The sequence below is a fragment of the Anopheles coustani genome, chromosome 2 (assembly GCF_943734705.1).
Source record: "Anopheles coustani chromosome 2, idAnoCousDA_361_x.2, whole genome shotgun sequence".
Taxonomy (NCBI): Eukaryota; Metazoa; Arthropoda; class Insecta; order Diptera; family Culicidae; genus Anopheles; species Anopheles coustani.
In genome coordinates, this window is record NC_071289.1 from 34029064 (window position 1) to 34168336 (window position 139273).

Here is a 139273-nt window from a genome sequence, read left to right on the forward strand (position 1 = left end):
CGATGTAAAATCAAATCCAATATTAAAATACGCAAATATGATGCGGGTGGGAAGAGCCAGAGTGCATTTTTATTATGTACTAATGTTTACCCAAATTTCACTTCACTTCAGCAGATTTTATTTTTATTGGCATCCAATAGGTAAATCCAGCCGATAATAATTAGTGAAAAATAATCTTATGACCCGAATTCATACAAATAAAAAAAGTATCTGTATTTGTGTTGCCACAAAACCACATTAGGGCAATAAAATCACTTTATACAATCCTTATTATAGCATACGCAAATCTATTGCATTATTGAAAAAAACAACCAGAGCACATACAAAAAAAATATTTTGAACAAAATAGAAGAAGCACATAAGTTATTTCTTATAGTTATCATCTTCTTATACCATTGGAAAATACTTCAACTGTATTTTTCTTACAACAAACAAAACTTATCATGTGCCTCAAATAATAACCTTTACCGTGGCAATAAAAATAAAAATGAACAGTAAAGACGTCAACAGCGACAGCCAGTGGCAATAAATCCCATTCTTCTTCGTGTATGCTCTGTAGAACAAAAACACGTTTCGATTACTTGATATTATTTTCTTATGTGCGTATTTAAACCCATCATCACTTCAAAACTCGAAATACGCAAATCGTGGGTTTCATGTTTTATTATTTTTTTCAAAACATGCATCAATCATCCACTCATGACGCATTTACCACAATAGCATTAACATAAGTTGTTGTTCTCCATGTTTTCTCATCAACGATCTTCGCAAATGAAATATGTCAAAGAAAAGTAACGTAACTTGTACCAACCTTCTCCCCGCTGTGCTGAATGTTTCACTGACCTTCACTCGCGAAATTGTTAAAATTTCGTAGTGAGGTGCTTGTTTCCACTGTTCACCGTCTTCTGACCATTCACTACGGCGTATCTGCGGCTGAAGCGCAACCTTGCGTTACCGCTGCGAGATTTATTTCACTGTTTGCCACAAACTGCTATATCACTGTTTTACTTTTACCTCAAAACTGTTTACTTCTTTCAGCTAGTCACTGCAACAAACCAATACTGCTATTTAATTTTTTCATTAAAACTATGTTTTTGTTAATTTTTTCATTAAAACTAAGTTTATAAGAAACCTATGATTTTTACTTTCATCTCTTCAATAAATCTTTCATTATGCAAAACTAATGCTCAGTACCCTTACTTTTAAGGCAAAACTAGATTAAAGTGTGAGTTGTTCGTGTGTTTTCAAAAAATATTCCAACTATAAATGTTAGAATTTTATTTAATGTCTATGGACACTAAGAGACAATACGGCTCAACGAATGTTTAAGTTCACACAACAGATGTAGCACTTTTTTCGTCCCAATCACCTAGCAAAAAAAAACCGACCACAATTTCGCGGTTACTATTTCTAACGGTTTTTTCACGGTGCGGGTTAAAGTTTCTCACATTGCAATTCTTCTAGTCGTTGCAATTTATTTGATCGATTTGTATTATATTATTATTTATTATATAGAACAACAGTGTAGCATAAGTTTCTCGATGATAGCATATTTTTTACACGAAATTCCAGAGTTCCGCGAGAAAAAATGAATGAACAAAATCGAGTCATACTAACAAACTGATGCACTTCGCTTCAACACTTACTATCAACGTTACAACGTTTAAAACGGAACGATACTGATTGGAGGAAGCGTTCCAAGGTTCACTTTTCCCGATTCGATGTTAACGCTACCGCTAGCACGAACCAACTGACTAAATTAAGCGAAGATTCCTGTATTTTACCCTATTCTGGCCGCCAACGTTCCAAGCCAATCGCGGTGTGGACCCGAAGTTCGGTAGGATCGAAGGCCGGTGTGTGACGTGTGGGCACGCTTCCGGTGAGTGCCTCGGGATCGGGGGTTTTCCCGGCGTCTCGATCGACAACGGGATGTTCCGTCTCTCGTAGATTTTTCACTCGCGCTCTCCGCCACGCGACTGCTCTCGCTGAACCACGAGCTTTTCCAATCTAACCTCGCGTCATGTGCCAGCACCGGTTACATCCATCATCGATGTAGTCATCGCTTGGTCATTCGTTTGCTTGCTCATTCGCCTGCTTCAACGGTTTTATTTCGGTTCAGTGGGGTTGAAGATAACAAACTATCAGCAATTGTGCTATCATTCTGAACACCTCCCCCAAGCACTTCTACACTTCTCATCCTGCTCACGCAAAGCATAGAGGCTTGGTTCTGACTGTTAACGTGTTGCTCCATTCCATGCGTCATCATATGCAACGAACATTTTCTCCTCTACCAGCCGACGAAGTGCTTGCCGAAAGATCGTACCCGAGAGAAAGAACTCGTGTGAGCGATTTTCCATGCGCTTTCCGACGAAACAAATTTTGGCGCGCTTTTTCAAAATGCAATTTTAAACCACAAACATTAGCTTCCGGTGCACTCGTACTAATGATGCATCACTACTTTGGCACCCAACCAAGACACACGGTATTTCATACTTAAAATTAGTTTGATTTCTTAACGACACTAACAGATTTCTTAATTAACAGAGATAACGATCAAATCTCAATTATTACAGAACGAGATGCCGTAATAGACTGGCGACTTGATTGTATCTCCAGGTAACAATTTGTCATAATCTTTTTATAAACAACATGTTTGTCAATTTGAATATAACAAGTCCTTTCGTAAACATATGGGATTCCCGCACTTTTATTGTACTGGGGTGCATCACGGGCCTGCATAGTCATAACTGCATAGAATATTATTTTATTGCATCTAGCGTGACCCCTTGTTCTTGTGGCACGTTCCATGAAAATAATTGTGATTTTCTGCCACGAGTAATTGTTCGCGGCACTGGAGCAAACTTTGAATCAGCCTTATGCACGAGATAATTACCGTTTTATTAACGGGGATGTACAAAGTCTTACACCAACGGTTTTACAACAATGAGTAATGTTTCACAAACAAACCTGCTGCAAGAGAACCAACATTGAACGAACGAACAAACATTGCCTGCCTCAATGTGAAAATCCCCGCTCCGCTATCGTATGGATAATAGGACCGGATACTTTTACCATTACTAATATTCAATATTTTTGGTTTTCAATTGCTCATCCCTTTGTAAGTCTACTTGTTGCAAATTTCCTCGCATAAGCAAACATAAGCTTTCGTTTGCAAGCTTCTAACTGCATCTCGTAGAAAGCTTTTTGGAAAAATGCATTCTGCAGCAGTGTCTGACATTTAGGCAGACGTTTATGAGCCCTCGTTGAATGGCCAAGGTCTTATCACCATTCAGCAAGGTTATATCCAAAAAAAATTTGCTTGCTGATATTTTGTACGCCTCTTGGTTTTACTGTTTAGGGATAACATGAGTTATGATTTATATTGATTCGTAGAAATTGCTATTGAACCTGTTGAGCACAACTTGAGATTAAATTTTTAACTGGAAATGAGTAACGCTTTGAAGTATTGAAGTGGTAAGATAAACATCCACCGAGTCACGTTCGTATCGTGTTGTGATTGTTATGTTTTTGTAAATCCCCTATCCAAACATTGGAATACAGAAATGTGTTGAGTTTATCATTGAAGTTTTCAGTTCAATTTTCAGTGCTCGTAAACGGTTGCCTAAACCACACCCTCGTAATAGATATCAATGTCGGTCTGGATACAACCGAAACGCTATAGACGCCGAATATTATGTATACTTTTGCTTTTCGTGGGAGCTATCGTTGTAGCGTACGTCCACAAAGCAGACCGACCATCGCAAAACTGCTTTCAAGAAGTGTTCGGTGACGACGGTGATAAGCTGTTGGAAGATGTGCAACAAAGCATCCCGCAGCCAACAGAAGATGGGCGTAACATTTTCTTCCATGAAACCTCCTGCTCAAAAGACGGACTCGTGCGCTTGAATGCACGTCAGGCCTGTGCGATCGAGTCGGCAGCGCGGGCCAATCCGGAATGGAACATTTTCGTGCTGTTCGCGGCGCCGGTCGGTTTCCGGAATCGCACGGCTCAGCCCATCGTCGAGGCGTTGCTGGACTATCGGAACGTACATTTGCGTTACGTAAATCTTACGACGTACGGAAACGATACGCCGCTGGAAGAGTGGATGCAAAACGGGGAAATATTTCGTTCGAAATACATGAACTCGCACCTGTCAGACGTGATGCGCTACCTGACGCTATACAAATACGGCGGTACTTATCTTGATCTCGACGTCATCGTCCGACGATCGTTCGAGCAGCTCGCACCGAACTATGCCGGTGCGGAATCGGTCAAATGGGTCGCTGCCGGTGTGATGAACTTCGAACCGAAAGGACACGGTCACGAACTGGCTGATATGTGCGTTCGGTAAGTATCACCTCACAAAACGTGCAGTGATGTTCATTTGATGTGAATCTACCTTCGTTTTTTTGTAACTCTTTTTTTTATTTTTTGCCCATAATGGCCTATCGTAGCGATCTGCTGGCTAACTTCAACGGGCAGGATTGGGGCAACAATGGTCCCGGCGTAGTAACCCGTGTCCTGCGAAAGTACTGCGAAACTCACTCGACGGTTCATATGACCCGCGAACGATGCCGTCACTTTACGGTGTATCCGATAAGTACCTTTTATGCTATCGGTTTCGAAGATTATAAGCAATTTTTCGAAGAAAAATATCTCAACCAAGCCCTCGCCACACTGAATCAATCGATAGCTGTGCACGTGTGGAATAAGTTCAGTAAAAACCATCCTGTCATCGTTGGTTCGCGAGTGGCGTACGGAGTGCTGGCCGACCAACATTGCCCCAAAGTATATCGATCCTGTGGTCCTATTTTTTAATTATCTTTGTGTATTGTGGATATTCTTGTGTATGGTGCTTTTCATATATTTATTCTTCAGCCCACTTTTACCATGCACACGTGCTTTCAATGGTGCTCCAATGTGTAAACATCTTTACAATTTTATCGTGTATTTTAGTTTTCTTAAACCAAATCAAATAACGAAGAATTTTCATGCGTAATTTCATAATGTTTTCCCAAATCCAGCGCATCACATTAGGTATCTTAAATTATGATGATTTTTAACTATTAACATAACAACAACCAAAAGTATGTTTTATTAAAATAGTTCCCACTAACAAAGTTCATTGCAAATTGTTATCAAACTCCCGATTGTATCTGTAGGAAAAAAGTATTTTTGTAATACGGAAAAAAAGATACAGTTATGCGAGTTAATCATACTCGAAATGTTACTATATAAGGAAGAGTTTTGAAAAGGAAAACTAAAACCAAAAGTAATAATGAGCCGCTGGTACACTCAAATCTCAGTATTGGGCATTGTGTTAACTGTTTAACAACAGAATTTGTCCGCAAGAGCCCAGTATTTTTAGTTTATCTCCAGACATTTAGCATCAGTTTTGTTTTATCAAATATGTATATATTTTTATGAATAAACAAGATTTTTGGCTTTTATTGGTACTTAGATAACTTTAGCGGTAACAATGAAGACCAAAGTAAAAACACGACTAAAGAACGACCGTTTACGAAAAGCATGACTAACCATTACTGATTGTATTCGATAGCTTTCACTACTTTATCCAACATCGTGAAGCATAGCCTTCTAATGACTCATTTCTAGAATAAGAAATACGTATCATACACCTTTTTTCACATTGGCACTTTATCACACAAGTTGAAACATAATTCGATAGTAGGTGAAGACGTTTTGCCACTTTTGCGCCATTGTCATCTCGCTTCAGTTACTCAATTAAACCACACATCTATTTACACACGGTCCATACAATTCAATTAAATTTCACGGCCATATACACAAATTTGCACACAATCACGGCTACCATCAATCATACTTCGCTGAACTTAAATTTGCGGTTGGTTAAAAATTCACAAATTTCCTAACAACGCGCAACTTTTTGGCTTGAGCACTTCGCACGACTGTTGTTGGACTGAATACTTCCGCATAGGATCGCCTACTTTTCGTATTAATTTCGATGGTCTATCTCTTTATTCAGCATTGCTACAAGAAAAAAAATCCGAAATCTTTATCCAAAAAACCGGTATTTTACCGGTTCTTGTCTTCAACGTATGAGCTCGGAACATCAGTAGCGATGCTCGAACGATGAGCCATTGTGATCTTGTGTTTATAAAAATTCCTTTCTGTAGGTAACGTTTTAATTAGTTCTTGTCTTGGCCTCATCAAAGATACTGGAATAGTTGACCAAGTGCATGGCATATAGTTGCTTTCTCAAAGCTCTGTGACACAGCATTTAACACATTGTTGACGGGTTCCGTCCACACTCGGGCTAGCTTGGCTTAATGTTGTGACGGCCAGACAAACATGTTCGTCATGACTGCCGTGCCGCGACTGATCGCGGTGACTGCAGCATGTTTTTCTCATAAAAGCGCCCGTCAACAAAGTGTTAAAAAACGTGAAACTATACATTTATACATTCATTAAGTTCACATTCCGTTCTTCATCCATGCTTCCGTACTTCATCCGACCTTACAACATTTGGAGCAAATCTGAGATACTATGCTCCGAAACGTGCTAACCAGCTGTTCAAACAATTTAAATTTGGTCCATCGATGTCGAATGCAACGCCCGCCGAGGGGGTTTAGTTGCTTATCATCCCCTCATACCTGAGGATCCCTGAAAGTTGAAAATTATCACACATAGTCACCAGTGGACATGTTCTCCTCACGGTTGTCCTACTATCTTCGTCTCGCCGCTCTCGCCCTAGCAATTGTTCTGTTCTTTCGCACGTTGTTTAAAGGCCACGACAAAGCACCAACGTTAACCGACGAGCCAATAAGCAGCTATAAATTCCTAGAGCCGTTCACGGATGGCGATGAGTTGCTTAAATACAGAAACGTGTACTTTATCGAATCGTCCGCCCCGTTCCGAAACGTGGTCACGATCGAACCGCGCCATGCGTGTGCCATCGAAGCGGCAGCACGCGCCAACCCGCGTAAGAACATTATCGTCCTACTAGCAGCTTGGATCGACTTCACCGAGGCGGACCGACTGCAGATACCGGACCTGAGCAGGTTAGCTGGCTTCCGGAACGTACACTTCCGGTGGCTAGACTTGGAGAATTTCGCGCTGGACACCCCGGTCGACTCGGTGATCAAATCCGACGAGCTCTACAGTCTTCCCGATGGTGTGGCGTTCCTTTCCGAGATTCTGCGGATGGTGCTGCTGTATAAGTACGGTGGCATCTATCTTGACCTGGACGTGATGACCCTGGCGCCGTTAGACTTGTACCATCCGAACTTTTTCAGCGCTCAATCGATGACGAGTGCCGATACGTCGGTAATGGGGCTTGAGCGGGGAGACTATGGGCAACAATTCGCAATGGAGTATCTCGAGTAGGTTCTGTGCGCCTGAGTTCCGCCAATCTTTCCGAAAGCCGTAACCTTTTTCTTCTCCGTCTCCTGTAGAGATATCAAATACTTCCACGAGATAGGCGAAACCCGAAATGGGTCCACTCTGCTGACGAACAAACTGCTGCAGGTCTGCGAGAAGGTCACGGTGCATGAGATAGTGGAAAACGGTTGCTTCAGCCTGTTAGACGTACACAGGCAGCATGCATTCCATCCCTTCGATGCGAGCAACATTAACGTAATGTTCGACTCGGCGTTGCTGGACGAGGCGAAACAGATGCTGGCGAACTCGATGGCCGTGCACATGCTCCACCATCACAGTCGGACACTGCAAAGTGATTCCAACGGCGAAACGGGCTACGAGATGGTAGCGAAAACCTACTGCCCAAATGTGTATTATGCGAACGAGGGAGAATTTTAAATGTGTTGTGTTTTAAAATGTAACATATCGCAATATATAAGGTAACAAAAGGTTTTTTTTTTGCTTATTTGTTTTAATTAAATCGAGTCACCAGACGTAATCACCGCCATTTAAACGTAACGCTTCATAACGCCCCATACACGCATCGACCATGGACCATGCTTTCAAGTTCGTTGCTCTTGGCAACAGACGACTTGTTTATCTACAACAGTAAACCACTGAACGACCGAAAAGACTGCAAGTAGAAAAAGGCTTTTCTCTTTTTATTAAGTGACCACAATGTCCGCCAGCAACGATAATGACCCGGATAACAATCCGGATGTGATACTGGACAAAATTCTACGCAAGGCGCGCGCAAAGGAATCACGCTGGGATCGCATTCGCCGGAAGCATTTGAACAATCTCACCGTGACGTCGAAGACGGTGAAAAAGTTCATCAACATGGACTTCATCGACGAGAGCCAGCTGCGTATGCTGATGGCTGGCGAGGGCACGGGTACAGGCACCAAACCAATTCTGGACCCGGTGCTGGTCATGGACATCCGGCATGAGATGATACGACGAAAGAACAATTCAAAGTCTCCGGGAAGTGGTACGGGTGGAGGGGGTGGAATGCGCATTAAACCCCCGATTGATCCTGTCAAAGCGTACCAACAGGAGAACCTGGAGAATCACAACCGGTCGATCGAAATGACGCTTTGCGAGAATGAGTTGAACAAGTTTCGCAAACAGATCGAGCACCTAGGAAACGGTTGTGCCGGTGGAAATGGGAAGAAAACGCAAGTGAGTTCTCACAAGCGAAGCATTTTGTACATCAATATTCCGAAGATCGACAATGGGATGATCTACGAGAGTTTGGAAGAGTGTGAACGTTATACGGCACACTTCTACCAGAGCGCCATCGAGGGCACGGAACAACTTTTTGAAGAGACCAAGGATGAAACCTACGGTGTACTGCGACAGGCCGCCACGATCGAGGAAATCGTAGACCGCGAGGAAAAGGAAAGAGAAGCGGATGTGGTGATACCGAAACCGTTTATTGAAATGGTTCCGAGTGCCACCAAGGAGGCGGAGGAAGGCGTTCCGAAAACTATCGCAACAAGTCCGGAGGACCAGGATGAGGAGAGTAAGATAGTGAGATTTGGAAACACGGAAATCATAACATACCCCCCGGATGATTTATCGTTTTCACTCGGTTCCGAGTACGGTTTCGATGATAACGATCTTTTCCTCGAGTCGCTCGATTCCGATGTGGATGAGTTTGATGAAACGGAATTTCAGTCGAACTCCGATAGCACCTCGGACCTGGCCAGCGATGAGCCGAACCATCGCCAGAATGGCGACCCAATGCCGACCGACAGTAGCGAATGTCTCACAATATCGCGCATCGACACGTCCGGCAGTGGATCAAAGGCGGAGACCAGCAGTTCGGGATTTTCGCGCGAGAAACTCACGTACAACTACGACGAGGCGGAATCGGAGCTGCTGGAAATCGCGCCATCCGCCGAGCGACTCTCTGAAACGGACCCGATCATGGTGAAAAAGTGCGACCTGAAGGACTACAGCGAACTGTGCGTCACGAACTACAAGCCGGACATGGACTCGAAGGACGATCGGGTGGAGCTGACCGAAGAATCGCGCAAGGTAATAAGCAACGCGTTAAAGGAGGGGTACCTACAGAACCACGACCGTGCCATCCTGAAGCAGTACTTCTTCAAGTGGCTCCAGTGCACGATTCTTGAGAAGATCTCCAAAGGTGCCGGCGTCACGAGTACGCGCGAGCAGAAACTCAAGCGCATTAACGACTTCATCAGTAACATTCGGCACAGCCGTAAGAAGGGTGTACTGCGCAGCAGCAAATCGTCGGACCAACCAGGCCAACCACCGTCCGTGAAGAAGGAGTACGAGCACCGGCTGAAGGTGCAGCAGGACATCATCGAGCTGCAGAAGCTCAAACTCGAGCGCCAGGAGCGCATCATCACCGAGCTGAAGCTGTCCAAGTTTTCCGAGGCTGCCAAAATTTCCAAGATGGAAATACAAAGCGAACTACTCAAGGCGGCCCGGACCGGCCACGTGCGACTGCGCGCCAAAGCCAAGTGCATCCAGATCGTGGGTAACATCAAGGCGGACACGTCGGAGGAGGACGAGATGCGCAAGCTGCAGGCGCAGGGTCTTATGATACCAAAATTTCTAGCCAAAATGCAACAGCGTGCACTGGAGCGTAGTCAGCGCCACCAGGAGGCCAAGGAGCGCCGGATGCGACTGGAGCAGGAGCGTGAAAATGCGAAACACGCGGCAGAGGAAGCGAAGCGCTTCGAGGACGAGGAAGACCGCAAACGGCGCTACCGGGAGATGCGCGAGAAGCGTAAGCTGGAGAAGCTGCAGAAGATTATTCGCGAACAGGAACGCCAGGCGTGGATCGCCAACAACCAGATCGCGAAGGAGTTCCGTCTGCTCAAGCTGAAGCGTTTCGGGATGTACGCATTCAAGCTGCTGCTTGGCATACGCCATGAAAACGAGCGGCGCTCGATTGCTTACCGGAGGCGCTACTATAAGCGCAAGTACTTCCGCAAGTGGTGGTCCTTCACGAATGCCCTGTGGGAGACTAAGAAGGCAATGGCGGATGACCTGCACGAGTATAAGGTTCTTACACTGGCTTTGCGACATTGGAAAGTGGTAAGTACTACATAGCAATTAGCTATTCACTATAAAGCTGCTTCTCTCCAGTAGAATCTGGTCCGTAAACGACGAAGTAATTACATTCGCAAGCGAGTGCTTAAAAAGTCCTCTTGAAAGCATTCGGGCAAGGTTCCAAAGAAATGTATTCTAGTTTTAACCCCATTTCAAATCACAGCAACTTTTACCGATTGATGAAAATCGTCACAGCACCTTTTCAGAAAGTCGTCAAAAATTATAATATTTAACTTTTGCTTTTCCTCTACCCCCTTATTCGCCGACCAGTACATACATGAGCAACGTTGCAAGCTGCAGGTGGCCATCGATTGGTACGAGGTGCGTATGACGGAGAAGGTGATTTCAATATGGATTGGCCGGACGAAGCAATCGCTGATGATTCTGCAAGGAAAGATGTCCCACGCCGCCTCACACTATGAATGGTAATTAGCAAAATCAACGTTACGAACGAACAAAATTTATAATAACGTCGCTCGTTTTCCTTCCCTTTGCAGGCAATTGAAATGGAAAGTATTCGAACGATGGCAACGACTGCACATTATTTTACGGATCGAAAAGGAGACTGAAATGCGCCGCCAGCGCTGGCGGATGAAGATATGGGAGCTCCTGCCCGACTACAAGCCGATCGAGGAGGACATCTGAAGCGGCACGAAATAAGAAACGCGTCGCGCGAAGCGAAACCGAAGTCTGATTTTTCGAAACCACGTTTCGTCCGGCTTTCCGACGGATTTTTCGACTCTTTTAAACCGGCATGTTTTCTAGAAATGTTTTACCTACGTTCCACGTGGTGCACGATTTTTTAGCTGATTGATACCATTAAAAAAACACTATATATAGGAGACGTATGTATGTGTAGGATTTTATAGACAACGTTTGCATATAATATACACACTCCGCGAGGGACAAAAAAGAAACAGATTTGAGGGACTTATGGGCGCGGGTACGCGGTTGCTTACGTTTCGTTTACTGCAATTGTTTACTTACTTATTAAGAGATAGCGCGAAACTCTCTCTATTCTAGATTTCAATTAATTATTCACACTCCGCTAAATCGCACTAAGCCACATTTTTTTTGTTTTCAGTAGTTTGTGGCTTCCTGTTCGACGCGTCTCCCGCCGAACTTCAAATCAAACCCGTCCCTTCCTTATGGTTTTCCCCGCCTTTTGCCCTTCCTCTCCACGGCCTTATACTACTCATCCATCTGCTCGTTCAGCTGCGCTAGCAGAGCCGCTCGCTGCGATTCCAGCTCCGACTCGCTGAGCGCCGCATCGTCTGCCATCTTCGATGACCGGCTACCCTCGACGCTGCGCGGTCCATCGTCCTCCGGTGGGCTTCGAATTCGTCCGCCACCACTGCTGGCCCGACTGACCGATCGCGATGACCTTCGTTTGTCTTTCTTCTTCTTATCTTTCTTTTTCTGCACAAAAATACACAGAGAATCGAAAATCCATGAATTACTTCAAGCAATTTTCTGAATTTTTCGGAAAATACTAACCTTCTTCTTTTCGATCTCTGGCGAGGGGGTTCGTGACCGGGAAGCACCGTTTTTCTCCATCACCAACATCTCGTCGTACGAGGGTGACCGCGATGGTCTGCTGCGGTGGTGTTTTTTCTTCTTCTTGCGCTTCCTTTCCTGCCGCTCGACGCTGTGGTGCTGATCGTGCAAAAGTACTTGCTGATCGTGGTCATGGTGTGCCGGCTCGTGCTCGCTTTCGGACAGCTCACTCGCGGATAGCGGGGTACGAGAGCGTGATTTACGTTTCTTCTTAGTAGATGCAGGTTTTTCGTACTCTATGTCCGATGGTTCAGAAAGCTAGAAAGAAAAGAAAAGATACGAATTTTACGCAAATCAAGAAGAATTATCAAAAGCGAAAAAAAAAACAACTTACCGATTTCGAAGATGAGCGAGACTTTTTCTTGTGCTTTCGCGCTTTTTTCGACTTTTTCGACCGCGAATGGTGGTGGCTGCAGGAGTCTTCCGTTTCCTTGACAAAATCTTCCCACAATCGCTCCACCTTGTCCTCCTTCTCGTACAGATCGTACACCTCGTGGTCGATCACAATCTTCTGTGCCGTCTCCCAGCTGTCCATCGCCGACAGACCGGCATCGATCCACAGACCCTTGAGCTCATTTTCCATCTTCCGGATGCGACGCGTTTCCTCCTTCAACCGTTCCTTCTCCGCCGCGACCGCTCTCTCCAGCAGCGAATTGTACGTCAGCTTGACGTTCCCCGCATCGAGTGTGGCCGATCGCTTATCCTCGCACACGACTGTCGCAAAGTCTTCGAACGTTGTCGTGCGCACGACAACAAACTCCTTTTCGCGCAGAATTTCCTTGATGATCTTCTTCTCGTCGTGGAACCGTGCTTTCAAATTTTCCACGTAAAATTTGAACAGATCGAGCGGTGTTGAACCGGGCTGACCGAGCATGGCGGAAAAGCGCAGATCGGCCGATATGAGCGGGTACAGTTCGACCCAGAGAGACATCGAGGTAAGTTTACCCTCCTCGTGTAGTGTGTCGAGCAGGGCAAGAAACTGGTCGCGATTTTTCCGTTGCTGTCGCTTCATGCGCTTCTTTTCGCGCTCCTTCTCCTCGTCCTCCTCTCGCTCCAACCCTCGAATGTGCTCTTCGAACACGATCAGTGCATCCTCCTTGTCCATGCCGAGCAGGTTGACGTCGTTCTTGAAGGAAGCATTGTCCAGCAGCATTACCTGCGCCTCGGACCACGTCGTCTGATAGCTAACGGTCGTCATCGCTTCGAGTAGTTCGCCCAGGACACGCATGTTCCGTTTCTTCATCACTCTTGCCTCTTCCTTTTCCCGTTTGGACAGGTTGAAAATGCAATCTTCGTAGATGTCCCTTCGATCCTGCTCCGGAACCGACTTCCACACGTCCAAATTGGCAAACAGTTCGTCGCACCGGTAGAACTTGAGCGTGGAGTTCATTTTATCCGACGACATGAGAAACTTTTCTAGCTCCTCCTTCGACCGCTTCGCCTTCAGCCGCTGTTCTTCGCGTTCGTCTTTAATTTTTTGTGTTTTGTAAGCGTTGAATGCCTGCTTTTTCTCGCTCAACTTTTTGAACACACTAAATTTCGGATCCTTCTGAATGATCTTCACGCACTGCTCCCAGGACGAGCTCGAGGGAATGTTGCGCTCTTTCAGAAACTCCTTGAACGCCTCAATGGCCTCCTTTTTATCCTTGAATTCCATCACTGGTTCCTCCTCGGTTGGGCCCGGCTGTGATTCGTCGTCCTTCTTGTCGATCGGATCGTCGGGAACCTCGATCGCTGCCAGTGTCGCGGCCATCGCTTGGTCGAGGGCGGAAGATGAATTCTCCGCCGATCCGGGTGTTACCCCCGCAAGTGTGGAAACGTCCCCGGAGACGGATCCACCGGAGGCAGTATTTGCCGTTGTACCGGCAATAGCCGGCGACATCACTGGCAGCACAACCGACTGCATTAGCATACTGCTGGCCATGGCAGATGTTTTAAGGGCAGCAGCTTTTGCAGCCTCGGCGGCCGCCTGTTCCGCGGCAACTTTCTCTTTTAGCTCCAGAAATTCCGGTGGCGCAACCCACTGCGATTCCTTCGTGTTGGTATTGTGGTAGTACAGCTTTCCCGCATCCGAACGGTACTCCTTCCAGGGGCACTGACTCAGTTGCTTTTCGGCGGGTGTTTTAAGCTCCTCCGGCTTTTCCCATGAGCTTTGCTTGGTGATACTGTTGTAAAAGTACGTGCGCCCTTCCGGTGTCTTGTGCTCGGACCACTCACTAACAATCCCCGTCGGTTGCGCGATTCCCGGACCGACGGGTGCCGCTGCGACCGCGTTTGGATCCAGCACCGCCCCGTTGGCGGCCGCTAGTGCGACCGCTGCTGCTACCGCCGCCGAAGCGCCCGGTCCTGGTGCACCCGACGCGGCAGCACCGGTCGCAAAACCCGGCGGTGGTATGTTGAAGTGGGACACCATCGGTGGAGCATACTGCTGCGCAGCGGCTATCGGTGGAACCGACATTTTGACCGACAGATTGCACTACGGCCAGGCACTCGCTATTCGCACCAAACGCACACTCGGAACCTATTCGTATCGAGGATATCGAAAAGGATTTTATTGTCACCAGCGAAAAGAACCGAGACGCGCAGTCGAATTTTTCACTTTTTGACAGTTCTTGCTAGCTTCGTGTTTGACGTTTGAAACCAACGACAACGTTGTTCGTTTATAGGCGTACATCAAATATTTCTAATTTCCGGAACATCTATAATATTCAAACTATGCATTTTTTTTATCATGCAAAATTACTCAATCGTCCTATATTACAGCTTATCGAGGACTTTAATACAGCTTGATGCTTTATCTAAATTCTACGATACATTTAACACGGATAATCCTATTCAAAGTATTCAACACCATACACCGCGGCGATGGTATTCGACCGGCCGGTTTGTTTATTTCGATACCGAAAGCATTTGCACGACAGAGACGGGACAAGCACAGCCAACCTAGGACGGCTGGTAGTATGAGATCATACTACACTGCGGCCGACTTTTACGATTACGATCCCCGCAACGATATCGATCCATTGTGCTGTTGTGAATTTTTCGATAGGCACAATGAACGAAGTCACTTGCTCGTAACGTGCTGCGGTTGCTGCTGTTGGAAAAGTGCCTTCACCACCACTGGTACCGCTGGTCCGGCGGGCAGGTTTGTGTTTATTTGCTCGAGTGCAGCTCGATATACCCCACTAGTTTGGATTATTTTTACCGAAATTTTACGCCTGCTAGTTATCCCGTAGTTGCACACCCGCCGTTGTCCGCACAACCATTGCGGTATTTCGGTACACATTATTCCCGGCGACTCATAGTCTAAGCTGTGTCGGGAAAAAATATCATATCAGTGAATTTACGTTTCCCGCATTAGGACAAGCAGCTCCCCTGCTGGCAGGTCCCAGGAGATCTTCCCGTAGCCCATCGATTTTCCATGCAGCATTCATAAAAGTACCGACCCAAATAGCTGTGTGGCCGCAGGTGCGCGTGTGTGGTGTCTTAATCTTATTCGCTGTTGCATCGATGCAATGCAATATATTACCCGGAAACGTGCAGACGCTTCTCTTTTATGCTATGGTAAAATTGTTCCCGGTGCTTCCCCAGCAATCAATCGACCAGTTTGCCTACAGCGTAAGCTAGTGCCAATTAAGATAAAGTAACATTTTCATATCAGTCAAGCACCGCGTACCATAAAAACATCCGGTCAGGAACAGGCTTTTTAAGTTCCCGTAACGCTGGTGGAAAGAGGGTAAATATCTCGTTTATGTTTTACACTCCGCTATTTTGCCATCCATTATCAACCATCGTATGACGAGTAGGCTATGTGAGGGAAAGAGTTGTTTGATCTCAACGCTAGTACTTTCCCAAAAAAATCAATAGTTCAAGTTGAACGCTGCTTTAACAGAACGTTCTCCCTTGTTTCGATATCTCGCCTAGCAAACCAGTTGGTGGGAAGCTGGGAAATATGCTGCTCACGTTTCAGGATCGTTTGCGGGTACCGTGGCGTGGTGGAGCGAAGCAGATCACACTGGACAATGTGGCACCGATCGCGCTGCTCGTCTGCCTACAGCTTCTGGCAGCGGTTAACTTTTACTGCAGCCTTTTCGTCTTCACAATGATCCCCCTTATGCTCCTTTACTTGAAACGCCTGCTTGGAAAAATACTCCCAAAGTAAGTCACAAAGATACACACCCACCATGTACTGAGTCATAAAACAAATTTGTTCTGTTTTCTTCCCCGAAAGGTCGAAATTCTTCATCCTTTGGTTCTTATCGAGCGGCGTTTATTTGCTGTTTCTGTTTGAGTTCACCGTTCCGCTGCTGGAAATTCTACCGCAGGAGAATGTCGCCTTCATAGCACTGCTGAGCCTTTCCTTCATCTTTCTGTTCAAAACAAATCGACGAGCTGCGCTGGGCCATATTACGATGCACGCCTCGAACGGAGCCTCTATCGGTGTGGATGGTTGCAAAAATGGAAACGATTCGCAAACAGCTGTACTGATATCTGATCGGGACGATTCTGATGACGGCGGAAGCGTCGGTGGCGATGGCAGCCGATTGGCATGCCAGCTGTGCCGCAAGTACGTACCCCCGAGAGCTTATCACTGCAAGGTTTGCGCCAGCTGCGTTCAGAAGCAGGATCACCATAACGTTTGGTTGAACTGCTGCGTTGGCAAAGCGAACCACCGGCTGTATTTGCTGGGGTGCATCTTTACGCTGCTGACCTTGCTGCTGTTTGCCAATCTCGCCCTTACCGCCGTTTGCCACCCGACACCCATCTTCAACGTGTACGGCGTGATTGTCATGATGCCGGACGATTGTACTGACATTTTCTTCCAGTATGAGTAAGTATAAATTGCCTGTGTATGCCTTAAGTTTGATGCAGTATATCTGGCAGGAAGTGTCGAATTAAAACTGCGCTTCCCTCTGTTCTAGCATCGCGCTCTGCTTTACGGGATCGATCTATGCACTGCTTATGGCCGTGTTCATCGCCATATCGATCCTCAAACAGGTATGTAGCTCGTATTGTCGGTCGAACACTGTGGAAAAGTATCAATTCTGACCATCGTTGAACCAGCTCTGTTTCATCTCCTGCGGTATTACCTACACCGAATGGAGACGGGGGGACCATGTCAATCGGAGAAATTGTTGCTGGAATTGGAAGGCATTCTGTCTCGGACAGTAGAGCTGGGGAGCTGGAGTGAATGCAACGCCGTTACAAGAACACTCGCTATGTCGTAGACAGGACTGAAATAGGTCTATCGTTCGTTATGTTTTTCAAACAAATCTTAAAAATTGAAACTTTGGTGAAGGGAAAAACTTCCCGGTAATTATACAATATTCTATATCATTCATCCCTGTTTATGCCGTTTGTCTTTATTCCTACTATCGTAAAGCGAATCTCGGAGGTATTCAAAACAAAAAGAACAACTACAAGAAAATAAGATTTAAAAGAAAATCAACAATTACACTACCTTAAACCTATCTTTTGCTAGATAAGTAGAAGAAGCAGAATGCGAGAAGTAAATGAAATGTGCGTAATAGCAAATATGATGCCAGTTTTATCGCCTTCTGTTCATCAAGAGTGAATCGCCAGCGTAATTCAATTTGTAGTGTGTAAGGAATAAAAAAAAAACAGAACAACAATTGACCCAAAGAACAAGTTAAGACTAGGACTAGCTCGCGTTTCTAGCTACTCGTTATCAACACCCTTTTTAGAATGTGCTACGTACCTAGGCGTACGAATGTGCGGGGCAAAAACAAAATGCCTAACTGCAGTGGCGAAGTCAAACTTCCTGCAGATTAACCTACTATCGCAATTCTCACCATTATGAACTATTACTACTATTATGATTACTAGCATCGGTCCAGGCATTTTGGGATAATGTACTGGGCGGAACGGGACAGCTGAACAAACACACACATTATTAATACGTTAAAATAATAATAATAATAACATTAATGATTAAAATACTTAGGGTCTAAACCGCACAATAAATTTTCAATTTAACCTATCTTCAAACTAAAAAGGGGCCTGTGTTTTTAATCGATTTTTATCCCGTGTTCATGTTTCTTTCGTTCATGGATAGGGAGAAGGTCAAGTTATTTATCTTTTTTGCTTATTAGAAGCCAATTATAGACGCGTAAGCCGCCGGCGAATGAAAGCAAATGCGTCCGAAACCTATTTTATTTCGACCGTTTACCATCATACATGTAAATGCTCACTTTAAATGTCAACTTTTCGCATATTCGTGGATTTGAAATAAATTAGACGACATCCTTCTGCGCGTGATAAATGTGCGGCAGATCTGCTGCTGCTGCTAAGGACGGTAATTATGCTGCTGTTCCAGTTTTCTTCTCGGTTGCACCCTTTTTGCCACCCTTCTTCGCTTCAGCCGCCGCCTGTTCCAAGTCAATCGGTGCTGGCTTAACGAATGGAATCTCCTCACGATACTTCTCCGGCATGTACTTCTGTAGGACTTCTGGGACCTAACCGAAAAAACAATCATTAAACTAAATGTTGAGTAAACGCGTGAGTTCCAGCTTACCTTTACTCCAGTTTCCGTTTGATGCGTTTCAAGGATGGCGCAAATAACACGCGTCGTGGCGCACATGGTTGCATTGAGCATGTGCACGTAATCGACAGCGGCATTCATCTTCTTCGTCTGCCCATAGCGCACGAGTAACCGGCGAGCCTGATAGTCCAAGCAGTTGCTACAAGATACGAGCTCCCGGAACGCTCCGGATCCCGCAAACCAGGCCTCCAGGTCGAGCTTCTTCGAAGCGGCATGGTTTAGTGCACCGGAAACGATATTAACCACACGGTAAGGGATTCCGAGCGATTGGCAGAAAGCCTCGGCATTGCCAATCATCTCGTCCATCATTTCCCACGATTTGTTGTCATGCGGCGAGGTCAGCACAAACTGTTCCACCTTCTCGAACTGATGCACCCGGAAGATACCGCGGGTGTCGCGACCGTGCGAACCAACCTCCTGCCGGAAACAGGTGGACAGGCCGGCGTACTTGATCGGTAACGCCGCTTCCGGAACCCACTCGTCACGATGGTACGCCGCAATCGGCTGCTCCGAGGTGGCAATGAGATACTTTTCATCCGCCACCGTACCGTCCTCGGCACGTTCACTGCCCTTGCCCACCACCTTGTACAGCTCCTCGTCGAATTGGGACAACTGGGCAACTTCCTGCATCACTTCCTTGCGCATGAAGAACGGTGTGTAGAGCGGCGTGTAACCCTTCGCGTACAGGCTGTGTAGTGAATGCTGGATCAGTGCCTGCTCCAGAAACACGGCCGGTCCGGTAAGGAAGTATCCGCGACCTCCGGACACGACCGCACCCTTGTCGCCGTTCATACCGTCGATCATAACAATCAGATCTACGTGCGAGTATTTCTGGCGCGTTTCACAGTTGCCAAACGTACGCTCGACCCGGTTTTCGTCCTCGTCGTTGCTGACCGGCACACTTTCGTGCAGATGATTGCCGACCTCGCGCAGGGCCGCATTGCGCTTCGCTTCCACCTCCTTCATCTTCTGCTCGTTCTCCACCACCGCTTCGTCGATCATCGTGCGAACCTTCTTGATCTGGTGCACGGTCAGGGTTTTGAGCGAATTGAGCTGCATTTCCCCCAGTTCGTCCACCACCGCCTGCGGTACCGGTTCGCTTTCGTCCCCCTGCGGTTCCTTTTTCTTCATCTTTTCACCGATTTCCTTACTGCAGAGATTCTTTAGTTTGTTGTAATTGTCCATGTTGAAACGGCACCGGCGCCACTCCTTGTCCTGCTCGATGACCGTCTCCACCAGTGCCACATCCTTGAATCGCTTCGTTTGGTTCTCTTTAACCTTCTCCGGATCGTTACCTTTGTCGCTACGGAACAAATCCAAATCGAGCACCATCTTGAGCCGCCTCGAAGAGATCGCTTTTCACTAACTTTGCAGAAAAGATGATGAAATCGACGTGTAGTAGAGTTTGCCGCAAAGCAGAGCGTGAACTACACCGAGAATTGTCTTTCCCTTGAATAAACGTGGCTGACAGATTGCCATGCAATGCGGTTCGTGGTTGATCGGGTGACCAGAGTAGGCTGCATGGTTTGTTTTGATTTGGATGCAGCAAGTTTGAATTTTCTCGTACTTGAGTGCTGGTGTGGATGACAATCATTTCAGCCATTTATTTTCAGTTGTTTCGAACAAACATTTCCTTGAACAAATTGAAACATCGCTGATTGTATTATAAGTTTATTTTTTTAAATATTACCATACGATTCTAAAACAAATCGATCAAATTTACAACGTACACGAGCCATAGCAAAACACACTCCGTACCGGAGGTTCGTTTGTAACCGACGATAACAGGCGACGTCGAGCGACGACAATTTTCGAATTAAATATTTTTAACATAGCTGCGTTTTGCTTCACTCCATTGTCGACGGCAGCGGCATTCTGCTGAAAACTGCTTGATCCTGTCGAAGATGATGCTCCCTTAACCCGATGCTTGACCGTTTTCAGCGGAACCGGCCGGCAGCCGGCGAACCTGAACCCGAACCGAGACTTGGGTGGCTGATTTGGATGTGGCACTGCAGGCAAACGGGCATTATGGTAGTCTTCGAATGCTTCCAGCAGTGCCAGAGCGGGCGCTTTCGGCAAACGAGCGGTGTAGGATGCTGCCGGCAATAGTTGGGGAAACACCTTGGCTGACACTCGGTAGCAATTTTTGATTGCAATAATTTTCTGTCGCTTTCGGTGGTACTTTAAATGCTGTTTTTCGATATATTCTGCAAAATCATATACTATTATATAGGGAGGAGTGTTGATGGAAGTATAGTACACTTACGATCATAGCTATACAAGAACGGGCCCAAACTATCTCCGCAGACATCGTATAAATATTCATAAAAAAAGATATCCTCGCGTCCACTCAGGAAAATTGCTGCAGTCTATAGAAGGATAAAACGTCGATTAGAGTAATAATTCAGCAAAACTCTTCACTCTAATGCTACCTACATTAAAATGCGAAACGAGATACTCCGGAATCGTTTGACTGTCGATTTGATAGAAATATGCCAGCAGCTCCCTGAAGGCAATCTCCCCGATGGACCACAAACCGCGAAATATTCGCGACAACCAGTTGAAGTCAACCGTGGCCACTTTGCGCTCCTGAAAGTATCGCTGCAGGCGTTCGGCAAGAAGAAACGTACACTCTTGCTCCACGAATCCCCATTTGCTGGCACAAAGTCCAATCACCCGGCACACGTCGTCGACGAGATAGTCCTCACAGATGAGGGTAGTAATGTTTTCGCTCTCAAGCGTCGTGGAGTTGGGATTATTGACTTCGCCGCCACCGTCGCTGCTTTCCGACATCGGAAGGCTTACATTTTCCTCCGGATCGGCGTCGATGAGCGTTGGTGGAGTTGAGGAATCCAGTTTAATTTTATGCACGTTTGGTTTCACATCGGCAAACATGCCCACATCGGTACCGGTGTCCATCGTTGCCGATGCTCCAGCCGCAAGACAGTTAAGCATGTCGTTTGTGAGCATTCCACCATCGGACAGTGAAGCGGTCGCACCTTGTTCGGCTGCTCCCACTCCCTGGGCCGTTTGTTGCATAATGAAATTCGCAGCATTTACTTCGTACGCTTCGGGATCGAATTCCGTTTTAATCTGAAAGCTACCTCCTTCCACCAATCCACCGGTCAGTGGTTCCGCTTCTGCCATAGTTTCATCGACGCCCTCCTGCTTGCCAAGTCCTTGCACCATTGAGAACAGGGCCTCGTATTCATCCTTGATATTGATGTCAATACCATCGGCACCACCTTTTATGTTTTCGATGCTACGCAACAGTTCTTCCGTTGCGTTTGAGTTGGAATTGTTGGAGTCCTCCACTGGGGGGAGGTTATTCTCCAGAAGCCCCATTGGGTTGTTAAACAGCGGTGAAATTGTATCGAGTCCTTGCTGTTGGTGCTGAACATCGGCACCGGCAAGCGTTGTATCACCCAACGGTTGTTCGGTGGATTGTAAAATTTTCGAATGAACGTAACCGGCCGGGCCAAGCAGCAGATTAACAAACAGCTGACTGAGTAAACTTAACTCGAGCGTAAGCTCCGAATGCGAAACGTGATAGCTTTGAACCAGAGCTTCTAAATATTCCAATGAACGGCGCAGCGTATCTTCGGTGTACTCAAAACCTAGCATTTCGATTGCTTTTGTTAGCAGCAGTTTCATCAACGACGGAGTGTGCTGGTTGTATTGGAGAATATCTATCGCTGCATTAAAACATGCTTCATCTCCAATGAAAATTGCTAAAAGTAAGTAACGATTACAGTTATTTTGGTGTTCGCTTTCCAAAGGCCGGTAGCCACCTCACCATCGCAAATATTATTATGTAACGCTATGAGATCCTCCGCAATATCCGCCTCGGCCATCCATGTGGTGGAAAGTACGGGCAGATTGGGCTGCTCCAGAGAAATATGTTTGATATACTCTTCACGCAAGTCAAGCACTTCGTCCTGTACGGTAAAAATAAATGCCATATAAATAACCTATATCATAGGTCACTTTCCTGTACCACAAATCCTACCGAATTGAAGAAATAAGCTCCATCGTACTCGATCTTATCCCAGGGTTGACTGTTGGCTCCGACGACCGGCGGCACATCGGCATCTCGCAGCACTTCATTTACCAAATCGTACGATACCCGTCCACTTGAATGGCGTGCGTATGTTTTGATATTCTGCGCCGGTTGTAAAGCAATAAGTTAGAAAAGAACCTGGACTGTGTACTATAAAATGGGCCTTACGTTGGCCAGCTCCCACAGCTTGTATGTTGTGTCTTCCGCGAGTTTTTCATACACTTCGGCGGATACCTCCGTTTCCTGTTTATCATGCTGCTCCCAAGCGGTCCGCACGGAACGCGAACTTAATCCGGCGTATACTTTAAAAGAAGACTGGTATCGAAATTGTAAATGATACACATAATTTCTAGCAAAACTGTTTCCGCTATACCTTTTCTTTTGTGGCACCAACATTCGACCCATCGTTTCCGGAAGAATCGCTTTGGAGGATCGAATGTTTGGTGCTCGACGCTTGCTGTGATGAAATTTGATTGCTGTTCACTGTCGATTGCGAAGCATTCGCGGAGGACGATGATTGCTGATGCTGCTGATTAGCATTGTTGCTGCCACTGCTGGATGATTTGGTACGTTGTTTTCCTTTCGATGAGGAACTCTTTTTACTGGGGCTTGGTTTCATCGTGCCAGCCATTGGAACGGGAGGCTAAAACTACGCGGTAGGAAATTGTTTTACACCCGTTGAACCTAAACCTTTTTGCACAAAGCGCACCGGTAAACAGCCCGAGTTTACTTCAATTGTTTATGTGAAAAGTTATGCATGTCAAAACAACAAAACATGCTTGATGATCTCGATCAGTTTATAATATGCACTCTACTTCTATCAAGGACCGATAATTACAGAAAATCATTTGCACTCCTATGCATAATAGGAGGACTAATAGGACTAATAATATTAGATAAATCAATCTTCGTACTTGATTTAAATCCAACTATCTATTTCTTGCAATTGTATCACACGGGAAAATAAATTCGCAACTTTCAACACACTCACACACAGCAGATAAAAACATCAACATTCTGTGACACTTCGCGGAGTAGTTTTGTGTAAACTTCGTACCGATCGCGGCACAATTTGTAGGTGGTGCTATTTTGGTACCGTCCATAACATAAAAGAGTATCCGATTTGTCGTAGAAAACATATGTAATTTCCATTAGAAAAAGCTATGTTGCTGACCAAATTTGTGGTTCTTCAGTCTTTTTCGGTGTGAAGCGAACGGCCTTCGACAACAAGACGCTATAGATTGTCGACATCATGTGAAGGTTGTTTTACTTTTACTCTGGAATCAGCTAATTGGTGGTAAATTTTACAGATATTCTTCATAAAAGGAGTATGTAAATTGCTTAACACAATAAATTACGTTTCGCAGGATACGATTCGGCGAATGGAAGAAACTAAGCAGTTAAGAAAAATCACAATAAAATAATCCCTCATCTTGCATAAACTATGAGCAACCCAAGTACAACGCTCAAAAAGGATGTCCCAAGGATGGACGACAAGTACACGCCATCAAGCAGGGAAAAGGGCTCAAACGATAGAGAGTATCCGAGTCATTACCGACGCTGGTCGACGAGCGGACGAGAACCATATTCGCCCTGGTCGAGGTCGGGCAACTGGAGATATGAACAAAATCGTGACCGATATCCAAACCGGCACTGGCCCTATCACTCACAGCCCTACCGATACGGGGACAGGGATGGTCGAAGCTATTCGAGCTATGGCCGCGGTGGAAATACCCGTCCGCATTCCTCGAGCACTGTACCACATGAGTCCGAGTGCCGGCCAGCGGATGGTTCAAACCATCCACAACCCGGCGAGCTGCCTCCAGTTAGCAGTTTAAGTATGCCCACCAATTTCCAGGAGTAAGTAAATTTACCTTGTTTGTATTAAGATTAGCCATAAAATTAATTATTTTTAATGCTCAGTTCGAAATCTTCTGTATCAATAAGGCCGGTTAGAAGGGTCTCCAAAGATATGCAACCTGCTGATGATCGAAAGGCAAAGGAAGACTTACGTATGAACATGCTGGTTAAAGAAAAGATTAAGACCACGTTTTCCGGGGTAAGATTGTTATTTAAGAGTGTTTTTCGAAATCGCTGAACATTTTTCTCATAAACCTTTTTAGCTTAACGTGTCACCGTTGAGAAAACCAATGATGGATACACACAATGCCTTAATCAGTAAACTCATCGCGGACGAAGCGATCAAGATGCTTTCCAGTGCTGCTTCCTCAAGGGCACCGACTTCCCTGAATGAGCCAAGCGAGGAGTCGGGAAGCATACGCTCTCCTACGTCCGGTAGTTCCAACGATTTACCGCCAGCAGGATCGACAACAACCACCAAACCGGCCAATAAGGCGCAAACATTTGCGGCAGACTCTGCGCTGCTGCAGAAAAGTGCCGAACAGGTGACTAGAAAGCTTATCAACCAGCTGACAACGATGAGCAAGTACAACCTGAAGCAGATGATTGACAATCCGGCGGGCAAGTACGAGACGGCACTGAACAAGCACGCCCAGAACAAGCTACGCGCGGAAGTAAGAAAGCAGTTGAAAAACTTTACACTAGCCGATGCGGTTAGAGCGAAGGAGCGTAATTTTGGTAGCGATGCGCTCGCACCGGATGAAGCTATCGATGCGGAAAAGATACCGGCGGCGTTGCTAGAGCAGATAGGGCATGCATTGGATTTGGATTTTTTCGACCTTGCTAGCTCAGAAGCACGGGATTCTGCGGAAGCGGATTCAGAAACTGTTATTATTGTTGAGGACGATAATCAACCGAGTGCAGCAGACAAACCGGCAGCAGAAGCGGTCAATAATCAAGATGTGAACCTGCAAGATAAAGAAAATGGCATCTCAAGCAGTTTTGCTTCCGACAAAACACAAGCTACGGAGGATGCCCCGCATGGTTTGAACAATGTGTTCCCCGTTGCAATCTTTCCAAGCCAACATGCGGCTATCATACCAGCTGAAGAACCTGGAAATCAAACGTTAATCTCAAACCAAATGCAGCCATGGAAGATAGGCTCGTTTTTGCACGTCAATACAGTGTATGAACTCAATAAGCGTCTCGAAACGAATACTAACAATGTTGGACAAACAGGACAAACTCCAAGGCAAATGTCACTTCCCACAAATGGGACACAAATTATTCAAACAAATAGCACCGCCTTAAGTAACGGTAACGAAATCGCTAATGATTCGCACGTTAAATCACCCAGTGATTTTCCGGGAACGGGAGCAAATACGACATCATTAGTTTGTCTATCAAAACATGGTACCAATATTGTTCTACCATCCATGGAAACTCCGAAGCGAAATGTTAAACCCACGAAAAGTGTTGCAGCTGGCGGAAAAAAAATACCACAGCTGAAACCACTTGCCAGTAATGCCAACGCCTCGTTTGTAGCGGAGAAGCAAACCAACATAATGATTCAAATACAACCTTCTGTTCCAACTCAAAGAACGCCCCCAGTAGCTGGTACCACACAAAATACGATGGTAGACCATTCAATTGTATCTTTCGGGGATAATGAACAACCTTCACCGACAGGAAAGAAAAAACAAAAGAAAAAGAACAAGAAAAAATCTACTCAGTCCCCGGTACCGGAAGGCAATAGCAACGGAAACGCAACCATAACCAGTCCCAAGCCTAAGACCAATCCTAAACCTGGTACTGGGACGTCCAAGTCTCTCCCCTGGTCAAACTCGAGATGGGTTGTGACAGGTGTGACACCTGAGCTGGTGCCAGGGGAGAACAGTAGTCTGCGTATAAAATCGCCTGAACCGATTCCGATTTCAAGTCGATCTTCTCCACATAAAGAGGGAGCAAACTATCCCAAAGGACAGTGCAATAGCAATGGGAAACGAAGTTGGAACGGTTCTCCTCCAGGTAACAAAAACCAGCATCAACCCTTCAAAGCTAAGTATGGAGGCTCACCTAAGGGTAAGCAAAAACTGTGGCACGGCGCTAAAAAGCCTCGTGGTCCTGAAGCGGTAACACCAACCGTAGAGAGCTCGAAGGAACCAAATACAAGCGAAACCAATATTCAGTCGATAAGGCACGAGGAGGCAAGTCAACGAATTGCTCTCCATCCTGTTATCGGCATGGAGCCTAATCCAACCAATCAAGAAAAAATGGTCTTTCCTACACTCTGCAGCGAACCACATCCAACTCAACCGATTATTGTCAATGCTACGAATTCTAAGGAACAGAATGGAAATCAAGCGAATACTTTACAGTGTGAGGGTGTAAATCCCAGTACAGAGAATTTTACACATCCCTCGAACTGCAAGGAAGTAAATCCCTGTGAAGAGAATGTTGTACCGACTCAAAACTCTAACGATAAAAAAACTCGTGAAGAAAACACGGTACGTCCGCAGCTTGAAAATGCTTCGGACATCAGAATTTCGGAGGTACGATCGTTGGCAGAAAACGAAAATAATAATATGACCATTGCAGACGCATCGGCACAACCTTCGGAGGCTTTTAAGACGATTCCTTTGGTGGAACCAACCGCACACACCGAAGCTCAAGTTTCTATGTTGAACGAAGGTGTCCAGCTTTCCACTCCTTGCCCTTCCGAACGATTTTTAAATCACCCAGTGCCCAGTTTAAATCACCTTTTTCCAACTGAGCAACCGGATTTGCCTACTACGATGCTCCCCGAACTAATGTCATCGTCCCAGCAGCAACTGGTCATGATCCTGAATCGAATGCAATCGATAGATGCGCAAACAGTGGAACTTTTCAAACGAAAAATGGAAATCGATGGACAAATTATGAAGCTCAATGGCGAGCGTATGGAAATCGATCAGGAAATTGTGAAACTTCAGAATGCTCGCGAAGCACAAATGAACACCCTACGGATTGCTATGTTCATCCCACAAAACGCGCCAGCGGCTGTCTCCAACAGTTCTAACGACAATCAGCCACATCCCTTGCTCACCGTTCGGACGGATTTAATAAGTACTGAAGTCACGAAGAACGTGATCAGCAGCTCGGAGCAAGAATCGAGAGAAGTGGGGCCTGCAGAATCGCCTACGGAGAACATGCAACAACAATCGGCAGTTAATCAGGAACGTACCATTCGACGCATTACGAAGATCAGCGGAAATAGTGACTTAATGCGAATTTTCCAAAGACGGCGTTTGCTCTCCGACCGTTCTTCGGACGATAATGGGGCAAACGAAACCGGTGCCACTCCGCTTGATTTGCCTACAGTTTAAGGCGCAAAATAGCACTTTAATACTATCGCTGTAAATGATGGCCAGAATGTACAGTTGAATAATTTAAGTATGTTATTATAGTGCGTCAATCTTGCGTCAATGTATTCCCGACGTAAGTGACGAAATGGGATTAAAAATAAGCAAAGTGATATCATATCATTGATATCATGACGAATGATGAGGTTGTTTTGAAAACAAAATTATACGTGTGAGAATTTTCTAATCAATCCTTGTCTTGAAAAACGACACATGGTACTTTTGCATTTGCAACGGATCGCTACTATAGTCAACCAGTCTTGTGGAATGCCTATGTCGTGGTGTATAATAAAATGTGAATTTAAACTATTTTCCAAAACGATGCTTTAAACGGTTTTCGTCAAATGCCCTTTGTGATTTAGTGTCTTCTTCCATTATTCTGTGCTTTCAAGGGTTAAATCATTTGATGTCTTCAACGGCCATTTTTAATTTCATGATACCGTTCAGTCGTTCCTTAGTGGACCGGACACAGTGTGACTCTAATGGACGATAGCTTATAGTGTTCTTATTCTAAACCACGACCGTTGATGACAAGATAAAACTGTATCTCAAAGTTTTCTGATTCGTATCGCCTTCCACGATGGTTTCACTGCAATCATTTATGCTCCGAATGCATTTACTTCCTCGTTCTTCACCGTGCAATCCAGCAACTCGTAGAAGGCGATTTTCTTCGTCTGCGTCGAACGGCATCTATAACAACAACAACGATGTTAACAACAATTTCTACCTATCACCAATCGTCAATCCTTCTTTAAAACGCCATAAAGTATCGGCATTCGTTTACTCAACGGAACCTACTGTTGCAGCAGAAAGCATAACATCATCGCAGCTGGCTGTGCATGTGTTCGAAGGATTGGATGTAAAACTGTTAGTATCCTGCTGTTGGGACAAGTTTGCTGAAAAGCCAATTTAAAGCTAAGTTTCATTCTTTTCCCGATAAATAGGAGGTACGAACAATCCATTTCGGTATCGGTTGAGAAATTTCTTTCATACAGACAATTCGTATGCGCCCAGATGCGCTGTGAGGAACCATCCGTTATAAGCGAAATGTACATCGTTCCGCGTACAGTACCTGTGTCTTGTGTTACAACGGCTTATCCAAGCTACGACGCAACTACGGGACAGGAACAAATGATGTTCCGTACAACAGTGGAATTCCGCAGGAAATACTTCACAGCGGCCCAGCAAACGATTAACGAGGAGCAGCAGGAAGTAGACCGTGAACCACCCCGCTATGTATCCCACGCCTGCTGGATTGTTTCGGAATTTCAGAACTAACAAGGAGACGCCATTACAGCTTTAAGCATCATTCACAGGATGTGCCTAGAGGTTTATCTTGTTTGGTTAAAGGGATTTTTCGAATAAACATAAATATGAAAAATTACGACGGTTGAAACTATTACACCGCTTGCTACGGTGGAATCGTTGCATTTCCCTTTTTAGCCTCTATGCTCGAGAAATGTTTTAAAAATATTCGCTTCTTCTTCTGGTACGTAACTTTTGCTCATGGCGTTTCGTAACGCATACCGGCACCCCTGAATGTTGTAGCTCGGCCGGAAACTGCGATCCTCCGACTTCAGCAGTCCGAGCTGGATGAGAACAAAGTTACGGAAACTTCTTAACCGATTGTTCGCTTTGGCAAACTCAAAGGCGTCCTTATAAAGGGCGCATGCCACATTGAGAGCTTCCGGCTGTCGCTCACTTATTTCTGAACATTTGAGAATTGTGAAGGCCACATGTACCAGATAGTCGGCTTTGGGAATGGCGCCAAGGTACTCGCGGAAGGCAGCCGCTTTGTCCTGATCTGCCAGCGACTGGAACATTTCCTCCGAAGGATAGTGCGTGCGACAGAAGGAATCGACCGTATTCGGTAACGTGGTGTCCAGATCAACGGAAACTGTGGATGTATCGTTATTGTTGCTTCCCCCGTTCGCTTTCATGCTATGCTCCTTCATACGTGTCAGAAGGGCCTCTTCGGAATCTTCTTCCTCATCGTCGTACCCTTCGACCGTTTCATCCACCTCCTCGTCGTCCTCTTCCTCCGTTTCTTCTGCACCCTCGCCATCGTTGTCCTCATCGTCCTCCTCTTCGCTTCCTGCCTCATCATCGTCGTCCTCTTCATCCTCTTCTTCTTCTCCGTCACAGTCACCGGCATCCTCGTCCAACGGTCCCATTGCGGACGCCCGACCGTAGTCTCGCATAAGCTCCTTCATGCTTTCGCAACTCTCCTCCCCGAACTGGTTGCCATTCAGAACGAGTGAGCGCAATTTAGTCTTGTTTGCAGTTGCGTTCACCAGCGCAAAGCCACCGTCTGGACCAATTTCGTTGAAGCTAAAATCCAACACTTCCAGTTCCGTATGTGCCTCGTGCAACGCTTCCCCGATGAACGAGGCACCTTTAGTTTTCAGCAAACAATCGCCAAAGTTAATCTCTTTCAGCTTCGTCAGTGTCGGCAGTGCTTCGGATAGGGCGGCCGCTCCTCGTGGTCCGATCGTGTTGTCGTTCAAGTTGAGAATGCGAAGGTTTGGGTTCGACTTGAATGCTTCCGATAGGGCCGTGATGCCCACATGGTAGATTCCATTTTGGGGCATCTCGATTTGCTCGAGTGTACCGATGGTGGCAAACATTTCCGATAGAGCTTTAGCGCCCGCGTTTTCCAATCGGTTGCGACCGGCGATAAATACTCTCAGAGCCAGTGGTGGACCCGCTTTCACGCTACCACGGTGTCCCTCCAGAAGTGCCTTTGCGAGCATGGTTCCACCTTCAATTCCTAGCCCACAATTGTTCAGCTTCAGTTCCTGAGTCGTTGAAAGTAGAAAAAATACATTTATAACATAGTGGGCTAGTTTTGGTGACATATAAACAAACCTGCAGTGTGTAGCAGGTGGAACTTTTCAACAAATCGACCAGACCGACCATTCCATTCGGTCCGAGAGCATTATCGGAGCAATCCAGCACGGTCAGCCGTGCGCCGGCCGTTATCATACCCTGGCCCAGTGCTTTCAGAGCAATCGGAATCTCTTCCTTCATACGACCGGTGAATAGATCTTTCCAAAGGGCACGTTTCAATTCGGGATGTTTTTCCAGCGCTTTTGCAATCCCCTTTGCCGCTTCCACACCGAGTGTATTACCTTCCAAGTTCAGAAAACGCATGTCCGGACACTCGTTGATGGTATTGATAAGATCCAGCGCTGAACGAACGAAAATAATGAAAATGGACTGAAATTTCTACCAGCGCGAACAGGCCACTACGATGGGTATATGCGGCACGAGGACGTACCTTCTGCTTCCGTTCCCCACTTCGACGCTTTTCCAACCCATTCGACGCCGTTCTTGTCCAGGTCGGTCAGGGCGCTTGATATCGTTCCTAGATCAAAGTTAGCCATCGCAAGTTTCTCAGATTCGTTAGCACACACTTTATTCAACACTCTTCGCTACGTCAGTGCTAAAACAAAACTAAAATGCAATGCTAGTCAAACAGCTGCCTTTTGCAAGCGTACAAAAACAGAAAGGCGGGAGGTTATGTTTACCAAACTGACACCGGTTTGAAGAGCGGCAACTGATTCAGTTGTGCCCAAGGTAATTAACCTAGTTAAGGTGGAACCGTAGCTGACTTTACTGACGATCATTTTGGAATAAAGTATGCCAAAAGGTGTTTAAAACATAACTTCTGTTGAATACAACTCATACTTGATCGTTTTCTCGGCTTTTGTTTGCAGAAGATAGATTTGAAATATCGACGACGACCGTTTTTTCAATATGAAAACAAATGTTGGTTTTGGTTGTTCAAAATAGTGGACTATTGTGGTTGTCTAAGTAATCTACACGGTGCAACCTTCTCTCACTTAGTCTTGGTTATGCTTAATTTTTCTTGACATCGTCCTCTGCTTCACTAATCTTCCCCATCCATTATCATTTGTTGCATTCCATCGGTGGTATACACACGGACAACGTTCACTAAAACGAGGAAGGTTTCGCTGGACTACCAACGAACTAGTTAACGATATTCGAAAAGCAAGTTCTTTTAACCTGTAGCGGCAATACAGCTGGTGAGTTACCATTCCAAAGTTTCACCCCTTCCGTCAAAATATGCATTTGTCGACGCAATTAGAGGATTAGCGAAATACAGGTTATAGTGCATCCCACGTACTACTGTCGGGAAAGGTGGTGCCTGATTATAAAGCCGGAGGATATTTGTTGTAATACTTAGGGGATTTTTATGAAAATGTAGCCTGTAAAATGACTAAGCTTTTTATTTAACGCATTTTACACATGCTGTAATTTGGTAGCATAGATAAGAATGGCGATTTGTGATCGATGCAGTTTCAATATGTCGATGATCTCAGCATGTTTGCGCTAGTCAAAAACTGCACCGATCGAAAGGAAAACTACATCACCAATTGGTAAAATGAAAAGAAAAACACAGAAGCTCTGCCGATAAATTTGGCTTTCGTGCATTTTCCAATGCAATGGAGGATGATAACGGTACTATTTCGTATTTCTGTATGCGTTACCTCTTCACAACGAGGAAAAAAAGTGCAGATCAAATAAAAAAGATGTTCAAAAGGAAAATGCGAAAAGATCGGGGGTGAGATTCGCTTCATCCATCCGTGGAAGAAGTGGTGCGTAAATGGCTTAGCTTTTTTTTCATATCCACAGACATCTTCCAGTGCGCCGTTTTTAACGCATTGTTCGCTCTGCTTCTTGGTTCGGTTTCCGTTTCAGTTGCTGACTGGCGATTCGCTATCATAACACATACCAAATACACACGACTCCCCGCCATAGTGAACGTCTCGTAGCAGGTAGACGAAAATGTTCTACTAGCGAGTAAATTCCGTGAAAAAACGCAACAACGTGAATCCGATCGTGGGACGAAAAAGTAGTAGGCTCAGTGAGTATTTCGTGTGGTTGGGGATCGATGTGTGTATAGATTGCAATTCTTCCCTTTTCTTTGCAGAAGGAAACTTTCCGTAGTAGGCAGCGAAACTGACGCGGATTCAATATGAATATTAATCCGCGTCAAGTAGCCAAGAACCTACAACCGGCGCGTTCCCTGCGGGCACCGGTTGTTAAGCCTAACCTCAACACGCTGAGCGACTTTGGCTATTCTCCCGATCTCGTGGTGTCGTACGGACCGGGTGGACGGAGTGTGCGATCCGACATCCCGAACGGGACCGGGCACCAACCTCGCTCGAGTAGCCAGTCGCGTAAACATGACGTCCTGCGAGCGCCCAGCCTGACCCATGGAAGGGCCAGCACTCCGACAAATGGATTAACATTCAATGCGACGACGCTGAGCGTCGGCACGCTGTACGAGGTGAACGTTTCGTACGTGCAGAACGGCCCAAAGCAGTTTATGGTGCAGCTTAGATCGACGGAGCATACACTCAAGCAAATGATGGCTGCGCTGTCGCGTGTTCCGCTGCGTCCCATGAACCGGAAGCTACAGCTGGGGATGGCCTGTTTGGCACGTTTTTCTAAGAACTTCACCATCTATCGGGCCCTCATCACGGCGCTCCGGCGCGATGGCACGTGTACGGTCTCGTACGTAGACTATGGCCACTCAGAAACCGTCCTTCCGAGCAGCTTGTACGAGATTCCACCGGAGTTTCTGCAGTACGAAATCTTCTCCACCCGTTTCGCCCTCTCGAACGTGCGCATATTGGAGGAAATTAATGCGGACGTGGCGAACATTTTTTCACGCGTCGTTGGAGGAAAAGTGCTCACTCTCAAGGTGATGCCCCCGGAGGGTGCCGCGTTCGTGTCGTACTGTGAGCTGTACGAGAATGGTGAAAACATTTTCAACCGACTGGTTGCGCACTGCCGGGCCAACCTGTACAAGTATCCGGTGCCGGGAAGTTTACAACGGGGTGGAAATTATTATGTGGTGATCCGGTTTATCCAATCATGTGCGCAGTTTTTCGTCCACACCATCGACAATGTGGCCGCGTTCGACAAGATGATGGATGATTTGAGTGCCCACTGTCGGGATAGCATCATTCCGGGCGCTATACAGGTAGGTGATGCGTTCGCGGTAAACCTCGGGGTGAATGACTTCTATCGGGCGGAAGTGGTTGAAATCGGACAGAAGGTTACGGTGCGTCTCGTCGACTACGGTAACTGCATAACGGTGGAGCGGAGTCAGCTGAGGCGTATTTCGCCCAGTTTCGTGCACCAACGCCCGGAAGCGTACGAATGCTGCCTCGAAGGCTTTGAGGATGCCACCAGCGATGAGCTGTCCACTCCCCAGCTGGAAATGCTCTCGGAGGGCATGGATGGTGAGAGGAAAACGTTCAAGCTGGTTGTGTGCGATGTTCGCGATGGTAAAACGATCGTGAACCTTTTCGACGAGTCTGAAACGCCCGTGTTGAACGTGTCTAAGAAGCTGCTCAAACTAAAGAATCCGGCCAAGTTCATCAAAGACCAACAAAATAGCCAACAGAAGGCACAAAGTAAGCAACCGGGTGGTGGTCAAAAGGCAACGGAAATCATTCTACCACAGCCCCAGCTGCCCCAGGTTGGAGGAGGTTGGGTTCCGAATAAACAACAGGAGCAGGCCACTAACCAAAAACAGCAGCTCTTGGGAACTAGTACGGACTCGGGTAAGGGAATCGGGATTCTCTCGTCAAGCGGTGTATCATCGAGCCATGCCGACTACATCGATCTTACCAATGACGAGTGGAGTGGAGGGCCTCCATTGCCGGGTCACCAGAGCTCGGGATATGAGCAGCAGCAGCAGACGGGTGGAGGAGCAGACCTACACGCAAGCCCACCGCGCAACAATCGATCTGGGAACAGTAGCCGAGACTCTTCTTCGAGCAACAACAATAAGCAGGATAATAAGCGTAATCCCTTCGTAACACCTGCTGGCAATGGTGCGGCACGCTATGACATTCCAAGGTTCAATAAGGAACGGTAAGTGTTGCTTTGACATAAAGATGCCTGTATCCTATTAACAAATCTAATCTTCGTTTTTCTCCGTTCAGGAACCCAACGCCGTATTATTACGAACACGATGATCGATTCTCGGATGGGATCAGTCCTCCTGCAAATTTTGCGAACGAACGAAACAATAGGGCTGAAGTGCGTAGCTTCGGTAACCCATCGGATTTCTATCCTCCTCCAGTGCCTACTACGGAAAAGTGAGTAATCGAATGTATGAATTAACGTAGGTTACTTTGTTTACCGAGTATGTGTAACAACCAAGGTAAAATCTTGCACAGTTGACATGGCGATTGTTCTATGATGGTGGTGTATTTCCACAAATTCGATAACTCATGTTGCTTTTGTTTCTTCTTCGGAAAAGGATAAACAGATGCACTATCATAGAATTGTGCAAAATGGCAACATTCTTATAATTTCCTTATTCTTGTATCACAGCTTCAAGCCTACTGCCTCGTCTAATACTCAGCCCGCCACGGATGACTACGTGCCGTACCGTAGCAGTTTTCCGGAGCAAATCGTGCCGATGAACACCAAGCTTGAGGTCGTCCTTTCGTGGTGGTTCTCGCCCGAGCAATTTTTCGTCCGGCTACGGAGCGACGAAGACAAATATCACGAGATGATGAAGCAGTTGCAAAAATTCTACCGTAACAAGAGCAACCAGCAGCAACATCAGCAGCAGCAGCAAGCCGCCATCGCCGGTGGGGGAAAGGCCCAGAAACCATCCGCCGGATCGATTGTCGTCGTGAGACACCCGAAGCATAACGCGTTCTACCGTGGTCGGGTGGTTAAGTACAACGAGTCGGTACAGAAGTACAAGGTAGAGCTGGTGGACGCCGGCAATAAACTTGTCCTGTCGTCCAATGACCTGTGGATGGTGGAGCGACGCTTCACCCGGCTGGCACCGATGGCCATCTCGTGCGCCCTACCTGAGATTCGCCTGTTATGCGAAGTGAAAGAACTGCAGAATCGCATCGATGCGTACATCGGTAACGAAAAGCAAATTGAGGCGACGTTTCTGGAGCGCACCGCCGAGGGAAAGCACCATTGCAAGGTGGAAACGCAGGGAAGCGATCTTAAAACGCAACTCATCGCGGACAGTTTGATTGTGCAGGTTTTGGTTGGTAAGTTTACTGGCGAAGAGAAGTAGCTTTAAATTTCTTAGGAGAATCTGGCCTGTTTAGTAAAATTTTCTCTTTGTCATTTCATAGATATTGATCTCGCCCGACTAAAGGGACAAACATTGAAGGTGCAGCTAATCGAACTGAAGGGATTAAGCAATTTCCGCGTGAAGGTGCTCGGTCACAGTGCGACGTTTAGCTGCCGGCTAGATGACTGTGATGGTCTCGCCGATTCGGCTGAGGTCCTGGCGGAACTACGCAACAAGTGGCTCGATCGGTACTGCTCGGCCCAGGTTGTCGATGTGACGAGTGACGAAAAGTATGTACTCGTGAACTTTAGTGCTGATTGAAACGTTTTTATGTTAAACGGAACATAATGTTGTTTTTCCCGATTGTTTCCAGATTGGTACTTTCCCTGCTGATTCCCTCGCTTACCGGTCAACCCCAGCCGACGATCGCGGAGATGCCGGTGCTGGTGAGCAAGTTCAACGTATACGTCACGCAGGTGGAGGGCATGAACAGTCTGTACGTGCAGAACGTTCGCTGGACGGACGAAATCGCCCAGCTGATGGACGACCTCTTCGACTACTACGAGCAGCGGCAGCAGGGCGTTCCGTTGGCGAACCTGACGATGCACGAAATGTGCGTCTCAAAGTCGCCATCCGACAGCAGTTGGTATCGGGCGAAGATCGTTTCGCTGCAGGAGCTGGACAAGATCGAGGTGCTGCTGGTGGACTACGGGCACCGGGAGCAGGTGAAGCACAGCGAGCTGAAGCAGCTCGAGCCGCAGTTCCTCGAGTACAGTGCGTTCGCGCACAAGGTTCATCTACCGATGGGGGCGATCGCGGGCGTGGAAGAGGAACGCATCGCGAACGAAATCACGCAGTTGACCGAGGGTCACGAGCTGACGCTGAGCGTGCTGGACTTCCGCAACAGCATCTGGATCGTGGACATCACCTCGAACGACTACAGTATCGTGAGCGTGCTGAAGGACAAGCAGCTGGTGGCGGATCTGGACTACGAGATGATATTCAACCAGCGCCAGGCGTCGACCCCGGTCCCGGGTGCCGTCGTGCGTCCGTCGGTGGAGGATCACGAAGCGAAGCATCAAAAGATCCGGGCAAAGATCTGTCATGTGGACAACCCGAGTCAACTGTTTATTCAGGTAAGGATACAGTTTACGAAGTTTTGTTGATGTACAAGGTGGGATGAAAATACCTTTATTTTATTGAGTTAAAGCAAAACATTTCGGAAAAAACATCAAATTTCTGAATCAATTAGATTTGTTTGAATTGGCCACCTTTGGCTCGAATTATGCCTTTCAGACGGTCGATGAAGGCATCGCACACTGCCCGAAAGTGCGGTCTGCGGTGTTTTGGCCCATTCTCGGCGATGCGCTTGCTTGAGATGATCGACACTTGGGTATTTTTTTAGTACCAACCTTACTTTCCAAAATACCCCAGAATAGTCCAATGGTTTGGCATATGGTGATTTTGGTGGTGGCCATTGTGCGGTGCAAATGACGCGAGGAACCTGCATTTTTGTGCATAGGTAAGATCTTGCACGTTTTGGAACTTCAAAGGCTTCAGTCCAAGGCTCATTTTTCAATATTTGTCGAATGGCACATTGCGACATGTTCAGTTCACGGGCCATTTTTCGGTCACTGCAACGCGGATTCCGTATTAAAGCCGATTAAAGCGGATTAAAGCCGCTTCTTCAATACGAGACACAAGCGATTAATTCACTTTCAAATGAGTTATTACTGGAATAAATCTACCAGATTGCAGATTCTGAAACGATCGGTTCAGAAATAACAACAGTCGGAAGTTGGTTGCAGTTTTTTCATCGCACCTCCGTATTTTTCCCTTCTAGCTGGAAAGTGACCTCAAGGATCTGCATCAGTTGCAAGAGAACCTGCAAATCATCGCGTCCTCGCTTCCACCGTTGCGGGATTTTTCTGCTGATCGGCACTGTATCGCGCAGTATTCGGCGGACGACCTTTGGTACCGGGCGCTGATCATCGACAGTCACGACGATTTGATCATTCAGTTCGTCGACTTTGGCCACACGGACATTGTGACGAGCAACAAGAAGAGCACGCTGCGCGACATCAACGACGATCTGATGAAGTGGAAGATCTACGCCAAGCAGTGCGCCATGCTGGTACAACCGACGTCCCCCGAACCTAGTGGCAGTGCGGTGGGAACCGGCGGGCAGGGTAGTCGTCGCAAGAAACCGGCCGCTTGGAAGGAAGTTGCCACGACGATCCTGCGAGCGCTGGACGAAGTGGAGGTACAGTTTCTGGCCGAGGCGCAGGGTGTGCACTACATCAGTCTGCGCAGCGGCGAAAAGGACATCGCGGAGATGCTGGTGGAGAAAAAGCTAGCCGTGCGGTTGCTCTACGTTCCATCGGATCAACGTTGCTTCACCAGCCACATCGAGTCGATCAACGAGTTCTACATTCAGCTGGAACGCGACGTCTTCCCACTGGACACGATGGCCAACTATCTGAACGATGTGAGTAAGTTTGCCGATCTGACCGAGCCGCAGCCGGGTGTGATCTGCATCGCACAGTACCTCGACGATGGCCTGTGGTACCGGGCGAAGGTGCTGGCCGTGCGCAAACCGGGCGAGTACGAAGTGTTCTTTTTAGACTACGGCAACACCTCGATCGTGCACCAACTTAAAGAGCTGGACGCCAGCATTGCCGAGCTGGCCCGGCTGTGCGCCAAGTGTGCCCTCCGGCTGCCGGAGAACGTGCGGAGCTGGTCGAAGGAGGCCGAGGAAAAGTTCCTCGAGCTGTCGGCCATGGGCGAGACGGTGTTTACGGTCCAGCTGTACAGCCCGGGACCGGCATTCGCGACCGTCGAGCTGTTCCACGAGGGGCGTAACATTGCCGAACAGCTGGTGGCCCTGTGCGAGAAGGGCACCGGTGCGTCCGCGATGGCCTACGACATGAACTCGAGCTTCTACCTGAGCGGGGACGAAAATCGGCTGGACGACAGCTACCAGCTGGAGGACGACAAGGTGTACGTCAGTCACGTCAACTCTCCGGCCGAGTTCTTCATCCAGTTCAAGAACAACTTTGACGCGCTGCGCAACATGGAAGAGCTGCTGGCGGCCAAGGCGGGCCGCTGCGAGGTGATCCGCGAGGGCGAGATACGCAACGGGATGCTCTGTCTCGCTCAGCTGGCCCTCAGTGGCAAGTTTTGTCGTGCCCTGGTCCTCTCGGAGGTTCACGGTGGGCACGCGACCTATCACTCGGTGCTGCTGATCGACTACGGCAACCGGGCGGCGGCGACCGAGCTGCGCCGAATGCCGGCCGCCATCGAGGAAATGTCGCGCCTGGCGAAAAAGTGCTGCCTGGAGCACTTCCTACCGATGGACGAGCATACGCTGGGCGCGAAACGCTGGGGCCGCATCCGAGGCCGCTTCACGCAGCTTGCGGACACCGGACGGGAGGTGTTTTCGGTGGAAATCGTGCGCAACGATTGCGATCCGATGATCATACGGCTGTTCACGCCGACGGGCGAAAACGTGGAAGATCTGATCCGAAGCGATGCGATGGTGGAGGAGGAAGAGGTGAGCATGGAATCGTCGATCAACAACTCGTCGACGGCCAACTTTTCCGGCTCGACGTCCGATGCACAGATACGTGCAAAACCGAAGCAAGCGTTCTACCGAGCGAACAGTGATCTAGAATTCCTGGAGAATTGAACCGCAAACGCGAACACACGCAACGACCGTTACTGCCCGCTGGTAGGAACACAGTTCCCCATCCCACGGAGTAACGATGAAAAACCGAAACGAAACTTTACGTAAGCACATGGTTGTCTCATATGAAAATGTTGAAGAGGTTAAATGGTTGTTTTCCTACTTAGTTTTGCTTAGCAAATTACAAAACAACCGAATTTCATGAGTTTCATACTCCAGTGCAAAAACGTATGGGATACCACAACTGCCCTAAGGGCTAAGCTTTGCTTTCGAAACCATTTTATCCCTTCCATCGTTCACTCTTATTTATACCACATTGATCATCATTCGATATTTTCCTTCTATATATTTTATTTTTGATATTATCTAACTCAGGCGAATTACAAATAAAAGAGAAAATCAGGGCAGCAGAATAAATTAAAAAAAAACTGCTACTAAACTCCAAAAAGGTTGGAAGAAGTGAACTACAAAAAAAAATCCAGCACAATCGCCACGATTATGCTCAAACTAAAATGCGTACGAATCGCTACTACTACCCAGTGCCTTCTCACATCCATCCGTCTTGGAACACCGAATCCGTCTTCTTCGAGGCTGAAAGCATCTTCCCCTCCTCAATAACGGGTTAGTGGTTGGTGTTATCGCAATCATGTTAGCCAGTTTATGCGAGCCATACGGGGCGAGCCTACAGTTGAATTATGTTACTGTTTATACACACACACACACACTGTATTGTAGTGAGAAATGTTGTTAAAGAAAAACCATAAATAAATCATCGTAATATTATGCACGGAAGGAAAACGCCTGTTCCAACTCATTGCGAAGGGGACACGAAACGCGCGGAAAAACTGTTTGATTGAAAATAGTTTTATTTTTCGATTAAGAGTAGTAGGTCGGTTTAACTAAGGATAGGAGTAAATCTCTTTCACCATGCGGTCCTCTCATACCGGAACCGGTTCTTAAATCAAAAATACGTTCTAGCTAAACACGAACACCACGTGCGTGTACGCTTCGTTCGAATTCGGATTACAATTGGCTATGGTGTCAACGGGGAGTGATGGGAGTGACGGGGGGGGAGGGTTCGTTTGTTTCCATTTTGGAATTAGGGAGGTTAATTTATTTACACTATTAACTTTAAGACTGTGGTTTACGCGGTCATCCTGAGTTTTGTTTAACGTTTCCTACGCAAAATTCTGCCATTGCTTTATCTTTCTTTTGTTATGCGGTCGAGTTTATATAACTACACCGATATTTTAAAATAATTCATAGTAATCATCGTTGTCGAGAACGCACATGCTTCACTGTGTTTGCCATGATGTGTGTGAGTTTTTTGTTGTTGTATCGTTTAGAAAGGAATCATATTTAACAAATCAAATACCTGGACAGATAAGCATTTCCTATATTTTTTTTTATTGTCTCGATAGCTAATCAACTATCAGATATTGGTTTTGTAAAACGAATGGTAAACAATAATTTCTCTTCGCGTTATCGATGAGTGTAACCGGAATTTTAGAAAAATCCAACAGTTCAAAAGGGTAAAAAACAGATCGTATCTGGAGGTAAGAAGCTAAGCTAAGGAGGTCGTCCTTGTCCACCTTGGTGTGAAATTTTCAACTAGTTCACTATCAATCCACGAAACCTTCAAAATATCTTTCGTTCGAAATTACACGTTTCCCAGCACTCACATAAAAATTTCACACACACGGAACATACAACAACACAGCGCGGGGGAGATGCACCTTCATTCTGCTTGCGATCCGTCGCTGTCCTCTTCGTCTTCGCTATCCTCGAGCTCGGGCATCGGGAAGCGCAGGATCGCCGCAACGCCGGTGAGTTGAGCCAGCTCTGGGAAAATTAGAAACAAAGTGAAAAAAAAACCTTTATGGTCGAGTAATAGATCGAGTACTTACGCTCCCCGGAGATGTGCATGCTGGAGAATATCTTCACTTCGCCACCGGATTCGCGGACCGATTCTACCAGCTGAACGTATCCCTTGCGCGTGGCTACATCCTGGCATCTGTGGAAGATTGTAAGACAATTAATCAAACAGGTGAATGATAGCGGGACAAACAAATAAACAAATAGTATGCAATATCCTTTTGCCTAGCAGTAGCAATCAACATGACCATCAGTATTCGTTCGGGGAACCTATTTCCCTATCGCACGAAGCGCAGAACAACAACCAAGGAAAACACCAAGGATGAACAGCAAGTGTATCACAGCATGGCGATGACGAACACGCTGCGCTTCACTTGAACAGACCCGCCGACGTGAAGCGCCACCGATCATCAGCCGGTTCGGGGCGGGAAGGTAAACGTGAAAGCGTGCCCTCTTCTAAAAATAGGGTCAAGAGTTTGTTTTGGTCCGACATTCGACTTTCGTACGATGATTCACGGCTACCCAAAAAAAAAGGGAAACAAAACGAACAAAAATAATGCCGAAAACGTTGATCTCTTCCGCCTAGTAGGCGGTCGCGATCGGTTAGTGATCTTACTGCCCGAGCTGGGGCTTATCTCAGCTGATGCGTCGCATTTTCGCGTGATCACCATTGTATAAAAACATCCTATTATGTTTTACCTGGTTTGCTTAGACTAATTTCTTTTATAATAATTTATCTTTACATTTTTCTTTATTTACATAGCCATACATAGTGCGTAAATTATTACCTCATTTGTTTGACATGATTAAAAGTATTTCCTAGTTCAAAATCATTTCCTATTTACTAGTTGCACAATCTATTGTTCCTACCCCTTGCCCACGTTTGTGGTGAACATAAGTATCATGTTATTTTGTCTCCATGTAGGAAGAGTATAAAATAATTTTTAAGATTCTCTAAATTCAATTGTTTTGTTTTGTGCAAGTACAAAATTGAAAAAAAAAACACTGGAAGGAATATTTAGCGGAAACAATTCAAGAAGAAGTCAAAACAATGGAACAATGTTGCTGCCAGACTAGGCGGATCATCTCCCGACGAGTTAGAAATCTACACGAAAAACGTGACCATCGCAACGGTGACGATTTATGAGCGCTTTCAGTCGACGTCGCCAAGACGGAAGACAGAGAGATCTATTTATAAGATTTCGTCTTTCTGGCGGCTGCTACTGCTTAGTCCGACCCCATTCGACCTCGATCCGTGGCGGAGATTTAATTTTCCTACGGCCCTAGGAAAACGCCCAATACAGTGCAGCGAGCCACTGGAAGGTTGGTGTTGGCCGGCCGGCCGGCCGGTGGTGGTGGAGAACCATGTGCTCCTGTACGTACACAAACCGATGTTGCTTTCGTCGAGATTCTCGAGCGCTGGGTCGGATGGTAAACAAAAAGACCCGACCGACCCCGGTTCGCGTAAATCTAAACGGAAAGCGAAAAGATATATTTTGTTTACAATCGATCTCAAACAAGCGCAAGAAGCAGGACACTAATGCTTTCGGTGTGGGTTTGCATTCTTGCGCTTGGTACACCGTGTGTGCAGTAGAGGCATGTGCTTCAACGTTTGGAGTGGAGTTCCTCTCAGACCGTACCGAAATGTGTCCGACACACGTGTGGTTTTACATTTTTCAACGGAATTGAATGGTAGATGGAGAGTGCAGCTTTCTTTTTCGTTCTGGCAGCTTCTATCAATATTGGAATAAAATAATGAAAGTAATTCCTACATAAAATAAAATTATCTTTTTTATAGACTTAGGAGAAAAAAGGACTTTTTCAAAATGGAAAGAATTAACAATTTTTTTTCGAGTCCCCTTTCAACATGTTAAGGTGTGACAATGCATTTTCGAACCTAGTTTTCAACTATAAAACCAAGACAGCTGCAACGGACACAACATTAACAGCCGAGACAGTGATAGAGTAATTATGATCTACCCCTTTTCTACCACGATTCTGTTCCATCAAACTCTCGAGGAGTTAATTCATGCCGATGGTCAATGTCTGCGAATCCAATCCACTTGCATCTTGTGCTTGTACCGACGGCTTAACTTAATTTGGACACCTTTGCCATGCAACTCGTCGAACGGATTAGGGAACGACGCAAGAAAAAGGTGAGGTGCGTTTGTTGGCTCATGCAATTATAGGTGGCCCCATTGGGGAGACTGACTGGTGCACACACAAACAAAATTGCCTGGTCTCACCTTCGACAAACCAAGAAGTGCATTGTAGAGAGGTTTGGCAAAGGAAAGAAGAAGAAAAGTGTCGCTACTTGTACAGTATATCTGTGATTTAGTGTTAATAGTGTAGAAGATCTTTGTAACCCAGAAGGTGTAGTACACAACTTAGCATTCTTCTAGAACTGATGGGAGGGTGAGGGCCTTGGGAGAAGTGTTGGGTAAGATGTTGCAGACCGGTTTTCTGTTGTTTCACACCAGAAGACACCGTTAAATATGGAGTAGATCCTGCAAGGTATGTTTATTCAAGAAATTATCAACTGGTTTGTGAGCAACATCTGCAAAGAAAACCATTAACAGTCCATTTCGACAGAATCCGGGTATTTATGATCGTTGGACGGTACTGTTTGAAAGTATTCGTATACCACGACGACGTTAAACGATGCTGGTGAAGGTTTTAAATAAGTAATAGTTATGTATTTTTTCATATTTTTATCATGAAATAAATCCCATAATAAAATCTTGTGATCGCTTGCTCGTGGATGAAAAAACCACTTTAAATAACCTGACATTTTACTACCCTGTGAGGGTGTTGAACGGATGAGTAATGTTCAGCATCACTTTTCCTTCCATTCGAATGGTTTCTTCCATCGAAAAGGGAAAATCTAGGATGGCTGGCTAGGGGAAAAGCGGTTGCGGGACCGGTAACAGTTTTCACGCCAAACAGCATCGGGACGGGGAGCGGGTGAAGCAAACAACCGACCAATCGTTAATGTCACTGTTGCGACATTATTGGGTTATGGTGATTATTTTTAGTTTCTCGAACGACGGATAGTTTCGGGCAGCGTCTGCTGAAGGGAATCAAGGTGAAAGAAGGAGGTGTTAGTTGGCTTGATGACGAAATCAGGACTAGCGGTTTACGTAATATGTGTTTCCAAACAGTGTTGCTGTTAACATAGAAGATCGTAGCCCTATTGAATGGCATTGTTTTTTTTTAACGACTTTTAATTTTCGTTACTCGGTACAAAAAATAAAACGTTCCATTTACTCCTTAAAACGAAAGGCAAATTAATCTTTGTAACTGGAAGATTTTAAATCCGCAAAAGTTGATACCAATACTGTTCGATCATCGAGCATTAAATCGCGATCAGCTTGTCTCGATCTCGACTGATCATCATATGCTCAGCCTGTTCCAGCATCTCTCTGCGCAGAGAGCAAGTAAAAGGGACAGCACAAACCCGTTGGCGCAGAGCTATGTAACCGGTTTCCTACCGGCGGGAGCATTGGAAACCTCGTGCATCTCTCTTTCGCTTCCGATAACCGGATTCAGCTACCGGCCGGTTTCTACAACAGTTCTCAGATTCACATAAGATAGAGAGAAGAGCGCGGTTCGGTCAAACAAAACCGCGAGCATAACGACTTAGCATCTCGCGGAGCGAAGCATTTTTCGAAAACGCAACGGCACGCTTTGTAAGACGCCGTTTCAGTCGCATGTTGACGGTTGAGCCGTTCGCGTTTTCACGTTTATCATCATAGCAGGCGCGTTTTATTGTTCGAACCCCTCGGTGTACCTTTACTGCGCGTGTTCCTTAAAAAAGCAGAAAAGAACCAGTTTTTATCTGACTCGGTGGAATTGTCTAACCTGCGTTGCGTTTAGTGGTGACATTCTGCCCGGGTTTGTACCGGAAATTGGTGGTATTCCCAGTGGATCCGAAACGAACAAACGCATAACGAGCGCTGCATGGATCGGAAGGAGCAGGGATGTCAACAGCATGCTAGAGTTTTGAGGAGCTAGTGAAACGAAATTGAAGAGCATCCTTTGATTTGATTCTGCAGATGTAAACGTTGCTAAAAGGTAAACAAAAAGGTAGTTGAAAAAACAACCTACCAAAGAGTCGTGTTCGCCCTTTGCAATCGAAGTGCACAATGATCTGCGAAAGAAAGTGTTTGGGTTTTCCATCGTCAACTGTCGTCAATTTAATTCGCCACGAGCACCAACCGTCTGTTTTCGTGGCACGTGCTTGCCGACGCACGCTTCGCCGTACTGCCAAGCAAACGTTTTATTTTCAGCGCGCGGAGAAAGTCGCGTGCGCATTAGTCTTCTTGTTTATGCTTTTCGTACCCGGGGGTTTACTACCTCTCGCCAGTGATGCGCAGCAGCATGAAGAGCATTTTCCCAATTACCGGTCCTAGGAGAGATTTCCAACGACGCGATCCGTGGTGTGTTGTTAATTAATTTGATGAAAAACGAGACACTTACTACAAACAGCCCGACCGACAGTAAAAACCATCCCTTGTCACGACGATTCGCTTTCTCCATCTCACAGAAAAATTACATGGATGATGGTTTTGCGATACAGTTTGGTTCTCTTTGCTTACCAAATTCGCAACGAGAAGCAGCTTACTTCCGGACAAACGAAATTTTGACGGAAACTAAACAAAAAGGATCAAATTTAAAAAACGTTAAAAACGGACTGGAACACAAGGTGTCTAATTACGTGTGCCTACACACAGAATATGCCAGTCTTCTGAGGGGCGTAGGACTTCCATCGGCATCATCCACACTCGCTATTACTCGCTAATGGATATACGCATCGAAAGGAATGTGTGTGTTGTGGAGATTGAACGTTCGTTCGAGATGCCAGTCATTATTCGTAGGAGTCGGCACAATCAGTAGAACTGCAATTAAGCCACGGCCTTTGGCGATCTGTTCTCAACGCACCCTCCTCCTAGCTTCGACAGACCAAAGCAACGCCATGGAAACAAGTTTTCCATTCTGGATCAACGACAACGACAACACACATGGCCTTCTATGTTTGCGCGTGGTTGCGTTCTGTTTCTTGTAGTGAAATGCAATCCCCCCGCCATATCTCCCCGGACCTAGATTTCATTCTTGTGCGCCGACGACAAAGATTCTGGCCCACTCCCACACCGGGACGCCAAGTTCAATGACAAATTGGACAACCAATGCTTCAAAAGGTGGGAGAAACCGTGGAGGTTGTGTTCCTTGTGCCGTATCTTGGAGCTCGGAATCGGTGTGGTTTTGTTCTTTTCTTAGTTGGCTTTGCGTTAGAAACTGTTTCGCGCCATCCAAGCAAGCACTCAGCTGCTGCCTGCGATCCATTATCCAAATATCCTACCACTCTTTGCCGGCGATCAGCCAACCATGCACCGCCCGCGGATCTTGTATTTCGCGACCGCTCTCCATCTCCACGGCAATTGTGGTCCGGTTTCTTACTTCATTTCGTAGATCGTCCGTCCGGTTCCCATTCACCCACGAAACGAAACCACCGGCGTAAAAAGTGTGCACGGGTGGGACGGGGGAAACCCGAAACGTCTGTGATGCTATGAGGTGGTAGAGGAGTGGTTATGATCATTCGAATGCCCCTGTTCGGCGGAAGGCGGCACGGGGGACGGTGGATTTAAATTTCTTATCACGTCTGTTTTTGTGTAAACAGCCCGAAGGAGAGCGCGTTGAGAGTCGTGTAGCGCCTTCATAGGGCTCTTTATGAGATGGTTTCTATAAAAACTCATGACGAAGTGAAGGTGCTGAGTCAGCCGCAGCTCATGGCGGGGCATCGTTGAAGTCATCTGATTCAAACTCTACGATAACTCATTCCCCCTAGCTAGCGTGTCCTTTGCAAGAAGACCCACCGCATATTGCATGAATGCAAACGGTACTTCGTGGATGTCTTTTTATCACATCCCGAACATCCGGGAGTATGCAAGGAAGCATTGTATGTGTTTATAAGGGGCATGCGAAGCTATTTTACTATCTTCATTTGGTTTCCACGAGGGGTTTCTAGATAACATACCACCATTTACCAGACACATGACACAAACAAACGTCGGTCCAGATCATCAACGGTTCAACTGAAATCACTCATCTAGGAAAGTTGATGCATTCGTGAGATAAAGAATCCGTTTATATAGCCGTAATTAGCGACGGTAAAGATACCGTACAGCGTGCAAATGCGAACCGGAATGTAGGTTGGGCTCGCAATGTCTTGCTTGAATGATTTGTAACAGAACTTGGCATGACTATCGTTCGATGATGGAAGTTTTCTACCGAGTTGCGCAACTATTATGCGTAATTCCGGAGTGATTCCCACTGGATGGAGGAATAAACAGACGTTTCAGAACGTAGCTTTACGGAGGGGTTATTCATCTGAAACACGCACTGTGGATATGCTTGGTTTGAGGTATAACACCAAACTGTCTTTTCTCTTTCCACACATTTTCTCCACAGTGAATTTCACATTCGGGACTCAAAACAGGCACACCCGAGTGCATCAAACCACCCCTGGAAAGGTGGCGCACAGCACACCACAACAAGATCATCAGATCAACGTTCCCGGTGGAAAGAGAACACTGGGAGCAGAAGTAACGAAAGTCAATGCCCTTGAAATCAGTCAGGCAGAAAAGAACTGAGAAGAAAATAGAAACCACGGGAGAAGTATATCTACCACCAAGCAAAAGTGTTTGGGATCAGTTCGTTCCCTAAACTCCATCCGGCCGGGATTATGCCTGAACTTGAAAGCAAAAGACAGCAGGTTCCGGCACAGGGCCGTAAACCCGATTACTTCATCGGGAGTAGTGGACTGCCAATGGTAACGACACAACAATCGGTCAAAATGCACCGTTCGAGTACTTCAAGTAACGATGACGTCCGGAACAGTAAGCTGAACAAATGCTTATACAATATGAAGATACGGCACGGAGCCGCTAGAGGTACAATCGATGGTGACAGCAGCAACGGCAGGCGAAGTTGTAAAACTGAAAGTGATATAACGACGATAAAGTCGTCCACTACCGGGCGCTACAGTAAATCACCGTCCCCAACGGCCGTACGGGGGTCGTTATCATCGTCGGCTCCGGGATGCACCCTGCGATTCGGTAACACCGGACCGGGACGTACGGCGGGATCGCCCTCCGGGTGGTCATCATCAACGGCTTCCAACAGCTGGCGATCGGCAGCAAGCACGGACGGAGTGACCAGCAATCGATCAACCGGCCCTTCGCCACCCCCACGGTTGCTCGTTACTCGTAGTGCCATGCAACGGACCAGCTCAACCATAACAACTAGTAGCTCCAATCGGTCTCAGGAAGCCGGACTTATGGCTCCACAGCATTGCAGGTGGGTGATAGAGTAGGCAATAAAAAGCAACTTCTGCATCTCTTGACACCTTGCAGGGTGTCCGTTTGAAATTCGAAGGGTGACTTGTTGTAGGACTGGGAAGATAAGATACTGACGTGTTGTTGGGGTTCGTTTTGATTTATGTGACATTGGAATACAATCTAAAGAAACCTAATTAAACACATTACACAGCTAATTAGGCACAATGCTGTTGATATCCCCTGGAAAGTTATTTAAAAATCTTAAACTTTAAAGCTAAATCAATCAAACGCTTTTGTGTCCTTCGAGTCAAAGATCGTTTGATCTTGTTTCGGTTGAAATAAGACACATTTAAAATCGTTATACTACATCAACGACACCTAATGAAATCTGTGTCACGCACGGAACGTTTCCTCCAACACCGGTGCAAACGAACCGATTTTCCACACTTGGCCGCTGTTGTGCTGAACGAAATGAAATTTGCATTTTTCGCGAAACAAAAAAATAAAACACGAACGTGGTGTGGGCTTGATTGAACCAGTTTTAAGTGCTGGGGGCTTGGGAAAACAAAATCCAAACCAAAACAAAACGCCTGGCAAGTAAGTATGCAAATGGGTCACAACCAGATGGTGAGGTGTTGGGTCAGCTGTTGATTGGTTTTTTTTAAACACTAGGTATGGTTTGGAAATGGTACGGTGGCCAATTGTTTACCGGCGTGCATTCATTTGACGGACATAGGAATGGTTGCGAAAAAACCTCTGGAAGACCTAGATTTTAAGGGGGGTTGTAGCGTACTAGCAAACCAAAGCATAACAATTACATTCGGTTGAGAAGTTAATTGCGTTTTAGCAAAACACTGACGGCATTGCAAAAATTAAATATTTAAACGTTTCCAATATGGGCACAGACACACATCATTGCTTTGCTTCCTCCTTGTGACGCAGTGTTTTCCCGATTCATCGTTTCCTTTCCGGTTCGGTGAAAATATTTTAAATTAACATGTTTCCCAAACCAAGCGCGCAAAACGTTCCAGGGTGCTTGGAATGTTGATGAAACTTGGTTGATACAAACACCTGACCGGCATGTGTTGTGAAATGTTTGCACGTTCGACTATCTTTGCGGAAACGCGAAACACCACGTTGTCAAAAGCATATTAGGTTTGCGCTGTGATAAACCATGGATGCAATGGAAGCAAACTGGCGAAAAGTGCCAGTGTTGAGGGGTGTAACCGATCGCTTATCATTAAAAACAGCGATCGAAATGCCATGTCGAGTAGGGAAGCTACCGGAAGTATGCGTTGTATTTGGGTTATTTTTTCCATTGGAATGTTGTGATAAGAAAACTGTCTACTGTTTTTTTTTGTTGGTTTGCTTTCTCTTGTTAAAGAGGGGTGTGCCATTGATATGAGGAAGTCTTGAGTTACTCTCTTAAGCCCGTATCGCCTTTCGATTGATAACAAGAACTTGGCATTGGCATTTTTTAACTTGCATCAACCACTTCGCTTCGCCAAGAGGATATCCGATAAGCGCTAAACATTCATCTACTAATAGGGTACTTCAGTTACTTATCTCGATCCACTCTTGATGCGTACTTGGGCTTCTTCATTTTACACACCAAAAGAATCTCGAGTGGCCACTTTTCTACCAGCCCGTTGAGATCATATGCTTCGGCGCAGGTAATTGAACAATTTATTTGCGCCAACGATATGCGCTTATTGTTCGACAATTTAAGCACACAAACCTACACAAGCACCAAACCCTGCCCAACGAAGCATACCATTTAGTGCCACGAATCGGGTAAGTGGAACATTGGCCGGAGCAGCCAATATGACGATCGTATGATCGAATATTATCTCTCCACCCACCCAGTTGATCATTCGACAAGGACAACCAAATTCGACCACCGGGAACGCTCCCACCAATCCTAGCATGACGGAACGGCTCAACGTCTTCCCACTGCTCTGGCGCTTCTGTTGATAATCAAATTAAACGCATGGAGCGTTCAATCAATTTAGATTCGTTAATGGAAGTACGGTGATCGAATACCCGGCAAAAAAGAAAAAGATCTAGCGATCGAAGAGTAGTTGAACTCTTGAGGATTATTATTATTTTTTTTTTTTTTTTTGAGGAGAGACAAGTAACCTTTTTGGCACGTCCTCGAAAATTGTCCATAGTGGCAAGGAGCAGCACATATTGGTGACATCGCTGTGTTGAATAACAATCGATAACACGTCATTGGAACGTGCCATATATGCACCGGTAGGAATATGAACAATTCAACAGTGAGAGAGGGAGGAAGAGACCAATCTGGAAGCGTTAAGGTCAGCGTGAATGTATCGTTTGTAAACGGAGGGTTTCATAAGCGGAAAGAAAGTGATCGTATAGCCGTGCAAAATGGCATTTAGAGTAACACCAAAAAAGAAGTATTTTAACGATAAACCGTACTGCTATATGGCTTTGGTTGTATTGATTTAAACACATTTTGGTGTACTTTTGAACACAATCTTTCAGTGGTGCACAGATTGGCTAACTGCTTGATAGACATGAATAAAATATGTCAAATTCAATTAAAAATGAAGCGATGTGATTGTAACACTAATCAACATTTCCATAAACTAATTTTGTTTCCGTTTCGTTCATTTTTGGCCCACAGATATTCCAACCTCCACAAACAACAGCTGGACAACCGGTTGAGCTACCAGCGCAGCTATGATCGGAACATTTTCGGTTTGGATCAGCGAATGGATCAATTCGTTTTGCCACCCTTGCAAATCTGATGGAAAAAATACATCCCCACTACCATTCTTAGGTACAACGAATTATATTCGTCGGGACCATTAAAAAATACGTGGGCAGCAACACAACTCAGGGGACAAAACAAGAGTTGTGTGTTAAAAAAATTAAAATAAACAAGATATAAAGCCATGTCTGATCATGTGCCCCAAATTGAAAACATACAACAAAATCAACAGTTGTGTTTCACTGACCTGAACAGATTGTCCGAAATTAGCAACATTTCGATTGCCTGCGCCTCGGCTGCCTTGCAGACGTGCTTCTTGCCATAGAAAGCCTTCGACGGCTCGAGCTGCAGCGTGGTGTAGAAGTTTTCCAGCGCTTTCACCTCGCCGGCTGCCTTTGTGTCGGACATTTTTGCAATCACAGCCGGATCTTGTAGTACCTCTGTTGGGCGAGACGAAAAACGGGTAAATCTTAAGTAAAGTTTGCTTAGCCTGTAAGACCATCCATTACCGTACCTTTTAGAGAGTGTTTAAATCCAGACGACGAGTGAACGAGCATGAATTTACTTTTATTATCTATAAGCACCTGGAAAGAAAAAAAAACTTGGTTTGTATGAATACTAAATTTACAGCTATGCTGTGCAGCTCACCGTACCTTGTTGTCAGTCTTAACAGCCTGTTGGAACATATATTCGTAGAACTGATCCTTCACAAAACCGGGTGATGCGACCAGGATGCACTTCACCACGTCAAAGTTCACATGACGCAGGATGCCCTGCATTACCGCGTCGTAGAACTTTGCCAAACCTTTCTCGTGCTGCTGAACGTTTCCCTTGCGTTTGCGCGGGATAGCCACGTCGATCTTGCTACGCACCAGCGTCATGCTGGACGTGATCAGACAGACATGGGCCAGTCCATCCTGCATGATAACGGCCGCCACGTCGGCATTCTGTGTCACGTCACAGGCCATTTCGATGCGTTCCAGTGCGATCGAGTCCCATTCAGGTTTCATGAGCGTAAAAGAGCGGTTCATCTCAAGATCAATCGTATGGTAGGCACCCATCTGCATTAAATACAAGAACAGATTGATTGTAGCACACGCAAAGGGAGTTTTTTAGGCAAAAATGCTTCGTAATCACACCTTTACGAATTGGTTTTCCTCGATGTTACGTCCTTTGAGGCGGAGCATTTGCGCCTGTGTATCAAAGTCGATCGTTTCAACGCTTATGGTAAGAGTCGTCCGGACACGGCTGCTGCTGGACGATCCAGTTGAGGATTCATTTTGCACCTGTGCGAAGGGAAAAGAAGCTCGGCTTTGTTGAGTGCACAAGTTCCCTCCGAAATCGCATTCTAAATTACCTTCCGAATAGTGCTGCTACGAACTTGGTCACCTTCGGCGATTAGATTGTACGCATGCCACATATCCTCCGGTTCTTCGGGTACGAGCGTAACGCTCCTTCGAATTAAATAACATTCCATTTTGAGTTGAATTCATAAAGAAATAGAACTAATAAAATAGTTTCACCTACCCATCGCCCGATTTGTCGACGTTCTTTCGGACCAACTTCATGTTGATGTTGAAAAACACTTGTGGAGGGCAGTGGTGCCTTTTCTTGAGTGAACTTTAGCAGAAGATATTCATTACACCATCACACAAAATACTTGCCGGGAGCTGCTTTTGGTAAAATTATGTGCATTTTTGCCGGTGGTTTGTTTTGATCGCGCGAAGAGCACGTCGAAATTTCGTGCGACGACTACGAAGCTTGACAGTAGACAAATGTACCGACTTGGAGCCGTCAAATGCGTTTACATGGTACGATTCGTACTTAGCGTACATGCAGTTGCTATGATTTTTTTTCAACTTATTTTCGAGCCGCTTGAAGCTTCAAATCTTGCAGTGTAAACGGAAGACGTAGCTGCCATTAAAATTGCAAGGTTTTGCGAGTTGTTTACGATGTATGTTTACATAGATCAGTGAAGCATTTGCACGTCGTTTGGTAAAGAAAAACTACGCGAACAAGAAGGAACATTTCAGCGCATTACAACACAGCATTTGGTGGCGTAAAAGATCACCAACTCCGCCGTTCAATGGACATGGAGCCGTGCGCGGAGTTTAAGATGGAGTCATTGGAGAGCTTCGAGCCACTGGTTAATCCCATCCGGCAGTATCGCAATCGTTCGAAGCGTACCCTGAAGACGGGTGAAGAGGTAAGTGGAAACGGGGGCGAATGGATGCAAACTCATGAAAGTACATGCCTGCGTGTTGCGTCGTACGACAAGTTGATACATGTTTTCTTCTTCCGACATAATAGAAACTGGCTGAAGTGCTGGCTAAAATAGCATCCCTGCAGAAAAACTCCGAAAAGACGGATGGCATCGACCGAACAAAGGTGCGGACGTACAACGTTAAGCTGCGATTGAAGAAAAGCCATCTGTACAAATGCTTCGACTGTGGCAATTGTTTTGCGAATCCAGACTTTCTGGAACTGCACGAGAAGTCGCACACCGAGCAGGGCAAGTGCAATATCGATCTGGGCCAGGAACCGGTGGATGGCGAGATGAATCTGAAGCAGAACGCTTGGTTCGTTGGCGACTTCGATGAACACGATCGAGACGACGATGGAGAGCATTTTGTGCAGCTAGACTGTACGGTCGAGGAGGGTGAGGACATCTTCGACATTACGTTCGATCGTACCAAGTGCGAAAAGACGTACACGATGAAGTACAAGGTGAAGAAAGAACCGGTGGGAAAGTGCGAATACTGTGCGAAGCAGTTCTACTCGGCGGAGTGCTGGAAGTTGCATGAGCTGGAGCATGAAAAGTTCCTCGATATCACCAGTATGGAACCAAGCATCAATATTATGCAGTCGCCCAAAATAGAGGAAAGCACCATGACACTGGATGAAAGTTTCTACGAAGGGCTCGATGTCGGCGACATTCTGGAGCGTAGTAGCGGCACCATCGATTGTATGGCTGATGGGCGGCTCGCTGCCGGCGCAGGCATAACCTTGGAGTATCGCATTATTCCCCGTCGATCATTCAGTGCCGATAAGGAGACGGATCAGCCGAAAGATCGTCAAGGGCAGAAGCGTCCAGCCAACGGAGGGGAGGAGGAATCAGGTGCACCTAAAAAAGTCAATCAATCCGTGTGCCAACCGACAGTGAATCTGAAGGAAGAAGTGTTGGTCAAGGAGGAACCCGTCAGTGTCCAACCGATGATCCACGCGGAGGAGACGGTCCAGTCGAATCATTGTCAAGGACAAAAGGATCCAGCCAACGTAGCAGTGGAAGAAACAGATGCAGCTAAATTAGTCAATCAATCCTTGTGCCAACCGACAGTGACTGTAAAGAAAGAGGTAGAGATTAAAGAGGAACCCATTTCAGAATCGATCAGCGAAGAGGTTGAGCAGGTTAAAGTTAAAACTGAATCAATGGCAGAAGACCACCAGCCTCCAGCCATGCAAATGCACCTGGAGCAAGAGCACAAGTGTGCAGTTTGCTCGAAACGATTCCGTCTCCGGATAGCACTGCTGGTGCACGAACAAACGCACGACAGGACCCGTCCTTACAGTTGCCAGCATGAGGATGAAAGGTTACCGTTTCGTAAGTAAACTGGAACCTTGCATCGTAATACCATTTGCAAACACTTTGAGGACGATCTCTTAACGTTATAGTGTAGCTACAAGAATCGTTTTTTCCATGTGTTTAGAGCAGTGTAAATAGGCTTACAACGAACTAAGGGTGGGCCTTGGACGTTTCGATATTCTAGGTGGAGTTGATGTTGTAGGAGGTTTTGAAACATTCAGTAGCGTAAATCGTCGTTTTTCGTCTTCACAGCAGCACAAAATAATACTCACGCTTTTCTGCTTTTTATATTTTCGTCATTTCGTAGCGAATAAATAAATCCATTTCAATAGATACGATGTCTAAGGTCATTCATTTTCATCAAACATTGTGATTAAGCCTAGAACACTGTTTTGCAGTTTCATAATATTTCTCTCAGTTTCCCACCGGGGCTCGGTCGTTAAATCTACTGATGTTATGCTACTATTACCGGAGAACATTCGCTCCGGGACATGGGGTGCGTTAGTTGTAAACACCATCTTCCCTATGTTCGAGGATCGTGTAAGGCATCCTTTTAACGTATTGGCGAGATTTTTAACATCATACGGGGTCGCTGGAGAACTTTCACTTTCATCATTTAGCAGATGGTAAGTACGACCGATCGGATACGCAATGAGTTCGTCGATCAGTTCGGTGCGTAGTGCTACCGGATCGGGAGCTTCGTCCAGTAGTGGGTTTGCTATTGTTTCTTCGGAATGTTGTTCACTTTTGATGAAATCGTCACAACTTTCCCCCGGTAAGGGATGCAATCGATTCACTGTTCCCACCGGGATAGACAACGTTGGAATCCAGTCAGGACTGAAGGTATCCCAAAGTTGTGCAGCAGTGCCTGTTTAGCAAAGATACAACGTTATTGCGGTCATACATTCTTTAACTATAGCAAGAAGTTCAAACCTTTAACAAAATGTAGCGAGCAAACATGCAGTTGGTTCAATAACGTATCAGTATAATCCACCCCGACGATCCGGCACCACCAATGAAGTCGTTTTTTTGCAAGCCGTCGTAGCCCTTCGTCGCTGAAGTCCGTGGTAGGGAAAGGTATAAACTGCACTCCTTTTTTAATATTTTTCCTACGACTTTGCTTATTAGTTGAGCAGCTTTCGAATACGCACAACATAGTTTTGGCTGGGTATATTACTTTAAATAATTGGGCAGTGTATGTTACTGGCCCCTTTTATGCAGTTTGTTGTTAAACAAATCGTTCGCCTGATTGAATATGACAGATACACAGGGGCTTACTTGGCGCACAGTACCAGGTCATAATTAATTTAAAAAAATGGTTTGGGACAGGTAAATTTTTTACCCCATACTTTCTCCGTATTGCAAAACATACAGGTAACTTTATCTGACTCGTATGATAGCTTTAAAAAATGTGGGAGTAAACAAAACATCGACTTATATTTTAGCTAAGGTACTTTTGAATTTGCCCGCATTTTGACAGGTTGGATCACGAAATGGGAATCAAAACAAACACTTACCAAAACATACCGTATGTTTGCTTGGGTATGGCACCGCTAAAAACTATTTTCTGGAAGTTTTTATTTGTATAATCCTTTGCAATTTTTACAGGGAGCAAATAGTCATGCCCAGCTTGGTCTGGGCTATGCCTCGGAACAATGTGATACGCCACAGCAGTTGCGCGAAGTGCCTTTTCGAATTACGGATGTACAATGCGTGGCCGCTGGTGGAGGACATACGCTGATCGGGCTGACCGATGGACGATTGTACGGTTGCGGGTGGAATAACCGGGGGCAGCTAGGTGTTGGCCATACGGACGATTGTGTGCAATTTCAGGCGATTGGTGGTTTTGGCTTCAAACATATTGCCGCGGGATGGGATGTATCGGCAGGCATAACCGCGTTCGGTGATCTTTACGTTTGGGGCTCAAACGTGTGGCAGCAGATAGCACAAACGAACGTTAAAACTGTAACCAAACCGCAAAAGCTAACTTTGCCAGAAAATGAAACCGTGGTAAAAGTTGTGTTCGGTTTGCAGTACATGACGGTGCTGACGGATCGCGGCAATGTGTGGGTTTTAGGAAAATGTAAATTCCTATCGAATGATTACCCTCCAGATAATCGGTCACGGTTATTAGTACGCTGCCTGAAAGACAAAGGCCACGTGAGAGATATTGCAAGCGGAGACAATCATCTTGTGCTGCACACGGAGGGAAAACGGATTTTATGCCTCGGCGACAACAAACACGGCCAGTGTACCAACGAAAGCATTTTCCCGACCGATATCATCAAACTGGAATCGGGATGGACGCATTCGGGATGTCTCACCGGTTATGGTGAAATTTATTTATGGGGCAGAAACAATTACGGTCAGCTGGGATACGCTGGTGGAGGACCGTCTTCCTCCGTCCCGAGATTGCTGGAGTTGCACGATTCCGCTTTGCCGAAGGACATGAGCCTGGGATCTCAACATGGAACTGCTCTAACGGCAAGCGGAAGAGTGTACTGTTGGGGCTGGAATGAACATGGCAACTGTGGTATTGGAGGCGTGGAGAATGTGTAAGTTGAAAAAAATTTCAATACTTGGACAAATTGACAGGTTAGTGATTTTGCTTTCTTTATTCCAGACTGGTTCCAACGCTGGTAGAGCTCCCTTTACCCGTGTCGCGAATAATGTGCGGTGCTGGATATACACTGGCATTCACATAACAAATACAGCGATCATTCATCCCTCTTTTGAAGATCGATCGTAAAACGCACACCCCCGGGAGATCGCTCTTCTTCGGCAAGCAAACAACACTGCTAAAACAAAAAGGGAAACGACCATAATAAAGAGAATAAAAGTGACAAAATAACCCACAATTAACGCTTACAAAACGTGCTGTTATTTGGGACGTGTTACTGCTGATGAATTGTTCGTTAAATAACCCCCGGAACGCCCTTTCTTGAATTGAGAATCGACCCAGGACAAGGCTTTCGGGTTTCGCTGTACGATTTTGAAAGAAGTGTGCACCATTACCATTTTATGACCCGGCCTGCCGGGTATGGGCGAACCGGGTTAGAACCGTGCAGAAGAAAAGCCAATATAGCAAATATTTGGAGATTTGTTGATCACCCGGTTTGAGTAAATGTGTCACCTGAGAATGAGAATGATGGCAGCTTTTCTGAGACACACAACAACGGTAACGCCCCTGAACCAGCCTCGCGTCGTTTAGCCAACTCGTTTTTTTCGTTACATTGCGGGTAGGAGTTTAAGAAACCATTCCTTATTACCTAACCCACCACCGTTGGATTGGGAGAAATGGCCTGTGTCAACCGTGTGGCGGAAAGGACAGGTACGACGTTCGAATTTTGCGAGTATTTGAAATTGGGGTAAAACGAGCCAATTTTGGTTAGATAAGCAAGAACCCTGCAAGGAGCGTCATCATTCGTTTAGCGATCGTTCCTCGTGCAGCATCTCGTTCAAGTGATCAATCGGCGTGATCGTACTGACTTGCTAGATGGGCCTAGGAAGTAGTGTTGTAGCCGCCCCAAAGTGTGAAAATATTCCATCGTTCGCAACGAAGCCCGTCCGCCATTCAAAGCAAGCAACCGTTACTTCAAACGCCGGCATGACCAATGGGACAATGTTTCAACCGCAGTATACGGAGGTATTTTCCGCGGCTCCTTCGAGTGCGGTCCCGGGCGGTAGTGTGCAGATGGAACAGTTCAACACGGCCAACAGTCAACACTGGCAAAGTATGGAAGCATCGGCACCGACGATCAGCACAACCCGGCAGTCGCGATCGCGGCATCGCAATCTCTTCGACTCACGGCTGAACACCTCGTTTGTCGATAGTGAGGTGGTGAATAGTGCGGCCGACACCCGGCTCGCTGACATCCGCCGGGTGGAGGAAAATCTGCGCATGGAAAGCCGTATGCTGAGTGAAAACAACAACATCCCGATGGCTCGCTGCTCGACGCCGAGTCCCGCCTATTGCTTCCACTGCGATCACGATCACCGAGAACGTTGCTGCCTGTACGTCGGAGATAAGCCCGAAGATGGACCGTACTATTCTCGGTGGAAGCGCGACCTGGAGAATCCTTCCGTGAGGCCCCAGTACATCCCGAAGATTCCGGAGGCAGTTTCGGGCAATAGTACACCGTTCTGGTTCCCGGCCTACACCTACACGAAGCCGGAGGAAATTAGGCAGAAGATGATGGAGAAGCATCCACCGTTGCCACCGGTTTGGATGCGCCAGTACTACTATCCGCTGGTTGGACATGGCCACGAGTATCAGCTGTTGAACCAAGCGACGCTGGAACCTCCGACACCATACCAGCAGTATCTTCAGCAGCATCAGCAGGAGCTGTATCGGTTGTATCACCAGCAACAGCAGCAGCAGATGCAGCAACAGCAGCAATTCCACCATCAACACCACCATAGTCAACATCAACGCGAGGATCCTCTGTGTCGTGACGGTCGGAAATGCACCGCCATTTCACCGGAAACGACGCCTTACGTGCAGCAGTTCCAGCACGTCCACAGTGTGCAACCGATGCAGCCGACGCCATATTTCTACCAAAGCAGCTACTACAATGGCCACCTTCCGCCCCCACAGCAGCAGTTCTATGCGGCCGGATATTCAACGACCACCGGTGGAATTCCGATCTATCACGATGCCTACCTGCATCCGGCACACTATCCGGTCAGCTACGCTCCAGCAACGCCACTTCCAGCGAGGGAACCAACGCCACCGGCAGCCCCGACCACCTCCACGCCGCTATGGCTTCTCTTCTGCCAAAAGCTGTCCCGCAAGTTTCCCGATCGAAGCAAAAAATCGTCCCCCTCGAAGGGACGCTCGGCGGGAAAGGGTTTCCCTCATCACCACGTGCGCCACAATCCGACAACGATAGTGCAGCCACCCGCCCTGTCCAACGCCACACCGGACTACCATCATCCGCCCAAGTACACCACCTTCGAGCATCCGCATCAGCTGCAGTTCCAGGCGCCGCAAAGCTATTACAAGCAGCCCATGAACCCCGTCCACCACAGCAGTCGAATGGGACAAACGATGGTTACCCACCATTTGGCCAGCTCGTACTACACCGGCCAACTGCCAGCGGCCAACGATATCGGCATGTACTACGTGCCACCGACGGCGGTTGATATTTAATGTGGGCTAATCCGGGACCGGTGCAATGACAAGGTGCTAGGCGCTTTCTGATGTTAACAAATTATTAGGGATAAGTTTTTGGCAAAAAGTAAAAGTTGTGATAAAGCAAGATCGATTAAAATAAAACGACACTAGAATAGTACAAAACAAATAACCATGAATTGTTTTTGGGCAATATACTTAAGGTGGTTGTTTAACGGTTTTTTGGAGAACAAACAAATAGCAATTGAAATAAAAATGGAATCAAAAACGAAAGTTGAAAATATTTTTTATCGAGTGGATCATAAAATAAGTTTTTTCTATGAACATAGTCCACTAGATCGGTAATTCTTTTCAGAAGAAAACTACAGTTTTTTTAACAATCAGCTCAAATTTCCTCTGTAATTAAAGATAAGACAACATGAATGAGTCGAGCGTACGGATTGTTTTAATTGGAAAATAAATTCACGTCTGGAACAATTCATTCTTCGATCAAGTTTTTGCATACATTTCATTAAAGAGTATTCCATAGGACTGAAGGCTCCTAACGTCGGTGGCGGTGATGGTGGAACAGAGTAAAGAATGTGTGTGTTTTTTGTATTTCATGGAAACTATTTTGTATCTACATAGCCGGTTACAGAGATCTCGACATTGTTACGGAGCTCCACGATAAAAAATAGAACGGAAAGTCGATTAAAATATGGTCAAACTCAACGCATCCTTTTTGTCTGCACTGTTCGAGGTGGTACCGAACACAAACGTTGAAAAAACTCTCTGTAAAAATATATAATTACACAAACATGGGAAGGGAGCAATCACATCCATGTTTTACTCATTACGAGTTGGTTTGCTTTTTTTAATTTCCGAATGTTGGTTTCGAACTCATCCTTCCGTATTTCAAAACCCTTCTGTTGTATGTCAAATCTGGCTTAACGACCCACGTACTGGTGTTTGTGGGGGTTGGGTGGAAAAGCTACCGACCATGTTCACGATCAATTGAGTTCGCTTTCCGGGTGAATAGGTTGCGACGGTCGATGTGTTTTAATTGATAACACGATGTACCTCGTAAAACAGGGCAATTGATTTGCTTTTCCTGTTCATCCACCGAGTTTCGTTTTACTGTACTGTTTGACCATTTTTTCATGTTTCATTTGTCCTTTCTTTATTTGTCTTTTGTTTTTTTGCAGGACGAAAAATCAGAGAATTAGGTTGACCGAGCTGTAGTTTTCCTTCGTTTCATGCTGCTCATTCTTCAATTTCTAACGATTAGCTAAACTCTAAGCTCAAATTACGAGATCGTTCCGGTGAGTTAAATGAATTAGGGTCTAATGGGGTTGCAAAAGGTTAACTTCCTCATTTGTTTGCTCGAAGAATTTTTTTGTACATTTCTTTCACTTAGCCTGCTCTTTCGTAGGACGAATTGTGTTTCGAAAGGAGGAGCGACCGGAAGACCATATTTAACATCCGTTGCAGATGACCATTAGCGTTAATTAGAGTTTTTTGGTGGAATTTCGATTAACAGATTTTTTCTTTTCAATGTTTCTTTTTCTTATTTTACCGACGCTAATTGAATTTTATTTACGAAGCTGGCAACTTGAACCAAAACAGTCATAGTTTAATTACGTTTGATCAAGGGAAAAGTTTGTTCTTATAAAATGTTATTGTAATGAATAGCAATTGTGTGATAAAAATCCATGTTGCTTGCTATTAGAGTTTTTGTCAAATATCTCAGATTACGAACAAGCAGCTATTTTCCCACATTTCGGAAAGGGTATTTACGTAGCCCTAGTTCTGGCAGCTTTAGAAGAAATGGCTCAAATAGAATTTTGTCGAATCGAGGATGCGATTAATATTTTTTCAGTTGATTGGCATTTTTTTTGGGATGTTTTTTCTTCATCTGAGGTCTTCCTGCGCATCTGCCGCTTCATATCTTTCTCCTCCACCAAAACATTTCCGGTTTGTCCCGGGCGGATATTTCTGTTGCCACTCTTCAGATGCCATCCTTATCGACGTCGTAGCGTTATTTTTTTGTGAACCTTTCCGGCACGGCCATAAAAGGGAAATTAATTCACGTAGGGCTTTAATTATTCTGATTTCCTTCCTTGATTGCGTTTCCTTGAAATATGAGATAGCGAGAGAAACCTTCAGAGAGAATTTAAGGAAAGAAGAAAAATGTATGTCGGAAAATGGATGAAAGCCACTCGTAGGGATGAAACAACTCGGAATGATGCTATATGTATAAGAGGTACTTTACCAATGTCCGGATGCTTTTATTGAAATTCGTTAGCTAACATTATACAATCAGTAGTTTGACCCCTGCCTCATGGTTAATTTGAATTTCTTTGCACTTTGCGTTTGGTTAGGCAATCTGACAAACGGATGAAGTTAATGTAAATTTGTGTAAAGTGTTTTCATGCAAAAGTGATCCGTTCGTTTGTCAGAAAATCATCAAGAGTCGGTCTATAGAAAATATGTAAACGATGGCTCGACGGTCCCCCTGAAAACGAACCATTTCAACAGGCATTCTTTATTTGTGTTTTTATTTATTCATAACCGAAGATTGTTTTGGTTGATTGATTCCAATTAACGTTATTAGGCGCAGTTAGTAAAGGTCGTCCTTAGAGAAGGTTAAAGAGAGAAAGATTTTCCGATGCGTTATGTTTGAGTTTAAATATTGGTAGAATCCTTTGCTTGCATGTTTTGGTAAATTTTCTGTTTACCTTGTATTGATGATGTTGAGAATTTTAAATGATGGTGCTGAGAATCGTCAAATTCCACGTTTAATAATCCATGGAGGCACGGCTTTAGGGAAATAGCCCGCTTAAATCCACACAGCTCTGACTGTCAAGCGAAAAGCAACGCCACAATATCAATTAGCATAATGGGAACCAACGCAGAAAGGAGTTTCCGGGGCCTGAAGGACTTGGGGTTGTAAGGGCACAAGTAGCACATTCCGATTGGAGATATTGAAAGAATGTAGGAATCGGAATAGCAGCACACAGGACTTCCTTTTTATCTCAGGCGGTGGACAGTTTCCGCTGAAACTGTCGGTATCGAGTTGAAAACTGGCAATCGGTAGGACTGTGCTAGTTTGACGGTCTCTGTGTGTGTGTGTTTGTATCGGATGAAGCACAGGAAATTGAATTTGAGGATATCATTTCCGGGATCGTCACGCTCTAGCGCGGGAGAACGAATGGAGGCTACGATGGATCGTTATGTTGGTAGAATGTGGACGATATTTTATTAAATTTTAAAAATACGTTGAATTCAGTTCGTTAAAATTTTTTATAAACAAATTTTAAACGTTGCATTTAAACTAAATTACTATACTAAATTGGAAGTTCACCACAAAAAAATCGAGGTGAGAGTGGTTAGATTCCCACAATTGAAGTATAACTTTCTTATGAATGAAAATTCCACACACTATGTCGAGGGTGTATGTTTCCGGAATCGAGAGATTGGCGATATGTATACCTTACTCGGAAACGGGAAACACCGAGATGCGTTGCCATGTGGACTGAAATGTTTTCTCTCTCGTTGCGCAGACGCAACGCTGGAAGCCACGTGGATGCCGGTTTAAAGGGGTTTCCGGTACGCCTTCCATCCTCGCCGTGTACACCAAGTTTTCCGGCATCACGGTGACCGAGCAAACATATGGTTTTACAACAACAAAGCCCCGCACTGTACCCGTACACCGTGGTAGAAGATTTTCCACCTTTGAAAATGTCTGCCACCGCGCAGCTGACTCCGTACGTTGTTTGGAAAAGGATTCGGTTAGTCTTCGGGAAAATCGTGCTGAGAGAGAAAACGAATTAAAGGTTACACACCGAGAGGGGAAGTATGAAGAGATAAAGTGCATAAAACCAAAGAATATGGTGAATCTCCTTCGGGGAATAAGTTATTCGTCCTCGGAGAGCAAAATGTCGACATATCCTAACCACCACCTGTTTCACTCGACGTGCTATCTTTTTTCTACGTTTTAAAATATCTCCAAGCATATTTTCCTACCCTTTTCATCCCATTCATAGAACTATAAAAATTCGCCAACCGACAGGACACGCCATCATCGGGTCGGAAAAACCTTCGTTAGTCCTTCGTACACTCACAAATTTCCCTCTCCAAGTTGGTGGAGAAACCCAAGAGGGTAATGTTATATTAATTTTAAATTGGTTGCGGTAGTTATGTAGTAGCAACTGTAGCGAGTGGATAGACCATTTCTGTACGCTACTACACCAGACCGACGTGTGTTTTCTGCGTCGAATAATTTTCGCGAAGTATTTGTCAAGGAGTTTCTCTATTCTGGTGGATCGTAAGCAACAAATGAACTCAGTGGAAAATATTATTGTTGCCAAACTAGAACCTAAATATTATTCAAATATGAAAGTTATATACAAAAGTAAAGTTCCAGTGAATTCGTGTTTGTTACGTGATAAAACGGTGATTTGTAAATTACAACAATCTTCCACTGATCAGACGGAGCCGGAATTCTTGGAAACAAAGGGCTACTTGCATTTTCTTCAGCAGTAAATACCCCGAGGTTGACATAACGAATAAGCATTTTCACATAATTGCAGAAAGGTAAGCATTTTCACATAATTGCATCTTGCTGCCAGACCAGACTTCCTGTAAACGAAAGCACCAGCGACTGATAAGATTGGCCCCGAAGAGTCCAGAATGCACTTCAACAATGTGCAACAATAGCCTTCCGTGAGTTGGCGTACGCTCGGATTCAATGAGATGAGTTGGAAAATATTTACCTTGAGCGAAATCAATTTCACATTCCCAGGCGTCCTCATGGAGCAGTCGTGTATGTATGGCGATGCTGCCAGTGTTCAAACACCCAGCTTGCTTAAAAGTCTGTTACGGTCAACGTTCCGAAGCCCGGTGGAAAACGCCGACCCGGTAGCTGGCTGCCTTTGATTTGATGACTCTTACTATCGATTGCCCTGGTCGTGAACTGTGGAGTGTGTCCAATTACTTGATAGCAAAACACGAAGGACTTGGATCCGATGTATTACCTTTTGTGATTGAAGGGCGAATATTACTTCGAAACGGAACGGCACAAATTAGGGACATCGGTGATGACTTCGGGGAAATGAATGGTGCTCTGGCCAGACGAGAAGACGATGGCTTTCTATTTTTTAAATATCGGTACCATTGACTTCGAGCTGATGAAAAATGCAAGTTAAATTCAATGAAAAAGAAACGATAATGACAAAGTTATGGATAAAGCCATATTCGGGGCAGAGATAAAGAAGTGATTTTATCTAGTGCTAACGCTAAATTCTACATACAAATACTTGAACGAAATATAAACTAGCATAATTTTGTTGACGCAATATTAAAGCTACAGCTCATCATATCTCTGAACCAGTAATAGGAATCACATTTAGTTTCAGGCTCAATGCAAGGGTTTCTTGGCAACCTTCGGCATTTGATTTGTCGTCCCCAAAAGGAAGGCTCTGATGTTTTTGACTTGACTGTTTGCGAGATGAGTGATGGAATCTGGAATGTACATCGTCGAGCAGTACCGACGACGATCCAAAGACTCGGTTTCTCGTGCGTACAAAGTGTACCAGAGTACACTTGTGTGGGTTCAAGTTTACCAAAACTGAAAAAATGCACACATGCTGTTCAATTTAATTTTCCTTCCCAAACATTGCCCCAGAAAAAAAAAAAACATCGAGCGAGTGATGGCTATAAATCTAAATCGAATGGTGACTCTCATCGCAAATGTTTCGTGTGAGTTTTTAAAATCCTCATGCAGGTTTCGAGTTGCGGATTTTTTTATTCTTCCTACTTCTCACTAGTTCACAGGTCATATGGACAGCATAGGCTATGGGCATAAAAATATGAAGGATAGCACAAACCCTTTCCCATTTCTGTCTGAGTTTACCCAAACGCATCTTTTAACCCGGACCCTTGTATGATATCCCTAGTAAAGACGAAAAAAGCGGGCTAGTTTTGGTCCTGGATCGCTCTATATGGAAGGTGAACATCGATGGGTAAGCAAACGTACAGGATGACATTGTTGGCGCAGCTTGCCGACGGTTGTCTTCTTGTGAAGGATTAGACTCGTCGGAGTTGAGTGTGTTGATACACTATAACCAACGATGTTTGCTCTGGTATTCCTATGCCCATGATTGAGTCGTGAGTCTCGATGCTCGAGGACGGTCTCTACTCTCATATGACGGTTCCACGCCAGGGGCGTCCTATATGATCTTGTTTTGTTACATTCGACTGCTGCTATTGCTGTTGGTCAGCGTTAGAGAAGTTCCAAAATCTCGGCATCTGTCCATCCATCATAAATTTAGACGACGTCCGTAAAAGGATGAAAGATAGCCGTTTCCGTCCCACGGAAAAATAGATGACGACTATTGGACGCCATTCTCAAACGGGTGCCCGGTTCTATAACGCCAGTTATCATTACGAATGAGGTTTGGAAACCAGATTCGATGTGTTTGAAGGCACGTCCTTTCCGTTTATGTCCCCAACGAAGTAAGAGGAACACATTTCCGTGGTGTTGGTGATGGAATGTTGTGGGCGAGTGTTTGCAAAATTTTCACGGACCAAATTTAGGGACGACTTTTGGGCCGTTGTTGGTTATTTTCACTACAATTGCTTTACTTTTTCGTTTATCTGAGGGTCATTCTCGAGTATGTATGTATGTATGTGTAACCATAGAAAGCGACATAAGACGGGTCTTCTTTGCCTTCTTTCCCTTCCTTCCATTCCTAGAGCATCGAGTTGTTGGTAGTAAATCATGTTGTAAATGCCGCTGCGGATCGAGTTAGACGAAAACGTGTGAGGGTTTTTCCATTCAGAGAACGTACAGTTGTTTGGGCCGCTGACGCTGTTAATCCATTCATTTCGATTCGACACGGTGTTCGAAAATGGTGCGATTATTGGACCTCGTTGTTGACGGAACGATGGTAGAAGAAAACGCGCCCAACACCATCGCTGAATGGGATTATATTGGAAATAGTCCAGTCTTGTGTAATCGAAGGTCGAAAGGGAGACGCAGCGTTTGCTCCACCATTTGCAGTCGGTATCGATTGGTCGAAGAATGCACCGAATGGGGACAACCAACCGGAAGCAATATTGTATTGCTCCCAGTATGGCATCGAACCGTCAATATTTTCCAGCAAATATTGGTTGTATGCCGATGACCAAATAAATAAAAACAACTAAGAGTGAATGCCCATGGATACGATTATTGTTTAACAATACTGTGTATGAGACGAAGTACAATAGATCGAGTTGATGCACTTTTTGGACCAGAACAGAGCAAACGGTTGGATTGTGTTGGAAACAATGGATTTGTTGATATCGATGGTTGTATGTTTTATCGATGGTCATACAAAAGTGCAATAAGGCTTGTCGACACATGTAACTAAAACATTTAAACTACGGACAATGTTCCTGCGCCAACAGCTATGGAATTCTCCGTTGAAGCTTGTCTTTCCGACTCCAGGAATCCAGGAACTATTTCATAACTGCCTCGGTTTTAAATGTAACAGTACACGATTGTACTATTGGGATAAACCATGCCAGGCCTCAAAGGCTATTACTGTGGCTGTCCATTGTCGACGTCCAGCGCCGCTATTAACTTGCATGCCGAGAAGGAGTACGCATGGTTGGAATACGTTGTAACATTCCCAATGATACCGTACTCAGTTTAGTCCCTCTAAGCCATAAATAATTTCAGTTGCTACGTTGTACGAACGACTTCCGTAGGAGCTTGAAACATTTGGATTATGATACCCCCCGGCTTGGGGCCCGCCGGATTACATCTTCTAACATCTTTTTGATATTTTCCAATAAACTGAAGCACACTGGTTTTTCTGTCCGCAAAGGACTATGCATGCTTGCTACAATTGTTCGGAAAATACAGGAACAAAGCCGATGCAGTTTTTGCCCGAATGGTCGTTTGAAGGAGTTTGGGTTGGCTTGTTTGCATGTGTCGAGCATCGATTAGAAATGTACTCATAACAAATACCAGCAGTTGCTTCCCGAAGAACTATGCACAACCGGGAGACCGCTCTGATGGACATTTCTGTATACTTTCTTGTCATACACAGTTAGAACATCCCGGCGTTCCATTCATCCATTATATTTATGCATATGGAATGTCACTGTGTCACTCCCCGTTGGTTGGATCTCATTAGGTGACAGGCAAAATTACACGTTCCCAGGAGCAATTCAAATTTTCGGTGCATCCACCATGATCTTCCGACTCTTCTCTTTTTGTCTCTCTCTCCCAGTATCCAAGTTGGTGTAAAGATTCAAATGTTGCAAAATGTATCTCTTAGATGGTGACGTGTCGGCCAGACAACGTTATGACAGCCATTCCAAGTTCCGCTTTCTATACGAGACATAACGTCCCCGCATGGATCTTTTTGTGATTTCCGTTGCTTTTTGTTTCGAGTCGGAATGTGGCCGTCAGTGAGGCTCTCATGTTATGTTGCATGTTTTGATAGATTTATGATTTTTTTCTCCTCCTTCGAAAAAATATGGAAAATGACCAAACGGATAGGCCACCTATCCTCAAATTGCATACCATCCATTTCTTTATGGCTTTATGATGCAGCTCTGTACAACAGCGCATTAGAAATGGTATTTTCGAACAGAAGGTTGAATGCACCGAAAACGGGGAAGGGTGCATCAGGATAGCAAGATTTGTGCTGCATTTTAAAATCCAAAAGGAAAATCCGGAAGCCGATAGCACTATTTTACATATTACTCAAAAAGCTCCATCCTACCAAGGCAGAACTATTCCTCCCTCACTTTACTTCCCATCTCCTCATCAACCGAACCAATGAATTTGCGTCTGAAGACAAGCAGGCAGACACGAATACAACTGACAGTGGTTACAGATATGAAGGACGACCAAGATACGACTGTGGCAAGACAAACATTTCGGCAATGGCACATTCCCGGGGTCCGGATGGCTTAGAATCCAAAATTTTGTATGGATGCCTCCTACACCGGTGTGTCCCCTTCTTCAATTCATTTATACATTCATTCATCGCTCTTCACTCATTCGTTTGTTCGGCGTAGCCAACCTCTTTCGTGGGAAACCGGGGTGTGCTGTCCAACTCCGGTGTCAGATTATAGTACAGTGTGGCGTAACTCCACACCATCTCCATCACCATATGAATAAATTTTCGTAATGACTGTACATATGTGCACTGGCGAAAACTCCACACAACTGTCCTAGAGCTACCGAAAAACAGGATGTTTACCGACGTTCATTCACCAATTTTAGAGTGGAAAGGATTTGACTCGAGTTTGGAAAACGGGATGTAGACTAGCTTTCGTAGTTAGAGTGGTACGATGATTGGATGAGGTTCCCAATGTTTTAGAATGCAGTTTCCCTGGAAAAAGAGGAAACCAAAGGCGGTGGAAATGATCGGTAGTTATCCATGCTCAGCTTTGTTGGGTTGTCATAAAATGAAAGGTTTTCACTCCGATCTGGAAGCACCGAAATTTTGCGGTCGTCGTCACAAAAAGGAGTGGTTTTTGATGATTTGATCCTTGTGGGGAGGTAGGGTCGTTTTGTGGAGGTATCATTTTACATCCCTTGAGTTGAATGGATATTTTCTGTTTTCTGATAATCAGCGGTAAAACGCAAAAAAGAGTCAGGAGCATGGAGGATGATGAATTAAAATTTTAATAAACGTCATACTCACACTATTCCGTCTCGATATGAGTCCTGGAAAAAATGATTTTTTTGTCTGGTAGAAGATTTAATCCACATCGTTCCGTAATGATCCCCTTATATTCGAGGATATATGCAACAATGTCGCCTCACCTAAACTGTGAACGCATCTCGATTTCATATTTTTATGAGGAAATGTTTCCTCTAGGAAAATTTGCAATAAAGATGGGCCTCCCTATTGGCCTAATCCGTCATATGAATATCATTTTTCATATCAAAAAAATCCCCCGGCCTGTCCAACCCCATCGTGTACCCAAGTATCACGATGCCACCGTATTCTAATTCTTCAATCCATTCGCCTATTTGTTCAGCGCTCCTGGAAGACGGCTTACGTCACGACACTTGGAAAGCATGCCTACCGATTTTCAGCATCTGCGAATGTCGGCTTTGTACATCTCCAGACATCTCCACAGGCCTCCACAAACTGCAAAGGACGGATCGAAGTTCATAAAAACGGCTTACGGTTTATTTTGATAAGATATTACATTTCGATCTGGGAATTATAATCCTCTTCTTATGTATCTACATCATATTCGCAAAACGGAGTTCTATAGGTTAGGGACATCGGACGCCCGTGTGTGTGGTTGTTAGGCACTGGCACAATTTATATACCCATAGCCTTCCATACCAAAGACTTCCTTTTCCCGACTTGTGAGAATGTTTATTATTGTTGTTTATTATTGTTGTTTATTATAAAAAATTCCCCGTCCGCCGCGAAGGCTTAACGAGAGCTTCAAGTTCAAACACATTGTACATACAAAACGTTATAACTTAACTTTAAGGTCGAATCCTATTCTTAAATGTGCTAATATTTATTGAAAAGTCAAAATGACTACCTAGAGTATTGAATATTCGGATCATCGCGTTCATCGGGGCATTTGCAGCGTATTGTGTATTACTTCTTGTCTCATGGAGTAGCCTGTGATGCCTAGCTGTCAAACGGGGGACTGTGAGCTGAAGACTGTCGAGTAGGGATGGAGCGTCGATACTCCCGAGCAATAGTCCTGCAATGAAGCTTGCTTGATGATTGCGCCGACGTACTTCTAAAGATTCTAAACCTAATAGCTGGCAACGAACATTATATGGGGGTAAGGCGGTTTGATCAGGCCAATTTAGTTTCCTTATGGCATAACGTGAACATTTCCGCTGTACTGCCTCTAGTCTTTGTATTCCATTTGAGGTGTATGGACACCAGATGATCGATCCGTATTCGAGGATAGGCCTAACGAGACTGCAAAACAACGTCTTAACACACAAGGGGTCGTCAAAGTCTTTAGTCATCTTAAATATAAGCCCTAGGGTCCTGTTAGCACGTCCGGTTATATCCTCAAGGTGAGCTTTAAAAGTCAGTTTAGAATCTAATAATATGCCTAGGTCACGCATTTGAACGGTTCTCGCAATCACGTTAAGATGAATTGTATAGTCAAATTTTAGACTGCAGGACGAGCGCGAAAAGGACAACACATAACATTTATCCGCACAAATACGCAAGAAATTCGCATCACACCATGAACTGAATCGCAAAACAGCTGCCTCAAGGTTTCTGCAATCGTCAAGTGACTTCACAGGCATATACAATTTTACATCGTCGGCATACAAAAGAAAACAGTTTTCCGGAAGAAAATCGCAAAGATCATTTATATATAAAAGAAATAATAGCGGTCCGAGATTGCTTCCCTGTGGGACACCAGAGCTGCTGGAGAACTGACTGGATACACACTGCCCAAACTTCACCTTATACGTCAGGTCAACAAGGTACGATCGGAGCCATTCCAGTATCGTATGCGAGAGGCCAAGTATGTACAACTTCTTCAGAAGTATATCTATGGATATGCTGTCGAAGGCGGCCTTCAGATCCGTATAAATGCAATCGACCTGCATTCCCCGATCCATGAAGCTCATACAATCTGAAACAAATCGTACTAAATTTGTAGATGTTGAGCGTTTTGGCATAAACCCGTGTTGTTGCGGACTGATGTAGTGCAGGGACGAATTAAGAAGGGAATCGTGGATAATGAGCTCCAATACCTTAGTGACGGCACATAAGGAAGTGACACCACGATAATTTTTAGCCAGATTTTTATCTCCTTTTTTGTAAACGGGGACCATCCAGGAAGTCTTCCACATTCGTGGTACCGCACCTTCACAAAGCGACCTCTCAAACAGGTTAACCAGGAGCGGAGTCAACGCTTCACCGCATTTTTTAAGGACGACCGATGGTATACCGTCTGGACCGGGATTATAGCTCGGCTTTAAGTTGTTGAGTGCTTTGCTCATGGAATGGCCGTCGAAATGAATGCGTTGAAGGTTGACAACGTCTTGACGTACACTATTGGCCGCGCGATTGATGGCTGCATTGTCGGTAATACTTGGACAAAACACATCCCTAAATCTAGCGGCGAAAACCTCGCAGATCTCTTTTTCCGAGGATCCCACCAGACCGTTGTATTCAATCGACGACGGCTTGACTGGATTCTTGCGACGGGCGTTAGCATAACTCCAGAAGGCCTTCGGGTTGTTACGCAGGCTGCTTTGGGTCCTTGAGATGTAAGCGTCGTAAAGCAGCCTGTTATATGTGCTATAAGCTCTGAGTAGCAGTTTAGCGGATAGTTCATTACTAGCGGAAGGATAGCGGTTTCTTTTTTTTAATGCAGTTTTCTTGCGCCTTTTCAGAGACTTGAGCTCGGCGTTTGCCCAGGGTGGATTGCGTGGGGCTTTGCTGGATGGGACATGTATTTTGATAATGCTGGTCAATGTAGATGTAAACGAGTCGACAGCATTATCGATGGTAGTTGCATTGAACATATTTTCCCAGTTGGCGTTAAGGATAGCATTATTTATGGCCGTAAAATTAGCCCGCCTAAAGTTCAACCCTTTCATCGAGTGACTCGATATGATGACGGATTGTCGCCTACAATCAATTGTTACAAGGAGTGGAGGATGATGGGTGTCGGCTGGTAATAGATATTCCTCGGCTAGAAGCGATCTAACATCAGTTTTCTGAGCTGTTTCGACGTTTATTTTAGAGACCTCTTATGTAGTTTGTTGCATGAAATTCTCGCGAGATCGGAAAGTGAAAGGCAAGTACAAACCGTTAAATAGAGTCCCTGGCGCTCCAAGTACGCTAGGTGTTGGGTAAAGGATGGAAGGAGACATTGGAATGTTCTGGTATGTCTCCTGATTAACCTTTTACACGGGATGGAAAGCTCCACAAAACCACGAGACAGTGTTGTCGTTCATTATTGCCGCCGTCCCTTTTCGAGTACTTTACTCATACTACTGTAAGTGTAGGCGGCCATTAACCCGGAAGCAATGTGCGACAAGAATTGGTGAAACGATCCGTTCGACAGGCCCAGTAATTCCTTCTGCAAACATCGTCCGGGTTGTGGTAGCGTCTGCCAAAGAAGTTTATAGTATGTGCGCTTTCCATACATTTTGTTCGTGGGTTATCGACGTTCGTTGCTGCATGGTTGTTCGTGTCCTTTAGCAAAATGACACCTGTGTTGGAACTGCTTCTTTTTGTGTGTGCTGTTGCCCTCGCCATATCGTGGCAACAACCTCCGGAAACGACCAGGTTTTAAATAATCCGCTTCAAAGTTCTGCTCTACAAGGAATGGCCTGCAAAACATTTACTAAAATGCCCATACCTTTCATGCTTCTCGCGAAGGATCAACACCGCGGGAGCTTAAGCTGGAAGAGAATATGTTTTCGGGAGAAAGGACGAGACGTGTTTCGCTACACAGTTCAGTTAATTTTGTCTTCACGATGGAATGGTCCAGACGGTGCGCTTGAGTGGAAGGCTGGGAAATATAGAGTATGGCAATCACCTTAGGTCGGAACGGGTGAGGTGGAAATAGGTGATGGGTAAGTTGGGGTTCTCAAGATTTGTGCCTCGATATCGTATCGATAGGAACCCACATCGACGTTGAGCATGGCAATGATACCCCTCGAGCCAGAGTATAAACCGAAGAGTAAATTGTAGAGATTAAGAGAAACTGAATTTCTACATCCAGGGTATGCTTCGATGTACTAGTCAAAATTCTATATAAATCATACATCAGCTTTTGTATCTTTTGGGATCTTGTTATTATAATTTGTAGTATGATTTTGTTTCCATTCCTGTTCCTATGAACGCATAGTGTTCTGTAAAAATGTAGTTTATTAGAAAACATCTTCCAATAAGGATTAATAACGGTGTAATACGTTCTAATAAACCTCCAAATGATTCGCTAACTTCTTGTTGTACTCTTCAGCACACATATTACAATGTCTAAGGCTTAGACTCTTCCTCTGTCAGACTTAGAACCGAGTAGCACCGCAAAGGCGTTGTATTCACCGCGAAATTTTCCACCATCGCCTGCAGGCACGGTAGCCTCTAAGATGATCCATGAATTGTTCAAGCAAACGAGGCCGCATCTGATGCGTATCATTGAAATATGGAGGGCTCACACTTACTACCGGGAGAAAATGGTGGCCTATTTCATGTTACTTCCTATTTTGACGGAGCATTTTATTCACCCGCTTATGCTACTGAGCCTAGACTCGTGACGATGTTCTGCTGAAAAACGGTACTGAACGTCGAAACTGCCATTCATGGCTCAACCAAATGAGCAACGATAAAAGGCAACCGGGGAATCCTGCTGCACGCTCGATGGATCAGGGTCGGGTGTGGGTCGAGAGGCATGCGGATACAACCACGAATTCGGGATGAAAAAAATTATTCCAACTGAGTGCAAGGGAAAGCAAAGGAAAATCTTGCAAAGCAGGGAAAGCAAAGGAAAATCTTTTTTCCGGGGATAATAAACCGGGGAAGTACCAAACGTCCGTCATCAGAGGTTTGGTATGAAAGTTCTCTTTAATGTTGGGAAATATTATGCTGCCTCAAATTCGATGCTTCTGCAGCTCCAGTCGGCCATTATCGCTGCTGCATTGCTACTATTTGCCTTTCGCTTCCGGGTTTTAGCGCCGCCGAACCAGACCTTTAATCCGAGTGATATCGTGCTCATACACACACCCACGCTCACAGTATGGCACACAAAGTTTGTCAGTGTCGCTGACACGCTGTCATTCTTTGTTGTCTGTAAATGATAAATTTTCGCCGGGAAGGGGAGACTTGCTTCTAATCTCTCCTACCTCAGCTCATCATTTTCACCTCCCTCTCCGAATATTATCATTGTCGTCATCGTCGTCGTTGTCGCCGTCATCGTTATTGTCGTCCTTGGTCGAGGATTTGATTTTGTGCGAGCAAGAAGAGGCCCTCCCTTCTACCCAACCAGGGAACACTCTTTTTTTTCACCATGGCGGGGGGAGTAAATGAAGTAGAAAGTGTTTGTGCCGCCTCTTTTCCACATTTCGGATGTGCTTAGATCCGCACGGATTTTACACTGGATTGCATGATGATGTACTTCGATGCAGTCCTAGTGGAAGACGGGCAAGAGATCGCACAAGGTACCTCGCCTCTGGCGGAATGAATGTCAATCAATCAAACGAGTTTTAATGATGAATGATAATTGAAAGTGACGTCAAATGATTTCCCATTAAGTTGCTTCCTCGACTTGAAATTACAGTAAGTAACTTAATGGCATTCCATCTTCGAGATGGCCACTTTCTACCGAAGCCATCGTTGCAATCAGGAAAATAAAAAAAGCCAAAATCATTCGAAAACTTCCTTTAAAGCCAACAACGATTTTGAGAAAGGACGATTCATACGTAACGATCAAACAACCGAAATAAATTAACTTATCGATTTAATCTCCTCTCGCTGGCTTTTCAGTTGACACCCAAACGCGGTGGTGATAGAATTACATTTTATGATGATGTGCTTTTCCATTACGTGGGAAGATACAAAAAACCACCTTGCAATAAAGGCAAAATATCGGCGTTTCCGCTTCCACAAACACGCCATGAATTAGTCGCTAGTGCAAGAGTGTCTAGCTGAAATTGATTCCGAGTTCCCTTCCCTCCATTCTGGAGAAGCTGGCTGGAGAAAGATTGGATATTCATTTCTCATGTGCCATTAAGTGTTCGTGGAGTTCATAAGGATGCTCTCGAAGGGGGGAAAAAACAAAACAGCAAAGTAGAGTAAACAGAAATTTTCTAGTTCAGTTTTTTGTCTTGCAAATAGACCGTTCCCTAAGATGTGTTTTCAATGGCATCGTCAAGTTGTTTGTTCCGATGTGCGGTACGGTAATTTTGGAATGATGTTGATGCCACCATGAAAGTGATGATGCTGAAAGCTATCAAAAGCAGCACGGTATTTACGGTGCTTCGATACAATCGGCGTGCAGTGTATCCTCCAACTAGTGTAAATTGTTGGGAAATGTAGCTCTGCTCTTTGCATGCGGCGCTAAGAAACACTCGAAACGGTGTTTTTTACGATGTGAGTTTTAACATGTTGCTTGAATGTATAATATTGATCGGAGAGTCTTCAAGACTGAGAACTAACAGAGGGTTCAAAATATCAAAGTAAATTTTTGGTAGATTAAGGCAAATGCAAATACTTTCAGTAAGCTTATTAGATCGACTGGTCTGAGAAAAAAAGCATGTTTTGGTTTGTATCTATTATTTTTCGTGATGTTTTATTTCGGCACATCGCATATAAAATAACCGAATAATAAATAGGTTTGGAAATAAAGGAAATAATATAGTTTGTTTAATTATTCTGTTGTCTAATTATGTAAAATATGTATCTGAATCTAATATCTCAAAACTGTAAATAACATGTAAAAAATGGTGGAATGATTATTACGGAGACTTGTTGTACAGAATTTTACTCGTTTTCTGTTCTTTTTTCACCAAAATAAGATCAAAATAAACAATTCTAAACAAGAAACAAAATCTTAGAAGAAAAATTGCTGCAAGTTATTCAAACTCCAACAAATCTTGTTGATTCTCCATCTATCAACGCTCTTTCGCACTTCTATTGCAAATAAACACTGCTAATACACAGGACAGTATGCTAACTGGTGGTCGAGAGCGGAAAAAAGGCAATCGATTGCAAAAAATGGTCCACAAATTGGCAGGCTTACTCACTTAACATCAACAGGAAGTGAAAGAAAAACGATGACGATAGAATGGAGCATTTTACTGCCATTTGGTTACTTCCTGAACGTACCATTTCAGATTCTCCATTTGGCTTGAGCTACTCGAATGTGGACAAAAACCTGCAGGAAAAAAGAGAAACAAACATGTAATATCTTTAGCTTCCGGAAAAGCGTTGGCTGAATTGGGTAATCGGAGGTGGAAGCGAGGTATATAAATGACATTTGGCGCGTTTCCACTTCTTCTCTGAAGGGACCTTTCACCGAACGCTAGACCAAGTCAAAATCATGGATGGCTGCCTTCTGTCTACGAAGATGTTCCATTTTTGGTATGGAAGAGGATAAAGCGCGGGTTTCCTAGCGAGGAAAGAAAGCAGACTTTAACAGAGCTCGGATTTGGGTTGGAAGTAAGCGAGCGCGCTCGTGTTTTGGGATGATTTTCCAATGTTTGCTTTTGCCGCCCGGGTCTGCTTGAATGTGTGTAAGCGTGCTCTAAATAATGGATACGATCCAAGCAGTCTTTCGGTAGGGGGAGCCTTTGTTGGCACACGGTTTCTGGCAAGGAAACCCTCGCTCGGTAAACGTTATCGTGCTCTGCTTGCGCTCAACATTAGACGACTGAGTGACAGCAGACCACAATGACCGGAAGTGGAAGGTCTGGAGCCGCCATCTGACGAGGAATTTTCCCGCTGTCAGCATGTGTTTCGGTGTGTTGTCGAAACCGAGTGAACAGAACCTAAGACTTTTCAGCTTTTCCCTTTCTGGCCGGGGAGTAGCGGGTAAGTAAGGAAGGGTTACATTAACTGGTGGAAAACCAGACTGTCACGGGTTTCCCAGGGGGGCTCCGTAACGGGTTTTTAAAGGCCTCACGAAAGGTTTTTCGAGGAGGATTATAAAGAGACTGTTCCTCGCTTCGGTTGCGATATTTAGCAAAGTCATGCCACACATGCCAGGGTGGGCTTCTTTGGCTGAACCCACATCCAGCGTAATCTTAAGGAAACGTATCTCGTTAGAAAAAGGGTCCTCGTTATGTAACGTTACTCTCGGTTTCCTTTTCGACGACGGTGCGCGAATCATCCTGCTTAACGGAATTAAGTTTTTATGTTGATAAATTGATACTGACAGCACTAATTGTTTCGTAAACATGTATAGCACACTCTGTTCTGTTACGAGGCAAAGCGGTGGAGGGTTATGTTGCGATTTCAATAAATGCGCACACAATGGCAAAGGAAAACCATCGACCGGAAACTGCCATGGTGCCATTCAGTCTGCTTCCAGCATTAGATTTTATGAGTGAGCTGTGGGACGCACCGTGCAGACGAAGGTATATGCGATGCGATTTTGGTCGAGGTTCCAATTCCACTGTTGCGTTGCGCTTCTATGTTGAAACCTATTTACATAAGCGCTTTGACTGATGACTTTGACGGTTAAACAAAACAAACAAAAGCAAATGGAAATTTTTCACGCCATGAAGCGAATGCGAACAAATCAAAAGCCACTTTTGACGCGGACCGCGCGGATTCTCACCCTCTGAATTCTGGTGTTTTCTATGGGTGCAGTGGCGCGGACTACGAATATATTTGGTCAGTGGGAAGACTAGCTAATTCCTTATGTCAATGGTTGTGAGTTTTGCGAGGGTTGCGAGGAAAATGTTTTGTTGGGTGTGATTTAATTAATACCTAACTGGTGTAAATCTGAACGCTCATCCGAGACTCGAGACCATTTTGAATCCGTGTTTGAGAAACGATAAGCCAGTATGGTACTAGTTTTTACAAGTACTCTAGATATGTCAGAAGAATAGATGCGAAAAAAGTATTCAGATAATCTGTAAAACAATGCAAATAATTTAAACAAAGAAGTGATTATGCACATTTCTTTGAATGTAATAAATTTTGATATATCTAAAGATGAAAAAGCACCCGTTTTGGAAAGTTTTCAATTCAGCGCAAAAGTTCTTGTTACAATTTATTAATGGCGCCAACGCCGTGAACTCGAAAACTATGCGTCACGATCTTCCCCGTAGACGTGATTTATGTTACAAAAGTTAAACATCCCATCATCAATTCTTCTAAAGCAACACCAAACACTGCTAGTGCTTGCCAGGGCAGGTTCCATAGTTCAGCTTCTCTTACAGGTAGTATCGCTAGTCTCGGTAACGAATACTAACGAAGGTAGGTGCAATGTGCGTGAAGAGATATGAGTTTTCCTTCGGTTGTTCGTTCCATCGAATTTCGACGATATTGGCTGATGGAGAACTACAGAGAGAGAATGCAATGAAGCAGAACCCTGTTCTAAGACAACCAGGAAGGCAGAACTCCAATAATTCTCCATCGTTGCGTTAAGATGTCTGGATGTTGGTGTGGAGAGTCGTGTGCCAAAAATGGAAAAAGTTTCACGTCTCTTCAACGGGTTGTAGCCCTGCAAGATGCTGCCATCGATACAAACCAAGGGTAGCGGGGTTGAAGTTGCGGTAGTTTAGAGAAGTGGGTCTTGTCTGATGCTCCTATTTCGAACGGTAACCACGAAATCCCCCAATAGTAAACACCACCAGCTGGCACTTGGAGTTTCTCATTAGGGAAAACAGGATACAGCGAGACATTCCTCTCTGTCGCATGGGTTGAATGCTCCTGTTCGGAGGAAGGAAGATACCCAGCAAAACTGTAAATAATATCCTTGGGTTTGTGCCACTCAGCACCTGTTAGGCGTGGAGTAATAATTTTTAATATTTATACCGCAGAGTGTAAGTCTCAGGAAACATCCACTTCCAGTCCGCAAAAAATCCACGGAAGTACTGATCTTCTTGTCCGGTTTTTCCTTTCCGCACATGAGGCACGTCGCATAACTTTTCCTCGTATCCTTTTCCTCTATCCTGATGTTGTTTCGGCATCTCCGGTGTACAGTAAGAGGCAATGATGGAGGATGAAAAATTACTTCCGCATGTGCCGCTAATCACTAGAAAGACCGAAAAGCTTGAAACGCAATACGGAGAGGCAACGTGACGCTGGGCAATCTTTGTAAAGCTGCTCTTCTGAGTAATAGTTATAAGTCTGTTATGAGAAATGTGTCGTCCGTGGAGTTTCCTGACGGAAGTTACGTCTTTACCCGTCCCTCCTCAGAGGTGCGCGAAGTATACTCGAAGTACACCTTCTTCTACTTGGCGTAACGACCTTGTTGGTCATGCCTGCCCGTTAAGGGCTTACAAGACTTTTTACCCTATGTGTACGTGGATAGTCAGTCCTCTCGTATAGGAGAGGGTCCGGTCTCGGTTGGGATTCGAACCCACGCCGTCGAGGTGGTAAGCCCCGACGCTCATGGGCCGATTTTCTAACCGGTGCTACCGCTCGGCTATCGCGGACCCCCACCTAGTACGCGGACCCCCTTCGAAGTACACCTAGAGCACGTGAAAAACTTGCCTATTACTGGCCCGGGAGAGGCAGGCGAAGTACAGGAAATCTAGGTGCGAGAAACCAAAAGTTACCGTCGGTACCAGAAAGACGGTAAAGTTTCACACGTAGAAGCAACGTGAGAACGTGGGTGGTACACAAAAAAAGAGTGAGGGAAAGATTACTCCAGCCTGTATGCACAAAAAGAAAAGGAACGTTTTCCACGGAGAAGCGGACTGGTGCTAGCTGCAAGGGACTACTTTTTCCATGCAACCGACGACTTCATGTTGAACGTCCGGTGAAAATTTTTGGCACAAGGGAAAATTTATATTTTCCTTGCTGTAAAGTTTTTCAGATTACGATCACTCGCGAGACAACGACTTAGACCATGGCGTTAATGGTTGCGATGAAGATCACAGTCTAGATAATGAGTACGATTTGATGATAATCGTGACACTGATGCTGATGAGGATGGTAATACTTTGGCAAAGCGATTTTGTGATTAAACCAACACCACCGGGAGAAGAAAACTGTCAATTTCTCGGTGTTCGTAGTTAAGCGACGAAATCATCTGGCCTTATGCCCCAAGTTTATGCTTTCCGGTTTATTAAAAGTTCAATATTGATTCGGAACGACAGCTTCCCAGAATAATGTGGTCCTTTACTACCTTTGCCTGATATCGAATTATCTCAACGAAATAGGACGTGAGAGTAAACAGTTGCGCGGGAATAGTAGGATGATTCCAATGTAGCACTATGTATCCTTTCTATTACGATGGACCAGCTGGACGGATGTTTGGATGTCTGGTCGGAATGGGGTCCTGAAAAATATATGAAAAACGTTAGATCGGTACGTAAACGGATTTCACAAAAATCTCAACAAAATTCAATCAGAATAAGCTTACATATATTTTCCAATCATTTTACCCTGTTTTTCGACATGACTCCCTTTTCCCACCCACAGCTACTAAAGCTTTCGTTAAACCGTGGCGAAGTATCCTGTAGAATTTTTAATATCTGCTCTTCGGTTTTCCACGTGGCTCTAGTGTGTGTGCTGGGAAAAATACATTTTAATTAAGCCGCGGGCAGTGGAGATCGATTATGATGAAGCGTTCGGCACCTGGTGGCAGGTGAAATGATGAGGGTGGAGGGGGGGGGGGGGGGGGGTTGTTTGCAATGTATTGTTTGTGCATCGAAAACTGCACACAAAGAGCGGAAATGAATGATTAAAGACGGGAAGGAAACAACCAGCTATTATGTAGGATAATGTTTGAGTCCACCCTGCGAGGTTGGACGTGACATGAGGGGAGTTCCGTTTATTGCTAATAAATTGCAGGATATTGTTTGGTGCAAGATGAAAGGAAAATCATTTTCTCGATACGACTAAAAACAGAAGGGAATAATTTTTCATCAACATTTCTTTTTCAAACTATAACGAGCAAGAGTAAATAGGCAACCGGATGAATGGTTTTTTTCTCTAAGGATTCTCATGATTGGAGCTGAGCATATTTTATATTTCGCTGACGTGTTGATATGTTTTCATGTGCTATACTTTGATCACAATTCATATGTTACCCCTTTTTGTTTATCTCTTTTTTAATCCAAATGTTAATTTTAGTGAAAGAATATTATACTTGAACCCGCGTTCCGAAAGTTTTCCAAATACCTGACGTGAAATTTATCGCAATTTTTTTTCATATGAACATATTTGAAATAATTATCAGTCATGCCATCAGGTTTTTAACCGGTGCTCCAACTTTTAGCTCAGCGTGTCCACGTCCAATGTTTTTCGTCTTCCATAATCTTTAATCCATTAAAGTTCCATGTTTGGTGATTCCATTTCATTCCTTCATGCTCTCGTTTCTCTATTTCGTCCTTCGTAACCGTAGTTTCTTGGAAGATGGGCAGTTCCGCTTCTGAATGACATCATAAAAAAGTCACAACCAATCCACTTTCGAAGGAAGTAAAGAGTCAAACCGGAAAGCAGCTGCCTTCCAACAGATAAATGTGCACACAACTTCCGGGGTTGGTAAGCAGTCGTGTAATCGCGGTGAAGAGAAGATTCGGATCGAAGGTGAAACGGGATGCTTGTTTCACCATCCCATCGTCGTCGAAAGTGAACTTTACTTTCCTTGTTTGAAAAATTTCGTTGGACCCGATGTTTGGTTGGTGCTCCACGCTTGAATATTTCCCTAGTTTGGGCTCGCACGAATCGGTTTAGTTACGCTAGTTGGGTATGTTCGGCTTTGCTGGGAAGAAACATTTCAGCTTAGATGAATCGTGCAAAGGAACGGATGAAGCATCTTCACTGGTTTCAACTTGCTCAAGGATGCAACAGTGGAAATGTGGAGAAGATAAAATCGTGTGGAAAATAAACTTTGACTTATGAGTTTCATGTTGATCTCGTTCCAGCTCGAGTCGAGAATCCGGAAGTTTTGTGGTTGGAAAAAATAAAACGACCATCCACTGCCTAGTACAAACGGCGTGAGAAAATAGACGGCCAAGGACGGGTAAGTTAATTTAGTGAATAATGCTGGAAACTGTTAGCGAGATGAACCACCACAAAAACTTTGGCCTCACACTGATTATAGTGTATCTTTCCTAAAGCACCGAGGAGCAGGTGCCGCTACTAGAGCGGTTAGTAAAGTATTCTGTAAGCAACGCGACTCTCTCTTGCACATCTAGCGGTTTAGTCTTCTTCCTTTTTCGTACCGTGGCATGGGTTTTCGTTTGTGCTGAACTAAAAGCTTACAAAGCGTTACTGTCGATCCGTCCTTCGAGGCGAGGCTTTACTGGAGTTTTAATCTTTTCCATCTCTTATTCCATTTGCACACCACTCTCCAAAGCACGACTCCAAGATGGAGAGTGTCCGCGCGAGGGTATGCAAATAAATTAATTAATTTGTGTACGCTAACATGGCAGCTAATTTATCGCAGGCGCGTGCATTTGCGTCGAGCTGTGGGATTAAGTTTTTGTGGCAGTTTTCGGGGTTTCAGAGAGCTCAACTCTCTCCTTCTCTCTCGCTCTTTCTTTCACTTTTTCTCCAGTGAATCTGTTGCATTTTGGCGTACAAAACCCCACGAATGACGAACTTTTCATTCAAATTACGCAACTCTTTTATCTCTTAACACGTTTAAAACTCTGTGGTTGAAACTCGATTATTCATCGTTTGCACAATATTTGCTATACATTTTTCTTTTCCTTTACAAAGGAAATACGTCTCTGGAGTATTGTGAAGCAGGTCCTTAACACTTGCTTTCAAAAAATAGATAAGTAAATTAATTGGGTTTATCGAAAATTCAATTACATCCCCTATTCTACGATTCTCAGTTGGGATAGAAAGGAAATTCCCTGTCACCAAAAAGGGGTCCGGGAAAACAAAGATATCTTTTCACCCTCTGTATTTTACCCTCCATTCAGAACCGGAGCTGGGCCCCGTTATCCCACCGGAAAGGCACTTGACACGTGTGGCTGCGAATTAAAAACGAATTTGCCGTGCCCAGGACGCTCACCAGTGGTGAAAGAAGTTCAGGACTAGATTCAGCCGTGCCCGTGACACCATAAATTATCGATGCAAACAAAGTTTCAATTGGGTTCGTTTCCTGGGTTTGGATGCGCTCGATGGAGAAGACGGCGGAGTGTTCGACTTGTGATCCTGCGTTTTATGTTTTCTCGCATGATGCTCGTAGCCTCCCGAATCTGAGCGCTGTTCCCTTCTTCGTAAGTGCTCTAAATCACTCCGGCGAAGTTAGCAACTGGGAGGCTAGGGAGAATCACGCATGAAGCAATCCTCTTTGCAACAGTATCGACAAATTTTTCTCTGGCAATCTTTAACAAGTTCAGCAATAAAAAGAAAACAGTGCGGAAGAAAGATAGGACGGAAGAAAACATCGATGAAGAGAATAAATCTGCATGAGCATCGTCAAATTTCAATGGCAACATGAAACCTTCATTAAAGATTTGGAGAGGGTGTTCTTATTTTGTATTTTGTTTTTTCTATCACAGTCTCTCACGTGGGTTGCATTGAACGATAAGAAGATCCTTACCGACCATGATCCGTGATTTTCGAATTTTCCCGGAGGGGCGATGTTGGCGACACTTTACCAAACGAATCCCGGTTTGGGGTTTGTTTCGTTCGCGGATGAAAAGAAGCATCCGATTCGATGCGAACGTGTAAAACTGTTTCGGTTTTTTGAGTGCCTTTTGCTCGTACCGTGCTTGAATGCGCGGTCTTTACTCATACTGCCGTCTATTATCCAGGTTATATGCTATTCTCGCCCAATCAATAGCAGTTTACAACTTCGATACGTTCGATGAGGAAAAAAAGGAAAGAGGAAGAGGGTTGGTTGACGGAGAAAAGTTGTCAGCGAAGGGACTCAGTGGAATGTTTCACGAAAGGCATTTGATTCAATGGTGGAACTGGGGAGGGAAATGTGAAAGAGTATAAAAATAAAACAGCTCAACGCTTGAAGTGTACTACGGAAATATGGATTATAATGGGACGTTTTATTAGACTGCCGACTTTGGCGGGTGCCACTGCCTAGAAGAAATTGTTGTAAAGAAAGCAAAAAGGATCAGAACTTTTTCGTAGAAAAGTAAAAAATAAGCTTGGCTTCTAAGAATTGTTTCAAATATAAATATTTTTTCATTAATTAGATAATTGCTTGGAAACATAAGCTTGGAATGAAGTTGTTTAAAGTTTCATAACATTCAAAAACAAAGATAAAATCAATGAGGAAACTGTTAGGTTTACCCACATACGTGGAATCATTTTGTTACTTTGTGCTACCAAAGAAATAGAAAAATGGGATGTTATAGTGAAACGATTGCGCTTGTGTCTAACCGGCCAGCACTGGCGACGTTCGCACCGTACTTTGGAATGCCTCCCTTCGTAATAAAAATAAATCGTCACAAACTGCTACAGCTTGGCGCGTCATCACTTTGGCGAAGGCGAATGGGGAGATGTGCAAAATATGTGTACAAATGAAAGGCCACATTGAGCTGAGGGAGGAAATCAAGGTTCTCTGTCGGGGGTATAAGGCAGGAGTACAACTTTTCCGATAAATCGTTTTCCCGCTTTAATCAATATACATTTATTGTAACGACGGTAACAGATTATTTACGGTCTTGTGCTTGTCCTTGTTGCCTTCGATGGTTTGCTATTTACAGGCGAAGGGAAATTGCTAGGCAAGATGCTTGATTCAACAAGAATGTTAAATTCAAGAAAGAAACGCAGTGAAACTTGAAAGTAGTGAAAGTAAAAATAATCGCAATTTCCGCTGACAATAAGAAATTTATAACTCTCAAGGTATCTTTTGGGTGCTCCGTTCCTTTTCTTCATCTAGCTGGTGACGAAATCTTAATTTGTTTTATTTTCATCTGGGAATGATGTATGACCCAACCTAGAAGCGCACGTAACAGTAGCGTGTGATTTGAAAAACATATTTTCCCCTAAATAAGACATGCTGTTGGAAACAATAATTGATATTCTTGAAATATTTGGCATGATTTAGAGGCTAACTGAGCGTGAACGGAATGTTAGGCATGTGCTTGTTACAAATCACAGGTTATAAATCCAGAGGTTGTTTAAGTGTAGAAGGTGCGTGATTTGCTCAAGTACCCTGGAGGTTGAATCTGTTTATTATTGTCCTATTCGTGAGCCGATCCAAAAAAGCGTACCCAATTTGTTCAAAATTAGCAGTAAGTAATGTGTTTAAAAACATATTTTCGCACATTCTGATGGTTAAATGACCTACTGACAGCATTTTTACGCTTTCAATGGTTGTTTTACACTTAATGTAAACTAAGCATTTTTGATGTATTGCAAATGACGGATGACGATGGAGGCGCCCAGTCTTTGGTGAAATATTCGAAACAAGATTAGTTTCGTTCAATTCAACTTTGTTAAATGGAACATGAAGTTCATGATTCAAAAATTAAATAAAATTGAAAAAAAGGTTCGTCACAAAAGTTTTACCGGAAAACGATTAATCACGGTTTAATTACTAAGAAGGATAATCCCGGAACGGAGGAATATACATTTTTTTTTGCATTTTGGCCAACATTCAATGCAATGGCAATGGATGTTTTACTTGAACTTTCTAACTTAACAACAATAGCCGTCCGTTTGTAAGTCAAAGCGAACCGAGAACGAAACACGTGCAGGCACAGGCTTGGAGTTTGCGTTCGCCGTAAAGTTAGTCTTTGCAGAAATGTGGCCAAGAAAAAGTGCCTAACTCCATTGGCATTTGGCACTTGTAGTTTTGCAAACGACAGAGCGGTAAAAGTTTACCAAAGTAAGCAAGCTATCCTGTTGTGTGTGATGTTTGATGACGGGGCAGAAGCAAGGTTTGTCGATGGCAACATCGTTAGTAACGACACAAAAGTGTTACGTGGGTTGCTGTTAACGTAACGGCGGCGAACGAATCGAGCCCATGCCGAGTTGGCGGGAGTTGGAGTAAAGTGCACCACTTGATGGCAACCAGTGAAAGATAAATTCTGCAAACAGACCAACAATAACGGGCTATTGTTTACGATAAACAATGCATGCTTGATGTGGGGAAGCATAACATAAGCCTTGCAAGGGTTGTGTATGTGTTATGCCACTCCCTGCAAATGCTATTAACGGCTTCAGACGACAGCAACATCCATGACGATGACGATGATGACGACGACAAGGACGATGATAGGCGAGGATGTCGCGAACGGCACGAGTGATGGAATCCAAATAAGCGCTTGATCCTCTCGGATGCACATTATGCACATTATAATTATCATCCACTTTATTTACATCCTACACATTATCCGTGAACGCTCGTTGTGCAATCGAGTACGCCGATAAGTCGAAGTGTTGATGTGCGTCTGGTTTTGCTATGGCAACGAGCTATGCCTCGTGTGTGCACACAAATATTCTCTCCGTACCCTTCGTACTATAATCTGGCCATGGCAAAGGATTTTCCAACGGAGTTCCTGCGTCGACAAGGGATTAGTCTGTGAGGTTGTGATTCAATTAGGAGAGCAGGCAGCGAGAGTTAAAGTTGACTCCATTCAATGGCATTCTTTAATCAGACACACCACTACATCCATGAATAGATGGATGACAATGGAAACGGACATTCCAGTCGGTACCATTTCGGTGTGTACCTGTGTGGAAGCGAAGCCGGGTTCAACCTTTGTATTGTGAATGCGCAAAAAGAGGATCGTTTATCAGAGGCGACCCGGATTGCAGGCAAAATTACCTTCATCACGGACAGAGTTTAATTGAGAAATATTGAACAGACACAGCAATCCTTGGCTTTGAGTGTACGGGTTAGAGTTTTCAATAGTCGCGTCTGAACTGGTATTTCGTAATCCTCTTCTTGCGGGAGGAGGAAAGTGATTTAAAATAGGTTTTCACTTAATGCCATCCTGTGGAAGCTGACATGCTTCCCAGATAAGAGTAGGGAGACTCGGAAATAAAACGAATCGAAAGACCATAGCGACCAATGGATTCGATAGGGAATCCGTGCTCGTTCAAACAACCATTGAGCAGCTCTTGAATTTTGAATCAGGATACGTCAGTTGGTAAGGGTGGGGGGGGAGGGGGGGTGGGAGGGGGGGGGTGGAGAATCCCACGGAATTTGATGAAGGGAGGATGGTAGTAAAATCTTTAGCCAATGCTGCAGATGCTAATACTGACAGCGACGCTGTACCCGGGCTAGTTGGCACTCTGGAACCTCATTTATTATCGACGCACACACTAACACACTTTAATGGGCGAGCAGAAGTAATTAATAATTGCTTCACACAAAAGCTCCTCAACACTTGTCCTCGTGGCTGTCGTACGGTTTTTCCGAGTGGTGGAAAGCAAACGAAATAGACAAGACTTCCAAACCAGAGCGATGGAGGGAATCGTTGGTGTCCTGTTAAAGCATGATGATTTAAGTGCGTCTGGGCTTTACTAAACAATGGATGAGTGTTTGATGTCAAGTGCGACATATTGATTCAATGGTTCACAATTACACTTTCGAGTTTTACTATTCAACAAATGTCAGTTGTACCTCTTATGGCGCTTTCGATGGATTGTTGCGACTGTCACTGCTTTGCATCTACAAAGTAATCAATTCATGGTGATATTGCTACTCTTGCGAGAACTAAGTATCATGCAGTATACTGAAGACTTAGGACTGTTGCTAAACCTGGTTCTTAGAGCTCACTTTCTCACAGTGATGTCAAGTGTCGGTAAAATTGATCTCCTCAAGAATGAACCGTACGGCATTCCACAGTTGGGCGATGGCACTATTATGTAGCGTGAAATAAATGATGAGTTTACTGAACGTGAGAGAAAATTAATGACCGTCTTATGTAAGCCGACAACCGATGCCAATGGTTGGTAATTAAAGACTCTTCAGTGCTATACCGCCTTGAGTAATATCCTTCATTAGTTCAGCATAGACCCAGAAGCGAAGAAAGATCAGAAAACCATGAATCATAGTTCACTGCTGTTTTTAATGATTAGCAAGCACTTAGAAGCCAATGGTCATCACTAAAATTACTTTGAAATGGAAAATGTTTAAAATCTTACAAATACATATTGCTTCTGACTTCGCCCTTCTGTTCGTTCGTATTCTAATTACAGTACGGTGACCATAAATTCAACATAATTGCTCCCTTGAAACATGGGCATGCATCTAATTACATGAAACCTTGAAGGTCGCGGGCTCAATCGAAATTGAACGAATTGAAACATCGTCCCAGGATGCTCGCTACTCCTGTTGCCCTCCGATAACACCTTTCCTTAAAGGCTACAAGCTTGCGGAACCACTGCCGAAACCGGGTGAAACATGACCACCCATAAAAAAAATCACGTCCTTACGATTAATATCATCGCTAAATTTTCCGCATATCGGACAACTACAACCGCGGTGTCGCTCATTAGTTCCATCGTTAAGATAATGATGGGTTGCACTTTCCCAGCTGCAAATGGTCACGTGTGTTCCGTTTTCATTCACAAATGATTATCAATAATTTTCTTTGCAGCAATGGTAGTGCAGAGAGTCAAAGAGAGTGTAGAATGTGGCAATCGTGTTAAGTTGCAAAACAAAAACATGAAGATATTGAAAGACTGCCAGGGATTTGTAAGAAAAGAATGGGGTGAAAATTTTAATGGTGCTTTGTGCGATAAATTTCGGAGTTTTCGGCTGAAAATGGTCACACAATCAGAATAATGAAGGCAATTGTTTGCATTGCATGAATGTGTTTTATTTCACATTTTATCACAAGGGTAACTCATAGAGGATAATAATTTCATGGGAGATTTGTGATTCAAGTATTGAATCATTTTATATTTGACGGTTTCCTTCTTTCGGGATGGTTCCCATTTTAGGATAACTAATTATCTCCCTTTTTCAGTCTTTTATGAGTCGTCCGATCTATCCTTCGAAAAAGAAACGAATTTATGACTTCCGGTTCTGAATCTCCACCATAGTATCCTGTGAACTGTGGAGCAAACGGATGTCAGTTTTGGGTTTCACTGCCGTCGCTTCTCTTTCATTTTAATCGAAAAGTTTATGAATTTCAAGAATTATAGAAATGACCAGCGTGAGACAACAAACACCGACTTATTCAAATTAGCTAGCCTAATCAACCTGCCTTGCAATGAAAAACAATATGCCAGTCATTATCCACCACAGCTTTCGATTTGTAAAATTCATTGCATGCATAAACATAATTTATTTTTCTCGAGCTCCACTTCATCCGATGTGTTGCCCGAAACCGAAGACTGATAGTAATCAATTCTACGTTGTGTGCGGCAGGATTGTGCCAGGAGAATAACGGTATTGTAACAGAAGCTCATGGCTTTGAACAAGTAATGGCGCTGATTGTTATTAGGATGATGATGAACGTTAATAACGCCCCCGACGGATGGGGATAAAGATAAGAATATTTTTTTCCGCAGTGGGTTTGGGGCAAAATTTTCCGATCCTTTTTGGTTCCGTTCATTTATGCGAATTATGTTTTTCGGCCCACAGAGGAATTCTCAAAGAGGCAGCTGGCGTGAGGGAACGAAGACGAACAAAAGCGTTACGCTTGGAATTAGTTACGGGAGGTAGATTTTCTGGTATGAGGAAAAAATTACCGGAATTGAACGGAAGAAGAAAAATAGAAACTCATTCCTGTGCGTTTCGAAATTGTCCCACAGCAACCGTCGGTGATGCTGAAGCGGCTTACCGGATATTAGCCAGGACATGGACAGGATACGTAAAAAACGAACCATGGTAAACGGTTCCTATGACGTTACCGACCATTACTGAATGGTTTTATAGAAGAACCATTTGAAAATACCCTTTCTCTCTTCATCTTTTTTTATGGTGTAGATAACCATGCATTATAGATAATGATTTTCAGAGGAAAACATGTTGAAAAACTTTTCAGGGATCCTTTGGTATATTTTTTGCCATTCATAATGAAATTGCTATTAATTACGTTGCAATCATGAAAATTGAAATCGCCCCATCGGTAAACAAACCAATGGATCAGGTGAGTTCATTTCCTCTGACCCAATTCTTGAAACGGTAAAAAGGAGTTACGAAGAGGGAGAAGAGCCGGATCAATTTAAATGTATTTTAATATTTCTTTTCGTGACAAGTTCTGCAACATATATTTTTTATACACATTTAATCTAACAACAAACACAATAATATAATATTACAGCAACAGCGGTAATATAAGCGGGCAACGAAGTGTACTTATTTAGGAACTGTTGAATATTAAATGTCGAGAACTCGAGCTTGAGTGGGAAATTGTAATAGCTAGTTGGTAGAGAGGTTTATTGAAATCGCAGTTAAATCGTTCCCCACGAAAAGTGTGCCGTCGGATGATTTCGATGGAAGTGTTTTATCGTTTCGTCAGATTTAATACTCCACCTTAGATTTTCTTTCAAGCCTGTTGAGAAGCAGGAAGTTGTTTGTTGATTAAACAGTAACCAAGATGGTGGAAAAATGTGTTTAAATTTCCATTCCCACTTGCTTTCACCGTTCCAGTTAATTACTTTATTGGTCGGCCATTAAACAGCCTCAGCGTGTGGAGTTTCCACAAGCATTCTCTGAAAAGTGCGACGGAACCCCTAAAGGGACTAGCTTTAAATCTGATTACCGCACAGAAAAGAAGAGATGAACCTCGTTTGGATACGCACAAGGCAGGTTCCTCACGCTTCCCTTTAGCAACGTTAAACTTTGAGGAATTAACTTCCCAAGGCAAGGAAAATGTGCTTCAGTTTCAGAATTGTTGGACGGGATGATGTTGCCGTTGTGCTACGCGTACTGATTACACCGACTACGAGTTCAACGATGCTGATGCTAATGATGATGATAATGATGATGGCTTTGCTCAAGGATGAGATAGAGAGCTCGTCGCAAAACCGATGGCATCGTATTACGTTACGCATAAGCCCTTTGGTCACTACGACGATCCATGAAAAGATTTCCCACGAACGAAGGATGCAGCAGTCCACCGATGGCTTTCTAATTACTTTAAAAGTATGTGAAATTTAATCCTCTCATTGATTACAGGGGGTAACTTTTCGAGCAACATTCTTTTTCCTCGCTTTCCGTTGTGAAAGGTTTTTGTGTTAGAAAAAAGGAGAGTCGATGCTCGGAAAACTAAAAGAAAAGCATTTTTTCCACGAGTTTTTCCGGGTTTCATTTGGTAGCTGAAGCACGTTAGGATGCAGTAAGGAACATTATTACATTCAGCTTGGTTCGAAAGGATATCTGGTTCGTATAAATTTCCCGATTTTGTAGGGTATCCTCTACCTTTAGCGAAAACGGTTTTCCATACGCACATGTAAGGAAACATTCCGGAAGAATAGATAATGATGTTAGTCGCAGGCATATCACTAACCAACATGGTATGCAGAAATACCAAGAAGGAATCGCACGTAGTTTGTCATGTTACGTTGGCATGATTTTCGCTAAAAGTAACTCGTCATGAGGGAAATGTGTTCCTTCCTTCTTTTGAATGAAGGGTTACAATTTCGGAAAGTTTTCGGGTCAACGAAGCTTGATTTCTTTTCGTGGAAATTTAATTTTCAAGTGACTGTTATAAATTACATATTTCCATTTACATAGCTGCAGCATCATCACAGCTTAAAGGTTAAATATCTGAACGTGGCACATATTCCTCGTTTTGCTAACGGGTCTCATTGTAATTCTGTTCTTCAAGCATTTCCCGGAGGGAAAGTTTCGACCGTTTGAAGTTAGCAACAGTTTGCATCTAGCCCATAAGAAAGTAAAACACGGTTTAAAGGATCATCTGCAGGTTCGCTTGATTTGTTCCATGCACCACCGTTATGCGACGCATGAGAAAGTTTTTTGTTTGTTTGTGATTTTCGTGTGCCATTTTCCGGTTCTTTAAGACCGTGCCCGAAACTTCGTTTAAGACCACCCGTTACGTGAAAGACAAAGTTCTGTTTCGTTCGTTTGCATTTTTCTTTTTGTTAGAAGTTTTCGTTTCGATTGTATTTGCTATCCTGGGGTGGGTTTCGAAGGGCTTTTGGGACCGCCCCGGTCGGTATTGACTGTCGCATATCTCTCAATAATAGATTTGATTTGCAAAACTTTCAAACTTTGACGTCCGTCGTGTCGCTGTCGTTTTCCTGCACGGTGCGGTTTTGCATGAGTATGCAATGACAAATTTTCCTACAATCCGACTGGATTGGCATTTGCCAAGTGAGAAAGGGAGTGGAAACCAAGTGTGGATCAAGTTTTTCCCTGATCAGCCATCTGAAAAAGTTTTCCCATCTTTTCCCAATCAAATGGTAACGTAATAGTATGGGTATGAACCCAACCCAGCGAGTGGAATGTGACGTAGAAGTTGATGGAAAACGGTTACCCGGGAGTGGAAGAGTGAGAAGTAGTACAAAGTTTCGAACATTTTGTGTCGTGAAATTCCCATGACCTTTTTCCGTTGAATGTCATACTCACGATAAATCAAACTATTTGCATGCAAATATGGGTTCTTTAAATGAAGTCGTACACAAAAACACGATGGAAAATGTGACGGTAGAAAAGGGGAAAACTAATTACGAAATAATAGCAGGAAAATAGATGAAAATAGACGACCGAATATAGATGGCAAAATAATGGTGGGAAAATTGTGGTAAACGTTAGGCGATAACAAAAACAGCAAAATGAAACGACTGGTTATCAGTATTTGTGACGACGGGAGAAGGTTTTCTTGTCCTGGGTGTTGCTTTTGTTGCAAATCGCAAAGCATATTTTTTCGCTTTGTGTTGGCATCCCTTTATTGTTTTCCTTTCGTTCAATTCTTTTAAATCCAACACCTACATCCTTCATTGCATTTTTTGCACTCCCCGTTGCATTTCAATTGTGTTTAAGATTTACTGGTACATTTGTGTCAGTGATGTTCATGGTTCTAGTAGCGCGGGTTTCCCCGGTTTGTTTGACTTCTTGCAACAGAAAGCTCTGCAATGAATGCCTCTTTTCAAATTTTCGAATGCTGTTGCACATTCTACCGCGTAGAGTTACATATCCAATTTCAAACCCGTTGTCCTGCAGTTAGAGCGTAACAGTTGGATGGAGTTTATGGAAATATATAAACATGGTGAAAGGATTTACGGTGAAATCGTTTACAAGGAATTTTGAAAAATAGGATAATATAATTGTGGGGCTTTTTCGGGCGTCATGGGAACCCCCGGATATCAGTGTTAGAGGTTGGAAAAGTATCGTTTTTCATTTTAAATTTTTCCGCCGAGCGTTTCCTCTCACCGGTTCTCCTTTGTTATAGGAATAGTTTTTGAAGCAATCGTAGCTGTAGTACACTGCCACAGGGTTCGTGCCCTGGAAAAAGTAGAAAACCGCACAGTAAACCCCACCCTTTCAAGCCCCACCATCTGCACACACCACACATATCGTTGCGAAAAGCCTTGAGGCCACGTTTCCTGGTCAAAACAAAGGGATCCTTTTTTGTTCCCAGAAAGAAAACATTGACCGCAGGGAAAGCGGATTGGGTCGTGAACACGTATTTAGAACAATACACACACGTAAAAGAAGATGAAAAGCGAGGCATAAAACAGAAAGTGAGCTAGAGGACGTGCACGCTATACCTCTCGCGTCCGAAAACTATTTCTTCTGCCATGGTCCTGTTAAACCGTTTCGGATTGTGGCAAAAGTGAAAAGCTTTTCGACTCCAGCCCAAAAATTATGGTCCTTTCGTGTGCTTCATGGAAAAGTACTTGTCTTCGGAACACCGTGGCGGAGCTGGTATTGCAGCGTATTATCTGCATGCAGTTCTTTTATATGCAAAACCATCGAGCGAAAACACAAAAACGAAACATAAAAAGGTCCCAAAAAACCGGCGAAAAATATTAAAATGTTTCTCCAATGGGTCATACTGTTTCGCAGGAGCCCGGCCTTTGTTACTTTTCACGGAGTAAAGGCTCGTTCGGTGAATTGGTCTGGTTTTCAGTCCTATTCAGAGCAATGATAAGTTAAGCAAGTTGGAGCAAGGAGTAAAATCCTTGTTGTAGGAAAGAGACCTTTCCAGAAATACGGAAAATTTTGGTGAGTAGAGTTGTTTTCAACAGATAACCTTGAAAGTTTTACTTTTTTGAAGTTTAAAATATCTCAAGGAATGCGTTTAGTAAAAGTGTTCATGCCAAACAAGAATAATTCATTCCAACTCACGTTTCTTGGGATTGTGTCTTTTAATTGTAGATTCTCAGCTTGAATTGAAAGTAACGCACGATGCGACTCACTGGTTTTGTGGAAACCGTTTTGGATTATCGTTTCACTCAATAGCTGGCTCTTGTAACATAAACTTTGACTTGGTTTGAATAGAACTAGCTTTAATTTATGCCAGCTCGCCTCTGTTTTATTTAGGATTTAAAAACAAATCAAGTTCCGCTTCGATGCTTTGGATTGCAATGAAAAAGCCGGAATTCTCATTATCGTATCGTATCAGTACATGTGCAGCTTTCCAAAAACGGTGAGTGGAGGAAATTGTTGTGAGTTTGTGCAGCGAATTTTGTACTAAAATATTTTTCGCAAATTGATATCGATCGCACAACTATTGTTTCAATATTACGCAGTCGTTATTTTCAGCCCACTTGATACGAACGGCCTGTGTTCTGCGTTCCCTTACTCGCTTCAAGAATGGGTTACTATTTTCGGTCGAGGGGTTACGAGAATATTTATATTGTCAGTAATAAAAACGATGGCTCCATGCTTTTATGTTTTTCTACCAACACGGAATACTATCGAACTGTTTTATTTGCCTATTTTTGGGCGTTCGTTTGCTGATAGTAATGCTGGTACGCCTGATTTGTTTTGGCAAAAGGAGTTTCGGCGTTTATACACATACGGAAAAACACACACACACACGGTGCAGTGATTCAAAAAAGTTATCACCACACAAACGCTCAATGTGCGACTCCCAAAGTGGGTTTCCGAGGAGTTTTACACATGGTGGGGGTGCGATATCAATTTAATCAATTTTATTGCAAACGAAATAGCGACCTCGCTTAGGCGTCTGTGTGTGGGTGATGGATGTAGCCCTTATATAACCACTTTTCCACTACGCCATGTCCTATGCGTTATAAATCTTCTTTCCTTCCCCATGGAGCAGAACATTGCGCTAGACGCTGTTGGAAATCAATCTATGCAACATGATGCCAAGAATGGTTAATGTTAAACGATGCCAAAGCGGTTCATCAGCAGGCGCCATCGCCTTCTACAGACAAACAATGCCCACCTCTTCCATCTCCCACGACTAAGAAACTCTACGTCGTGCCCAAGAAACTACTAAGTTTCTGCTCCTGCTCGGCCTTTTGCAGCTGGTGATAAATGAATTAATGTCAAACGTCTATCAACCATCGAATTGTGGCTCGTGGGAAGCGGGTGGTATTGGTTTTCTTTTCCTAATTTCTTTCATGGTTCCATAGGTTCTTCAAAGTTTTTTTTCGATAGAAATAGGTTTGGTTAGATTTTCTGCACTGAAGTTTGTCTCACAGCATAGATTCCATAACTTTGTCTAACGAACGGTAGAACATTTTTCTGGTCCTTGGCTTTGCCTTCGGCTGCTTTTCTATCTCCTTCCTTTGCTCAATCTTGGTGAACCTTCTTTGTGATTGGTTCAATTGGAAGCCTTTTCCACATGGACATGGGCAGTATGGAAAAAGAGTAACCATGACGAAAACAACGACACAGGTCAGTCAATCCATATAAAAACTGAGGTTGGGAGTTCCGTCTCTTCCTTCTTACTTTCTCGTCTACAGCGTGTGTTGACAACTCCACAGTCAACCAGACAGTCTCGTACTTAAAATTTCATGCTACTACAAGTTGCGTCACTAGCGTAACATGACGTTAAGCTACGTCAACGTCCATCGAGACGACATCGTTTCTTGGACGAATTCGAGAGACGATGGACACTGACAAGTTTCCATCCTGACTGGTTGGGAAAGGGAGTAGAATACTACAAAAAGTCTTAGGAAACTTTATTGGCTCGTGGTATATTCTATTTCTTCTTAATTCTCTGTCATGCAGACCATGGGACATGCACTCGCCTGCCTGATTGTTGGTGAGGGGTTTTGTTTACAGTCCGCCGTCGTCATATATTATTCTAAGACTAGGTGGAAAGCTGGTATTTTGTCTACCATGAGGTGAATTGCTGTAGATGGTCTTACTGTCGTGGTGGTGATGGGATACTCGCAACCTTCCTTCTCGCTACGGATGCTCCTTTCCATACCCATCCCTTCCACTAGCTCCGATTTCCTTCCAGTGGGATTGACCAATGGGACAATTCATATAGGTGGTACTTCCGGCGAAATAATAACAAAATAACTTCGTACAGGATATTGGAAAGTCTTGGACCGATCGACTGAGAAGTGACTCGTCGGTACCCGTCCAGACAATGCTCGACGCGTCGCGTTGCAGGCATCTTTGCTGCGTTCGCCTTAGGGATATTTCTGCCTTAGGGGTATGTTGTTTTTCTGCATGTGGAAAAACTACTTAGAAATTTTGTCCAGAAATTGGAGTGACTTTTCTCCTCACTCTGCATCGTCTTTCGACTGTTTCTATTCATGCAATATTGATAGGTTGAGCCACAAACTTTGACCGATGCATTATCAATCATTGTGTCACGTGGCGGGAAAGGCAGCAATATTGATTTTCTTGTTTTGCTTTTCATCTCGCAGAAGCAAGCCACTTGAATCGACAAGGCATTTTCTTTCAAACGCATTGAGTTCTGGTAGCGAACAGAATTGTTACAGGATAACATTAAGGTTAAAAGTTTACTGTATATGATATATAATCAGTGTATCTACGAATAAAGAACATTCAGTTTGGGAACCACTCCGCAATAAAAAGTTGGAAAGAGGAAAAGTAAGTTTTTGCGATGCCGTTGAAACCTTCCTGGTTTTATTGCACATTTCTCTGAAAACTTAGACAATTCCACATGCTTATTCCATGGGTTACAACTCTATTGAACATCTATCGATGCGTGGTTCGTGCGTCGCCACCTCAAAATGGAAAAGAGTTTTCTATCGCAAAAACGAATGCGAAAGAAGGGATAAAACATTGAAGTCCGTGTGCTGATAAAAAATTCAATGAAAAATTCATTTTAACGATTTTTACACCGTGTTCCGCTTCCGCAGAAGGGAGGATTTTTCCACGTGTTGCACCAGTTCTCTTCTTGAATGTGGTATGTTCGGCCCAGTTTGGTGGTATTGGTGGATAACTGTGGTGGTTTTTACAAAATCAAGGGTCAAGTCAGTCACATCCAGACGAAGCGAACATACTGGGCGAGAACATTACGCTTTGATCCTACGCTATCGAAACTCTCGGCGTTCATCTGAGAAGTAAGGGTTCTCCCTCATATTACCAGCATTGAAATGGTCCAAACTGACACACGTTGTGACTGTGGTTTTCGAGCGTATTACATCCAATAAAATCGTTGCTTTCAGGTATTATCACGGGGAACCGTCTGTTTACATCATTAAATGATTTTTATTGTTCAATCGTTGGTGGTTTTCGTGTGCTTACAAATCCTAAGAGCATTGGATTGAAGGCATGTTTTTGGAGTACATCGTTTCTTATCTTCGTAAACCAACCGCATTTTCCCAGTACACCAAGAGTTATGTACTATACCAAGGGATAGTAGTAGGGATATGATAGTTACCTAGTTTCCACAATACAGCTCAATGGTCGCTTAATCTAGAGGAAAATCTGATGCATACTCCGTAGCCCCACTTTCTCCCTTGACTTCAATCAGATCGTCGTCTGTTAGTAACCAACTCCTCGACAAACTGCATCACGACCGACCATCAGCCACTCCATTTAGCAAATTGATAGCGGTCCGGTGTATTGCCTGCTGGCTTTCTGTTCCCGGCATGTTGCGAACATTCCCCACTTCTTTTTTTCTGTCTCCAACATTTTTCTCCACCTCTTTTGGGTGGTTCGTTTCATGTTGCTTTATCGTTTGGAGTTTCGGAAGCATCGAGAACGGTTTAGGACTAACGGCTAGACTCGGTGTTCATCTGTTTCTACACTTTGTCGCTTCACGGGTGGATGTTTTATGTCGCCAGAAAGTCAATATTCTCCGCAAGCTCGCAAAGTCCTGCCTAATCGTCTAATCACTTCTTTTACCGGGATTGGATGGACGTCCATACCACACCGTTTCGTCCGTCGAGTAATTAAATGACTCAATTATCTCAGCTGAAGAGGGTGTTTGCGTCTGAGTACACCATCGTTGGAATGGACGGATAAAGATGTCTTTTTTCTCGATGGTGATATGTCCGCCAGAGTTTGGTTCGGGTTGATGGAGGAGTTTGTTTTTAGTCTCGAACCGAAATCTGCTAGTGTGGTGTGAAAATTCCACACATCGAAAAGGATTTTTCAGGTGGCAACAAAGTCGCAAAGTGCCTTCAATGAAAGATGGATAAAAGGCTTACTTTTTACAGGATTCCACTTGCGGTTGATGCCTTCTTGCATAAGGCATGTGTATCCTTTTTATGTGTTTCTTCACAAGGACTTGAACACAAACCGTTCTTTTTGCTCCCTTTTTCTCTCGACATTTTCTTTTCATCGTTTAGTGGATGACCGGACGGAACATACACCCTTGGTGAATTGGAGGGCGGAAAGGGAAACACTTGTCCTAATGGGCCATATATTTTCAATTTTGTCCGCCCTGTCTGATAACAAATGGCCAGCTCGAGTTAAAATGGGTGCTAACGGAAGATCCGTAGGGCTGGGTTCGGAATTTGCGATGTCAGTTTCTGTCAGTGAGGGGAGAAGCGGGGAAACGGTTGCTTGGACCCTCTTTTCTAGAAGCTAAACAACGCTAACTCCTGGTTGTGCTTGTGGTCTCTCTTGTTGTAACCTCATATGCTGACTATTTTTATCCCGTGTTTCATGGAGCCATTTTTCCTTCCTCTCCTTCACCCCTTCCAACCTCCTAAGGGGTTGCCGTTTCGAACCATCGTCGTCATCGTAAATTATTACGTTCTCCGTCAACGGTCAACGGTCAACGATTTTCCAGTCCAGTGCCGGTCACTTCGTTAGAAGGATACCCCCTTTGGTTTTTCATACCGACTCGTGGAAGCGGAAGACTTTCCACCGGGGGGCAAAAGAAAGTGTGCGAGGACACGGAAAACAACACCACAATAATACAATGAAGATATGGAGCAAGATTTTCTTCAGGTATGTTCTCTTGTTATCGTCTCGCACCGAGGTCAGCTTTACGACTTTCTTAACCATTTTTCCCGCTCTCTTCTGGGAAAACTCGTGAACCACGACACGAAGCAGCGTGTGTGTGCAGGTTAGATGATTGTGTTCTTCTATCAGTACGTTTACTTGCTTTGCCTTTGTCCTTTTTGTGGTCAGTCAGAATGGAACTGCATTAAAAAAAGGTGTAGAAATAATTTCGCTTTGCTGAGAATAGTTTCTGTTCTTTCCATGCCGCTCGCTTTCATCTTGGGAGTGGAGAAAAACTTGGTGTTCAAACAAGTGGGACATAGACAATCCTTATAGGTCCTAAAGGAAACAGCAGCAGCGGATCCGTGCGGTAGCGTAGCACTTGTTCTCGTTTTTGTTACTTCTTTTCGTGCGGCTTGACTTCATCGTTCTGGACTTCATCACCACCCACACAACACGAAGTCGTATTAAGTTGAAGAAATTGAATCATATATTAGTATTTTTCGAATCGGAATCGCAGTAAGCATAGACAATGTACGAGCAATGTATATTCTTTGTTCCATATGATGCCGATTAAGAATGTAATACGATTTTCTTTATGCATACGTATAGATGAACGAGCAATGTCCGGCTGATGTATATCGTAAGTCGTATATGATGCCGACTTAGAAAATATACGACTAAACATATACATTTTGAACAATGTACGGTTAGCGCCTCCACTTTTGTACGTATAGGCATTATTTTAGCATCATTTACGATTCAATCATATTGCATAGAAGTACGATTATTTCAAGTTGATATTCGATTTACATGCATATGTGTTGTGTGGGCAGGCGTACCCCGTATACGGAAGATTGGATAACTACGCTCAATTCCAAATCGTGACACGTGGGTGTTGGTGGTCGGTTTTTCTGGTTGACTGACTTCCGGCTTCCTAGTGGACGAGGGTGCTTTTCCGATTGGTAGTGCTGTTGAAATTACGTCCTCTTTCGAAATATTTAGCCAGGAACAGAGTTAAGTCTGGTTAATGTTACCAGTTTTACTAATGTTTGCAATATTTTACGGAACGTTTGCGCAAGGAGAATTGTAGTCCTACATTATAATGTTTGAGAAGGAGTCCTCCATACTAAAGCATTAAAATTAGTAATTGGTCCCCCACTATTAAAATCAGATTAAACGAAAAACATGTGATCACTTTTTTATTTTATTATTATGTGAATTTTATTACTTTCATTATCTAAAAATGTTTTGCGATGTGCTTTTGATATATTTTTAGAATTATTACATAGTAACCGCACTGCCAGCTTTTTTCCTCATGGCCTTGTTTAACAGATCCTAAAGTTAGATTAAACAATTTCAGAAAATTATTGATTCATCTTAAACATAGCCACTACAATTTTAACAGCATCTTCCTCAATTAAGTTTTAAGATAGGCATTTCAATAAAACACAAGCCATATGTTGATCGGTGCCTAAGCTTTTTCCTTTTGTGTGTTACCGCAAAATAATGATAATAATTAATTTTGTTAATTGCCCCGCATATCTGGTTTAACTAACTTGGTAATAAAATGTAGCAAAATGGGAAAACTTAAAAGGCGATCCAAAGCGACGCTGAGGTATCTGAATGTGAGAATGACATGTTGATGAGTTGAAGGCATCCTCTTTTATGACCGGTAACGTTAGGCACCATCATGTTCCATCCCTTACTTTGGGTATGAAGCGAGAAGGGTTTTAGAAGTGGCTTTTCACTTGAAAATTGCTTTAGTTTTATCGCTTGAAAAAGCAGCACCTTCTTAAGGGTGCTATAGCACGGCAGACTTTCTCATCGTCCCGTAGTCAGTTCCTCATTTTATAATTAAATTGATGCCCTGGAAAATTCCTCACACCCCCCGGTGGCCGTGTTAGTGGATTCGAAAGAGGATGCTCGAAAGTATTTTCGTCCCCAAAACGGAAGTATCAAAAGGATGAAGGATTTCCAATCTCGACTCGCTGGCGCTATGAGGTAAATGAGGCGTAGTCGCAGAGAAGAGAGTGAGAGAGAGTGAGAGAGACCAGTACTACTAAGATGATCCATCCTATCTTGGTCCTTTCTCCCATGTTCGTCGTACCCACTGTCTACCTTTATCAGCCTTATCTTAGCTTGAGCCATGTTTTAAGTCCTGCAAATCTTGAAATTAACACACACAGGTCCTTGATCTTTCCTCCAGTGAATCTTTCACTAAGAAAGATGGCTTGATGAACAAGTATTTGTTAAAATATTTTTCCATCCGTAGTCTGGAAATCGAATGAAGGTTGATTTTTACAACCAGAGCTATTTTCTCTACATTCTAATACTTGCAGCGTAGTTTCAGGGCATGGATGAAGGGAAGCGTTTTCGTTTTTTTTTTGACAATTTCGCTTGATTAATTTTACATCCTGTTCCAGTCAATGACCACTGGAAAGCTTAATCTCATCCATCGAATAGTCTCTACTTGGTTGCATTTTACAGTTCGATGCTACGATAATGCTCTTTGACTGAAGCGCTCGAGCCGGGTTTAGATGTTTGGTTGCACTTTTGCAAAAAAATACCACAACCAACACTTGGGTCACGCCCGTAGTTTTTCACAGAGCTGGTTGAATTTTATTCCCGAGTTTTCCTTAGGTTTTTGCTTCACTTCCTTTCCGAGATGCTCTCAAACCAGTCACTTCTTCGATGAAGGCGCTGTTGAAGTTGGTTTTCTCGGTTGGTTCTTGCACAACGGAAGTAAGAAAATCCGGAAAGCCACAGGAAATAGTGGTATACGAAAAGGGAATTCCTTAAGGCGAATCGGGAGCCGAACGGATGTAAAGCGGTAGAAGACGTTACTGGGTTTGGAAAATTCAGGTTCAGTTGTGATTGGTGTGTTCAGTTGTGAAACGGAGGTTTTCTTCCTGTAGAAGTCTTCGTCAAAGATAGTCGGGCAGACGAGTCGCATGAGATTCTTAAGCTTACTGGGTTGGGGTAAATTAAAGAAAGCTAAACGAGCGGTCCTGGGCAATCGCGAGACATGGATTGAAAGAAAGTCGTATGCTACTCTTCCCTCTTCCCCTCTTACCACCTGTGAGAATAAGAGTGCAAAATGGGATTAATCCATTCCATAACGCCATGCAAGATATGGACTGATACGGTTGATCCAGCCTCTATTGTCGGGCTATCTGTTTTCATGCTCTTTTCAGTTTAAAGAAGCATCGCAGCGAACTAAACTATCGTCGGTAGGTGCTGCACATGCAATGTTTGAAGGAAACATACCGGAGAATCCTTAACGTGCAGTCGGTAATGTTAGCTGAGGGAGTTTTCAGAGTGAAAATTGTTTGCATCGTAAAGATGAGGTTTCTAGCGCAAAATCGCAACGATACGCAAACGAATACCGGAACCGGAGTTTTCTTGGTTATTAGGACAAACAGAAAGAAAACTGAAGCATGGGATGACTTTGCTGGAAAAGTGCATGCAGTGGGTTTTTTATAACGTCTAGTAGTTCAACCGACCTTTCTTGGTAAACAATTTGAGTAGAAAACACTAGGGACGAGAACAAATTAGCAACGGATTTGCCATTCCACACTGTAAGCGGCCAGATTTTATTTCCTGTTTTTCCTCCATGCCTTCTTTGGATTCTATGTATGCTATACTATAGCGGAGGGCAGAATTCGGATTGCTGAGGAGGAAAAGCGTCATGGGTTTTCGGTGAGGGAAATCGATTCTTTTTTGTTGCTTATGCAAAGTATTACGTTTTTGCTTCATCGCTGTGAATGGGATTAAATTACTTTTTATTTTCGTCTAGTTTTTAATGTTTGCTTTTAATTGTAATGGTAATAGCGGGAACACAAACAAGAAAGTTTTCTGCTCGCTATTGGATGTGTGAGTAGATTTTTTTTAGTTATAAAGAATTTACGTTATCTGCACGGTTTATTTTTAAATTTGATTACGTACCGAAAATGTTGAACTCCGGATATGGTTACCATTGTTAAGAGCGATGGGGACTTTTTATTTCAAAACCTTAAAGAAGTAATGGAATGCTGATAATCAGTTGAATTATTCTTAAAGGTAAAAACCCAAAGGATGGAACAAGAACGAGTTGAACTTTTCATTTTTCAAATTAAATTGTTATGTTTGCAATAATATGGGCTTTTTTTTCTTTTTCCGCAGAATATGATATGGCTTCCAATTCCATTTGAAAAACAAGGTGAACACAGTTCCTGCGAGTGATGCAGAATAAATTGTAATTCCAACTGAATCACGCCGCACTCCAGCGACAAAAAACTCATCCTAAGAAGAATACCGACCGACGAATCACAACCAAACTGTACGGACGAGGGCAGTTGTGGTCGCAGCGTTTTATAGAGATTGAAAAGGGTTGCACCGAATCATTTTTTGGAAAAGCCATCGACCAAAGGAAACGAATAATTTACGAGCGCAGGCTGTTTACTCCGACTTTGGATCACCGCTTCCTGTTCCCCACCGGCACTAACGATTCACATGATAGAGAGCAATAAATTAATAGGAGATAAAGGAGAATGTTGTATTCTGTGAACTCCAGTGCTTCGGTGAGGATAAAGCATGCCCGAAGATCATAACGATGCACCCAACGACAATGTGTTTGTTTGTGTTTGTCTGTTCAGTGAAAACGAAAAGTATTCATTTTTTTGTTTATAAAACAGGCCCAGAAAAATAATCACAGAATACCACTGATCCACTTTCCCTCACAGTTCACGTACGTTCTGAGGATAAAAAATATAAAACAAGAACTCATACCGGCCATAGACAGCCCGTTGGAAAATTCGCAAACAAAAGGCGAACGAAGGTTGAATAAAAAGTGTATTTGTGTACGGTTGTGTATACGTGTACGGTTTTCATCGAACAGAAAAATTTAAAAAAACCCAACCCACCGATGGAAAAGCAACGGCTGAACATGTGGTGAAAAACGGGGGGTTCAATAGGGTGGGTTTGGTTTTTAAATCGTGCGGTGGAAGTACGCAATCGTTGGTTAAGGTTTGTCGGTTGGATTGGTTTGAAGTTCCCCGTGTACCAACAACTATAGTGTAGCAGAAGGACACCCGAGAAGAGGACCTGCACATGTTTGACTGGTCAAGTGCGCACCTCTTCTTCACCGGTCGGTAGATATCATGCAGGAAGTAGAATATTTTACCGACAATCTGGTGGCCGGCATGGAACGAAAGCCTTCGCAGACAAAGTGTAGTTATGATTTGCTAGATTCTCCTAGGATTACGCATGAGCAGACGAAGCTGGTGGGCCGAGGATATAACAAATGCGATGAAAATGTAAATTACACCGTCGATCCACTACAACTTACTTCGTCCGACGAGGACAGCAGCGGATCGCCGACGAGCGAGATGAACAATTGCATCAAGTTCATGGAGAAACCGACGCTGGTAAGTGATTTCCATTGTGTGAATATCGCAGGACGCTTCTGTTGATCGTTTCGTTTTAAATGCTGATTTGTGCCTGGTTCGTTATGTGATTCCATGTAGAACAGGAAAAAATAAATTCATTTTTAAGCAGTAACATTTCAAGGAAATGCTGTTCTATATGTTATCAAGATATTTTTGATGTGAAGGACATTTATCAAAGTTGCACACCATGTACAGGTAAACTTAAACTGACGAACTGATTCATATCTAATAAATTGGTGCGACATGATTGATTTCTAAATTCTTGTATTGCGTTACCATTCGTAGTCAGGTGCTCTTGCCTTCCATATTTCTTGTTTACCCTACCTTCTCTTTAAACTATCGAGAGTTTGCCACCAAAACTATGGTGTGCAATAATGCAATTAGTTTTTAAACATGTTTAATTTGACGAAATGATCACCACCCTTAACCAATTTACTTCTCGCGTATCGTTGCTTCCGCGACAGATAAAACGCTTCGCTCTCGGGTTCCTGCGCAGCACGGAGGAAAGCTTGCCACTGATGTGCCATAAATCGTCACCCACCTCGCCCCAGAAAAAGCTGAACGACATCCTGTCCGAGGACATCTACACCCTGGACCAGATCGTGTCGAGTAAGTTCGGCGACTCGTGCAAACAATCGTTCGTCGGGTCACCACAGCGCCTCCATCTGACAAGTAATGGCTGCTCGAATGAGGCTCCCACGACGACCGCCGTGGCCGATGGTGTGGAATACGAGTTCAAGCGCAACCTGATCCGGCAGACGAACAGTGCCAGCTCCAGTCCGAAGCGCTTCCCGACCGTCACTCCGCCGAAGCACGCCGACAGCCTGAACAGTGTCAGCCTGGGTGAGGACATCGAGGAACTGGACCGGGCGTCCTGGTTCCAGGCCGGGCTGCCTCGCGAACTATCACTGGAAGTCCTCACGCAGCAGAGCCCCGGTGCGTTCCTGGTTCGCCGCAGTGCCACCAAGCACGGTTGCTTCGCGCTATCGCTCCGAGTTCCGCCTGGACCGGGGCCGAAGGTGGTGCACTATTTAATTATGAAAACCGAGCGTGGATATAAAATTAAGGTAATTTATTACATGCGCTTGGAAAGCCCAATCGGGAAGGTCATATTTGACTATAATGGGAGAACACCATGGATCACGTGTTTACCTTTCGCTTCGGGGAGGAATTTATTCTAAGCACAAACCTCTTCTCACGGGTTAACCGAATGTTTTCGCCGGCGAGGGGTTTCGTATTAGTTACATGTTGCATGTTAGGATGCATCCCTATCTTCCAACGAGTTTCCAAATATGCTCGGGTCCGGTGTAAATATTCGCTGGTCGTGATTTAAGAGCCAGGTGTTTGATAATAACGCCAAGCAGCAGATGGGTGTGTTTATTTAAAGGTAGCATGGGTAATTGCATGGGATCCCGATGAAGGCAGGAACCCAATTAAGGACAATCATGCATGCCAATGTAATTCCGAACTACCTGCTCACTATGCTTCGCTTTTTGCTCGAGATAAATGAGCTTAAACGAACTGGAAAAACATTCCCTAGACGAAGCTCGGCTCCAGAAACACCAATATTAGCTGATCATGCAGAATCCTCTACTGGATGAGAGCTGTAGTCGCAAAAATAGGGAGCAGTATCTGCGTACTTAAATGCATCCTTCATTGAAAATTCTCCTCTTCACCTGGGCAAGGTAATGCGTTGGGACATTTTATTCAATTTGTAACCAATGTCGTATCAGACGCGCTTCCGGTTGTCGGATCACAAAAAAACCGGGTTGATTTACATGCAGCTCCAATTTTCCCGCCCCTACCAATCATTCACCAGCGAACAGCGATGGTTTTGTATGAAGGGAGGCCTCCAATGGTGTGGGGTATGCTATATGTTTAATGGTATGCTTATGTTTACGGATGGTGGTGGGAAAATGTGTTAACCGCACAAAAACTAAGCATTTTGTAAATATCATTAATTTTCCAAAATTATAACATCTTTGGGATTATTTATATCATTCTTGTAACATCGTTAAAGACCTACTTGAAACCAGACCTATCCTTCTCCCTTCCAGGGCTTCACGAAGGAATTCTCGTCACTACGCGCCTTGATAACGCACCACTCGGTGATGCCCGAAATGCTTCCGGTTCCACTTTCACTGTCACGGCCTCAGAACATCCCGATGAAGTGCAAGCGTACGGACGACTACGATACGTACAGTGCGTTGAACGAGTTTTCCAAGCTGTTCTCCGATCTCGACATCTGTTCGTAGCGGGAACGCTGGGAGGTTTGAGCAGTTGGTAGCAGGTTGGACCGTTAACGACGCCAGGAAGGTCTGTAGGTGTTTGGAACATTTTGATAAACTTTCTTCGAAACAAGGCCGTCGACGGTAGTGACAGTCGGTAGCCGGAAGCCTACGCCGGATGGTGAATCGACGTCGAGGATGTATCGCGCTTATGAGCGTTCGAGGGAGGCGGAGAACTCTGTCGACGACAGATGATGCGATGTGTAGGCTAGGACTACCACTGTGCTCCGATATCTGGATGCGAAAGGTCGTTGCGGAACAGTTTCCTGATGAGTTTGTAAATAGCGTGTCAAATAGCTCGTGTAAATAGTGCTCGTGTGATGGAAATGCAAGACGGTAAGAAGGCTGCAGGAAACACGGGGAAAACTTGGATGTCTTGGACTAGAAAAATTCATCACAGCAAAGCTGGTAGTTCCTCCCACAAAGCTGCTGGCAACCAGCTCCCTTTCATCGATACCGAAAAATAATAATCAAAATGTACTGAAACTTTGGGCAGATGAGAACTTGGCTCGGCATTTCTGGTGGGCCAAGATGCCACGTGCCACGTGTTGGAACAACGCAATCATTACTGTTTGATAAAGAAATGAATGTTACCCGTGTACTGGAATTACAGTGACCGGCAGGAAAAAGTGCCCACTTCGAATTTTGTTGATTTTCGCTCAATATTTTTTTCTCGATCCAACTAAATATACTGCAGGTATTTTTCGTATATTGATTAACATATTTCATATAAGATCCACTAATGAGTAAGCGAAAACAAACATATTTTGATTTTGAGAAAAAAATAATAAAAAAAAGTATTTAAAAAAACCGTGACAAGAAAAAGTACCCACTTCAGTTATTCATTATTATACATAAAAATAAGAAATAATAAATGCATTTTGATATTTTATGTGTTCTCTTTTAGCTTTCAGAACCTGCTGAAGGCGCTTTGGCATGCTTTCTACTAGGATTTTTAATTTTTGGGGATTTTATTCTTCTCAAGCGCGCATTAGAGCTTCAAAATTGTCGTTTTTATTCGATACATCAGTTTTGTTCACCCTGGCATCGAGAATTGTCCACAAATTCATAACCTCCGTGCTCTGAGGAGGCCGTTTCAACAGTTTTGTCCGACAAGACGGGAAGAAAGACTTCGTCTTCTTGGCAGTATGTCGAACTTGGCCCCGCCGGGCTGCGTGGAACTTGCCCCCGCCGGGAGAACGAACTTCTCTTCAAGGCCCGCCAGGATCAGTAAAATCTCCAGATTTTGTTGCAGGATGTTTATGTTTATTGTGTAATCTGCAGTTTTAACACCGTTAATGTTCCCAAGGCTCCCCACTCCACTGGACGAAAAACAACACCAGACCACCATATTGCCTCGTTCATGGCATACTGTGCCCTGGATGTGGCGAACCTGCAGCATTGCCTTCTTCGATCTGCGCTGTATACGTTCATGCCATCTTCGATTAAAAAGTTCAAATTTTGATTCGTTAGATCACAGAACCGTTTTCCAGTACTCTAGAGGCATAGCAGCATGTTCCTCAGCGAGCTTAAGACGCTTGGCCTTATTGGTCATGCTCATATAAAGAAGCCTCCTAGCAAGTCTGCTCTGTAACCCGTATGCAACAAGCCGACGACGGATAGTTCTTTCGAAAACTGATGAGTGAAGTATTTCCATGACCTCTCTGACAGTTACTTTTGGATTTTTTTGATCTCACGAATGATCTTAGTGTCCATGCGTGCATCTGTTTTGCACATGTCTCCTCTACCAGGGCGATCCGCCTACGTTTAAAATTTCATTGTGATTTTTCCTACCGCTGCCTTGTGGATTTCGTGGTTTGAATGAATTACTTCAATGTAAATGAGTGTCATAAAACATACTTTATGCAAGGTAATTTCTTGTAATACTCAAATTAATGAGATACCAAAACCTGATATTAACGAATTGTATATCTACAACCAAATATGAATCAAACACGTAATCATACATGTATAAATATCAGAAATGGTGCTAACAAACCTAAAAAATATTAAAACGCAATAAATTGGTTAGCCCTCAATGGAAAAGTTTATGCAAAGCTCTAATTTTAAAAGTGGGCACTTTTTCTTGTCACTGTTTTTTTAGATACTTTTTTTAATTATTTTTTTCTCAAAATCAAAATATGTTTGTTTTCGCTTACTCATTAGTGGATCTTATATGAAATATGTTAATCAATATACGAAAAATACTTGCAGTATATTTAGTTGGATTGAGAAAAAAATATTGAGCAAAAATCAACAAAATTCGAAGTGGGCACTTTTTCCTGCCGGTCACTGTAAGCGACTGCTCGGCGGAATTAACCAACATCGGAAAATGGGAGCATCTACGGTGGATTGTCGTCCCAGCTGAAGCGGACATCGATGTGGCGTGGTTCGGTGCAGCCTCTGATGGACGTCAGAAACCGCTAGAATATGTGCCTTGGAAATTGTATATACACTCAAACACACAAGCAACAATAAAACATGGACATGCGCGAGTAGACAGTAAGTTTATAAATATATATGTTCGAAAATTGGCGTAACAGAAATAAATGACATGTGAAAATAAGCGTTATTGAATGTTTTGATTGGTGAGATACAACTTTATCCGAAATCATTTGGTTTCTTATGATTTGTGTTCAAGAAAAGCCTCTGTCAAAGGTCAAAGGAGCAGATTATGTTAAGACACGTAGTATTCAAAGGTTAGATATAAATTATGGCAACGGCACTATATTTAGATTGATTATATTTGTACATTATACTTTGTTTATGTCCTGGGAGAACTAAATTTATTTAGAAAATCATCTACAAGTACATCACTGTATTTTCTTCGATTCTTACTACTATCATTATATCCATTCCATCCCGAAAGTGCTCGAATTGCTAAACAATTTATGGTAAAAGAGTAAATGAGGCCCCGGCCGCCATGTTTTCGATCGTGGCTACACCTCTTGTGGACGTTTAAACTGAATGTATGCAATTGGTGATACATTAATTCGTTAAATTCAACCTACGAGTATTTGAATCGTAGTGTGTACCGTTAATTTCGGCTACGCAATCAACCTACGGGTGCGGTATGAGGGGGGCCCACGGGCCCCCCTTATTTCTCAAAACTATAACAAACTCTCTTTTTCAGTAGACCTAGCGCAGTCCGCTCGCTGCGCTCGCTGCGGGCGCGCCGCCGTTTCCAAATCATTTCTTCGACTAAACTCATTGTTTCATGCTGTCCATCATGTGTGGTATAGTTTAGTTACTAGTAACTTACAGTGACTTAACATGTAAAAGTATAGTTATAGGATAACTTTCCTTTCGGATTTTTTAAAAAATGAACTATTTATTTTCCGATGTTGGTCCGAGCTTGGACGACTAAAGACTGAAGACTGCTTTATTGGAAATAGTACGGCTACGTTGGCCGCGCCGATTGCGCTGACGATGCGTCTGGCTGCTGGTGTCCGGAAGCGTCCGTTCCCACGATTCCATGCTGGTGTCCAGTTGCTCGCGCGTGGTGTTGTGGCCGCTGGCTCACGCGTGGCGTTGTGGCCGCTAGTTCGCGCGTGGCGCATTGCCTTCTTGTGTTTCACATAACTTCCCCCCCCTTAAGATTGGAGCGCCTCGATCCAATTGATGGGAATTTTTCCTGTTCTTCCAGAATGTGGTACACGAGTATGCCAAAATTGCAGCTAACAGCAAAATTGCACTTGTTGCTGTTATGATTGTGTGTTTCTGATTTTTGTTGAAGTGTTGCTCAGCTAGTTTCTCTAGGTTGTTTATTTTAATCAACACAACGTCTTCTTCGGATTCCGCTGCTTTCTTCGGGTATTTTCCGTAGGTTGGGATTAGATATTCGTGTGTGATTATTGCTCTGCTGTTGAATGTGAGGTTCTTTAGCTGAATTGTGCAGTTCTCTGCTTCTATGATTGTTGGTGTGCTGATATTCTTTGCAACACCACATGAGTCGTATACCGTTATTGGCCTCTGTGTATCCAATAAAATTATCCCTGGAAGGATTTCTTTGGCTGCCCACTTTTGAAGTGCAGTTTTTATAGGGCATATTGGGGTTTTGTGAACTAGGATGTTGAAGATACATTGGTCTTCAACTGGCCAAGTTGGTTCGCATATTTCGCATATGTTATTTTGTATGAATATGCGGTTAGCGTTCTTTGCAACATATTGGACATGTGTGTCGATTTTACTTCCGTTTCTGTTCAGAGTATGGAGTTCTAGGAGTTCGAACGTTTCTTTTTCAAGCATGGGTATCTTGACTAACATGACGGCTTGATTATTGGAGAAGGCGATGTTCCCGCTGCAGTATTTGAAGACTTCGTCAAGCTGGTTCATGCTGATCATCTGATTTTTTAACAAATTGTACAATTTTTCTTTTTCTCCTAGAGTAAAGAGGTCCTTGTGAACAATGTTTAATTTTGCAAATTCGATCTGTTCTCCTATTATTCTTAGTATTTGAATAATTTCATCTACTTCGAAAATCATGCTAACAACTTCCAAATCACTTGGTGTTTTCGAAACTTGTAGAATATTTTGCGTGACTTTATGTAGTGTTTTTGTTATGTTGTTTAATTTTTCCTCAAAAATTGAGTTTATTTTATACTGTCTATTACTGTTGGTTATTAGTCCATTTTCTTTTTGTTCAATAAGGAAAAGATGTTCCTGAATATTTTTCAAGTCATCACTGTCTGGATTTCCTGCTATGAATTTAATAGCTGTTCCTAGTGCGTCTATAAGACCTCTTTTCTGTCTTATTGGCTTAAGACCACTTAGTTGGTTTCTTGCATGTTGCAGTTTGTATTTAAGTGTTCTACCTAGATGATGTTCGATTGGCTTTATAGAATTAGCTGTTGTTTCTATGTAATCAAGATTTGTTTCAATTATTTTCAAATCAATTTTATGTATTAATCGAGTGTATCCAGCTCGAATCCTTACTAAACCTAACTTAGTAACGATTATTCCGTTATCGTTGGTAATTTCTTTATAGTTAGTAGCTTTTAGCTTGCTTATTGCTAATAAGAAAAAAATAAAAAATTTTATCATAATGTTTAGATGCTGTAAAGAAAGAATAATTTGAAAGTATTTTTTATTTTTTTCGTTTTCTTTTTAGCTTCGTTTTGTGGAGCTTTCTCTGGTTTTGATCGATGATATTTGTTTCCTTATTTTCTTTAACCTTTGTTTCTTTGTACCGTTCTTGATGTTTCAAGTTATTACGTTTCTTTTCATAAACTGTATCGTTTTCTTCGAATATTTCATATTCTTCTCTGTTTTTGTTTAGCCTGTTGAGGGTTTGTTGTTTTGTTCCTATGGATTTTTGATATATTTCATTGTAGAGTTTTTCTTTTTGAGCAATTCTCTCTTCAATGTTTTCTGAGATTGGTGTATCATATTTTATTCCATAGAATAACTCTCTAGGAGTCATATTGATCTGGGAGTGAATCGAATCGTTGTAAATGGCTACGGCTAAATTCATTTTGGTAGATTCTGGATAATTTTTAGTTGTTTCCTTATTGGAGAGAATGTTATGAAGTTCTCTAAGCGTTCTATGTACTATTTCAACAGTTCCGTTTGAAGAAGATTGTCCTACACTTGTGTAATGGTATTCTATCGTGTTTTCTTCTAAAAATGAACGTATCACTGTTGAAGTGAATGTTGGTTCGTTATCCATTACTAAAAGATTCGGTTTTCCAAGAGCTGCTATAAACCTTGTGAGTGATTTCAAAATATGTACCGTGTTACGTGTTTTAGTTGGTATAGCCATTGCTAATCTAGAAAACTTGTCGCAAAAAGTTAGATAATTTTTATCATGTATGATGAAAATGTCCATATGCACTATTTGCAATGGTTTTGTGGGAGTTTCCGTGAATTTATATTTTTGTTTATATGGATGTCGTTCATATTTTGACCTCAAGCACAATTTACACAAGTTAATGAATTTGGTCACTTTGGACTTGATATTAGGGAAAAAATACGATCTTGCAATGTGTTTGGATGTTTCAACGATGCCTCGATGGTTTGCTTCATGTTGCACTTGAATGATTTGATTCTGCTCTATTTCGTCGGTAATATCAGTGATCGTTTTTGGGGTCCAAAATATTCTGAATGATTTCACTCTTGAGAAATAGTTTTTGTACACAATCTGTAGAGTCGCTAATATTTTTTCTGAGCAATTGATTCCATTTGCACATCTAGTGGATGTATATTCTTTCAGGATGTTTATTAGGATTGCTGGGGTAAAAACGTGTCGTTTAATAACTACTCGATGATAGTTTGTGAAAAGTGTAGAGGCTGTCGTACTGTCCTCGTTGCTTGTCTCAAGAATTATTTGGTTTTTGAATACATTTAATGGTCTTTCAGTTGCAGGAATGTACTCATTATCGTCAGTGTCAGCCGAATGCTGAGTCATGTCATTGTTATTAGTGTTAGCGTTAATTTCGATTCTTGATAGGGCATCTGCATTATTGTTAAGGGTTCCTTTTTTATATTTTATATCAAATTCAAATGCTTCTAGTTCGAGTTTCCATCGCAGTAATTTACTGTTCAAATCTTTTTTTTGTCTCAACCAAACCAGTGGTTTATGATCTGTACGAATTTCAAATTTTTTTCCAAATAGGTATGGTCTGAAGTGTTTGATTGCAAAAATTATTGCGAGTAACTCTTTTTCTGTAGCCGAATACTTACATTCAGTGTCGTTTAATGTACGAGATGCGTAGGCTATTGGGTGCTCTTTGTTATCTTCAAACTTTTGAGATAGTACTGCGCCTAATGCAAAGTCGCTGGCGTCTGTTTCCAGTATAAATTTGTTGTTGAAGTCCGGATATTTCAGTATCGGGTCGGATGTAAGAAGCTGCTTGCATTCACTAAAACATGAAATAAATTCTTCGGTATGAATTATTTTAGCATCTTTTTTTAAACATTTTGTTAGTGGTTTTGTTAGTTTGGCGAAATCTTTAATGAACTTACGGTAGTATCCGAGAATTCCAAGAAATCCTTTTATTTGTTTGGTGGTTTTCGGAATTGGCCAATCTAATATTTTTTCTATTTTGTTAGGATTAGGTTTGATACCGTCTTGGGTTACGATGTGACCCAAAAATTCACAATCCTTTTTTAAAAATTCACATTTGTCAAGTTGAATTTTTAAATTGGCTTTTGCGAGTTTTGTCAAGACTTTGTTAAGGTTTTCCATGTGTTGCTGTAATGAACTTCCGAAAATTATGATGTCGTCTAGATAAACAAGACAGCATTTACCAATGAGCTCGTTCAGAATACTATTCATTGCTCTTTGGAAGGTAGATGGAGCATTTTTTAAGCCAAATGGCATTCGAATAAACTCGAAATGACCTTTTTCTGTGCTAAAAGCTGTTTTTGGACGATCTTTTGGTTCTACTTCGATCTGATGGAAGCCTGATTTTAGATCAAGAGTTGTAAAATAACAACTACGGCCAAGTCTATCCAAAATTTCTTCTATATTTGGAATAGGGTATTTGTCATCTATGGTTTTGTCATTTAATTTGCGGTAATCAATTACAATCCGCCATTTTTGTTTTTTGCTAGCATCTGATTTTTTTGGAACTATCCAAATTGGGGATGTCCAAGGAGAGATTGAGTGTTGAATTATTCCTTGGGCAAGCATTTCGTTGATTTGTTTCTCAACTTCTTGCCTATGAACGTAGGGATATCTGTATGTTTTTGTGTGGATAGGGATTTCATCTGTTGTGTTAATACAATGTTTAATAGAGGATGTGCATGAAAGTTTATTTTTTTCATTGTGTATTATTTGAGAGTTTTTCTGCAAAATCTGTAAAAGTTTGGTTTTTTCCTCCGAATTTAGATGTTCTGTGCGAATCAGTGTTTCTATTGTTTTAATAGGAATCGAACTTGTTTCGGTTTCGTTTGAAATGCTACAATTTAATTCGATTGTGTCTGAAATTGGTTGAACTTCAGCAGGACGTGTCCATACAAATTTGACTTCATTGCCAAAATTGGTTACAAGTGCTGTAATAAATCCGTTTTTAGATTTATAAAGACCAGGTGAAATTTCAGAGTCTAGGATTTTTATCTTTTTTTCCAAGAAGACGTCACCGTTTTTATGAGTTACCGGAATTTTCACTTTTTGTACGGTATGAGCGTTCAGAGTTACATCTGGAAGTCCTAAATGTTTTATGGATAATGGTACTGTATTGTTTGGAAAGATTAGTTTGTGTTCACGTGTGTCAATGTGACATTGCAAACTTGATAGAGTTTCGTATCCGAGGATTCCATCGAAGAACTTATGAAACTTAAAAACGTAAAATTTCACATTCTTTTTACCAAATATGTCAGAGTAGTAACATTCGTTGATTTTATGCTTTCCTTTGCTGTTTGTAACTGTGGTTATTGGGCACTTTTTTCTTAAGGTCGATGGCACAAGTTCTGGAGATATGAAATTTTTGTTTGAACCACTGTCAATAAGGATTTTTGCAGTTTTTCCTTCTATTGTTTGGCAAAGATAGGGTAAGCCATTTGTCGCTAAATCGGAAAGTTTTCGTGACTTAAGATTTGAAAATTTACTTCCTCCTGTTCTGGGGTTTCTTGTTCGACTTCCTCAGCTGAATCTGAGTCTTCATCGTTATTGGTTGTGTGTGCGAAAATTTTGTTTCTATTGCTTACCCTGAGGGTAGGGTCAATATCCATGGGGGTTGGCTTTTGTCTATCTGATTGCGGTTTCGGAGAGTATGAGTTAAATTTTTTCTCCGAAGTTTTGTCTTTTTTGTTATTGAATGCTTTTCCGGATTGGTTTTGTTCAAATACGGCCTGAGTTTGGGTTTTTGTTTTTTCAGCGTTTTGGAATCTGCACAAAAATGCATATGCTGATTCCAAGTCGTTTGGTTGTGCGGTTTGTGCATAACCAAAGTAGGGCTTGCTCAGTCCATTAATGAATGCGGCTAAACATTCCTGTTCAAGGAAGTGATTTATAGCCTGCCAATGTTTGGCATATAAGTCGTTCTCTCTTGCGACCGACTTCATGCTAATCATAATTTCCTTTACTTTTTTATAATGAATGTTCAGCGACTCGTTCATCTTCATAGACCAGAGTTGCGTTTGGTAAGTGGCAATGGTGTTCCTATCGCCATACACTGACTGTAAAATTTCAGCCGCCTCCTCAAAGGTTGAGGGATTCCCGTTCACACAAATTGTGTCACGTGCCCTGCCTTCGATTTTGTTGATTATTGTTTGCTCGTAAATAGCAAGCAATTCAGGTGGGGTTGTGTTCGTAAATAGGCTCAGTGTCCTACGAACAGTAGTTAACCATGCTGTCAACTGTTTTTTGTTACCATCAAATGAAGGTATGATCCTAATTGGATCGGGAATGCGATAGAGCGAGCTAGCCGATTGGCTTTGGCTCTGCAACTTCAGCGCGTTGTTTTCCGATTGGAGAGCACTAATGCGTGCTTCCAATTGTCGGATGGAGTCACATACCGCTTGGTAATTGTGTTCCTCCATAGTAGTAAAGGTGCGTGCTTTCACTTTTGGAAAAGGGGAAAATTTTGGCATAAGCAACTTTTTTCCACACGATTGTCACGCGTTGGACAATACGTATTTTTCTTCTTTTTCACTAGTTATGCACTTGTATGTTTAAGCGTTTTGTGATAGAGTTTCAATCACTTCACTCACTACACTTAAAACTTACTAACTCACCTTTCGTGTTTAATCGAAAATTCGATTGGTACCTGGGTTCCACGTGTTGGGTTGAGTCCAGTCGATGTCCAGCTTCGGTTGGTAATTTTGAAGAGTAGATCTGAGTCCTTTTCTCTGAATTGATATTCAAACGTCGGGAACCGCCACTAATCGTCCTCGTGTCGGGAGATGGTGTTTAACCGGATGATTCCACAGCGAAAAGGCCCGTACGGCTGCGCCAGTTATAGGATAACTTTCCTTTCGGATTTTTTAAAAAATGAACTATTTATTTTCCGATGTTGGTCCGAGCTTGGACGACTAAAGACTGAAGACTGCTTTATTGGAAATAGTACGGCTACGTTGGCCGCGCCGATTGCGCTGACGATGCGTCTGGCTGCTGGTGTCCGGAAGCGTCCGTTCCCACGATTCCATGCTGGTGTCCAGTTGCTCGCGCGTGGTGTTGTGGCCGCTGGCTCACGCGTGGCGTTGTGGCCGCTAGTTCGCGCGTGGCGCATTGCCTTCTTGTGTTTCACATAACTGTATATTAACCCGCATTCAACCTCCACTGCGTGATTAGTTTGAACCGTTATGTTCTTTTAAGCGAACCGTTAGCGATCAAATATTTGAAAAGTATGCATGCGTCGCGCTTTGCATAGCTTCAGGCGCTTAATGTGAACCAGTAGGAAGAGGAGAATCTAGCCCGGGGCCTCATTTACTCTTTTACCCAATTTATAAAATTTCTTGAAATAAAAACGTTGGAAAAGATCATTTCACCTTGAGTGGGTATTAACTAAATTGCAAAGCGGCAATCACGAAATTCTATGAATGTGCCAGACTTTTTCGCATTGGTGACGGTCCTTTTCCACATAGTTTTTGTTTAGATTTGTTTACAGCTGGACATTCACGCAAAGTTAACGGATATTTTATTACATTTCGCAGACAGAAAAGTGAGAGGTTAAAAGCCATGAACGACGTTAAATGCAGATATTTTCGTCTCCGCCATCAAACATTCTGAAAAAGAAGAATAAGGGCATAATTTTGAATAAAACTTTGCACTTTCCCCGTAGTACATTATTTTCTATTTTCGTTGGATGGACATTGATGAAAATGCCAGACGATGATAAACGCACTCGCAGCATCCTTGCGCCATCCAAACACAGATTGTCCTTACTGTCAAGGGCTTCGCGCAAGCACGGAGCAAAAAGAAAATCGGTCCATCGTTTCGCCATTTAAGTTACGGTCGTAAAAAGCACCATGAGGACGGTATAAAATACGAGTAGAACATTTTGTCACTCCTTATCCCATCGCCAGGGGTGCACAATTCCCTCTGGAGGTCCAGCTGATAATAATGATTGAAACGTGACGTTGATCCAAATAAGCTTTTCGTTCGATCGTTCTGGGTTTCGGTGTTCCGGCTGTCCCTGGCGTAGGATTAATTCCGCCTTTCGCTCTTGGATACGGAGGAGTGAAATCCCTTTGCGATTGTTTTGTAACTTTCTTGGGGTTTTCGACTTCTTTCATAGTCGGTACGGACCATTTGGGCGGGCTTTTGATGAAACTAAGACGTTGCGAGCATTTGAAGACGTAGGACGTTGGGAATTAAATAATTATAGCAATATGATGCAAGGCATTGCAATTTCCAGGAGGACGTAGTATTTTTAGAGCTACTAATTTTGAATATTTAAATTATAATGACCTTCTCAGGGAGGGACAGGGAAGGGGAAAGAAAGTGTAGTAAACCCTTAATGGGTCAAGCATGGCCGAAGACGGTAGTTTTACCAATACTGGATTGGTCATCAACTGTTATTCAAATGCTAGAATGTGGGATTCTTATGTTTTACAACGTGCGAGCTGACTTGTCTAGTTATCGCAGAAGTACAACATAGGATAGAATTGTAAATTTGCTGAAGGTTTTTGTTAACCAAAACTACTTACAATGTAGTTGTATCGAATAATGTAATAAACGTAGCGAGTCTTGCTTTTCCCTGTTGAACTTTCTAGCTATGACCATAATCCATATCAAAGTTGACAAATCGCTAACCAACCTCCACTAACGGCAGAACAACTTGAATCCAAGACCGTTTAACAACGCGGACCCAGTTTCACTCTAGCAGAAACGAAGCCTTTGTGTAACGGCAACGAAAGTCACAGCCAAATGCAACTCAATTCTTTACCCTGGCATTACATTTAATCACTTTTACTGGCTCTGTGGGTTCTTCCAATATCCTTGCCATCCTTGTTGCTGCTTCGCTGGCTGTTTACTTCATGCTAAAATGCTTCAATTAAGCGGACAAAGAAGGAATTTAAGCCCACCTCAATGCACTTTTTCTTGTGCAGTCAAAAAACAGCAATGAAAACTTTCTTTCGGTTACGTATAACGCGCAAGGGGAGGTTACGAAGCCAACAGCCGACGCGATAACCATCCACAAAGACCAGCGAGTTTTGTTGTAAACGATTCCTCTCCAAGCCAGCACTTCGTCCCACCATACAAAAGAAAATATTTTACTATGTTCATAAAACAGCTCAAAGGTCGTGGAGAAGTCGTGGGTGAAAAGGTGAAAGCCAAACGAAAAAGAAAAACCCGCCATCGGGGTTCCATTTGCAGCGCGTAGGAAAACTTTCTTTCCAGCTACAAACAGCTTGATCGTCGTCGTCGTTCCGATCCTAGGTCAGCTTAATCATTCCGAGACCGTCAAACCCGATGTCTTGATCTCGAGAGTCGCCAGACCTGAACTAATACTTAAAAACAGTCTTTGTAGTGGACTAGCAAATGTTTGTGTTTTTAACAACTCCTATTCGGTAAAAAAACAAAAACCAAACAGAAAACCACAAGGATTGTGCTATACCGCTTAAAAGAATTGCGAACGGGTGAAATGAAGCATGCAAAATGAAACAAATCTCGAGAAACGGATGAATAAACAAATACCAAACCAACTCGCAATGGCCAAAAAACTTTCAAGAGAAAAAGAAAGGTGGCTTTTTACAATACTACTGGCTGAATAGTTATGTTTTTGTGGAGAGAGAAAAGAAAATAACAAATTTTCACTCAATGCACTTTGTGTTTACCGAAAAGTTGTTTTCCCCGATCCATTCGGTAATGTTTGAAAGTTTCTTCTATTCTTCTTACATTCTATCAAATTTTCTTTCCTCCCAAAGCGGCATTCCTTAGCACAGACTAAGGAGTGCAAACAAACCACAATCCGCTGGCTCCATTCTTCAAAATACCTTTATTAATCCTTTCGTTCATTAGTTTGCTGCTTCAGTTTCTCGCCCTTTTGCTATTTTCTATCCTTACTCCGACTCCCATCTTAATCTCTAGATAATCCGGCGGAAAAGTTGCTGAAGGAATGTTTTTTTGAAAAATACTGTCTCGCCTTTCCGAGGTAGACGGCGCGAACTGAAGAGGCACTCGTGATTGAAAATTCCTGACCCAATCAGTCCGCAAAACCTGCAAGCGGCACCGCACCGTTGGATTATTAGGGGATTACTTCGAAAGGAATATTATGGCAAGTATTATTTATAGACGAGTAGCCGTTGAAACCAAGGCTCGTTTGAACTACCTACATTTCGAATCTTGAGTGGTATCGACTGTTCTGTCGGAAAACTAATTTGCTCGGAAATTACCGAAGGCATATCAGTTTGCTAATGGTGAATAAATTCACTCACGCAGAGTTTGCATGTCTGTTCAGTGGTCCATCATTCATGTCCACCGTATGATGAACAACCGCAACCATCACTGATATAAATGGTTCACCCGAAAATCCACCATGAGAATGAAGTTTCACATTTCCTGGGTGTTTTCTTGCCGCTCCGCAGTTGTTACAGGCACCTCAGTTGTTCACAGGCACCTCAGGCTCACTCTGGCCAGACGTCAGATAGATTGAGCGTGAAGTCACCGTGTATTTAGCGCCGCTCGTAACCAGAACCGAATTGGCCAATTATCTGCGGTCGTAGGCTTAATGATGCAGATGCGGTCCGATGGAACCCGCTACCGTTCATGTCCGAATGCTTTGCGATTCGCGAGGGTGGATTCTGGAGGTGGTTTGTCGGGTTTAATGGCTGCGGTTAGGTAGCAATATAAGGGAGAGTTAATTACAGACTAAATAGGGACCATCCGTTGGTAATCCTGTAAATAGGCTGTGAATGTTGTTTGTTCTGCTAGAACAAGTGTAGTTGGGTCCGAATTTATCCTCAAATTAGGGAAATCGTTCGTTTACCTGTGATTTGTAGGCTGTTTGATACAAGTTGCGTATTTATATTATGTTAAATAAATCGAGGAATTTCGAATAAAGTCAGAACATCGCCAAGATACACCAACAAGGGCCAAACTACTGTCAATACAAAACTTGGCACCACAGGAACTCTTCCATCGAAGAGATATCCTCGACCTGGATTGTGTCGTTCCGTTACATTAACTTGCCTAATAAAAACATCAGATTCGATCTTCCATTTTGCAGATGCAACTAGATCTTCTCTTCTCCACCCACAGGACCCACACATCACAAATACGAAGAAATCACCGCCGAGTCTACGAGTTTGAGAACCAAACTCTGCTGTGGGAAGGAATCACCAGAGGACCTGAACATAAAATACTCTTGTCGATACGCCGGTCTTCCGGGTGTCAAGGCCGAAATCACTAGTACGGCAATCTTTCCATTCCCATTGGAATTCTTCTCGTTATGAATGTGTATCGTACCAATGACAGTAGCGTCAATCTGGTTTCAGTGTATCGGAAAACGATGGCACTGAAGCAGAGGAACTTTATTCGGACAAAAGCTGTTTCTGGTACAAAGGAAAGAGTATGGGTGACATTCCTTGACAGTAGACTGCAATCACTCATGGGTATGAGTTGCACAGCTGCTTCATGGGAATATGAGCACTGCATAAGAAGGGAACATGTCGAATTATTCAATCGAAAGGTAATACTGCTGGCTTTCAGAAGAAAAAAAATCTGGAAAGACGAATTGGTTTTATGATTGTCGAGCGGATCCGAAGGGGCACATGCGTTATTATCAGTTTGCGAAAGTTCCACCGAATCCTTCCGGTTCAAGCTGTAGAGCTTATTTCCTTCCTATGTGTGTTAGCCCTTCGTGAACGCAAGGATGTCAGTCAAGTCGAAGGGTACATACCGTAATCTATGCCATTTTTTACACTATTTTTTTCATTGTTATATTCGATGGATTATATGGATTGGATTGGGTACTCCACATTGATGGGTAAGGGACATGAAATGTGTGTGTGAATAAACCACAACTCGGATACATCGGATTTAAAAAATGGAAAAAATAAAGCTGCCGCAGGATGAATGCAACGGAAGCGGAAGCATCTAGGCTAATAATGCAGCCAATAAAAATAGGATGCAGCAAACAGGTGCCCTTTTCCAGACCCTTTTTGCCTTGAAAGACTGTACCAACAAGGAGAGAAGGTATGAATTTTCCTTTTCATTTTTCAACCGCGCAGCAAACGAGCCTTATCTTGTTATCAGAAATCGATAAATTTTGGAAATCATCCACGAATTTAGTTTTGGGGCAAACCCAAATCTGAAAGGAATGTTTGGAGAAAGGAATTCGAATTGTTTTTCTAGTGACGTTGAAAATGTTTTCACATATAGCATGTGAATGACACTTTCGACATCGTTTCCTTGAAGGCACATTCCCTAAATTCAGACTCACCCACGTAACGGACGTTCGAATAAAAAAGTAACGTAGTCCGTGTCCCAAGAAATTCGGCCAAAGAATTCTCGACTCGATTGAAGATGATTTTCATGGGAAAAATGGACAATAACAGAAAAGGGAGAAATATTATAGCATATGCAGAAAAGGGAGAAGAAAATATCATCCGTGGATGTTTTATTGAAAATTCCGAAACCAGCGTCAGCTCTTCCAGCTGTTTCAGCTTCCCCAACCCTTGATATTGGCAAACTTCAACCTCCGAAGAATAAGGAAATCCTTTAACCCATTCAAGCAGAAGCGACCTATCCATAGAGAGTGAAAGAGACACCCTTTGAAACGTACAGTAGCCTTGGAAACCTGGATGGTTTATTAGAGATTCTTCTTTTCTACCCGGTGGCTTTTCCTCCTTTACTTGCAAGTGACAAAAGGCGCTACTCGTTGGAGCAAAATAATAGATCCCTGGCAAGGGATTGCGCGATATAATTCTAATGAAAACAACAGAACTAACGCTGTCTAGGGCTCAGCCACAGGATCGTCAAAACTACGGGTTCGGAAAATCGAGTGGCGGAGTATTGGTTCCGAGGAGGGAATTTAATAATATCTCGACCGGATAGGCCGGGTCGGAATCATGGACCATGGTTCTAGAGAGAAGAAATGCAAGAAACGACAGGAAATTACTGGTTATCACATGGCCATCTATGTGCGTTATACAGTGAAAGAGGGAAATCCGATCGTCCCGTATGGCGTTTCTATAACGACACAATGGAACACTGCATGAGACAATTGTCGTGCGGTTGTCACCACCATTGGTTCCCGTTGTGGAATGTCCCTCAACATAGTAATAGATGCAATAATATACTTCGAACGCAGTGCCTAGGAATCTAGGAACGAAGCACCGGAAGCAGAAGAAATTCTCGGCTGTTGTCTACCGTCGGGAACAATTGTAACCATCTCAGGCAGTGTCTCCGCATTGCTGAAGACGCTGGTGTGGTTCGCATCAAATCATTTTACGCCATTGAGACATTTATAGGACAGTTGTAGCTGTAGCGCTTAACGAGTGACGTTCGCTTGGTAAGGACACTTCGAGTATGACATAAAAGAAGCCATCCTTAGTACACTTTAACGGTGGCATGCTAGTTTATTGTTCCACAGTTTTGAAAGGGTTGTTCGAAACTGTCCCTTGCGAAAAGATGCCATGGTTTGCTAATGATTTTTTAAAGATGATAAACATTCTCATGCAATAGGAGAGGGTTACATACGAGCCACTGAATTACGTCAGTCTTCTCCTTCGATTCGCGTTCAATTCATATAAACCACCCACAAGAGGGACATGGTTCCATGCTTCCTTAATTCTTCTTCCCCCAATAAAATCGGTGTTAATTTTCCAACGAGAAATTAAAAAATGTCACCGAGATTGAAAAGGGACCAGTAAGAAATGGGTCACCTAGGAGAGAAGGAGCGTAAGAATGGAAGCCAGCAGCGAGAAGGTTTGATTGCAACCCCCTCCCTTCGGAGGGCTGAAACAATGAGAAAACGGAAAAGTGTGTCATCATTGCCATGGGAAGCACCACTATGGAAGAGATTATAGCACAGAGTCGTGTAATTGACAACCGGATGCTCATTATCAGTGAGTGAACATTCCTTAGGACTTTAGAACATCTTCGCACAGGTCTTGTTCACACGAAAGATCACACCAAACACTTTCACACGCTTAAACACACTGGATGCGCAAGTTCTTCTCTCGAGCACCAAGACGGTAAATTGCTCTGAATAGACATCCTCACACTCTGCACGGCATAAACAAGAGATAACTAAATTAACGACTCGTTCAATCATCCGCCAGTTTTTCCTCCTTTGACCTACCGCTGCGGGTGACTGTGCCGCTTCCCACCGAAAGGTTTTCTGCCGGAAAGTGACATTCTAGTGTAGCCTCTTAGCATTGGATGGAAAGCGGTAAGAGAATGCGCAACGACTTTCCCAACCCACGCGAGCTTTATGGATACCATCTCTAGCGAGTTTATCCCATGGGTCCCGAGTTTTCCAAGGCTCTATTTCTGCCGCCTTTTTTCCGTCTCAGGAAAACAGGATATAATTACACCGTTGCTAGAGTTTATCTCTGCCGGAACAAACAACGTCCAACCTACGGGCTCTGGAAACTCAAGAGAAACTCGGTGTCACGATTGAGTACTAATAAAATACGATATTGGAAGCGATGGGATTTCACGGCGCGTTTTACGCCGCAAGAGATTGTTATCGCGGATCATCAAAGAGTCCGCTTCATCCTATCCTATCCTGGTATGATGAATTCAGTGTACAGTATTGGAAAACGCGATGAGAGTATCTGTCAGATGAGAATTGTGTTTCCAAGCGTCTCCTGTCAAAATAACATTGAAAAATTGTTCTCACTTTTCAAAGTAGTAGAACAGATGATCAAAGATGGGAGCTTGAAAATAGATTACATAAAATTGTAAACATTGCATCCTACTTCGGTTTCATTCGGTTTTCATCCATCCAGTTACCAACAATGGGCTTCGTAGACATCAAACATTACCAAAATATGTGCGATAGAGTTCTTTCAATTGCGCAAATCTCATCCTAGAACATCTCATCTTCACCTAGGAAAGCAAGATTCAATCCGAAACGAACAGCGTTACTATGGAAACGTCTTCTAGATTTTGTCTACGAGATCCGATATCAGTTATTGATAGCTGCTTTTCCTTGGAGATGAAAGTCAATTTCAATTATTGGTTTAAACTACACCCCAAGCCAATTCTAGGCAATCTACCGGAATCGTACGATTACAAAATGTGACGGGTAAGTAAGAAGATAGCATCGGGGGAAGTGGTTTTCTCAATTTAATTTCTCGTTGTTTGTGCGTACGATAGGAAGATTACGAAATCCGGTCGGATTCTCGTAAGAGCAACAGTGACCTTTCGAGATACGATAACGGGGAAAACTCATTAAATATACTTCAAGTTCTCTACTTACGACGAATTAATTTATTTTAGGTTCGCTATCATTTGTATACTGATGAGTGTATTTTAATTTTAACTAGTATTTTCTTAAAATGTTTATGATTTTTTTAAAATTTCATAAACATACAGTATTAGCTTTCAGATACCTGTGTTCTCATAAACTTTTCAGCGATATCAGGGTTTCCAGCGTCCTAGGTTTGTGGCAAAGTTTTTCGTAAGTTTGACCTGAAAATTAGATTGTCCATTTTCCTTCTTTTGCAGGGCATAGCTCTGGCCATAAATTCTGGAAATTATTTTCAATTTTATTATTCAGATCCCTGTTTCTTACTGTTTGATTCTATCACAGTTAAAAATATATTGTGGATTCTCTATTACAATTCCTTGAAGACAAGAAAAATTCAATAGAAAGAAATAGAAACTTGATGTGAACACATTTGTAACGTTCTTAGGATCTTTTTGTTCAGTTGCAGATAAATAAAAACGATTGAAATAAAATAAACTCCAGTATAATGCAAAACAAACAAGAAACAATTGCTTTTGGCAAAAATGATTAAGGCGGATATATAACTTCATTCAAAGAACAAACAATAGAAATTGAAATACAAATAATAATAACTAAATTTGAAATTGTCGATTGAATTGGTTTCTCAGGTAAACGGCCCGCTAGAAGTAAACTAAATGAGAGTAAACCTACAATACTTTTGCAACACCTCTACAATGTTAGAGTTGAATTAAAGGAGACTTATGCAGTTATGTGCTTCAAGTTTCTGTTGTATTTAAAGTTCAATTACTGGGATTATCTGAATTTGAGTGCGGAAAAGCGCCAACATTTGGATTATGCAAAAGGTGTCATACTTTCGTTAAAACGTATGAGAAGAGCATATGAAGTGTTTAACACTAGAACCGCCGATGGGACTTTTTTGTCCCATCGCACTCGAAAAAGGTGTGTTATTCCGCTTGCCGTCGTGGCAACCCATTGAAATTTTCTGACTTTTATTTATTTTTAACGATCTTTCGAATGCGCTCTTCAAAAATTGTGTATCCCATATGGTACTTTAACACGTTGCGTACCGCGTCACCCAAATATGGGTGACGGCAGTTTTAGTACAACAAAGTTTTTGACCTATAAATAAATGAAAATGCAACATAAAAATTATTGTTATATTTTATATAAATATTTTGGGAAGCTAAGTTTTTGCTTGGCCTTCGAAAACAATCGGTTTAACAAATATTATAAACAAATTGTAATTAGAAAAATTGTACTAAAAATTGTGCTAAAACGCTTGGTACGCAACGTGTTAAAAAACTCATTTCCAACCTAGAACCGCCATATGGGACATTTTTGTCCCATAGGCAAAATACGTTGTGAGGGCTGGTATCCCTGCTGCCTTTCAATTATGAACGTTCTGCGGAAGAGAGACTTGGAGATTTTGTAGTCAAAAAGTTAGTAGATCCGTACCTAAACAGAAGAAGAGACGTAAATTGTGATAATTTGTTCACCTCCTTACAATTAGCCACGTTTTTGAAATCCAAAAAAACTAGCTTAGTTGCCACAGTCAACAAGGCTAGAAGGGAAGTGTTGATCTGCGTAAAGAAAGTCAAAGAGAAACTTTACCTTACCAAAGCGTGTTATAGCGACGACGCAACTCTTACAGTCTATCAAGACAAAACTTTAAAAGAAATGTCGATTTACGAGCTCAATGCATCGTGATGTAACAACTGGAGACAATAAATTATCAAGGGCTGAAACTGTGTCTTTTTACAACTCGACCATGTACGGAGTTGATGTAGTTGACCAAATGTACAGAGTACTTCGTGAAAAGTGCTAGTAAAAGATGGCCTGTTCATTCATTTTTCAATATTCTCGATTTGGGAAAGCATGGGTCTTGTACAAAGAACTTACAAAAGAAAAGATATTTAGATATTCGCGAAGCTAGGCGAAGAACTTGCAAAAGAGTACGTTGAAAATAAGAGTTCAAACACTAAATTGCCTGTGTCAGGTGCTGTAGGTTCTCGTCGGCCCTGTCAGGTTCAAATCTCTTATCCCGAGGGCAAAAGTGCTAACGAATGCTCCACGTGCAATAGACCAGTATGTTAAAATTGTACTAAAAGAGTTTCGTACATATGCGTTTCATGTGAGCCAGGTTCTGATGAAGCAATGTAATATTTTGTCCCGATGCCATGAAACCTAAAGATATTTTATAGATGTTTTAAATAATTAATCTAGGTGTTCCTTATGCCTTTGAAAAAAGCTTTGTCCTCTTCTTTTCTCCAGATGCTCGCGTAGACCCAAACAACTTAGAACAAAAGACTTGTTTTATGATCACAAAAACCATACTTTACACTTGATTGTTTAAATAATTTCTAGCTATAAACCTAGATTGATTGCCGTTCAACCCTGTAAGGAATAATTATAAGTGTTTATCACTGAAAGCCCTATAATATTATATTATTGGAAAGAAAACTGGCCTTGATATCCGTAGAATGCGGTTGATATGATCCCAATCCGATGTTTTTGATTATTGTTTGAGTTGCTTATAAAGCTTTATTATACCTTATTATGAAGTTTATTAACTATTTAACCACAAGAAACCCTTAGGTAATAATAAATATGCCTAAATATGAATACATAACGAATGGGACAAAATTGTCCCATATGGCGGTTCTAGTAAGGTTGAAAAGTCCGGCGGTTCTAGTGTTAAGTTGGAAAATAAATTCACCTCTTTAGTAATTCATCGTCCGTCCATCAAATTATTTGATATATCCCATAAGGATTGATAGCTCCTGGCGTCGGTGGCAAATTGATAGTAGAACTGGATAAAGAATGTGTATGTTGAGCTTTTACGTAAATAATTTTTTTATTTACATATTGGAATGCCGGTTACTGGAAACTCGAATTTGTATTGCAACTTGACGGAAAAACTTGGAACAAAAAGCCATTCAAAACGTTGTCAACCTCAACTCATCCTTTTTTCCTGCATAGTTTCAAATGGAGCCGGGCGCAAGCGGTGAAGATATTCTCTGTACAAATGTATGATCACACAAAACTAGGTACGCAAACATACGAAAAACAAACCTTTCGTAACCTTTTTTACTCATTACGATAGTTGGTTTGCTTTTGAATATTCGCATGTTCGTTTCAAACTCACCCTTCCGTATTTCAAAACTCTTCTGTTGTATGTCAAATCTGGCTTAACGACCCACGTGGGGGTTGTAGGGGTTGGGTGAAAAGCTATTGACCATGTTCACGATCAATTGAGTTCGCTTTTCGGGTGAATAGGTTGCGACGGTCAATGTGATTTAATTGATAACACGATGTACCTCGTAAACCAGGGTAATTGATTTGCATTTCCTGTTCATCCACCGAGTTTCGTTTACTGTATTGCTTTTTTTCGTTTTTCCGTTGGCCTTTCCTTGTTTGTCTTTGGTTTTTTGCAGGACGAAAAATCAGATACGGAAATCATTTCGGCGAATGAAATTGGGTTGACTGAGCCATAGTTTTCCTTCGTGTCATGCTACACATTCTTCAGTTTCTAGCGATTAGCAGGATTCTAAGCTCAAATTACGTTCGTTCGACGATTTCTACGCTCAAAAAAAAAAAAAAAAAAAAAAATCGTTCCGGTGAGTTAAATGAATTTAACTCTAATGGGGTTACGAAAGGGTTAAAGGAGTTACGAAAGGAAGAATTTTCTTACCCTACGCCAGTTCTTTCGTAGGACGAATGGCGTTACAAACGAGGTTCAAGCGGAAGACCATATTTTACATCTGTTGCAGATGATCATTAGCATTAATTAGATTTTGTTGGCGGGATTCGATTGACAGATTTTTTTCTTTTCAATACTTCTTTTTCGTATTATTCGTATACGAAGCTGGTAATTTGGACCAAAACAGTCATAGTTTAATTATGTTCGAACAAGGAAACCAACGAAGAAAGGAGCTTCCGGGGCCTAACGGACTTGGGATTGTAGGGGCAGAAGAAGCACATTCCGATCGGAGATATTGATAGAATGTAGGACACGAAATAGCTGCCCACAGGACTTCCTTTTTATCTCGCGCGGTGGACAGTTTCCGCCAAAATCGTCGGTATCGAGTTGAAAACTAGCAATCGGTAGGACGGCGTTTGTCCATCGGTCTCTGAGTATGTGTTTGTACCGGATGAAACACAGGAAATTGAATTTGAGGACATCATTTCCGGGATTCATGTTCTAGCGCGGGAAAACTAATGGAGATGGCGATGGTTCTGGCGTGGATATCATTTGTATGTTGCTAGCATGTGGACGATATTTTGTTAAATTTTGAAAATACGTTGAACTCATAAAAAAAGATTTTTTTATAATTGAATTTTGAACATTAGAATATTGTATTTAAAAATACTAAATTGGAAGTTTACCATCACAAAAAATCGAGATGAGGATGTTCAGATTCCTACAATTGGAGTATAACTTTCTTATGAATGAAAATTCCACATACTATGTCGAAGTTGTATGTGCACTGATGGCAAGAGAGATGAATTTGGGGAAAGCTCTCCTCAACCGGGAGACACTGTAGTGCGTTTCCATGTGAACTGATTTGCTTTCTCTCTCGTCGCGCAGACGCATAGCTGGGAAGCCGCGTGGATGCCGGTTTACCGGGTTTTCCGATGCACCTTTCATCTTCGCCGTGTACACCAAGTTTTCCGGCATCACGAGCGAACATATGGTTTTACAACAACAAAGCTCCGCACCGTCCCCGTTCTCCTTGGTAGAAGATTTTTCGCCTTTGAAAATGTCTTCGACTACGCAGCTGACTCCGAACGTTGTTTGGAAAATGTTTCGTTTATTCTTCGGGAAAATCGCGCTGAGAGAGAAAACGAATATACGTTTCGTGAGTGAAAAAATTCCTACACACCAAGAGGGGAAGTAGGAGAGATAAAGAGCATAAAACCAAAGAATATGGTGGATCTCCTTCGCGGAATCAGTTAGAAGTCCTCGGAGAGAAAAATGTTCTCCAAATCCTAACCACCACCTGTTTCACTCGACGTGCTATCTTTTTTCTACGTTTTAAAATATCTTCAAGCATATTTTCCTACTCTTTTCGTCGCGTGGATCTATGAAAATTCGCCAACCGACAGGACACGCCATCACCGGTTCGCAGAAACCTTCATTGGTCTTTCGTACGCTCACAAATTTCTCTCCCGCAGTTGGTAGAGAACCTCACGAGGGTAATGTTATGTCTATTTGAAGTTGGTTTTGCTAGTTCTGCCGTGGTAGCTGTAGAGAGTGGATTAACCATGTCTGTACGTTTTTCCACCCGACCGACGGGTGTTTTCTGCATCGAATAATTTCCGCGAAGTAGTTTTGATTCCCAGCTAGATCTAAATATTCTTGAAACATACAATGAATATATTGAAGGCTTTATTTGGAAGAAGTATGAACCTTCCTGAAGGTTATATTCAAAAGTAATGTACCAGTGTGACCGTGTTTGTTACGTGATAAAACGGTGATTTGTAAATTGCAACAATCTTTCACCAATCTGACGATGCCGGAATGCTTAGACACAGCTGGCTACCGGCATTTTCTCCAGTAGTAAACATCCCGAGGTTAACGTAACGAACGAGAAGGTAAGCATTTTCACATAATCGTCTCTTGCTGCCAGACCGGAAGGATTCCCTCCAAACGAAAGCACCAGCGGGTGCATTGATTCGATAAGATTGGCCCCGAAGAGTCCAGAATGCACTTCATCAATGTGCAACAATAGCCTCTCGAGAGTTGGCGTACGCACGGGTCGAATGAGATGAGTTGGAAAATATTTACCTTTAGAAAAATCAATTTCACATTCCCAAGCGTCCTTACGTTCGCGTGGAGCAGTCGTGTATGAATGGCGATGCTGCCAATGTTCAAACACCCAGGTTTCCAAGCCTGCATGGAAGTGGTCCACGGTGTACGTTCCGAAATCAGGTAGCAAACGCCGACCTGGTTGCTGTAAAGTGACTGCCTTTGATTGGATGACTCTTACCGTCGGTTGCCTTTGTCGCGAACTGTGGAGTGTGTCCAATTACTTGATAGCAAAACACGAAGGACTTGAATCCGACAGGTAACTTTTGTGATGGTATGGCGAATATTACTTCAAAACGGAACGACACAAATTAGGGACATCGATGATGAATTCGGGATTGTTTTGAAGGGTCCTCTGGCAAGACGAGGAGATGTTGACCTTTGACTTCGCGCTGATGAAAAATGCAAGTTAAATTCAATGAAAATGATGCGATAAGGAAAAAGTAATGGATAATGAATACCGTTGCCATTGCGAGATGAGTGATGGAAACTGTAATGTACATCGTCGAGATTCTTCGTCGAAAGACTCGGTTCCCCGTGCGTACAAAGTGTACCAAGTTCAAGTTAACCAACACTGGTAAAATGCACACATGCTGTTCAATTTATTTTTTTTCCCAAACATTGGCCCAGAAAAGAGATAGATCATCGAGCGAGTGATGGCTATAAACCAAAATCGAATGGTGACTCTCAGCGCAAAACGATTTTTGTTCTGTTGCATGTTTGAGTCGCGAACCTCGATGCTCGGGGAAGGTTTCTGCTTTCATGTTATAGCTCCACGTCAGGGGCGTCGCGTGTTTCGACTTTGTCGTACACGTCGGCCATCCGTCATAAATATTCACGTCGTCCGTAAGGGATGAGAGATCACCGTTTCCGGGCCGAGGAAAAATACACAACGGCTACTGGACGCCGTTTTCAAACGGGTGTCTCGTCCTAGAACGCCAGTTTTCCTAAGGAATGCATTTAGAAAATTTGATTCGTTGTGTTTGGCTTGTTCCCAACTCTTGGAGTGTTTGAAAACTCGTAACATTCATATACGAAGATTATTTTAGATTCAATTGCTCTATTGTTTTATTTCCTGGGGCCTTTTACCCTAAGTTGCCCTTTATTGCCCTAAGTTGCCCTTTATATTATTTGCTCCCGAGACATCGAGGTGTTGGTAGTAAATCATGTTGAAAATGCCGCTGCAGACAGCATTGTCCGAAATACCGTGAAGGTTTATGTTGAACCGTTTCTGCATTTTTTTCGTGCTTTACTCGTTGCTCCGTTTCAATTTTTTCCATCCATAGAACATAGTGTTGTGTATTCGGCCGCTGACATGGTTAATCCATTCATTGCGATTCTGCACAGTGTTCGAATTTGGACCGATTGTTAAACCTCGTTGGCGACTGAACGAAGAGAAAAGACGTGCCCGACACCATCGTTGAAAGGGATTATATTGGAAATAGTCCAGTCTTGTGTAATCGAAGCGCGAAAGGGAGTCGCAGCGTTTGCAGTCATTATCGATTGGAAGAATGCATCGCTTGTGGGACAACATACAGGACGCAATATCATATTGCTCCCAGCGTGCCATCGAATCGTTAATATTTTCAGCAAATATTGGATGTATTGGATAAACCACCCACAGAACAAAAAACTACAACCAAATATGAAGGCGCAAGGATACGTTTATTGTTTACCAATATTTCGTCTGAAAGGAAGTACAATAGAGCGAGTTGATACTTTTATTGGGTCGGGACAGAGCAAATGGATTGTGTTCGAAACATTGGATTTGTTTGAAGGTTTTCTATAGAGAGTTACACACAATAGCAGTATAGCTCTAAGAAACGAGTAACTAAAGCATTTAAACAACGATCAATGTCGAATTGGACACGCTACATATGATGTTGATAAAAATGGACATCGCTGGTAAAATTCTAGCGAGTGAAAGGGTTGTGAACTTTTTTTTTGTGGTTTACATACGGAAATTGATATGTAAAAGATGTTTGGTTGTGTTAGGACTATCCTTAGTGTTTCTGCACCAACAGCTATTAAATTCTCCTTTGAAGCTTGTCCTTCCGAGGCAGTCTAATCCAGGAAACATTTCATAACTGTCTCGGATTTAAATGTAACAGTACACGATGGTTGTATTGGGATAAACCTCTACAGGCACCAAAGGCTTTTATTGTAGCTGACCATTGTCGACAAAGTTGTCACAGGAGCGCCACAATTAACTTGCATGCCGAGAAGGCGTACGCATGGTTGGAGCACGTAGTAACATTCCCAATGAAACAGTGTTCAGTTTAATCCCTCCAAGCCATAAATAATCTCAGATGCCATGCTATAGGATCGCCTTCAAGAAGAGCACAGAACGATCAGATTATGGTATACACGGTCTGGTGTCCGACTTGTTGTCCGCCGGATTACATCTTCATCATCATTTTGATATTTTTCGATAGACTGAACTACACCGACCTCGAGAGGATTTTCGAGTCGAAAAGGACTATGAATTTTTGCTACATTCGCTCAAAGTAACAAAGCCGATACAGTTTTCTGCCCGAGCTGTCGTTTGAAGGAGTTGTAGTTGGCTTGTTTGCATGTGCAGGGAGCAAGAACTGTGCACAAGATGTCTGACACAGATGGAATCTCGCGGCGTGCATTAATTGAATCCATGCATATGAAATGCTCCTCATTGGTTGGATCCTGTTAGGTGACAGGGAAAATTACATGTTTCCAGGAACAATGCAAATTTCCGGTGCATCCACCATGATCTTCCGACTCTTCTAATTTTGCATCTCTCTCCCAGATTCCGAGTTAGTGTAAAGATTCTAACGTAGCAACATTTATCACTTAGATGATGACGTGTCAGCCAGACAACGTTATGACAGCCATTCCAAATTCCGCTTTCTATACGAGACATAACGTCCCCGCATGAATTTTTCCGTGATTTCCGTTGCTTTTGTTTCGAGTCGGAATGTGCCCGTCAGTGAGGCTCTCATGTTATGTTGCATGTTTTGGTAGATTTATGATTTTTTTCTCCTCCTTCGAAAAATTATGGAAAATGACCCAACGGATAGGCCACCTATCCTCAAATTGCATACCCTCCATTTCTTTATGGCTTTATGATGCAGCTCCGCACAACTGTGCATTGGGGTTAGTATTTTCGAATGGAAGGTTGAATGCAGCGGAAACAGAGAAGGGTGCATCAGGAGAGCAAGGTGTGTGCTGCATTCAAAATCAGAAAGGAAATCCGGAAGCCGATAGCAATGCTGGATGGAAGGAAGACTACTTTACATATTACTCAAAAAGCTCCATCCTACCAAGGCAGAACTATCCCTTCCTCTCTTTATTTCCCATCTCCTCATCAACCGAACCAATGAATTCACGTCTGAAGCCAGGCGCCGACAGACACGAATGCAACTAACAGTGGTTACAGATATGAAGGACGACCAAGACACGACTGTGACAGGACAAACATTTCGGCAATGGCACATTCCAGGGGTCCGGGTGTCTTGGATACCAAAATTTTGTATGAATGCCTCCAACACTGGTGGCCCCCCTTCTTCAATTCATTCATTCATGCATTCATCGCTCGCTAGAGTGTGCTGTCCAACAACGGTGTCAGATTATAGTACAGTATGGCGTAACTCCACACCACCTCCATTCTCATATCCACAAATTTTCATAATGACTATACATACATGCAGAAGCTAAAACTTTACATAGCAGTCCTAGAGCTACCGAAAAACAGGGTGCTTTCCAACGCTCGTTCGCCGATTTCAGAGTGGAAAGGATTTGACTCGAGTTCGAGAAACGGGATATAAACAAGCTTTTGTAATTAGAGTGGTACGATGATGTATTGGGGGTCCTCGACAACCGAGCGGTGGCGTCGGTTAGAAAATCGGCCCATGAGCGCCGAGGCTCACCACCTCGACGGCGTGGGTTCGAATCCCAACCGAGACCGGACCCTCCCCTGTACGAGAGGACTGACTATCCACGTACATGCATGACCAAGAGGTCGTTACGCCAAGAAGAAGATGATTGCATCGGGTTCCCAATGTTGGATGCGAAAATTGAAAGCCAAAGGCGATCGGAACGGTCGGTATTTATCCGTGCCCCGTTTTATGGGTTGTCTGAAAATGAACGGTTTTCGCTCGTTCAGTTTTTGATGATTTGAAGCTTGGGTGGAGGTAGGGTGGTTTTGTGGAGGTATCATTTTGCAACCCTTAACATGAATGAATATTTTAGGATTCTCGGTAATCAGTTGTAAAACATAAAAAAGAGTCAGGAGCATTGAGGATGATGAATTAAAATTTTAATAAACGTCATATACACACACACACTTTCGCCTCAAAAAGAGTCCTGGAAAAAAATGTTTGTTTTTATCTAGCAGACGATTCCTCATCTTTTCATCATGGCATTCCTATTATTCGGGGATATATGCAACAATGTCGCCCCACCTAAACTGTGAATGCCTCTCGATTTCCTATTTTTTGTGAGGAAATGTTTCCTCTAGGGAAATTTGCCATACGGAAAGGCCTCCTTGTTGGCCTAATCCATCATTTGAATGTCATAACTTCATAACAAAAAATCCCCCTGCTTGTCCAACCCCATCAAGTACCCAAGTACTACGTTGTCACCGTATTATAATTCTTCAATCCTTACGCCTATTTGTTCAGCGCTTACGATTGCTTCTGGAAGACGGCTTACGTCATGACACTTGGAAAGCATGCCTACCGATTTTCAGCATCTGCGAATGTCGGCTTTGTACATCTCCAGACATCTCCACAGGCCCCCGCAAACTGGAGAGGACGGATCGAAGTTCATAAAAACGGCTTACGGTTTATTTTGATAAGATATTACATTTCGATCTGGGAATGATAATCCTCTTCTTATGTATCTACATCATACACGTAAAACGGACTTCTATGCGTGTGGGACACCGGGCGCCTGTGTGTATGTTTGTTAGGCACTGGAAAATTATATGCCCATAGCCTTCGCCTCCCAAAGACTTCCTTTTCCCGGCTTGTGAGATGTTTTATTTTAGAGCCATCTTATGTAGTCGTACGAAATACTCGCAGGATCAGCAAGTGAAAGGCAAGAGCAAACCGTTAAATGGAGTCCAGACCACTATAAGATCGCTATATGTTGTGTAAAGGACGAAAGGATACATTAGTCTTTTCTGGTATGTCTCCTGATTATCCTTTTACTTGGGATGGGAAGCTCGACAAAACCACAAGACAGTGTTGTCGTCCATTGCTACTGTTGTTTTTCGAGTTCTTTACTTACACTACCGTAAATTTAAGCGGCCATTAACCCGGATGCAATGTGCACCAAGAATCGTTGAAGTGATCCGCTCGACAGGCACGGTAATTCCTTCTGCAAACTCCGTGCGGGTTGTGGTAGCGTCTGCCAAGGAAGTATGTAGCATGAACGCTTTCGATCGATTGTGGTCGTGGGTTATCGACGTTCTTTGCTACATGGTTGTTCGTGTCCTTTAGCAAAATGACACCTGTGTTGGAGCTGGTTCGTTTGTGTGTGTTGTTGCCTTCGCCAAGTCTCGCTGGTTGTCGGAATCCAAGTAGAACTTTGTAACGATCGAAAAAAAGATATTGCAAATATCATCGCTAACGTTATCGGTGCCAACCTCCGGAAACACCCAGCACTTGTAAAGCTCATTCTACAAGGAATGGGCCGCAAAACATTCACTAAAAGGTCCTCTGATTTCATCCTTCCCGCGAAGGATCAATACCGTGGAAACTAATGCTGGAAGGGGATATGTTTTCCGGGAAAAGGCGTGAGCTGTTTCGCTACACAGTTCAGTTAATTTTGCCTTCACGCTGGAACGGTCCAGACGGTACGCTTGAGTAGAAGGCTGGGAAATATAGAGTATGGCAATCTTCTTCGGTCGGTACGGTTGAGGTGGAAATAGGTGGTGGGCTAGTTGGGATTCACGAGATTTGAGTCTCGATATCGTATCGATAGGAACCCACATGGACGGTGTGCATGGTAGTGATTGGGATAAACTATTTCGCCCCGAGCCAGAGGAATCACCCATCCTCCGAAAACCGTAGAGCAGATTGTGAAGATTATGAGAATTCAGTAGGACTGCATCCATTGAATGTGCTTGTATGAACTACTCAGAATTTCCTTTTTAAAGTTTTTGGTATTTTTTCTGGACCAGGTTTAGTTACTATAATTACTTTATTGTAGGCCACTTTAATTAATTATATGCATACAATTCCATTGGAATAATGATTTCAGCAAAATGCCAAATAATAAATCTAGTTTATGTAAAGATCTTATCATTTAAATTATCTATGAGGAGCCTTTGTCTAAACCTGTCCTAAACCTTGGAAAATTCTTGCATAATGTAACCTTAGCTTCTCCTCTACTCACTTCAACTGTCAGACTTAGAACCGTATTAGCTGCCTTCTAATGTATTTATGGTGAAATTTTCCACCGCCGTCTGAAAGCATGATAACCTCTAAGCGTTTCGTTGCCAGAGATTTCCACGAACCCGCATCTGATGCGTCCCAGCGAAACATGGAGGGCACACGCTTGCTAAGCGTTGAAAATGGTGGCCTATCTCATGGTGCTTCCTATTTTAGCAAAGCATTTTTTTCACCCGCTCATGCTACAGAGCCTCGAGTCCTGACGAAGTCCTGCTAAAAAACGTCGTGGATGTCGAAACGCTCATTTAATGCTCAACCAAATGAGCAATGACAAAAGGCAGCCAGAGAATCCACTTGCACGCTCGATAGATCTGGGTCGAGTGTGAGACGAGAGGCATGTGGTTACAGCCGTACAACCATGAATTCAGAATGAAAAAAAAAAAAATGATTCCAGCAGAATCTCTGAAAGCAGGGATAGTAAGGGAAAATCTTTTTCCGGCGATAATAAACTTCTCATCAGTTCAGAGGGAAAGCGGACTCGAACCAGACGCCCGTCATCAGAGGTTTGGTATGGAAGTTCTTTTTAATGTTGGGAAATATTGTGCTTCCTCAATTTCGCTGCTTCTGCTTCTCCACTGTTTGCTTTCCGCTTCCGGGTTTTGGCGCGACAGAACCGAACCTTTAATCCGGGTGATACCGTGCTCATACACACAGTTTCACAGTATGGTACACAGTGTTTGTCAGTGCCACTGACACGCTGTCATTCTTTGTTGTCTGTAAATGATAAATTTTCGCCGGGCAGGGGAGACTTGCTTCCACTTTCCCACTCTCTCCTTCCTCAGGACATCATTTTCACCTCCCTCTC

At 43.5% G+C, this 139273-nt stretch overlaps 17 protein-coding genes across 21 annotated transcripts; 11 read left to right on the forward strand and 6 right to left on the reverse strand.

Annotated features, from left to right (window-relative positions):
- The first annotated feature begins 3566 nt into the window (after positions 1-3566).
- On the forward strand, positions 3567-5511 carry LOC131263428 (lactosylceramide 4-alpha-galactosyltransferase-like). Its single transcript, XM_058265628.1, has 2 exons — positions 3567-4348; positions 4456-5511. Exons 1-2 carry the CDS (start codon positions 3651-3653, stop codon positions 4817-4819), a joined length of 1062 nt encoding a protein of 353 aa, XP_058121611.1. The 5' UTR covers positions 3567-3650; the 3' UTR covers positions 4820-5511.
- Positions 5512-6680: 1169 nt separating this feature from the next.
- Positions 6681-7801, forward strand: LOC131265712 (lactosylceramide 4-alpha-galactosyltransferase-like). The gene is made up of 2 exons (XM_058268014.1): positions 6681-7365; positions 7438-7801. The coding sequence occupies exons 1-2, from the start codon at positions 6686-6688 to the stop codon at positions 7799-7801; spliced, it is 1044 nt and encodes a 347-aa protein (XP_058123997.1). The 5' UTR covers positions 6681-6685.
- A 279-nt stretch (positions 7802-8080) lies between these two features.
- LOC131265615 (uncharacterized) lies at positions 8081-11137 on the forward strand. The gene is made up of 3 exons (XM_058267900.1): positions 8081-10477; positions 10763-10917; positions 10990-11137. The coding sequence occupies exons 1-3, from the start codon at positions 8081-8083 to the stop codon at positions 11135-11137; spliced, it is 2700 nt and encodes an 899-aa protein (XP_058123883.1).
- A 192-nt stretch (positions 11138-11329) lies between these two features.
- LOC131267149 (pre-mRNA-processing factor 40 homolog A) lies at positions 11330-14639 on the reverse strand. Of its 2 annotated transcripts, XM_058269929.1 has the most exons (5): positions 14405-14639; positions 12384-14353; positions 12191-12307; positions 11990-12133; positions 11330-11911 (listed from the first exon to the last, which is right to left on the reverse strand). In XM_058269929.1, exons 1-5 carry the CDS (start codon positions 14505-14507, stop codon positions 11684-11686), a joined length of 2562 nt encoding a protein of 853 aa, XP_058125912.1. In that variant the 5' UTR covers positions 14508-14639; the 3' UTR covers positions 11330-11683. The 2 variants fall into 2 exon arrangements, with proteins under 2 accessions (XP_058125912.1, XP_058125911.1); XM_058269928.1 differs by having other exon boundaries at positions 11990-12307; positions 12384-14639.
- A 370-nt stretch (positions 14640-15009) lies between these two features.
- Positions 15010-17731, forward strand: LOC131261930 (palmitoyltransferase ZDHHC23-B). 2 transcript variants are annotated; one of them, XM_058263797.1, is made up of 5 exons: positions 15010-15194; positions 15974-16207; positions 16281-16880; positions 16972-17047; positions 17114-17731. In XM_058263797.1, the coding sequence occupies exons 1-5, from the start codon at positions 15010-15012 to the stop codon at positions 17219-17221; spliced, it is 1203 nt and encodes a 400-aa protein (XP_058119780.1). In that variant the 3' UTR covers positions 17222-17731. The 2 variants fall into 2 exon arrangements, with proteins under 2 accessions (XP_058119780.1, XP_058119781.1); XM_058263798.1 differs by lacking the exon at positions 15010-15194 and adding an exon at positions 15378-15785.
- Positions 17732-18138: 407 nt separating this feature from the next.
- On the reverse strand, positions 18139-20055 carry LOC131262352 (serine--tRNA ligase, cytoplasmic). Its single transcript, XM_058264340.1, has 2 exons — positions 18585-20055; positions 18139-18525 (listed from the first exon to the last, which is right to left on the reverse strand). Exons 1-2 carry the CDS (start codon positions 19941-19943, stop codon positions 18370-18372), a joined length of 1515 nt encoding a protein of 504 aa, XP_058120323.1. The 5' UTR covers positions 19944-20055; the 3' UTR covers positions 18139-18369.
- A 221-nt stretch (positions 20056-20276) lies between these two features.
- On the reverse strand, positions 20277-23315 carry LOC131263298 (uncharacterized). Its single transcript, XM_058265473.1, has 7 exons — positions 23045-23315; positions 22840-22986; positions 22621-22773; positions 22408-22549; positions 21048-22342; positions 20878-20980; positions 20277-20818 (listed from the first exon to the last, which is right to left on the reverse strand). Exons 1-7 carry the CDS (start codon positions 23300-23302, stop codon positions 20331-20333), a joined length of 2586 nt encoding a protein of 861 aa, XP_058121456.1. The 5' UTR covers positions 23303-23315; the 3' UTR covers positions 20277-20330.
- A 492-nt stretch (positions 23316-23807) lies between these two features.
- LOC131267276 (uncharacterized) lies at positions 23808-28243 on the forward strand. 2 transcript variants are annotated; one of them, XM_058270115.1, is made up of 4 exons: positions 23808-23968; positions 24039-24531; positions 24595-24730; positions 24795-28243. In XM_058270115.1, exons 2-4 carry the CDS (start codon positions 24116-24118, stop codon positions 27894-27896), a joined length of 3654 nt encoding a protein of 1217 aa, XP_058126098.1. In that variant the 5' UTR covers positions 23808-23968; positions 24039-24115; the 3' UTR covers positions 27897-28243. The 2 variants fall into 2 exon arrangements, with proteins under 2 accessions (XP_058126098.1, XP_058126099.1); XM_058270116.1 differs by having other exon boundaries at positions 24619-24730.
- Positions 28244-28393: 150 nt separating this feature from the next.
- LOC131261825 (uncharacterized) lies at positions 28394-29319 on the forward strand. The gene is made up of 2 exons (XM_058263663.1): positions 28394-28799; positions 28877-29319. The coding sequence occupies exons 1-2, from the start codon at positions 28513-28515 to the stop codon at positions 29208-29210; spliced, it is 621 nt and encodes a 206-aa protein (XP_058119646.1). The 5' UTR covers positions 28394-28512; the 3' UTR covers positions 29211-29319.
- Positions 29224-31446, reverse strand: LOC131261824 (ran GTPase-activating protein). Its single transcript, XM_058263662.1, has 3 exons — positions 31213-31446; positions 30801-31123; positions 29224-30730 (listed from the first exon to the last, which is right to left on the reverse strand). Exons 1-3 carry the CDS (start codon positions 31316-31318, stop codon positions 29372-29374), a joined length of 1788 nt encoding a protein of 595 aa, XP_058119645.1. The 5' UTR covers positions 31319-31446; the 3' UTR covers positions 29224-29371.
- A 410-nt stretch (positions 31447-31856) lies between these two features.
- Positions 31857-40222, forward strand: LOC131261871 (maternal protein tudor). 2 transcript variants are annotated; one of them, XM_058263720.1, is made up of 8 exons: positions 31857-31981; positions 32658-32823; positions 32890-34847; positions 34919-35074; positions 35313-35998; positions 36086-36314; positions 36398-37160; positions 37868-40222. In XM_058263720.1, exons 3-8 carry the CDS (start codon positions 32935-32937, stop codon positions 39710-39712), a joined length of 5592 nt encoding a protein of 1863 aa, XP_058119703.1. In that variant the 5' UTR covers positions 31857-31981; positions 32658-32823; positions 32890-32934; the 3' UTR covers positions 39713-40222. The 2 variants fall into 2 exon arrangements, with proteins under 2 accessions (XP_058119703.1, XP_058119702.1); XM_058263719.1 differs by lacking the exon at positions 31857-31981 and adding an exon at positions 32240-32554.
- Positions 40223-41081: 859 nt separating this feature from the next.
- Positions 41082-53385, reverse strand: LOC131262329 (protein pelota). Its single transcript, XM_058264304.1, has 8 exons — positions 53186-53385; positions 53016-53112; positions 52798-52944; positions 52312-52719; positions 52173-52242; positions 51906-52098; positions 41617-41723; positions 41082-41551 (listed from the first exon to the last, which is right to left on the reverse strand). Exons 1-8 carry the CDS (start codon positions 53224-53226, stop codon positions 41448-41450), a joined length of 1167 nt encoding a protein of 388 aa, XP_058120287.1. The 5' UTR covers positions 53227-53385; the 3' UTR covers positions 41082-41447.
- Positions 53386-53636: 251 nt separating this feature from the next.
- LOC131262561 (uncharacterized) lies at positions 53637-55574 on the forward strand. The gene is made up of 2 exons (XM_058264603.1): positions 53637-53864; positions 53969-55574. The coding sequence occupies exons 1-2, from the start codon at positions 53745-53747 to the stop codon at positions 55265-55267; spliced, it is 1419 nt and encodes a 472-aa protein (XP_058120586.1). The 5' UTR covers positions 53637-53744; the 3' UTR covers positions 55268-55574.
- On the reverse strand, positions 55541-56445 carry LOC131262562 (uncharacterized). Its single transcript, XM_058264604.1, has 2 exons — positions 56175-56445; positions 55541-56109 (listed from the first exon to the last, which is right to left on the reverse strand). The coding sequence occupies exons 1-2, from the start codon at positions 56395-56397 to the stop codon at positions 55589-55591; spliced, it is 744 nt and encodes a 247-aa protein (XP_058120587.1). The 5' UTR covers positions 56398-56445; the 3' UTR covers positions 55541-55588.
- Positions 56446-56757: 312 nt separating this feature from the next.
- On the forward strand, positions 56758-58089 carry LOC131263781 (secretion-regulating guanine nucleotide exchange factor). Its single transcript, XM_058266036.1, has 3 exons — positions 56758-56783; positions 56850-57796; positions 57865-58089. The coding sequence occupies exons 1-3, from the start codon at positions 56772-56774 to the stop codon at positions 57944-57946; spliced, it is 1041 nt and encodes a 346-aa protein (XP_058122019.1). The 5' UTR covers positions 56758-56771; the 3' UTR covers positions 57947-58089.
- A 648-nt stretch (positions 58090-58737) lies between these two features.
- LOC131264275 (alpha-protein kinase 1-like) lies at positions 58738-60393 on the forward strand. The gene has a single exon (XM_058266558.1). It carries the CDS (start codon positions 58738-58740, stop codon positions 60391-60393), a length of 1656 nt encoding a protein of 551 aa, XP_058122541.1.
- Positions 60394-105344: 44951 nt separating this feature from the next.
- LOC131264276 (EGFR adapter protein-like) lies at positions 105345-107887 on the forward strand. The gene is made up of 3 exons (XM_058266559.1): positions 105345-105611; positions 106097-106699; positions 107690-107887. Exons 1-3 carry the CDS (start codon positions 105345-105347, stop codon positions 107885-107887), a joined length of 1068 nt encoding a protein of 355 aa, XP_058122542.1.
- Positions 107888-139273: the final 31386 nt, after the last annotated feature.

Coding starts and splice junctions, on each gene's coding strand:
- LOC131263428 (XM_058265628.1), top strand. CDS start 3,651: ATGTCGGTCTGGATACAACCGAAACGCTATAGACGCCGAATATTATGT. Junction 4,349..4,455: donor CTGGCTGATATGTGCGTTCG/GTAAGTATCACC, acceptor GGCCTATCGTAG/CGATCTGCTGGCTAACTTCA.
- LOC131265712 (XM_058268014.1), top strand. CDS start 6,686: ATGTTCTCCTCACGGTTGTCCTACTATCTTCGTCTCGCCGCTCTCGCC. Junction 7,366..7,437: donor TTCGCAATGGAGTATCTCGA/GTAGGTTCTGTG, acceptor CGTCTCCTGTAG/AGATATCAAATACTTCCACG.
- LOC131265615 (XM_058267900.1), top strand. CDS start 8,081: ATGTCCGCCAGCAACGATAATGACCCGGATAACAATCCGGATGTGATA. Junction 10,478..10,762: donor CTTTGCGACATTGGAAAGTG/GTAAGTACTACA, acceptor TTCGCCGACCAG/TACATACATGAGCAACGTTG. Junction 10,918..10,989: donor GCCGCCTCACACTATGAATG/GTAATTAGCAAA, acceptor TTCCCTTTGCAG/GCAATTGAAATGGAAAGTAT.
- LOC131267149 (XM_058269928.1), bottom strand. CDS start 14,507: ATGTCGGTTCCACCGATAGCCGCTGCGCAGCAGTATGCTCCACCGATG. Junction 12,308..12,383: donor CTCGCTCATCTTCGAAATCG/GTAAGTTGTTTT, acceptor TTTTCTTTCTAG/CTTTCTGAACCATCGGACAT. Junction 11,912..11,989: donor CAGAGATCGAAAAGAAGAAG/GTTAGTATTTTC, acceptor ATTTTTGTGCAG/AAAAAGAAAGATAAGAAGAA.
- LOC131261930 (XM_058263797.1), top strand. CDS start 15,010: ATGAGATCATACTACACTGCGGCCGACTTTTACGATTACGATCCCCGC. Junction 15,195..15,973: donor ACCGCTGGTCCGGCGGGCAG/GTTTGTGTTTAT, acceptor TATCTCGCCTAG/CAAACCAGTTGGTGGGAAGC. Junction 17,048..17,113: donor CCATATCGATCCTCAAACAG/GTATGTAGCTCG, acceptor TCGTTGAACCAG/CTCTGTTTCATCTCCTGCGG.
- LOC131262352 (XM_058264340.1), bottom strand. CDS start 19,943: ATGGTGCTCGATTTGGATTTGTTCCGTAGCGACAAAGGTAACGATCCG. Junction 18,526..18,584: donor AAACGGAAACTGGAGTAAAG/GTAAGCTGGAAC, acceptor TTTTTCGGTTAG/GTCCCAGAAGTCCTACAGAA.
- LOC131263298 (XM_058265473.1), bottom strand. CDS start 23,302: ATGGCTGGCACGATGAAACCAAGCCCCAGTAAAAAGAGTTCCTCATCG. Junction 22,987..23,044: donor TTGGTGCCACAAAAGAAAAG/GTATAGCGGAAA, acceptor TTTCGATACCAG/TCTTCTTTTAAAGTATACGC. Junction 22,774..22,839: donor AGCTGTGGGAGCTGGCCAAC/GTAAGGCCCATT, acceptor CAACCGGCGCAG/AATATCAAAACATACGCACG.
- LOC131267276 (XM_058270115.1), top strand. CDS start 24,116: ATGAGCAACCCAAGTACAACGCTCAAAAAGGATGTCCCAAGGATGGAC. Junction 24,532..24,594: donor ATGCCCACCAATTTCCAGGA/GTAAGTAAATTT, acceptor TTTAATGCTCAG/TTCGAAATCTTCTGTATCAA. Junction 24,731..24,794: donor TTAAGACCACGTTTTCCGGG/GTAAGATTGTTA, acceptor AAACCTTTTTAG/CTTAACGTGTCACCGTTGAG.
- LOC131261825 (XM_058263663.1), top strand. CDS start 28,513: ATGGTTTCACTGCAATCATTTATGCTCCGAATGCATTTACTTCCTCGT. Junction 28,800..28,876: donor GAAGGATTGGATGTAAAACT/GTTAGTATCCTG, acceptor CCCGATAAATAG/GAGGTACGAACAATCCATTT.
- LOC131261824 (XM_058263662.1), bottom strand. CDS start 31,318: ATGGCTAACTTTGATCTAGGAACGATATCAAGCGCCCTGACCGACCTG. Junction 31,124..31,212: donor GTGGGGAACGGAAGCAGAAG/GTACGTCCTCGT, acceptor TCGTTCGTTCAG/CGCTGGATCTTATCAATACC. Junction 30,731..30,800: donor CCACCTGCTACACACTGCAG/GTTTGTTTATAT, acceptor TCAACGACTCAG/GAACTGAAGCTGAACAATTG.
- LOC131261871 (XM_058263720.1), top strand. CDS start 32,935: ATGAATATTAATCCGCGTCAAGTAGCCAAGAACCTACAACCGGCGCGT. Junction 35,075..35,312: donor CCAGTGCCTACTACGGAAAA/GTGAGTAATCGA, acceptor CTTGTATCACAG/CTTCAAGCCTACTGCCTCGT. Junction 36,315..36,397: donor GATGTGACGAGTGACGAAAA/GTATGTACTCGT, acceptor GATTGTTTCCAG/ATTGGTACTTTCCCTGCTGA.
- LOC131262329 (XM_058264304.1), bottom strand. CDS start 53,226: ATGAAGTTGGTCCGAAAGAACGTCGACAAATCGGGCGATGG. Junction 52,720..52,797: donor AGGAAAACCAATTCGTAAAG/GTGTGATTACGA, acceptor TATTTAATGCAG/ATGGGTGCCTACCATACGAT. Junction 41,724..51,905: donor ATTTCGGACAATCTGTTCAG/GTCAGTGAAACA, acceptor AATCTTCCACAG/ATGCCAGGATGTAGCCACGC.
- LOC131262561 (XM_058264603.1), top strand. CDS start 53,745: ATGGACATGGAGCCGTGCGCGGAGTTTAAGATGGAGTCATTGGAGAGC. Junction 53,865..53,968: donor CCCTGAAGACGGGTGAAGAG/GTAAGTGGAAAC, acceptor CCGACATAATAG/AAACTGGCTGAAGTGCTGGC.
- LOC131262562 (XM_058264604.1), bottom strand. CDS start 56,397: ATGTTGTGCGTATTCGAAAGCTGCTCAACTAATAAGCAAAGTCGTAGG. Junction 56,110..56,174: donor CTCGCTACATTTTGTTAAAG/GTTTGAACTTCT, acceptor TTTGCTAAACAG/GCACTGCTGCACAACTTTGG.
- LOC131263781 (XM_058266036.1), top strand. Junction 57,797..57,864: donor ATTGGAGGCGTGGAGAATGT/GTAAGTTGAAAA, acceptor TCTTTATTCCAG/ACTGGTTCCAACGCTGGTAG.
- LOC131264275 (XM_058266558.1), top strand. CDS start 58,738: ATGGGCCTAGGAAGTAGTGTTGTAGCCGCCCCAAAGTGTGAAAATATT.
- LOC131264276 (XM_058266559.1), top strand. CDS start 105,345: ATGCAGGAAGTAGAATATTTTACCGACAATCTGGTGGCCGGCATGGAA. Junction 105,612..106,096: donor TCATGGAGAAACCGACGCTG/GTAAGTGATTTC, acceptor CTTCCGCGACAG/ATAAAACGCTTCGCTCTCGG. Junction 106,700..107,689: donor AGCGTGGATATAAAATTAAG/GTAATTTATTAC, acceptor TCTCCCTTCCAG/GGCTTCACGAAGGAATTCTC.